The sequence below is a fragment of the Procambarus clarkii genome, chromosome 52, assembly GCF_040958095.1.
Source record: "Procambarus clarkii isolate CNS0578487 chromosome 52, FALCON_Pclarkii_2.0, whole genome shotgun sequence".
In the NCBI taxonomy this organism is placed as follows: domain Eukaryota; kingdom Metazoa; phylum Arthropoda; class Malacostraca; order Decapoda; family Cambaridae; genus Procambarus; species Procambarus clarkii.
The window spans coordinates 26,424,158-26,546,053 of NC_091201.1; the positions used below are offsets into that span (position 1 = coordinate 26,424,158).

Sequence of the window (121,896 nt, forward strand, 5' to 3'; positions counted from 1 at the left end):
TAAGATTCACTACTTGGAACAAAAAGTTCTAAGTAGCACGGGCTATGGTGAGCCCGTAGTGGACTTACCTGGCACAGGAGCGGGGCTGTAACTGAACTCTTAGGTGTCCAACACGTGCTAACGAGCATCAAAACCAACAGATAGAGCCAAAAGCTATAAATGAGTCCCCTGAACGTTATGATTCGACATGCAAAACACATTCAAAATTCAAATTTAAAACTCAAATTTTGATTAAGATAAAAGTACACACATCATACATCAAAGCATTACTCGCAGAACTAAAACAATTCCCCCTATTTATCAATGGCTAGTTTTCATAACTGACTTGTGGCTAACTCCCAAACAATCATCCCCATTTACAAAGCCAATTTCATATATAATTAACCAGGAACTCTCCGAAGAACAGCAAGAATCTGCAGACACCGTCAACACAACACCCCGCCTTGGCCGCCTTGGCCGCCATGTCTGACTCAAATTCATTTGATTTATCACAGGTGCCACTAACCCTACAGTGGCCTCCACGAGGACAGGAAGCCGGCGGCTTGTCGAAGGTACCCAATCATTTGCCTTGATGAATGTCTATTGTCGCCGCCATCCTTGCGTTAACTGGTAAACAACGGCTTCCAAGCCTGGCGAAATTACAACCCGTACTCGACTCAGGTCCATTACATCCAAAAGTCGACCCCACAAGCGAATTTATAAATTTTAACATGATGTTCATTCAAAACGGGAATTTTCTCAAATATAAATTAACTTTATAATATATTAGCATATTATGTACATATAGGCATAGGTTAGGCTAGGTGTTTAGGTTCTGTTGGCGATTATTTGTATTTGTAGTACGTGGGTGAAGCATTTACAGCGTTGTGGTTCGAACAAAAGTCGTCAGTGAAGCACTTGTTCCGGAAGTGTTCGAACGTCATCAGTTGTGAATCGTGTGTAAACCGTTTTTCATTCATAAACAGCGGGATGGGGGGGGGGTTGGCGGGTGCATGGAATCACTTTTGGATCTTTGTTTGGAGAACGGGTTGACCCGCCAAACCCCCTGTTTATGAATGAAAAACGGTTTACACACAACTCACAACTGATGACGTTCGAATGCTTCTGGAACAAGTGCTTCACTGACGACTTTTGTTCGAACCACAACCATTGCTAAGCTAACTTAGATTACAACAACTGATTACAACGATTACAACCATTGTTAGCTAACTTTACCATTGTAATCTTAGATATCATCTGATATCATGGTTGTTGCATTAAGTGCATTTTCTACTGCATTATTCCTTGAAACTTTTCCTTGAAATGATCCTCACATTGTGCTTCAGTGAACCAATGTATAACCCTGAAATGCTATCCTCATGTACCTAGCAATCCTTGTTTCTTTATTGTGTATGGTTAGTATTGTGTATTTATTATGTATTGTTAGTATTGTGTATTATTCTGATCAGCTTTTGTGTCAAAATTTCTTCAAATTACCTATAAACATTTTTTGTTGATTTTACTGTAATTATTCTTCTTAAAATTATCTGTACCTGTAAAGAAAAGCTGTAAAATACCTGCTAACATTTGTTATCAATTTTACTGTTAATTTATCAAAAAAATTATGTTAGTTTAAGGACTTGCCCGAAACGTTATGCGTGCTAGTGGCTTTACAAGAATGTTAATTTTACTTATTTGCTATATTCTCTGTTAACCCCCAATGTAACTTCTTGTATATAAATAAATAAATAAATAAATAAATAAATAAATAAATAAATAAATAAATAAATAAATAAATAAATAAATAAATAAATAAATAAATAAATAAATAAATAAATAAATAAATAAATAAATAAATAAATAAATAAATAAATAAATAACTACTGTAGTTCCCCCAGAACCTCCAACCAACCCAAACCTAATACAGAAAACGGAACCGCTGACCAAACTGATGACCCTGGACTCTCCCAAACCAGCCTGCCTAAGTCCCGTCCCGTCTGCCTAAGTCCCGTCCCGTCCCGTCTGCCTAAGTCCCATTGACTTTCTCTTACAAACTCTCAGACGTCCTCGCAACACACACGATCTCTTCTCCACTCTCCATGATCCTGTAACGTACGATTATGTTACGTTGTTGGGTTGATTAGATGCACAGTGTTTAGTGAGTTTCATATTTATTTAGTAGTCCTGGATACAGCAGTGTCGTAGACGTTGAGACGAAGCCTGGAGCAGAGCAGAGAGCTGAGTGTGGCCGGAGTCGCGGAGCTCTATGTGGGAGAGCGGTGTAGCTGGATGAGGTCGTAGTCTGCTGCCTGCTCTGTGTGGAAGCTGTAGCGTCTTGGGTCGATTAGAACTGCCTACACCGAGTACTTCATTCTTGACTGGAGATTGTATTGGTTTGCTATTCGATTGATTGATGAAGATTAAGCCACCCAAAATGTGGCACGGACATGAATAGCCCGTAAGTGGTGGCCCTTTTCAGCCATTACTAGTATCAAGAGCTGATACTGGAGATCTGTGGAGGTGCAACTGCACCCTGCGTGACGGGAGATGTCTCCCGTCGTTTGCTATTCTCAAATCGCTGGCTTATATACGGTTACTACACCTCACAGTAAGATAGGAGGGTGGAAAAACCGTTTCCTGTAAATAGGGATAGGATTATAGCTTGTGTAATTAGTTATGCCATTAAGATGATGAGATAATGGAGCGAGTATAGGTTTACTCGCTACAATCCTCCTCCTAACTCTGTATTTCGTTGATTTCTAGCTCACAGCACCAAGCACCTACCATCCGTAAATTTCAGCCCTGGCGCTTCCGAGCCAATCATTGCCATGATGATGATGTGTGAGTTTGGTGATGTCCTCTCTTGATGTCACTTGAGCCTCGAGTGCCACAAGCACACGACACGCAGCTGGGGTCAAGGCTTCGTGGCACTCTCTCTCCTCTTAGTACATTTCCTCTCCCACCGCCTCCCTTCCCCCACTTCCTCTTCTTCTATCCCCCACTTCCCGCTCGCCCAATGGGCACCTTTTCCTGTATCAAGTCTTAGTCTTAGGCGATATACTTTTGATCATTGAAATACAGATTGATTTTGGAGGGAAGGTTATCTTAAGATGATTTCGGGGCTTAGCGTCCCCCGCGGCCGGGTCCTCGACCAGGCCTCCTTTTTGTTACACCCCCCCCCCCCCCCCAAGGATTTGATCAACCAGTTGATCGACAGTTGAAAGGCGGGAATAAAGAGCAAAACCTTAAACCCCCACAAACACAACTAGGTGAGTACACTAGAATAAGCAGTTCTTACTCTTTTTATGATTAGACAATGACTACAAAAGATGTCAATAGCTTAGCTTTACTTTACATATGAATAGCTAGGAACAGAACAGGTGAAAAAAAAATCGAGATTTTATTATTTTTATTTATATAAAAACAGCAAATCACAACTACTGTACACAAGTTAGCTACAACTAACAACTTTTTTGGCTGTTGTTTTTATACAATCAAAATATGGAATCAAGGTACAGTCATTGACAGTGATAATGTATTTTAATCTTAACAACTTTTTGTTTGTTTAGAGATCCAGTCCCAAGTAAGAGCCCCTGCACTAAAGCAACCTTAGAACACACAAACAAACCAGAGAGAGCACCAGGAAAACATGTACCCTTGCTCTAAACAAGGGTACATGTTTCCTTTGCACATATACTAATTTACGCATATTCATTATTTGAATTAGTAGTCCCCAAAACAGAAATCTAATAAAACACAATTTAATTGCATTATACCTAACCTTCTCATGAATACATACACACATCCGACTTTTGAGCACACTTGTTAAAAGTACCAAAGCAAATAGTGGATGACATCTCAGGGCAAAATACAGGACTTCACAAAAATAAGTTGGTCTCAAGGAAAGCAAGGGACTTCACCCTTTGTACTACAGTATCACAAACAGCCTCTGTGTAGGGTATTGGAAGGACATGACACCTTCAAGTGACTTGAATGGCTCAGAAATTTATAACGAGACCTGCATATAGTATTTTGTAATTGTTAAGCATTACAATAATGGTGGATTCTATATATATATATATATACTGTATATATATATATATATATATATATATATATATATATATATATATATATATATATATATATATATATATATATATATATACCATCCACTGGACCCATAACCATGATAACTTGGCCAATGCAAAAACACCGAACAATTCTAACTGAAGAAAGCAAACTACTTTACATCCAACCAAATCAAATATACGGTACCAAGGCAATTTGTTTTGTTACTCCCCCCCCCCCCCCCCCCCCCCAGTCCCTCATGACAATGAGGGACTAGGTATTTTAATCATATGGTGCATTATATAGTACAACTTTCTTCACCAGTAAAGACAATCTTGCATCCTCTGACATATGGCAGTCTAAAGGTACACAGCCATAGGTGATCAGGTAAAAAAAAAATCACAAACTGATTAGTGACTCTTAATCGAGTGAATCTTACTTAAAAATAAGATTAAGCAAATATTGAGTCTTCTGTATACTAATACATTTTATGTATGATGAGTTCTTGTAGGATATTTAACACAAACACTTAGTACAGTCTTCACGACAGCTGTTAATCTATCTACATAACGTCAAAGTACAGTTGATAATCAATTTTTCTATCCCAGCAAATAGAAGGTACATTCTATTTGTACATAATAATACATAATGCATTCATATATAAAAGTAATAAACTGAAATTTATTGACAAAGGCAAGGAAATGCTGTATTCTACATGAAAGATTTCTTGTCAATATTTTTTGTTACTGCTTAATTTTGTTAATAAGACATTTACAGTACAGTATATGTATTCACATCTTACAGCTTTCCATAAAAAAATACTAGAGCATGTGAAAAAAATATGAATGGCAGAGACCAACTCCAGCTATAACGTAACGTATACTTAGAAAAGCTTTTTTGTACAAATTACAGCTTAGCTAGTGTAAAGTTTAATATATATATATATATATATATATATATATATATATATATATATATATATATATATATATATATATATATATATATATATATATATATATATATATATACTGTATTTTATTTATTTATTTGGAGGAATAGGGAGGGAGGGAGAGAATTATCAAGGGAAAGTGCCAAGTCAAAGTCATTACGACTATACACTGTATAGCACTTGGAAAGGGTCAGGATAAGGATTTTGGATGGGACAGGGGAAAGGAATGGTGCCCAACCACTTGAACAGTCAGGGGAACAGAAAAATGGAACTATGCATATGATGAATGGCTTGACTTAAGGCAGTGAATACCTGAACACTGAATGAAACCTAGACTAGGAATTAAAGCTATTAAAATATATTAGGAAATACATATGGTAATATTTTAGTAAATACAGATGAACAAGCAGTACAAAATGCATAGATGTATAATGATGGAGAAGGGCCATTATGTGTATGATAGTAGAGCTGGAAGGAGAAACACTCTCAAAAGTGTACTCACCTATCACCTATTTGTGCCTGCAGGATCGAGCTCTTCCTCTTGGACCCCACACTTTCAAAAGTGTGTTCATGTGGAGAGGTTAAAAGATGACAAGATTGCAAGAACCACTTGAGTGAATGTTTCTTGTACTCCACTTGCATTACAATGCACTCACTGACACTGGTGGGTGCAGAGTGACAGACAAGTAATTACAGTGATGGGAAGACAAAACAAATTGTAATGGGGGAGAGTTTTGAGAAAATATGCTTTGGAAAGCTCTCACGAGGATATAATGGGGATATACTGGGAATATAATGGGAATACGAGATGCATGTTTCGAGCTACCATAAGGCTTTGTCGTCGTAACCACCTCATAAGGAGACATTTACTGTCAAGGACAACATCTCCTAGATATAGATAGAATTGTTAATTAGTAGTTAGGATATAAATAATTAAGGCATTTTAGAAAATTCATTAAAAGTTTTAAAAAATGGGAAATATTACACTTAAACTAAAGAAAATATTTATCAGACTAATGATACGAGACTTCTATTGATATGTGACCACATGAACAATTAAATAAAGAATTGAGACTATAAAATACATATTCTTTAATAATACTCATTCATAGCCATAGCATTTAAATGGTAATAATACAAATCATTACTACCAATACTGTACTATACTATATATATAAATTAAAATATAAAAAGAGCTTGACATAAGCTTGAAATATAATCATCAATACTTCTGCTTTTGTTACACGGTATTCTAATGGTCACTTCTAATGGCAGTAGTAAGTAATATTTCAAAAAAACTTTGTGTTAAGTCTAAATAAAACTTTATGGTTCCTACTTAACATTAAATTATTAATTTAAAAGTATTTCATCAGCACTAAATGCCAGCATCAATCAGCTCTGATTGTCAGGTAATGAACAACAAATTCATGTTCAGTATACAATCTTTGGTTAGATATAAAACCATTTCTTAACTACAATATGATCTGTGTAATGTTTAAACACATTTCGATAATACAAGAAAGACAAAACAATAAGCTAGCAAGCTTAGAACAACAAAGATCAAAGAAACCAAAAAAACATCAAAGGTTGTTTCAACGTAAAAAAAAAACTGGCTCCTAAACGGCCACTAGCAACAAGTCTGTATTTTCTGTATGTATTTTCTGTATGTACAACAAGTCTACATACAGAAAAGCATAGTGAAGATAATCCTGTAGTGTGACATGCATTTAAACTCTCAGTGGGTTCATGTATATCAAATGGCAATATGCTCACTTACCATCTTGCAAAATGATCACTACTAGACATGTAGAACTGACAGAAAAAAAATGTTGTGGTACATATATATGAAGAATAATAATGTATTAACATTTTAGTATTGGCAAAAAAACTAATGTTACAACTCAATAAGAAAACTGATAAGACAACAACCATCATCTAAGTATTTTCCTGTTAAAACACAATCTGTATCATCTGAAATATTTCTTAATCTGAAGTTTTTTGTAACATGACATACCCTAACCTGTTTGAATTCAAAACAATTAACTGTCTACCCATAATTCCTGATTCTCTCAAGATCACTGATGTCACAGAAAAAAACACAAAATATTTACATACATTTCTGCCACTGACCATATAAGCATCTAAAAGTGCAAAAGACTATAGACTTTTACATTGAGACTGTAAGAGTCTCAATGACTGTCTCCTATATACAGTAATGATGAAATTAACTGCACCGGCAAATTCATCCCAATCCTTGTGAAGATTTGTCTGCAGTGTAATTCAGTAGCTTCTTGCTTCAAATATTATTATTGGAGAGGTTATGTGGATGGGTTGTTTATATGGGTGAACTGTGTGGGGGTGAACTGTGTGAGTAGGTTGTTTGGTGGTGAGGAACTGAGCAAGTTGATTTCATCGTGCATGCACACTCGCGCTCACACACACAAACACTCACATAGTAATTATACTTTGGTAATTACAAACACACACACACACACACACACACTAATTTTGGATAGTACAGTTTTGTTCTATCATTAGCATTTGTATTAGCACACACATTTTGGATAGCTGTCACCAGAGGAACACACAAAGAACATTGTGAGAGGAGCATATGCATTGCATTCCAACTTTAGAATTGCTTTTAATTACATGGATGGTGAAATACTAAAGAAACTGTTCATGACTTTTGTCAGACCAAAATTGCCAAAGTTGGAATATACAGCAGTTGTCGTTAAATATGCCAAAACTAGAAGATAGAAGAAAAGGGATACTATGACCACCACTTACAAAATAACAGGAATCGACCAAATTTACAAAGAGGAATTCCTGAAACCAGCAACTTCAAGAACAAGAGGACAGATTCAAGCTAAGGAAACAAAGGTGCCCAAAAAATATTAGAAAGTTTTGTTTTGTAAACAGGGTGGTAGACGGTTGGAACAAGCTAAGTGAGAAGGTGGTGGAGGCCAAAACTGTCAGTAGTTTCAAAGTGTTATACGACAAAGAGTACTGGGAAGACAGGAAACCACGAGCGTAGCTCTCATCCTGTAACTACACTTAGGTAATTACACACAATGTGAAAGATTAAAACATGACAAGACTGAAAAGGAAATTTGTGGAACACTAAACAATGTGTTCCAAAGTGTGTTCATGTGTAATGAGAGTCTCAGAGAACCAGACACTAAGGACTTTTGAACACAAAGTACAGTACTTGAAAGTACCTAGAGACGAGGTAGAAAAATTACTTAAAGAACTAGACATAAACAAAGCAGTTGGGTCAGAAGTACTCTCACTATGGGTTCTAAGGGAAGCACATCCAAGATTACCACCACACTACAAATTATTTTCCAAACATCCTTACAAACAGCGAACTTTTCAGACATATGGAAAAAGGCAAACATATTTCTAATATATAAAAATGGGAATAATGATGACCCTCTTAATTATAGACCTTTGTCCAAATCTTTGACATGCATAGTAGTAAAATCACAAGAAAAATAATTAAAATCAAATGCTTAGTAGACCTAGAAAAATTTATGTAATTGCAGATAGACAGTATAGTTTTGAATGGGAAGGTCCTTTAACAATAGAATCAGAGATCTTGCAAGGAAAAGAAACTTGGGCTGACTGCATCAGCATGAGAGCAGTGATCAGTTAATGTATCAGATTAGAGAAATGCCACTAATCGAGTACCTCAAAGTTCAGATCTATCGTCAGTAATATTCAGTGTCTATATAAACAATGTACCAGAGGAGATTAAGATTTACATGAATATATTTGCAGATGATGTTAAGTTTCCACAGAGAGTGAGAGAGTTAGACTACCACCATATCCTCCAAAATGACCTTTACAAAATACGTGAATCAAGCAACATATGGCAGATAGAATTCAATGTGGACAAATGTTATGTAATGAAATGTGGAAAAACAGGCCACAAACAACCTAAAAGTTACATGAAAAGATATTAAAGAACTCTACTAAAGATAGAGATCTAGGGGTGGTTCTGGATAGTAAAAAATCACCAGAGGACATCAAAGGCAATAAGAGAGGTGCCAATAATTTTTGCAATCTTCAAAACAGCTTTTAAATATATGGATGAGAAAATGATAAAGAAATTATTCACAATATTCACGAGATCAAAATTGGATTTTTCGGGCACATTACATTTGCCCTTTGTGTAACAGTGGCTGCATTAGTACGTGTAACTCCTGTTCCTACAATTGTACATTACTCTTTATGTTCTTTGTACACACATTCTTTTGAATAAACATTGACTGTTGACCAGACCACACACTAGAATGTGAAGGGACGACGACGTTTCGGTCCGTCCTGGACCATTCTCAAGTCGATTGTGGACCATTCTTACAATCGACTTGAGAATGGTCCAGGACGGACCGAAACGCCGTCGTCCCTTCACATTCTAGTGTGTGGTCTGGTCAACATACTTTAGCCATGTTATTGTGACTCATCGCCTGCAAACATTGATCTTGAGTTATTTGTTTAAATCCAAGAAAACTCCCATTGAACCACCTGCACCTATACAATCTAAATGCTTCCTTTGCAAGCAGATCAGAAATTCTCTTATTGGCAAGTACTGTATAAAAAAATCTTAAGATTTTCAATAGCATAAAACGTTTCAGATACAAGTTTTCTCGTCCAGTTTTGATATAGAAGCATCCAGTAATCGGGTGGTCATCTGTGATAATAACTGACTGGGAGGGCAGGATATTAGTAACTGGGTAAACAAAATAACATTTACCATTATATTTTAGATGCTAGTGAACAGTGTGTTGTAATGGTTGCATGAGCAACCCCTCCTCAAGACAAAAAGGCCCAATTGAATTCTATGTACTGTCGTTTCCAGGTCATGAATGAAACGTACTTTACTAACAACTTATGACATTCAAGTTTCTAAAAAATAGCTTGCTTCCCTTCTTTGACTTTAAATAACTATGTAAATAATGAATTGTTTCAAATCAATACAATGGGGCATTCTCTATATTATACACTATTCTGAAATTCTTAGAAACCTCTTTTGCTTTCTATACCCATATTAACTAACCAATTATTTTTTCACTAGAGCACCCAAGGCAACAAAATACCTTTAGGTATATTGCCAAAGACACAAAATCGCAGTCCCAAACCAAATATTCTACATCAGTGATTCTGAAAGTGAACGACAATGCTCCACAGAGGTGCTCGGAGCACTGTGGGGGGGGTACCAAGAGCTGGTTTCCAGACGTGCAGAATAATCACGCTACCTTCAGCTCTAATTAAAAACACATCATAATAATGCCAATTGAAGGTACAAAATGGAATAGGGGTTTATATAACCAAGAAGGGTTTGGGGGGGTGTTATAAGTACAACACAAAGTTTAGGGGAATTGTTGGTCTATTTAGCCAAATGCAGAATATCTCTTGCAACTGATATTATTCTTGTCTACTCTGTTTATTATGCACACAATATATAACCCCCCCCCCACATCGTGCCAAATCAATTCCCACCAATAACGTGTAACTTTGTCACAAGTTGTCTTTTGGCCTCTAGCTTCACCACACCATCGTCATGCCTAATCTTAATTATATTTTACTTTAATTTTATGGCAAATAAATAATAATAGTGAAAATATAATTTAATTGTAATGCTTAGGCAATAAAAATGAGCACAATTATACTAATTATCTTTAGTGCATAATTATAATTGTAAGCAAGCCATATATAAAAACAAATAAGCAAGCCATATATTAATATATATATATATATATATATATATATATATATATATATATATATATATATATATATATATATATATATATATATATATATATATATATATATATATATATATATATATTATATATATATATATATTTTTATTTATTTTACACACACATACATACAACTTGTAACAACCAATTATGCCTTGGTACTTGAGAAGCACAGTACAGTGATGTGTGCTGAAGGCAGTAAATGTACAAATGGTTTTTTTACAACAATATTAAAATTCATGAAATTTTATAATTTGACGTGTGAACTGCATTTAGATACTCTACGCTGTTTCGTGACTAATAGGACATAATCTTGCAACTCAAATTGTTCCTATAAATCTTCAAACACAATTAAATTGAACTAACCCTTAGGCATTACCAGCCATAATTATGCAATGTACAGATAGTTAAAATATAGAATATTTACATAAGTCAATTTAGAAGACATGTTAGTACACTAAATGCTCTAAGCAGTTCTTCTATTCCACACCACGATGCATTCAACAGTGCTTATTTATTTCGTCTATGTAAATACCTCAAACCAGCAATAAAATTTTACAATACATATGATGATGATATTATAAACTTTAAACTGTAAAAGTTAAAGTGTGGCATTAAACTTGGTTACTACAAACCATTCTACTTTATCAGGAATGCATCATTTGATTAATCAATTTTTTTTTCCAGTTACGTGTAAAATAGGCTCCAGAAGAAAACCCATTTAAATACACACCTTTGTAGACTGATTAAGGGGGCCCCGAGTCAATTGTTCTTTACTCTAGAAAAAAAAATTCTGATTTACATTTATCTAATTTATCTTTACAACATAAGGCATGGTTATAAAAAACCAGGTGTTAACAAAATTCAAATAACATATTAAATATTTATTATATATTTTTTAATTTTGTTTTAGATTTACAAATATTACTGAAGGGTCATTCTGGTGTTGTCATTAAATTGACAAATTATTGTTGTTAAGTTTGGGGAAATTTATATTATATGGTTCCTAATAATAAATAGAAATCAAGATGTTTTGGATTTTTACTCCAAAAATTTTTCACAAGTATAAAAGGCCTAAATGCAAATATAAATCTCACCAAGTTGTGTATTGTGTGAACATTTTCTCAAAAATCAGATGAAACAAAGTGAAAATGCCTAAAATTTATTATTTTGAAATTTTAATTTTTAAACACTAAAAAATGGATCGACAAATCCTCGTCAATATCCATTTCATTTGTATAACTAACTTTGTAAATACTTTATAATATTTGTATTTAATAAACCTGATTATGTTTAGTTTTCATAGCGATAAAAACATACTAGTTGGCAACTTACCATTATTGCAAGATTTTCTTGTATCTAAAAGGTCAAAGTAAAATAGTTAACTAATTTCTTTCAAATAATGCTCACAATAGAGCTAAAAATCTAGGCTTTAAAATGGCAATAAAAAACATTGATGAACTAGAGAATATATAATTATTCAAAATTGACTCAGGGGGGCCGCTTTAATGTATCTTAAAAGATCAAATAACTTGGATACTTAAGACATGCTTATTCCCGTTGTAAATTTTCATTCTTCAGTTCAGGATCAACCAATCATTAGTGAAAAATAGTTTAACAGGAAAAACAGAATTACATTATATATTATATATGTATGTGCCATATCTAGTATAAGTGGAAGATAAAAATTACTTTTGAAATTCTATGGAAACAATTTTAATTAATGAAATAAGAGAAATTTTGTGTCATTAATAATACAATAATAATTAAAATTTAAATTCAAGTATATTAACAATACTTCTGTCAGTATGAAATTATGATTTTAAACACTTTGTCCCACGAATGATGAAGTATGGCCTCAAAAATTTAGTAGACTAATGTCCACCAACGACGCAGTTTGGCGTCAAAAATTAAAAAAAATTTACCTGCTTTCGGCTTGGCTGCTGGAGGGGCGCGCTGCTGTTTTGGACATTATATGCATATACTCCTGTACGGAATTCTATTGCGAACACAATGATACCAAAATGAAGGACCTAGGACAAGAATTGAGGTGACCAAAGTGAAGAGTGTGTACACATTTTATTGCTCTTGCGTGCTCCCGGATAACATGCTCTCACTTTCTCTGTTTGTGGCGGCTTTATATGCAATTAGTCCTGTAGAGAATTCTATTGCGAACACTTTGATACCAAATTGAAAAACCTAGGACGAAAATTAAAATGACAAAGTTGAAAAGAGTATACAGTACACTTTTCAGTATTACCGTGCTCTGTAATGTAATGCCGGGCACGCCTTGTGGCGGCGCAATGCTCTCTTGTGGACATACACAGCTTCGCTCCTGTGCCAGTTAAGTTCACTACGGGCTCACCATAGCCCGTGCTACTTGGAACCTTTGTTCTGAGTAGCTGAATCTAAAACAACAACTCTTGCGGATAACCTTGGCTCACTTTCATCTTGTCAGCAGGTGGAGCATGCTGCGGTTTTTGACATTAAATGCATATACTCCTGTTGGGAATTCTATTGCGAACACATTGATACCAAAATGAAAGACCTAGGATGAGAACTGAGGTGACCAAAGTGAAAAGAATGTACACATTTTATTGCTCTTATGCACTCCCGGGTAACTCACTTTCACTTTCTCTGTATGCTGCGGGTGGTAAGCCAGGCTTTTGGAGTTTATATGCTTTTAATCCTGTAGAGCATTCTATTGCTAACACAATGATACAAAATTGAAAAACCTAGGATGAGAATTGAGGTGACAAAGTTGAAAAGAGTACACACTTTTCAGTATTATGGCACGCTCCCGTGAAAGGTCCAAAACCAGCAGGGATAGTGGGGGTGCTCGCTCGCCCAGAGCCCGAAATTGTTAAAATGCACACTATATATATATACAGTATATATATATATTAACAAAGACAAATGATTAAAACCAGACTATAATCTCTGGTAAAAAAAAAATAATATTCCCACCAAAGATCTAAAATATCATATATTCCCTAGTCATCTCTTCATATATATATATATATAAATGCAGTCAATTATTGCAAACTCTTCAAGTCCACCACCCAGCACATCACGCAGCGCAACTACTTCATTTAGAAAAAAATGTGCATGTACTCCATTCTCTTTGCGACAGATTTAGCCAGCTGAAAAATTTTGCATGATAGTCTACTTATTGCAAAAGTATGGCAATTTCCTTCAGCTTTCATTCATACAGTACTTCCAACATTCTCCATGTATAAGTTTGTTTTTTCCCACAAAAAAAGTTGCATTCTCAAGCTTTAGCAACATACTGCTTTTCTGAATAACCTCACGACATCTACCGACCACAACAGGGTCCCATTGGTGTATATAGAAAATTAAGCCTTCTGGTCCAGCAGCAATTAGCATGGTTCCTTTAACTGCCAGATTAGCAGTTAGTTCATAAAATATTTTCCTTATTACAATGATGTAGGGACAACCTGATGTCCATTAGCATCTTGGGCGTCTGATCCGAATAAAGTGCATAATCCAATGTCGGCATCAGTATCATCAACACGAGGTTGCTTTGGACGAGGGATTTTGAACATTGGAGGAAGATTGTTCATATGGACTTCCTTCTTGAAAGCCTGTCCCACATTACGGCCAACAATCTGAAAAAAAATCAGCTGAAGGATAAAGGAATCCAAGTACAGTACTTTTACTTTTTAATGCTAAGCATCAATAAAACAAAATAAAAAAAAAATATAAAAATTTTACCATCAGAAATTTCATTTATCAGAAATTTTACCATCATCCCAAACATTTTTCATACCCGAGCTGCAAAACTATATTTTTCAAGAGTAAGGATATAACCTAGCTGTGTAAATGAACCAGGACCGTGCACTTTCCCATGCTAAAAACTTTCTTTTGCTCAAGATTTTCAAGGAAATATGGAGTGAGCCAGATTCAATTAATGTTTACATTTAAATCTGTTTTTAGAATAACATTTCCTTCTACCAAGCCAAACTCTATATTCCACCGGGTGAAACTCACTGCTTCCGAAATTAAACTAGCCCTATGATTTTCTTCCCAAAATGTGCCAACTTAATTTCAAGGGCGCAAACAGTTTCTTATGGTTGACATTTTCTATGATATACTGTAATTCTGATTGAGTAAGACCATCAAAATTAAAAACTAGCCATATTTTCTTTTTTAAACCAGGCCCATTGACTTTTCCACAGCTAAACCTTTCTTTTCCTTCAGATTTTCTATAAAATACTGAGGGACTCGGATCCAATTAACAAATCAGACTGGTCAACCAAGACAGCTTCCAATGCAAGAGCAAAATCCCAATGAATATAGAGAATAATTTAACATATATGGCCTCCTATTGTTCATTACAGTCAACTTTGTGGTTCCTGATGTACCCCACTTACTGTTTGTACTAAACAGTAGATGACCATTATTGGACTTAACTCTCAAAATTACTTAAAATATTACCAACAATTTATGACTAACAGTAAGTAATAGCACACTATTGAAAAACCGGAGCAGATGATAGCCACGTATCACTTGTTAATCACTTGTTAAATCAAGAGGAATATTTTAATGATATTAAAATATAATATAATATTTTTTTAATATTTACTTACTTTACTTTAATATTTACTTAATTGTAAATTTTTCTCCATAACAAATACAGTACAACAAAATAGTAAGTGTATACCTACCAGATATACCTACTGTAATAAACTATAAAAAGAAAAAATACAATTTTTACCTCAATAACCAGCTTCTTAAACAAATCTTTCTTAATTTTCTCCACCTTGGTGTTCTTTGTATTAGGATTCTGCGTGGGATTCAGAAGCTTCTCTTCAAAACGTTGGACATCATCAGCGCACACACCGGGAAGTTCAACAAGGACCTGTTACAGACCGAATATGATTACCCAAGAAAACACGATTTGCAATAAAACTTTCTTTGCATAAACATTTAGAAGAGCAGTGCAAAACAGCTACAAGTTATGGGGCCACAGCACCTCGGATTCATTTCCGATGGTTCAGATATAATAAGAGAAAGAGGTGACGCTGAGTAAAATAAGACTCGCATCCATAAAAAGACTACACGTTATGGCAACTACGTTTATCTATTTAAGTTTCAGTAGTTAAAACTATTTGCATCAACAGTAGCCAAATTTGGTGAGTGTTGGAATGGCTGTTTAGTTATGGTCGATGTTCAGTTTGTTTAGTTTGGGTGCCTGACAGCTGGGTGGACAGCGCTTCAGAGTCGTAGTCCTGAGGTTCCGGGTTCGATTCCTGCTGGAGGCGGAGACAAATGGGCAAAATGTTTCATTCACCCTGATGCCCCTGTTACCTCGCGCACGCGCTCGCTCTCTCTCTCTCTCTCGCGCGCTCGCTATCTAACCTAACCTATCTTTATAGGTTAGGTTCGGTTAGGTAGCCGAAAAAGTTAGGTTAGGTAGGTTAGGTTGTCGAAAAACAATTCAGGAAAACTTGGCTTATTAGGCAAATCGGGCCTTGCATAGTAGGCTGAGAAGTGCGTTCTGGCTACTAGGTACGACATATATATATATATATATATATATATAAAAAAAAAAAAAAAAACACACACAGTATAAACTATTTAGACATATGACTGAATAGCATTATTTACATATTTGCAGATGACAAATTAAGAACGGAAATAAATTTAGAAAACTAAAAGCTGCTAAAAACAATTTAGACAGGATTTTAAAATGGACAAAAGATTGTGAGATACAGTTTAATGCTTGCATATGTATGGTTCTAAGCCTAAATAATGAAAACAAAGATAAAAGATATTAGCTAGACAAAATGTTTGAGATATCATTTAAGCTCAAACTTCCTCAACAATAAGATCAAATTGCATTCAATTTTCCACAATGGTGGCTAATTAACCTAACAGCAATAAGGACTTTCTTGCACCACCGTACAAATATACAAAAGGTTCAAGTCAATACATAAAGTTATTTTAATACGGCACGGACACCACCTGAAAAAAGTAAGAACAAATAAAATAACCCTGTGAAAACCGAAAGGTATTCCCACACGGAATACCGCACTTAATCAACAGTAAACTTACCTCTCTGATGTTTGGAAAGTGAGGCCTAAACATCTCATAAGTGGCCAGCCCAAGAGAAAGTAAGGCACTCTGGTTTGCATCGTGCTGACCGTGGGTGTGTAGCCCTTGTAGAATCGCCAGCATCACCTGCCGCACTGCTTCTGGACTCAAGTGTTGTCCTTCCCCCACTAGCCAACGTAACGCATGGACCACCACACCTACTGCTTTCAAACAAGCTCCACTGTCTTGCCACCACAACACTCTGAAAACAATAATTACTGTACCAGTAAACAAAAAGCAAACAGGACAGATAACTGCATGCAGACTTCTGGCTAAACCTGTTCCTGTCTTGTTTTTCCTAGCTAAATCTTTAATGGTACCAGCCATTTTTGTTCTCATATGATGCCAGCCATTTCCTTTCTCTCTTATTATTATTATAATAATAATAATAATAATAATAATAATAATAATAATAATAATTCAGGTAAAAGTACATACATACAAAAATGAGTTACAAACAATGTTGGATTACTAGATAAAGCTAGTATATACTATGCCTAAAACCACTAATAGGCACAGCATTTTTCTCTCTCTTATGATGCCAGCATTTTCTTTCTTATTATGCCAGCCATTTTCTTTTATTGTACCAGTCATCGTCTCTCATATTATGCCAGCCATTTTCTTTCTCTTATTATGTCAGCCATATTCTCTCTTTTATTATGGTAGCTACTTTCTTTCTCCTTCTTCCAGGAATTTAACCTGACTGACCACTTCCACCACATTACAATTCATATTTATTTCACATACACAGAATTTCCATCTCTTCACTACCATAATTATACTTGTACTGTATCTTAGGCCACTTTTAAACAGATTTCACCCCCACACACACACACACCAAATTTTCAACTTGTCTACATTACGCAAATAATCGCCATTCTTATTTTCACCAATATTTTCAAATACAAAATTATGTACACAGAGTTACCACGAAATGGAATGTACAGCATTTTAGTCACAAAATTAAACGAATCTGCCCTACTTTTGTTTAACATTGATTTGTATTGTCTTCTCATTTTTGGTTTTTACATTTACAATAACAAAAACAATGCTTTTTCATATTTATAATTAATCATTATAACAGTATAATAACAAATGGATTATAACTTTTTCCCCTTTTCTGTAATTTTCTCCTCAATTTGCTCAAGAACAGTAATATAGAACATGTTGCACACAACAGTAAAATGTTCTAATTGTATATTCATGATTGTCCCAGCCTAATATGAATTCCACAAAATAGTGAAAATATTTACCTGGTAGAAAGCATTTGGTACACAAAAATATGCCTTCAAGTGTAGCTTACCCAAGGAAAGATCGAGACTTACTTGAGAAGTGTCGTCACTATGGCTTGGCAGATGATGTCACAACCCAAAACAAGCTTCCCCAATTCAGAGAGAGACTCATTAACCGAAGGGACCGCAGGTGTAGGAACCTCCATTTCTGCTTCCATGCCATCTGGAGAGTCCTGCCATCCTCCACGGGGACCTCCGATTAACACTATCTTTAACAACTGCAAGAGCATGTTAACATTTGTAATTACTGTACATGATTATATTTTCTTAAAATATTACCATTCTTTCTGGGTGAGCCTCGGAGGCTCCATGAAACCTTAAGAAAGGCGACAGGGCTTACCTCAGAGATGGATTTCTTCACAGTAATTCAAGAAAATGAAAGTCTATAGATCAACTAATTTGTTAATTAATTCCATAGGCAATTTGCTATTCAAACTTCAAAAAGCAATGAAGGAACAAATAAATTAGTTTGTCTTTCAAAATGCAAAGAACAATGAAGATATAAATAAATCTTAATAGGGACTTACATCAACAAACTCTCTGGTCAACATACGTATGAGGAGGTCTTCTAGCATTTCCTGAGTGTCTGTGTTTTCCTCCTCATAGGAACCACTCTCTATTAGACTTGTTAGATGACCCCATCGAGTACTTAACCTTTCCAACACTGTGGAGAAAATGTATTGTTACGGCAATAATTTAAATACAGAACTACAACAAGGTAGAAAGATGGATGTGGCCTGCTCTTATGAGGTTGATTTGAGGAAGGTATCCACCAGTCTTCTATGGCTTGGTAAGATTTTCCATCATAACGAGTACACAGTATTCAAAAAGTTGCCTTCCGAGCAGGCCCTTGTTACTCTTTAAAGCTAGAAGATCTTGCTGATCTCATGGATAGAACCCTTTTAGTAAAGGCAAGCCAACATTCTGTATTTGAGCAGCAGGTAACTATTCAAACATCTCTTATGGGTCACACTAGCATTAGGGAGATACTGGAGATTTTTTAATCTAGCTAAAAAATTACCTTTAAAAAGATTTATTTATATAAAGTCAAACACCGTTTAACCAGCTACTGGACATCCACTCGGGCAGAAATCCAGTTGCATGAAGAGAGGGTGTCAAGGGAGGTCTATAACCTACACTGCTCAACACACAGCTTCTCAAGTTTTTAATAGATTCTTGTATTAATAAACATTTTATTTCTCTAATCTTCACATTATTTAGGATGGAATAGCGTAGAAACATTTATTTGGCCCAGAGTAATTGTAAATATTAAGTGACTCGGGCAATAACCAACACTCCCTCTCTTGTTTATGATACAAATTTGCGACTTTATTCATTGCATTGCTAACTACTGTATTTATATACTAAAGTTTGTGCTGTATATTAGGTTATGAGTTGAATATGTGTAAAGAATGAAGAGGAGAGATGGCAGTTTCCTGATAGCAAGCTTATCAGCACCTGGATTGTACCTGGACAGTGGTTACCACCTTCCTCCTCAAAACATGCAGATAATTAGGTATACACTACTTTTACTCAAGTCATTTATTGGTTCATTCAGAAATAAGATATTATATGTCTACCCTCATTTACATTACTTGTCACACATTTGCCTTGATCCTTTGGTATCTTGAGGTTATCTTGAGGTTATCTTGAGATGATTTCGGGGCTTTAGTGTCCCCGCGGCCCGGTCCTCGACCAGGCCTCCACCCCCAGGAAGCAGCCTGTGACAGCTGACTAACACCCAGGTACCTATTTTACTGCTAGGTAACAGGGGCATAGGGTGAAAGAAACTCTGCCCATTGTTTCTCGCCGGCGCCCGGGATCGAACCCGGGACCACAGGATCACAAGTCCAGCGTGCTGTTCGCTCGGCCGACCGGCTCCCTATGTTACGTCGTTATGTCGTTATGTGTTATGTTATGTTGACCGGTATGTTACAAAATATTTCTCAGAGGGTGTTTGAGTATGTAACTTTTTTTTTTTTTTTAGGATTTAAGGACAGTTGACCTCAGTGGTTGGTTGCTATCCGATCCTCATTTGCTCCCCACCTTGTGGCAATGAGATTATGGGCCCTTATGCCCAGTAAGCAAAGTCTCTCTCAGGCCTGGCATGAGCTAATATGACCAGTAATGGCCAGTGCTTGAGCTGAGGAGTGTCCTGAAAAGGCTTGCTTAACAATTCATTACAATATTGATATTGAAATTTTTGACTAAAAAGCAGCAAACAAGCCAGCCTTGAAATGTTTTTAAATTTTTTACATTTGAATAGATCTTTATTGCCATGGGGCCTGAACGAATTAGCAGATGGGCAATGTCTTGGTGAACCAAAATATGGTGTCTGCTCTATTTAAGTGACTTGGTAGATGGTCGAACTTGGTGACTGTCATACTTGCCTGGCTAAAGACCCACATTTCATATTTTTCCTCAAAGTTTGTATTATTCTTCTGCCATTAGTACTATATACTAATATACAATGCATATAATTACTCCAATATTAAATCAAAATTTAGCACTAAGAGTTCAAATGACCAACAATAACAAACTATCTCTAAAAGTGCAATTAAGACAAACCTACTCACTGTATGGACACAGATGTTTCAAGATGGGCAGCAACACCGTTTGGTAGCACTGAGGGGGGCAGCACTGGATAAATGGCTTGAGGAAGGTGCGGATGATTGGGCGGAGACGGTAGTCAGGGATGAGATGCAGGTTTGCTAGAGACGAATGTATCAGGTACTCAGCGAGGTGTGTGTGTTGGTAAAACTGCAACCCCAATGACATTCCAGCATTGCCCAGGATGTGGTAACAATTATCATGCATCATGGACAGGAAATACTGCATTCGCTCAAGAGGCTGTTGAACCTTGAATGACGATAACAAAACATATTAGACCAAAGTACATTATTCCTTAAGGAAGGATCCTGCAAATATAAAATGTGAATATAAATATTGAAGTTCTATGCTGCAGGTGAATTACATAATAGTATAATAATGCAATTGTGTGTTCATTTACTAACTTGTTAAGCAAATGTACAATGACAGTGTAGTACAGAACACTTGAGTAAAGTTGAGAAGAGGAAGACTTAAGAATATGAGTGGGCATGATGGGTGTGCGTAATGAAACAACACGTACGTAAACTATACGCAAGGAGAATCTATACACAGGACTAAATGGAAGCAGGTTAGAAGGGAATGAATGAGTTGACACTGCCAATTTACAATGAGTACTATACACCTAGCCTTTACAATGGGTGTGTGGATAGCGAGCTGTGACTATTTTACTAACAGCGGTACCAGTTTACTATGATGCTACTGAATGTGGAAGGAAATTAAAAAATCCATCATTTAATGTTATTTGGGGGAAAGGGGGAACCCTCAGTTGCCCTATGATCTTGGGGTTATCTTGAGATGATTTCGGGACTTAGTGTCCCCACGGCCCGGTCCTCGACTAGGCCTCCTTTTTGTTACATACCCTCAGGAAACAGCTCGCAGCAGCTGTCTAACTCCCAGGTACCTATTTACTGCTAAGTGAACAGGCATATTAGGATGAAAGAAGCTCTCCCCATTTGTTTCCACCTCCACCAGGGATCAAACCTCGAACCTCAGGACTACGAATCCAGAGCTCTGTCCACTCAGCTGTCAGGCCCCCTGACAGCTGCCACAACCTAGAAACATTCAAGAATTTGGAAACACATTAAACCTCCAGTACACTACGAGTGACTAGAGGGGAACCAGTACCAGAATTTGACCCCCTTCAATGTACCTTAGGGAACCCCGGAAAATTAGAGATCATCAAACAACCAAGCAAAAAAAATCACAAGAAAGTGATTTGTTAATGTGGCAAAACCACCACTTAGTAACATTTCTGCACACCAGATGGCAGCCCAATTTCGAGCTACAGCCAGCCACGCAGCTCATTTACAAGACACACCAAGAGAAATATTCTGGTAAATTCCATGAGGAAGGTCGGAATATGGCAAGGATGGGAAGCCTCAGAGATATCTCTAATGGCCATTGGTCCTCTCAGTCAATACCAGGAAAGAACTCTGAAACCATGCTAAAGCAGACTGCAAAGTTTAGACATATAAAACAACTACATATCATATGCAGGCGATGAGTCACAATAACGTGGCTGAAGTATGTTGACCAGACCACACACTAGAAATTGAAGGGACGACGACGTTTCGGTCCGTCCTGGACCATTCTCAAGTCGATTGTGAGAATGGTCCAGGACGGACCGAAACGTCGTCGTCCCTTCAATTTCTAGTGTGTGGTCTGGTCAACAACTAGATATCATGCCATGAAGTGACCACTAAAGCATGGAACCCCCTGTGCAGTGACACGGCCTTAGGAATAACCACTCATCTCGAGAACAATCAGTTAACCTTAACCGATCCCTGCAAAGAACCAAGCAGAAACATAATTGTTGCCACCTTCCCCTGACTCGGCAGTCTTAATTGGTGCAACTTAATGGTTGCCTGTTCTGAACTTTCAGAAAGATTCCTGACTATCTTAAAGATAGAGTGATCATTTGGAGGGGGTGTCAAGTGGTGTGAAATGTTCTTTTGTCTCACAGTGGGCAGTTTTATTCTCACTGGTGGAATGAGATATGCTCTCAATTGTGCTCCTTGCCACTGAACTATGAGACAAAATAAACTTGTAAGATTATTTATTTTGAGAGAGTTCAAAGTCACCTGGGACCTGGTCTCAAAGGAAATGCTATAGTTCAAGAGAGCTACTGGCCTTTCTCAGAAATACTGTTCTAGTGTATTAGGAACTGGTTAAAAATAAGTAATGTTATATGAGAATCAATTAAAAATTAAAAATAAAAGTAGATCAATAATTTGTTGAGAGAAGGTTGAATAGTAATAAAACTTACAAAAATACTACACTGCATAGTTACCTTGGGAGAGTCAATACAGGGATCAGCAACATTTGAAGTGGCAAGCCCCAAAATATTGTTTTTCTCAGCATCCGGCAGGTTGTGGGCTTTGGCATACCCTGGTGAAACACATGCCAGTGCTTCTGGATGCCAAAGACTATTGAAGAGCCGCAGCAGGCAAAACAGTTGATGGAAGAGGGGCATTACATGCGGTGTGGCAGGATTACGGCACATTAGTGCTCCATTTTCTGAACGTTCAAGGACAAATCCCCCACGTTCTGCTTTATCAGGGTCTAAAGGAAACTCAGACCGTTTTATCACAGCTAATGTTAAATTAACACAGTATATGATTTGAGCTCTGTTCTGTCCGTTAACATCATTCTCACTGGGCTCTACTGGAGCCTTATCTAAACCCACAAATGACATGAAATCTAATGGAGAGCTAAATGGCTGTTTCATACCAATCCAAATAACAGACACAGGACTCAAAACTTTACAAAGAAAAGAGCTCTGCTTATCAAAGTCATAAAAATTATTATTAATTATCATAAGCGCTTCTTGTAAAGTCACCTTTTCCATCTGTGACAGCTCTTGTTTATTATGGCTCAAACTATCAACAACACCATTAATAAAATCAAACGCTTCAAGGAGAATATCAGGATATCCACGAGCAATTTTAACCATCAAAGAGCAACCATGTCTTCTAACATTTTTCACTGCTCTACTTCGTGAATCCTTTGTTTGTCCAGGTAGGGAGAAGGTTAAGGCTGAGAAGATCTTATTTAGAACATCAGAGAGCACACTGGGTACCAGTCTTATGAAGACAAACAAGCCCGAAATGCATGAAAGCAAAGTTGACAGTATAAGAGGATCAGTTGTCTCGTAGGATAAACAGAGACGCAACAGCTGCAGACCACTCTCGGCATTGGGCATGCATCCTTCACTCTTCATTACACGGCTCATCACGCTCTCCACAACCTGGTGGAAATAATTTTGTTATGGAACACAACCAACAGTACAGTACAGTATTTGAAATCAAACAACATTACTACTGTTACAGCTATTTACAGGTACTGTAATACTAGTATAAAGAGCCCTTACCAATTACAATGTGAACAACATGAACAATGTTGAGTAATATTTAAGGCATTCACTTCATAAAATATAAGAGGGAAAACTCAGGCTTTAAGTTGCGGTGAAACCTCACTTTTGTAAATCTCTAGTTCCAATGCACACTTTTCAGTCAGAATTTACTGAAGTTTCACCTTAGGGCTTGGTTTCCATTCTCTGCAACGCTTCTATGACTGCTCTTTCTGCAATTCTTACCACCTGGCCTTTCATGGTCACTTGTTATGTAGTCTATTGTAGATTATTGAACACAAGCCATATGGCTGACCCCTACCACTATTGGTGGTGGTGCACTGCCTTACCTGGTGGAGGTTCCTACTTCCCAAGCCCGGACTGGGGCCAGGCACAATTTGTGATAACTTGGTCCAACAGGCTTTTGCAAAGAACAGCCCCTAAGTCCACATATCCACTAAAACCTGGTTGATCTAGTACTTCTTGCAGGAACAATCAAACTACTCTTTGAAGAAATCCACCTTTGTTCCAGCATTATTTCTAATGCTTGCTAAGAGAGTACTGAACAGCCATTGACCTCTGATGTTCATATAGTGCTTCTGATGGTGCCTATGGCATCTTTGCTCCTCCCTGGTTCTATTCTGCTTTTCCTTCTGTATCTTTTGCTCCAGTATGTTGTTATTCTACTGTGCAAATTTGAGACCAGGCCTTCTAGTATCTACCATGTACTGTGTATATTATTTGATACCTCTGATTTCAGAAACCTCTTCTGCTCTGAAAGGGAAAGTGAGGACCAAACAGTACTCAAGTTACTCAACTTAACTCAAGTAGTCTCAATACAGTAGTATTTAAGTACTACACTAGTACTTAAGTACAGTAGTACTTAACCCAAACAGTACTCAAGTAGTACTCAACCTAACCTGAACTTAGGTTCAGGTTCATGTCTTCTGCTCCCCTCCCAGTACAGTCCACTAGTTGTTTTCTTCTCTGTGGTTAGATTGCTCAGGGAAACACAGAGGGAAGCCCTTCCACAAAACCAGTGTTTAATGTAATGAAACACCCATCCTTTCTCCTGTTTAGATAGTATTTAAAGTAAGGATGAGGACCATCGTACACATATTGACGTAAAAGGCAATTAGAAAGTAGAAATCGGTACTATTGAATTTGCACAAACTGGAAACGTTTTAGTATTGTCACAAATAAAACTTAACCTAACCTTCCTAGGCCTAATACATGCTATTTGAGTGTACACAGTACACATATGTGCTACACTAGACCAAGTAATATTTAACTTTGGTTTTAGCTTTATTTTTGCAAGCTCTTATAAAGTGAATAGTACCAAATTCTACTATTTCATTGTCCATTACGTCTATGTATGTACGATAGTCCACATAGTTATAAAAAGTAGTATCTAAACAGGGAGATGGGTTCATATATAGTAGTTCAAATAAGGAGTTGCAAATGTCCATTCAGTCACTTGTTTTAGTGGGCTACTTTTCTGACACATTTTTTCACTTCGGCAATATGATTAATCTTGCACCCCCCCCCCCTTTCATGATTCATTGGAGCCTGGTGTGGTGCCTGGGTTTGGAGGGCTCAAAGTGGGTAGCTCAGGGAAGATACAGAGTGGACCCACCAGAAGAAAGTAGGAGAGTGAAAATGTAGCTAAGGCTGAACTGTAAAAGATCACTATTGTCTTATGTGACTGGCATCATCCCCATTTTCACAAGATGTTTTTTTTTAAATTTACATACTGTACTGTAGTTTAATATCAAAACCTATCTCATTTGTAAATTCAGATCAAATTTACCTGAGATAAGGCCTCCCATTCCAGGTATGATGGCGAGAAGAGATTACAAAGCTGCTTCTCTGAAACGTTCCCTGTGTTCACAGCTCTTTGAACATGCCCAGTGAGCCACTCCTCTACAAATGCATACATGGTCTCCGGTGCTAATAGTGAAGCCATCTTAATTGTCTCCAGGGTCTCTGAACGAACCTGGGGAAAAAAATGTGAACAAAACCTTTACTGAACAAAGCATTTTGTAAAATGTGATGAGTAATTATCAAAAGAAGACGCCAAGCCAGGAAGACTACGTAGCATGCAAAGTATGACGAATATGTCTGACATAAGAAAGGCAATTCAGTATAATTGATAGTATAGTATATTAACTGAAATGTTAATTACAAGTAATTACAAATGTTTAATAAATGTTAATTAACCTTTAAAGTGCAGTTATCGTTATTCGTTAATTCCAGGGCAAATGCGATAAAAAATTGGGAAAAATCCCAATTTTCAGTTATCGCAATGTTTTTATACAAATGATATTATGGTTATAATACATCTATATGGATGAAATAAAGTCAACATAAATCATACAAATATTATATTATCCCTTTTGAGATTTTCAAATTTTCCTTAATTTTTGTATACAAATATATTGTTTTATAAGAAATTATTAGTAGTACTTTTTATTTGAGAGCCACAGGCAGAGTGGCACCTTCAATGCTAACTGAACGTTATAGGGTTAAGCATCCCTTCAGCAACACTGGGACCAATGAGCCAGAGCTCAACCCCCGCAAGCACAACTAGGTGAGTACAACAACTGCAACGGAGCCATCTTTTATGCTTCTCAACCTCATCTCCATGTTGACTATCCTCTTGGGAACATCACATTGACAATACCAAAGTTACATTACAACTCACTAACCTTATAGAAGAAATATGAGTACTCCTCGTCACTATCAAAATCAAGGCGTGAATACTGACAGCTCTCAGAATCATTCTTGGAAGGGTAGCCATGTTTCATTACCTGCAAATATAATGGAGGAAACAAGACATTTCTCAGCTGGAACTGATCAATTTTGGTAGTCATGTCCCCCAAGTTGTGCATTTTTCATAATCAAACATGTCCGCTGAGAGGAGGAGGAAGAGAGAGGAATAGTACCTAGGTGCATGACAGGTTATGTGGGTGAGTGGGTCACTTGGGTGGGTGGGTAAGTGGGTCACTTGGGCGAGTGAGTGGGTCATTTGGGTGGGCGAGTAGGTCACTTGGGTGGGCGAGTAGGTCACTTGGGTGGGTGAGTGGGTCACTTGGGTGGGTGGTTATTACAAAAACTTAATTTACATTCTGTAGAAAGACAAAAAGGTAAGAGAACATGACTGAAGTATACAAATAGATGAAATGTGCATCTCTTCCTGAATACTTTCTCCAGTGACTTAGAAGGAAGGAAGGAATGCCTATAACAATGCATTTATTGCCTTCAAGCTCAAATACATCAACTAAATAAAGTGGTTAGCTACAAGTTCTCAACATTTTTGAAGAACTACAGCAGTTGTTCCGAACTGGTGGGTCATGAAATGTTTTCTGGAGTCATGGAACCTTAATTCTGAGTACAGTATGGTACTTGTATATCTGAATCATCAAAAATTTGGAAGTCAGGCGAATATCCTGATTAGGCAATTTTTTCAATTATGAAAGTAAGGGGGGGTTGCAGGTCTTTTGATTATTAGAAAATAGGCCATTCGAGTCCATCGAGAACCACTGGTCTAAAGTAATCTGTATTACACGTTGCATACAAAATATATGAAATCTTAACTGATAATACATATTTGAAAACTATAATTCCAATCAAGGCGAGAATGGAAGAAAAGACTCCTAAAGCTTATGAGACTGAATTGATAGAGCAGGGCTATCCTTTTCCCCATGCCTATAATAAACATTTTACAGACCCTAAACAAAACTATTCACATGACCAAGAACATTTTACATACCTTACGGGATACAATTGTTATCCAAGAAGGCAAGATAGCTTGCAGCGTTTTACTTTGTGGAATATATTCGTGACGAAAGAGGTGCCCCCAAAGGCCATTGGTGAAGTTGTAGATGTGGAGACTTGGATGACGGGTAAAGGCTAGCATAGCGTCCAGGTAGACGCGAAAGTTTGGAGGCTCCCCCACACCGGCCTCTTTTCCCCACAGTGTGCACAGTTGTGAGCCAAGAGCAGTCAGTACCTACAATCAATTACTAATTAAAGCATTTCAATAGAAATGCAAATGTAAGACAAATCTATAATGCAACTCAATATGCACAACATAAATTTAGGTAGAATAATTGTCAAATTAAAATGTTTCAGTAGATAACTTAAATTGTAAAGGTTTGCGGGCGAGCAACAGGTACACGGATGTTACAGACCAGGCAACATCTTTGCCTGTGCAAACACAGCCCACGACAACTTGAGATTTATATTAGAGCATAACAGTTCAACAATAAATTTCCTAGATACAACAGTGTTCATTGATCACACGAGTAGGCGCCTCCAAACGAAGGTGTACTACAAACCCACAAATCTCCATACCTATTAGAAGTTTGATTCAAACCACCCAGCAGCTCTGAAGACTTCACTGCCATACTCCCTAGGCCTCCGCATAAAGCGAATAAACAGCATGGATGAAACATTGCAGCCCCAGCTACAGGATCTCTGGGAGGTGTTCAGGGATAGGGGTTATCCAGACAAGATACTACGCACAGCCCAGACTAAGCTAACAACACGAGCACGAGCTCAACTCCTCGGACCTCCTACTCCAAAATAAGACGATAAGAGATGGATCCTCCCGATTTTGTTTTTTCCAGGCTTAGCAACACATCTGAAGCAGAAAATGAATCGAGTATGGTCCTGGATGAAGGAGACATACGAGGAACATCCCTCCTGGATAAACTTCCCTAGACATTCTTCTATGATCACATGGAAGAGAAATAGATCTCTCAAGGACCACCTGGTCCGAGCAGATCTAAGACAGGAGACTCAGACTGCATAGTCAAGGAGCTAGTCAAGGAGCACAGTCAGCAGAACTAGCCATCCCACCCTAACCTACCAGTGGAACAAGTTTTTGGTTCCCCCATAGGTTTTTCCTACAGGGCTTGAGGAGTGGTTAGAAGGGCCTCCACATGCCAAAGACAGACCAAAACAACTCCAACATGCCTATGAAAGTTTGGAACAAAATAGACCATTCAGTATAATGTAATGCCCTTTTCTGCAGGCCCCCTCAGTGGCTCCCCAGAATTTGTGCTCTAGTACTTCAGGGCAATACCCTTTGACCAGACGTCTTTGACCTTCTCATGGCCTACTGCAAGCAGGGTCCAGCATCCTGCCTGTTCACTGAGACAGGAGAACAGCAGCTGTCAGAAGACTACTACATAATAATTTACACTTGGAAAATATTAGAGGAACTAGTTACAAATCTGCACATGGAAATATCTCCTCATGAGACCAGGAGGCATGGAAGGAAGTGCAAAATAACCCAGATGAAAAGCAGAGGTGCAATAAATATGCTGAGAGAGAAGTCTATCAACATCAAGGGCTCAAGATCTTTCAATATTCTTCCTCTACACATAAGGGACATAACTAACTGACCTCTCACAGTGTTCAAGAGAGATCTCACTTGGATCTTACCTGAAGGGATTTTTTGAAGTTCTTGGTCCAACAGACTGATGCTTGAAGTAGCCTGCAAACCCACATAGCCACTACAATCTTACTGATCCATCATTTCTTGTAGGACAATATCTAATTTTTTCTTGAAAAAGTCCACTTTTGTTCTAGCAATACTTCTTATACTTGCTGGGAGGATACTGAACAGTCTTGGACCTCTGATGCTCATACAGCATTCTCTGATAGTGCTAATGGCACCTCTATTCTTCTCTGGCTTTATTTTGCATTTCCTGTCATATCTTTTGCACCAGTATGTTGCTATTTTACTGTGCAAATTTTGGACCTGGTTTTCCAGTATTTTCCATGTACAGTATATATTATTTACCTTAATTTACCTGAATTTACCCGAGAGCCATTAATATTAGTGGCCTCGGCAAGGACAGGAAGCCGGAGGCTTGTCAATGGTCCCCATCTGCCCTGATCTTTTCCAGCGGTATTTTAAAACCCAGCAGAGTTTTGGCATTTATGGCTTCGACTATGTGATAACTCTCATCTCCTTTGCAGAGAGTATATTTTGCGAGCTTTGAGACAGTCCCAATAATTTATCTGCTTTACCGTGTCAATGTGTGCAGTACATGTGTCTCTGTATTCCCTCTAGTTCAGCAATTTCTCCTGCTCTGAAGCAGCAGCAGCAGTCAAAAGGTGATTTTTGTCTCTTCCCACTAACAGAGATGAAAAGGTTTGCCCTTCCCATTTCCTCTGATTTATTTATAGGAAGAATTTTAAGCTAAATTTTAAGCTCACTATTTTTTTTCCTAAATTTGTGATACGTAATTATTCAATTCAAAACACTATAGTAATATTTACAATACCTTACTCCAGTTAAGGAGAACTCTTTGCATTGCTCTATTCTGGAAAGAAAAAACTGAAACAAGGACAATGTTTCTTTGACAATGGCAAGGACTTTTGGCTAGGGAGGCCTCAACAAGTTTCCTTAGTCTCTTTCCATCTCTAACAGGAAATACCCATACCTACCCATTTATTTTTGTGATGTGGCTTTTCCAGATTGTCTATTGAAGTCTTTAGAACAGTATACACACAACACATTCTTTCCTCTAAGTACAATACTTTCACAAGAAGCTGACTAACTCCTGGGTACCAATTTACTACTAGGAGAACAGAGACATTAGACGATAGGAGACATGCCTAACCATTTCTGTCCCCACTCGGGATTCGAACCCGGTATTCTAATCGAGAGTCGAGAATGAACACTACTGTATGCAGGCGATGAGTCACAATAACGTGGCTAAAGTATGTTGACCAGACCACACACTAGAAGGTGAAGGGACGACGACGTTTCGGTCCGTCCTGGACCATTCTCAAGTCGAATCGACTTGAGAATGGTCCAGGACGGACCGAAACGTCGTCGTCCCTTCACCCTCTAGTGTGTGGTCTGGTCAACACTACTGTACTACCGGAAACCTCGAGTAAACTGTCTCTTACCTGTGTAAGTGTTTTGAGGAATCGGTAGTTGTGCTCGCTAAGTTCGCCCAGAACTGCTTGGTCAGCTGCATTAAACACTGCTGACATGGGAGCCTCTCCAAATAACAGTAGCAATGGACGCCGATCATCAGGTTTGCCCTTGCGGTTCACAATCTGTGCAAATGGATATCCATTACTGAAACCAAAAAGAAATGAGCTTTATAAATTAAATTTAACCTATATTTCACTTGCAACTCAACTTACCATCAACACAAAACCTCACACATTATAAACAGGGGAAAGAGATGACATCTTAGTCCATGCTAGATTATTATATAATGGAATGAGAGTTTTAGCCAGGAGGGGGTGAGGAGCTGGAAGGGAATGTGAGAAAGGAATAAGAGAAAGCAGTGAGGTATAGAGAATAAGAGTTAGGAAAAAACAGCTAATCAGGGAAAGTGGAGAGAGAGCATGGAGACAAGAAAGAGATGCAGAAATTAAAAGAAGAAATGATAAAGATGAAAATGAGAGAAAATGAGCGAGTGGAAAGAGAAAAAAACACTTTTTTTTAAAGAAGATGAGAATAAGTAAACCACATACAGTACATTCTGAGGATTAGTGCATTTGACAATGTACAGAGAGGGGTAAGCACCAGCAGAAACAAGCAGGGATACGATACATGCCATTTAGAAGTCGCTTCTGACAAAACGAATACATTTATAATTGGAGGAGTTTTGCAGCAAGATTTTATTAGTAATGTATTGTGCATTCCAGAGCAAGTCAGGAGATATGATTGTCAATTCTTCTGGCTGCATAGTGTGAACCACTATAAATTATATTTAAAATCCCACTCCAGCTCAAATTAATGTATCTAAACTATTCTATCCTAAATAATGTGAAAGATGGGAAGGGAACGGACATATCAGGCAAAAGCACTAGACCATTATGACTATGTAGCTCTTAGCAGGGATCAGGATAAGGATTTGGGATAGGAAGGAGGGAAGAAATGGTGCCCAATCAATTGGACGGTTGGGGATTGAACGCCAACCTGCACGAAGCGAGACTGTCGCTCTACCGTCCAGCCCAAGTGGATGGTGAAAGATGGGAGAAAATGAATGTTTATTAACATGAGAAACGACAAAAAAATTGGTAGAGTTGTATTTTATCAGTGTAGATGAAAGGTGGGATGCCTGAAACTTTCACACTGCTAACTTTACCTGCAACCTGTTCTCAGAGCATATCCATTACATTGAGACACCATCCGCCCTCTCAAACCACCTGAATAGTTATCTAGATATTTGTGATGGTCTGAAAGTAATTTACACTTCCAATGATGTCTATTTGTAAACTGACAAGGGAACCTTTATCCTAAATAGAGGATATTCTCAAGTTATAAATTTATTGTATTATAAATCCTTGGTTTAACATATAAAAAGCCAATGCTGAACAAATTTTCTGTGAAACAGAAGAATTTGGTTTTCTGTAAGCAAAATTCTAGGGTACACTGAATTAGTTTTCTAATTCTATATTTTACATTTCAGACAATAAGAGTATTAAGTTGACCAAACCACACACTAGAAAGTGAAGGGACAACGACATTTCAGTCCATCCTGGATCATTCTCAAGTCGATTGGGAATGGTCCAGGATGGACCAAAACGTCGTCGTCCCTTCACTTTCTAGTGTGGTTTGCTCAACATATTTCAACCACGTTATTGTGACTCCTCGTCTGCGATAAGAGTATTAACATACCAAACATAATGAAATCTAGCCTTACCAAACCTAAAAGTAAACTTAACTTAACCTAACCATGGATAGAGAGTAGATAATAGCACTAATTATGTAGTAATTTTGAATCCATTACCTCCAAGGAATCTCCTCCCAGAGATTCAGCCTCTCCTCATTCTCTGCACATAATTAACCCACCCACCCTACTGTATTTTACCATAAAAATAGTAATACAAATAATACTGCCAATTTGCACCATTAAACAATTAAAAAGAGTTGGGTTGTAGTTTTCACCAAAACTTTGCAGAACTCGTTTGACAGGATTTCGCATATGAAGACATAGTCTAGTATTCATTAGTGTAGATAAGATTCACTTTGTACTAGCATGTGCTGCTTTGTTATCTAACTTCTGTGTGAAACGTTAGTCTTTCAAAATTGATCGGTGAACTGAACACAATTAGCAATAAGGACAATAATGTGTTTTAAAATATTTGGTCCTTAATTATACCTAGTGGGTTCTAAGAGTTCTTCTGCTTCCCAAGCCTAGCTTGAGGACAGGCTTGACTTGCGAGACCTTTGTCCAACAGACATGCTTGGAGCAGCCTGGAGGCTCACTACAACCTCGGTCTGGCAGTTCTTGTAGGACACTCTCTACATTTTTTCAAGTCCGCTTTTGTTCCAGGAATATTTCTCATCCTTCCTGGGAGGATACTGAACAGCTGTGGATCTCTGATGTTAATACAGTTCTCAGATTGAGTCTATGCGTGAGAATTGTGACAATAACTGTGCCTATGATGGGGCGTCTGACAGCTGGGTGGACAGCGCTTTAGATTCGTAGTCCTGAGGTTCCGGGTTCAATCCCCGGTGGAAGCAGAGACAAAATGGGCAAAATGTTTCTTTCACCCTAATGTTCCTATTCACCTAGCAGTAAATAGGTACCTGGGAGCTGGACAGCTGCTACAGGCTGCTTCCTGGGGGGGTTTGTAACAAAAAGGAGGATGCGGGGATGCTAAGCCCCCAAAATCATCTCAAGATAACCTCATGATTGTGGTTCTACTCTTTACTAGCTCTATTCTGCATTTCCAACATATCATTTGCTCCAGTATATTGATATTTTATTGTGCAAATTTGGGACTTGGCTCTACAGTATTTTCCATTTACAGGGTATGTATACTGTATATATATTATGTGATACCTCTCGTCTCCTTTCTAGAGAGTACCTTATGAGAGTTTTGAGACGGTCCAAATGATTGAGATGCTTTATCATGTGTGCGCTCTCTGTATTCCCTCTACAGTATTTCAGCCCTCTCTCCTGCTCTGAAGCAGCATCAGTCAAAAGATGCTTTTTGTCTCTCCCCATTAATAAAGAGAAAAAGGTTTTTCATCTTTCCCCATTTCCTCTGATTTATTTACTGGCAGAATTTTCAGCTATTATAACTCATGATTTTCTTCAAAATTTGTGATGCATAATGATCAAACTCAAAACACTATAGTAATATTTATAATACCTTACTCCAGTTAAGAGAACCATACCTGCAAAAGGCATTCTGCAGCTTCCATCTTGAGAGTATCCTGGCCCAGTAGAAAACACAAAGATTGTAAGAGTTTCCCATCCTCTGAGAATATGTACTGCACAGACACCCACTCCACGTAAACTGTCAGTGTCATCAGTACCACCTGCAACACAAAAATAATCAATGCAACACAAAAATCACAAATAAATGAATCAAAAGATAGTAGGAGGCTGAAAATATAGCATCAAATTTCCTAAGAAAAACATAATTAAAGGGGAAACCAAAACCTGAAGACACCTTACTTAAGATATAGCGTAGGGTATCTATCAACTCTTGCTTGTTTTCTCCCTTGTTCCAATTTCTTGTCACCTGGCTTAGTGCTTTCTCCTCATAATAACTTTATCTCCCTTTCTTGATCCATTAAACTAACATGCGCACATTTTCCCCACTGTCAAATCCTGTCCAGTGATCATATAACATTTTCTTTTTGCACTGCTCTATTCCTCCATCAAGCACCTCAATATTTTATATATAGTGAGCCTATCCTCTATGGTTCTTCTCTCCCCTAATGTTCTTAGATTGAGATCCTTTAACCTATTTTGTGTTCATGACATCATTATTTTGATCACTGACTAATGCAAATCTCTGGATGGTTTCAATCATCTTTCTTGCACTTCACAAGATACGAACCCATAACAGTGCTGCATATTCAAACAAAAAATCTGATTTAGACTGACTGGCCTGATACATGTGAGAAGAATGGAAGGAGACAAGGACCTGGAACAAAAAATTGGCAACACACACCAAATTCCCCAGTTTATACTAGAGCACCAAGACTGAAGGACATCCAACAATTAATGAGCAGCCGTCATCATTAAATTAATGAGAGGTCATCATCAGGACTACCAAAAGCCCCAACCCTTATTAACAGCCGTGAACAAAACAACAAAGAGAACTGTCAAAGTAGCAATCATCCAAACATCCCAAGATAGGTACAACCAGCTGGTTAGCTAGACCAAACTCTCACCCAGAGGACTTGGAAAAGGCAGACCTTGTAACACGGGACATGAAAAACAGGGCGACAATCAGAATCTTAGACCCCATCAATGCACAAAAATGCACACCATGTGCACAGGACAGAGCACATAATGGATCAAAGACGATAATCAAAGAACATCCAAAACATCCAGAGAAAAAGACAAGAAAACATACCTAACCCCCTAAACAGCAGTGAGAGACAATGTGAAAGTACTGTACAGCAACCAGAAAATCCAGAAATCAGGACAGAAAAAGAGAACACTAACGGCAACTGACACAAAGGACAGACTGACGCGAAGAACAGATTGAAGTTTACCTCACCAATCACCTCGCAGTGCTGTTGTACAGCAAGATGTCAACATGGCACCAAGAACCCTGTCACCCATCTCTAACAAGAAATAGGACATAAGGCAAAGAAACCTCTATGCAGTGAGTCTTCACTCTACAGAACCACGTTCTAATGGATGATAGAAATTCCTATCATCGTTCTAATTGAACGTTCTAATTCATGGATGATCCAAATAAATAGCATTTAGTACCAATTGTGCAGTGGGCCATAAAAATATTCCATTAAATAAAGAGTGTTCATCCAAATCATGGCCCTGGCATCTTGATTTGGACAACGCCAGGCTGTGGTTTCGATTAGGTGGATGCTGTGCTAGCAGCATTTACTTAAAGTGTAAACTATTGTACATTGCCTAAGAATTTATAAACAAATAACTATGATATATTATTTTACAAATTATATCATTAAATACTAATATTTAAAAAAATATACACAAAACAGCCACAAGGGATTATTATTACAGCATGTTTTATTAACTTTCGTCCTTAGCCAAGAGAACTTAAGTGCAAGTCCATATATTAACAAAATATGTTAACACTTATTCAGCATTTTGTACTAAAGAATTGTCTACTGTATGCAGTATATAAATAATGTACATAAATAACATACTTTACCTGCATCACTCGACAGTGCTGATATGCAGCTTGAGAATCTTGCTGGTTCATTTTTGTTTTATATTGCTTATAATTCTCCTCCAACAGGGAGAGGAAAAATCCAAACATGCTCTCCATATTAGCCGTCATCGCCTGATAGAGGTCACGCCGCCGCTGGTTGGATTCTAAATTCTGTTGAGACAAAATATTTCATTGAGAACTTTCTTACTATAAACTTAAAACACACTCCTACAGTACTAAAAAGGGGGGTATGAAAAGTTAAGTAAAGATGGGTTTATTGCAAATTTGTAGTAACAAATCCTACACAGCCTATTACACCTCTTTGCAAAGTTTTAATATACATATTTCCAAGGTGACCATGTGGTGGTGACTTTTAACCATGTTGTGGTGTAGTTGTCCAAAGCATTTACTTGGGAGTACCCAGAGTAAAGATTCATTTTTTATATTTTATTTATTTATATATACAGAGTTGTTACATTCTTGTACCATCACTAGCACACTTAGCATTTCAGGCAAATCCTTAACTCTAATATTACCCAGAATACAACCTGCCAAGTCGTTTAACAACCAGGTACCCATTTTACTGTTGGGTAAACATAGACTACAGTTAAGGATTGGCACCCAGTAAATCTTCCCTGACCAGGATACGAACCCAGGCCAAAGCGCTAGCGAAACGCCAGGCAAGTGTCTTGCTACTACGCCATGGGAACTGCTAAATCCTCCTCACAGCTCCAACCGATTTTCTCATCAATAATAATGGTGAGTTGCTGGAAATATCGAGTCATTTTTGGCCACCGAAAGTATGTTTTTCCTAATGCAAATGATAAAACTTACATATTTAAACAAGTACTTTATTGTGCAATAAAACACAATGAAGCTAATCAAAATATATAGCTCAAAAACTTCTGTATGTACTGTACATTAAAAAACTACAGTATGCTGAATGTAATGAAACTCCTCCTTCTGGTAGGTCCTTGGAGTCCCCCTCTTGCTAGCAATCCGATTCACACCAGGACTTTGCGAGTCACTGTAAGCCTATGGAGGATCAGAAGCCAAAACGTGGTCCTCTTTATAGAGGCACACGGAGCTGAGGATACAAGATCTCTCAGTCCAAGATTTAGCCATCAAAAAGACAAAGCAAGACAAAACAGATAACAGTAAGGTTATGTGAATCAAAACTGTGAATTAAAATGTCAAAACAACAGGAGTATCTTGTTTATTTAAGTAAAAAGTGAGTAATGTGTATTAGAAACAAAAATTAATACAAATTTAAGGCATACAACCCAAAAAACAAAGCCATCGAAATTAATTCCATCACCTGCAACGTAGCCACATCTTCAGCAATTCGCAGAAAAACATACAGCACCAACTCTGTCTGCGTAGGACCACGACTGGAAAGTGAATGAAGCTCTTCAAGTAGGCCTGGCCACTGCTGTGGCCATTCCCGCTTCATCATCTCTACAACAAGACGCGACACCTGAAACATGCCAATGTCATGATTTACAATATAAGCGTAGCAATATTAATATGGTATGTCAGTTTTTATTACCTAATTTATTTTACTAATAATTAATTTACTTTCTTCTAAAAAAATCTGACTATTAATCAATATGAAAGCTCATTCCTGAGTAGAGAATTCAGTTACTGAATTTCCAAAAGGTATGAATCCATTGCATCAAAATAGGTACAGTTGCAGCGTACACAAGATGATTTGTCAGAGCTCACTTTCTGTTTAAAATTGTACATATTGTTAGGCAAGGCTGTATTAATTTAGATTAGGCAATATTAGAGTCAGTTTGGCAAGATTTGTATGGTTTTCATCGAGTCAGATGAGTTAGGCAAGGTTAGGCAAGTTTTAAAATCAACTGGTGAATCATCTTGTATACAAAGTGACTTGCATCCTACCAAAATGCAGGAGTCATGAACAGTCATGTAGGATAATATTCAGGCCCCAGCATCGCAAGAAGTAACCAGAGAAATGCTAATTCCGGCTCAAAAGGCCCATCAGAGGTACACACACGAAGACCTAAAAGGTTCAACTGAATCCTCATTTGGAATCCCAAATGTGTGCCAAACAAGATTTTAAAACAACACATCACCTTCTGGGACAAGCCAACTACCTACTGACACTCAACAAACTAGCTTTTGTTGCATTTCTTCCTGACAAATACAAAATCAGCTCCCAGTTGCTTGAATAAATCTATAGTATAGCCTAAATTATGATTGTTAAAATTTATATATATATGGTACAGTAGCCTATTTAAAAAAAAAAATTATTTTTCATTTTTTCAAAACATCTGTGTATTAATAAATCCACCTAGATGGGAATAAAATTAATGATTAAAAAATATGACAATACAAATTGAAAAATAATTAACATACCCAATCATGTGAGTCTCTTTACCATTAACCCTTTAGCATCCACAGATAAAGGTCTAAGTATTCTAAGCATGCATGGTATATTTTGATTACACACAGCATATCAATTGTACAACACTGCCCCTTCCTTTTGTCTACATTCACTTTGTCAGTGTGACTGTTTTTGTTTGTTTGCAAACTATCTCCGATTTATGAATCTGTCTAGTGTTGTTTGCCTTCATTTTCTGTGCTCATTGTGTTGTTTCCGTGAATTACAAAGGGATAAATAAAAACGACATCTTGGCAAACCTTGTCCTTAACATATAGTTGCTCAGAAAGTAGATCAAGTGTCCCTTCTGCCACCAACTGCATTGTATTTTCCTGAAAGAAATAAGAAAATACATAAGTACAAACATATGTATAAGCTTCTGTATAGTTCTGTACACATATACTAGTACTGTTCAGTATAATGATATACAGTACAGTATTTACTTTCGTTCACCTGGAACTCGAGTTATAGGCGGGAAGCATAAAGTCAATATATTTATTTGGATCAAGAGTAAATACACCATATGGGTCAATACACGAGGCACAAGGTGACAACCAACCATGCCTACAAAACTCTTATTTTTCAGAAAATACTTCAGAAAACATAGAATCACTTTCTGGAAAGCTGCGAAAGGCAAATTCCAGCTCTGACCTGAATGGAGAAAAAAATCATGACCCAACCATTTAAAAATTTTCTTTCAAGCATTGGCTTGTTTTGTTTTATCTAATTTTCTGGTATAATCTCCGCAGTTTTGGGTCAATCTCCGATCCCTATAATACTCTCAAATGTTTGAAAAAACCAATCTCTGGTCCTGACTTCTGACGACTCAGCATGGGTTTCAAAGGCCTGGCATGATTGTAAGGCTTAGCTGTATCAGAGCTTAACCCCTGCACTGCACACCTGTTTTTGGAAAACACTTTATAGTGCAATTGTTAATGACATTTTTTTTGTTTTTATAAATGTTCTGGTAGAGTTAATCTCAAAATGTTTCCAAACTCTACCATTTTCATCTCAAATCACAGTGATGAAAACATTAAAAAACATTAAAATACAGTATAGTCTAATTAAAAAAAAAAAATGCACAACTCTCAAGAGCGCCCGAGTGGTTAAGCACCGAGAAGCTACTCTTTCCAGGAAAAGAGCAAAATCATATCTGAAAATACAAATAAACACTGAGCAAAAATAAACTACTGGTAATCAGACCATCATGCACAAGAATTTTAACTAACCTTGATATAGACTTTTTGTTGGACGGATAAATCATTCCATTTATATTTTATTACATGTTCTAACAGCTGGAGTCCCAAATGGCGAACAAATGGCTCTTTGTCCCGGTGAGCCAGGTGGAACCCACAGCCCACTGCTAATTCACTCTCCTCCTTTATCTGCAAGGAAAACAAAAATTATTCACATTTAAGTATCCCTTAGTACTGTAGTGTTGTTTGTTGGAATAATAATCTTTTGCAAATAGGGTGACCGAGTGTATCAATGCACAAAATTAAAATAATTTTTCTCACAAATTCAAATTCAAATATAAGTAATGGTTCTGAAAATGGTCACCATGGAGTTTCTCAAAAATCTCCCTAGAAGACTTCTTTTTATTATTAAATTGTACTACAGTATAGTGCTTTATGTTTCAATACAATGAGGAAAGACACTCATGTTATCCTTGGACCCAAACACAAAAAACACAAAATCTGCTCTGAAAATAGCCACCAGTGATACATTGTCCAATTACATTATAAAACACATGTTATGTACATTTATGAGCATTCCAAGTATATACAGTATACTGTAATTATAAACATATGCAGAGAATAGGCCACAATGTGGCTGAAAACAAACAATGCAGCCAACACATGTGAAATGAAATGGAAGTGATGGTGTATTAATCCATCCTGAAAGTGGGATAAATTTTGACTTGATTTCGTTCAGGATGGACTGAAACGTCGCCATTTTTATTTAGTTTCACGTGCAAATTGGGTTATATATAAATACATAAGTAAGTTTCAGGCCAATATAATGTTAGTCTCCTGTTCAATTAATACTAATTTTTAAGTGTTTTTGTTAATATATTTGATAGATACTGACCATAAGTCAAATACTTATACTGTTGTACCCTATATAAATATAAAAAGTTTATTTAGCCAAACCTTAAAACCTGCCACTAGTGATATACAAGGCTCAAGATTTAAAAAGCGCACATGCAGTATTATTACTCTGGCCTGTGAACGTATACCCACGACAACTACCAAGACGAGACTCGCATTCCCCCAAACAAAAAAATAATTGAATTACCTTCTCTAAAAGATTATAAGATGCAAGCCTGACTGTATGTGGAACTGCCGGATCAAGCGTGGTTTTCACCGCCTGGGTGAGCTGACCTGCCGCCTCCAGCACCTGTGCGGAAACCTCCATCCTGCCTCACTGCCTCTAGATAACTCTCCTCTCCCCATACAACCTAAGGGGAAAAAAAAGGGAAGGAAACAATTCAGATGAGTGGATGATAACCGATGCATAACTTGCAAAATTCCGAAGATTTTTCAGATAACGTTTAAATGTTTTTTTAGCTTGACTAAAGAATGGACTAAAACCATGGATATCTAATTTAAAATATATGAGTACAGTATGTATAATTCAGTCCCATTAAACTTTTTTGACAAAAAATAGGAAGCTATCTATAGAAGAATCATGATTTTACACAGAAATATACTCCTGGACAGCAGAGAATAGACTCATATAGAGCTAGGAAATATTGCAGTTCAATTTCACAGGAGCGATTAAGTCCACCAGAAGTCTCGCTAACTTTATGGATTATCCGGAGACCAGCAACTTTACCCGATGGCCAGACATCTGCAACTCTCACGTCTGGTAGCTCGTTTCTCAGGAACCGCGGCACTTTAAGATCCGAGAGTAGGTAGCATGGGGGTGTCGCCATGCAAGCGAACATTTTCTAATTACGAGTAAATTAGTGATACTGAACTGTATTCCAATTTAGTGGCTGTATTCAGGTACTTGGGTATAGTTGCTGTCATTTCTAACTTTCTATAGTGGTTGTGTCAGTAGTTAGGGGTTGTTTGTCATGGTTGTTTCTGTGGTTGTGGGATTTGAGTTGTAAGGCTAGAAAAAGGGGTTGTGATGGTTGAGTAATGGTTGTGGTGGAGGGTTGTAGTTTAGAGTGTGATGATTCTGGTTGTAGTTTGTAGTGATGGTTGTTGCTGGTTTTGATGTAGTTGTGCTTTTCGAGTAAGTAATGTTTGTAGTAGTGGTAGTAACTATGATGGCCGTAGCTATAGTGATGGTTAAGTGTTGTGGTAATGGTCCTTATAGTGTGGCCGAAACCCACCACAGGTAAACCAATATAATAAAAACTAACCAGTAACTGAATGCTCACTAATCAAAAGCTTCAAGACTATTATTGAACGTATCTTTGTAAATCCACTCACCCCCAACCACGCCACCAGAGATAACAGACAGATGCGCACTAAGTTAATCAACACGTATCACCGCCATAGAACCACACAATGCAAGGCACGGCTGAATAAAAAATAAAACATGGTGTAACATCAAGACTAGACATATACAGGTTGATCTTGGGGGACGCGGTGGCTGGGTTGTAGGGGGAGGGGGGGGTGGGAGACGATCGTCGCTGTCATTTTTAGGTGTCGTAGAGTCTTCGGCGGTCCTTCTTAAACTGTTATTTGGCTAAGAATGGGGAGTTAAACTAGTCTTCTTCTTATTTAATAAAAATGTATGGAATACTTTTTAAAGGTTTAAGGAGAGGAGATATACTTTATGATTTAATTTTAATTCTTTAGCTTGTAAGATTATATTCAGCTGGATCAAGTAGCGCAGTTTCATTATTTAGGATTAATATTATTTCATCCAACTTATTTGTATTACTTTCATAAAGTATATGAGACAGATTCATGAAAAATATATGTATATACATACTTTATAAGGTTCATGTTCATCTAAATAACACATGTTCACTGTTATTTTCATACTTATCGTACATGAACAAATTGCTAACTGCTTACACTTCAAAACAAAACAATCCAATGGGCGGAATTTTCAAACCATGAAATGTTTAAGAAAATATTTTGTAAAGGATTTTAAGTAAATAATATGTAATCATTTGGAATATAGTAATATACCAGTATTGTTTATTTTAATAATCGATATAGTAGTGAGACGTATGAATTGATTAAGTGACTTCAGACCAAATGGTATGAGGTATTTGAGCTCTGTAATTACTTCATATACCCTCAGGAATATTGAAAGATATTATTGTGCTGATATTAGCCTCCACCAGATTTTTGCTAGTGGAGGCTAATAGCCTCCTTACCTAATAGCTAATAGGCTAATAGCTAATAGCCTGGAGGCTAATAGCCTCCTTGTAAGAGGCCTTACATTTCATGTTCTCTCTTTTATTTTTAGTCAGAATTGATTCGTTTTTGTATTGAGGCTGGTATTTTCTCTCCCTGATTCTAAGTAGGACTATAACCATCCTGTGAGATGGGAATATTAGATGAACTTATAGCTAGTTTTTTATCTACACTGTGTAATCTTTCATATAGAATAGGATAGCAGCACATTACTGTATATACCTAAGGTTGTTAATAAAATAAATAAATTGATTGTTGTCATAATAATAATCATAATATGTATATATATATATATATATATATATATATATATATATATATATATATATATTTTAACATGTGCAAACAAATTAAGAAGTAAAGTTTACAATATACATGTTACTAAAGTGATACTTAAAGCTAAAGACAGTAGAGTACTTTATTTCAGAATTTATAGCTTTACTGGTAAAGTTATGAATTATTAATGGGGTAAAAGTAATATGTAGTTAAAATGGTGCCAGGTTGGACATCCAGCAAGACAGATGGAAAGGGATGGTAAAATTTTAGTTTAATTCACTTTATATGTACCCCCCCATACCCTTCCCCCATACCCTTCTCCCATACCTTTCCCCCATACCCTTCCCCCATACCCTTCCCCCATACTATTCCCCCATACTATTCCCCCATACCCTTCCCCATACCCTTCCCCATACCCTTCCCCCATACCCTTCCCCCATACCCTTCCCTCATACCTATTTCCCCCATACCCTTCCCCCATACCCTTCCCCCATACTATTCCCCCATACTATTCCCCCATACCCTTCCCCCATACCCTCCCCCATACCCTTCCCCCATACTCTTCCCCCATACCCTTCCCGCATACCCTTCCCCCATACCTTTCCCCCATACCCTTCCCCCATACCCTTCCCCCATACCATTCCCCCATACTATTCCCCCATACCCTTCCCCCATACCCTCCCCCATACCCTTCCCCTATACCCTTCCCCCATACCCTTCCCCCATACCCTTCCCCCATACTATTCCCCCATACCCTTCCCCCATACCCTTCCCCCATACCCTTCCCCCATACCCTTCCCCCATACCCTTCCCCCATACCCTTCCCCCATACCCTTCCCCCATACTATTCCCCTATACCCTTCCCCCATACCCTCCCCCATACCCTTCCCCCATACTATTCCCCCATACCCTTCCCCCATACCCTTCCCCCATACCCTTCCCCAATACCCTTCCCCCATACCCTTCCCCCATACCCTTCCCCTATACCCTCCCCCATACCCTTCCCCCATACCCTTCCCCCATACCCTTCCCCCATACTCTTCCCCCATACCTTTCCCCCATACCCTTCCCCCATACCCTTCCCCCATACTATTCCCCCATACCCTTCCCCCATACCCTTCCCCATACCCTCCCTGTCAATTATTCCTATATTCCTATTTGCAATCATCAAATAATTTTAAATTGCAATTATTTCTTATTTTTAATGTATATTATCTTAATACGTGTCCAAAACACGGCGAATAATCAACGTTTTGATAAAATAATATTTTAGATATAAGCAAACGCAAATTTATATATACATATATAAATATACGTGTACTTATAAATACTTCAAACTATTAATGTATCTAATTTCCTTTCTGTATATTTGAGAGGACCCTGTGGGACCCAACAGTCGACCATCTCACAGATGCCTCGTCGAAGTTTATTTTTTATTAAGAAACAAATACCTTTTTGATATTCCAAGAGTACGACTTAATCAAATTAGAAATGCTCTACAAATCAAGGGACCAGAATGTGGAATGACCTTTCCAATCAATGTATAAAAATTCATGTTCATGTTCTACTATGAATTCATGTTCATGTTCTATTTAGTTTATACCTAAGAAGCTTAGGTATAAACAGCAATGTGCTGCTACCCTGTTCTACATGAAAGATTACAGAGTGGAGATAAAAAACTAGCTATAAGTTGATCTAATATTCATATCTCACAGGATGGTTACATGGAATCATGGGAGAAAATATCAGCCTCAATACAAAAATAAATCAACTCTTTGATTTGTTTCGATTCTTTGATTCGAAATCAAATCAACTCGATTCTTGATTAAGAATCAGGAGAGAACATGAAATGTAAAGCTGATCTATTAGCCTCCATTAACAAAATTTGTGTACAGCATAAGAATATCTTCCAATATTCCTAAGTGTATGAAGTAATTACAGAACTCAAAGTCCCTCATACCATTTGGTCTGAAGTCACTTTATAACAGGGCAATCACAGGTATAGTACTCACCTAGTTGTACTCACCTAGTTGTGTCTGCAGGATCGAGCATTGACTCTTGGATCCCGCCTTTCGAGCATCGGTTGTTTACAGCAATGACTCCTGTCCCATTTCCCTATCATACCTGGTTTTAAAATTATGAATAGTATTTGCTTCCACAAATAGTGTTGGTGTTGGAGGCTATGTTCTAGCGTCGTCGAAAGTTTACAGCAGCCGTCAACCATCTCACAACACAGTCTCATCGAAGCTTAGAACAGTCTCGTCGAAGCTTAGAACAGTCTCGTCGAAGCTTAGAACAGTCTTCGACGAAACCTATTTTACCCAGGTACCTATTTTACTGCTAGGTAACAGGGGCATAAGGTGAAAGGAACTCTGCCCATTGTTTCTCGCTGGCGCCTAGGATCGAATCCAGGACCACAGGATCACAAGTCGAAGTTTAACAACCATCGCACAGAACACTCTCGTCAAAGCCTCCAGCATCACCTTCCAGGTATACATCATCACTTTAAAGTTTATATCACCCTATAGGCCATTATAATCCTACTAAAGGCTTATATCACCACCCCTGTATGTCAGTATCATCACACTAGCCCATATTAAGACCACGTAGGCCTATTTCATCACCCTGTAGGGAAGTATCATCAACCAGTAGGCTTATAAAATTACTATTTAGTTCCGTATCATCATCCTGTAAGCCTATACTATCCCCTGTATGTCTATATCACCCCTTTGTAGGCCTATATAAAGAAATTGTTATAGTTCCCCGTAAGAGTTGGTTAGGATACTGTAGTGCCAGCCGGCCCGTTTTCTGTAGTTGCCACTCCATAAAAAATGTAGCTGTTTTGTCTAGCCAAAAACGTTCGGCCATAAGTGAGGAATAGAGAGGATGAGGTTGTGAGGGAGAGGTGGGAATATGAGGGAGGGAGAGGTGGGAATATGAGGGAGGGAGAGGTGGGAGTGTGAGGGAGGGAGAAGTAGGAGTATGAGAGAGAGAGAGGTGGGAGTGTGAGGGAGGGGGCAGGACAGTGATTTGGTGACTACTCTAAGGCCTCTCACCCCGCCTCCTGTGGTTATTGACCTTCCTCACTAACATTAACCTCTCATGTTCGCCTCATCTCCCTCATCTTTGTAGGTCAAGCTTCGACGCCAGCTTAATAATAATAATAATAATATAGTTAGGTCTACATTTGGGTACACGTTTCTTTGTTGTTGTTAATACACAGTTTATTTTAATTTTACTATTTGTAGTCGAAATGCATCGGTTAATAAACCTGCGAGTTTAGATAATATTTCCATCTCTAACTTATATATGACAAAGCTAGAACTGTGTACGTATTCATGTGATGAATCCTTATATTCATCAACAAATATAGAAGTTGTATTTGAGTATTTTTTTATGAAGTAATAATGTATCTACATAATTCGGGAGGAAATTTGTAGCATTATTCGCTATGGATTTTTCTCGGTATTGTATTTTCTGTATGTATTGTATGTGTGGAAAGTGTGAGTGTGGATGTGCGTGTTGGAGGCCCGGCGGTGTTGACCTCTGACACACTCACTACACCATATTCGCTAAATTCTTAGCATTCCTTTAACTACTCCACAAACTCAGCTGCATTAAAATGACATTTGACGTGCTGTTCAACTACTACACAAAGTCTCGTTAATATTTGTGTTTACTCTAACTACCTAAACAACTCAGGAGCAATAAACGCGAAATTATCCCCCGGTGAATTTGCCTGCTCCTCCCTATAGCTTTCAATATGGCGTCGTTTGTAAACTGTTGACACAATATCGATGTGAGACGAGAGGCATTTCCCACTAATACCAAATGAGGCATTGCGTTTCGTCGCAGTAGGGACGATTGACAGGTCAGTGGTACCTAGGTTCACCCGTCCTTTGCGCTATAAGCCTTGCCACTGTCGGAAATCCTCCGCGCTGGAGAAATGTATACAAGTGACTGTGATCTTTCAGAACAAGAAGAAAATAACAGTGTTACGAGGAGTCATATTCGCGGGTGATATAAACGCAGCCGTTCGTACGAGTTACGACGCCGGTTCTGGATTACTATTTGTCGGCGTTGAAGTCTCCAGCCTGGCAGCGAGTAGGGGAGAGGGGAGAGTTGGGGGGGGAGTGAGTGCTGTGGTGGCGGGTGATTCGTGTGAAGCAGGTCATTAGTGTACTACAGCTCACAGTACTGGTGTGTGGCTCTCCTGCCTCTCACACAGTACTGGTGTGTGGGTCTCCTGCCTCTCGCACAGTACTGGTGTGTGGGTCTCCTGCCTATCGCACAGTACTGGTGTGTGGCTCTCCTGCCTCTCACACAGTACTGGTGTGTGGCTCTCCTGCCTCTCACACAGTACTGGTGTGTGGCTCTCCTGCCTCTGCCACAGTACTGGTGTGTGGCTCCTGCCTCTCACACAGTACTGGTGTGTGGCTCTCCTGCCTCTCACACAGTACTGGTGTGTGGCTCTCCTGCCTCTCACACAGTACTGGTGTGACGCTCCTGCCTCTCACACAGTACTGGTGTGTGGCTCTCCTGCCTCTCACACAGTACTGGTGTGTGGCTCTCCTGCCTCTCGCACAGTACTGGTGTGTGGGTCTCCTGCCTCTCGCACAGTACTGGTGTGTGGGTCTCCTGCCTCTCGCACAGTACTGGTGTGTGGCTCTCCTGCCTCTCACACAGTACTGGTGTGTGGCTCTCCTGCCTCTCACACAGTACTGGTGTGTGGCTCTCCTGCCTCTGCCACAGTACTGGTGTGTGGCTCCTGCCTCTCACACAGTACTGGTGTGTGGCTCTCCTGCCTCTCACACAGTACTGGTGTGTGGCTCTCCTGCCTCTCACACAGTACTGGTGTGACGCTCCTGCCTCTCACACAGTACTGGTGTGTGGCTCTCCTGCCTCTCACACAGTACTGGTGTGACGCTCCTGCCTCTCACACAGTACTGGTGTGTGGCTCTCCTGCCTCTCACACAGTACTGGTGTGTGGCTCTCCTGCCTCTCACACAGTACTGGTGTGTGGCTCTCCTGCCTCTCACACAGTACTGGTGTGACGCTCCTGCCTCTCACACAGTACTGGTGTGTGGCTCTCCTGCCTCTCACACAGTACTGGTGTGTGGCTCTCCTGCCTCTCTCACAGTACTGGTGTGACGCTCCTGCCTCTCACACAGTACTGGTGTGTGGCTCTCCTGCCTCTGCCACAGTACTGATGTGTGGCTCTCCTGCCTCTCTCACAGTACTGGTGTGGTGGTATAGCACTTCGTTGCTCAAGCCTGGAAGGGTTCTGAATGAGGCTCATGTGAGACATCTATGTGTTGAGAATCAGTGATATATTTATAGAAAATTTGAGTAAAAAATATTGAGAGCACTATAGGTAACTTATAGTGTGCGACTATAGCTGCTCTACGGCGAGTTGTGCGGAAATATTAACAGGAAATTTTGTTCCTAAAGTGAAATCAATGTAATTCTTAATGTTACTTTTTAAGATTCGGTAAATGACATTGCAGCTGGATGATATGGTCTGAGCTTCAGGTATGTTTTGATTTTTTTGCATGTATATATGACATATATATATATAATATATAATATATATATATAATATTTTATCTCCGGGCTGGTACAAATGCTACTTTACAGTTAATATTATTTGTCATGTGTAAAAATTAAAATGCAAAAAGACTAAATAAAAAACATGAATTTAACTATTAAGATAAAATGTATTTTTTATTTTTATTTTTTGTAATGTATTTTCCATTTTAATTTTTACGTATGATTGTATTTTAATAAAATAATATTACGAAGTAACATTTGGTCCGCCTTATATACTATTAACATGTTAGAGAGAGCCTTACTAAATGTGCTGGAAGGTAATGTGTGATGATAGAAATCCTTGGAGCCGACTGTTGCATTTGACACTAATATGGTCACTGAACTGTGTGACGCTAAGTTCCATTGTTGACGCGTCTCTAACCTAACCAAGTTAACCTAGCCTAGCCAAACTCTTAGAGAAGTTGGGGCGACTTGTCGCGGCGGGCTGGGGCGACTTGTCCTGGTGGGCATCCCCATTACCCAGAATCAACCTTAATTATCTTAAACCTTTTCCAAGGTCTGTCTCTACCGAGATGTACCCATGCCACATGTGCTAATGAGGGCGAGAAAATGATACAAAAGACATAAAAGTACATAAAAATGAACTACTGTCAGTAATAGTAATAAACAAAAATATTTTTACCTGTTAATTGCCATCATCAGTAGAACTCTTAATTATAATTAGACAAAACCCCAGCATATTAAATATTATATAAAAACACGAACTGTGTGTGTGTACACACTCGCCAGACGTACATGCACGCGTTCGTGTGGGTCAGGGAATGCGGCAAGAAATCCGACTTAAGAAATCTGTGTTTCCGGCGCAATATTATGCAGGGGGAGTTGTGTAAAATCCTGGTTTGTGCCTCGGAGAGGCTACGGGATCCAGTAAGTTCAGTAGAACTTCGGTTTCAACTCTTTTTTTTTTTTTTTTTTTTTTTTTTTTACCCTGTCGTAGCTCAGTCGATTAAGGCAGTGTCTGGGATGCTCCCGGACGCAGGTTCGAATCCTCGTCACGACCCTTGTGGATTTGTTCACAGGTAATCCATTTTTGTAATGGTCAAGGACCCCTATTGTGGGACATTCCAGTAACCTACATTATACACCACTATGTTAATGAGGCGCACCACATTGTGTGTTAATTAATACTAATAACTAGTTTCATGGGGAGGGGACAGGCGGCTTGTGTATGTATATAGGTGTGGCAGATATCCGGGTCTTCGACGCAGGGTGCAGTCGCACCTCCACAGATCTCCAGTATCAGCTCTTGATACTGGTAATGGCTCAAAAGGGCCGCCACTTACGGGCTATTCATGCCCGTGCCACCTTTTGGGGGGCTTAATCTCCATCAATCTCCATCAATCCGGGTCTTCCCTCCATGGTTGTACAGCTCTACAACAGTTGAGACTTGACTCCCGGATACTGGTTCACTGCTAATCACAACCCCTCATGCTCAGCTTGCTGCTAAATTAAGCACCGTAGAACACATTCACAATATACAAGCTGAAAAACAACATAGCACAGACCATATACACTGACGGATCACTCAATACAGCTACAGGGAGGGCAGGGAAGTGCTGTTATTGCTCATCAGCCCGATGGCAGCACAATTCAAAGGAATATGCGAGTCATGGTTATACTCCCATGGTGGATGGTGGGATCATGGTTATACTCCCATGGTGGGGCCATGGTTATACTCCCATGGTGGGGCCATGGTTATACTCCCATGGTGGGGCCATGGTTATACTCCCAAGGTGGATGGTGGTTGAATAATTATAATATGGGAGGATATTAATAAGGTGTTAAACATATTAACACAAAATAGAACACGAAGCAATGGATATGAGTTGGGTAAATTTAGATTTAGGGAAAAAAAGCCTGGGTAGTTAATTTGTGGAGTATATTGCCGGGTAACACGTGGGGGGGGGGTCACTTGATTGTTTCCAGCGTAGGATAGACACATGAATGTTGTTTGGGTGGATACAAATGGGAGCTGCCACGTATAGGTCAATAAGCCTTCTGTCGTTTTCTTACGTTCTTATCTACCTACCGTCTTTACCCTCTCGTTACACTACTGTTCAACCTAATTATTCTGTTTCATTGATATCGAGTATCTTAGATGCCTGGATCATATCCCCTTTGTTTCTTTTTGCAGTCTTGGTGCCTGAAGGCTACCCTGGTGTTAGCTTAGTATATCCTGCTGATGGTGTCTCGGGAGGTTACCTTGAGGTTACCTTGAGGTGCGTCCGGGGCTTAGCGTCCCCGCGGCCCGGTCGTCGACCGAGTGTTTCAGTGTTGTGACTTTTACCTTTTTCTCGCAATAATTTTCTTCCTCTTGTTACATATTCTTCTTCCTCCTCCTCCCCCATCCTTATCCTATAACCTTGCACGTATCTGGATTGGAATTCAATAGCCATTTATCCAACAATGACTGTAGCTTATCCAAGAGTGTGTGTGTTTGTGTGTGTGTGTGTAGCTACCTAAGTGTAGTTACAGGATGAGAGCCACGCTCGTGGTGTCCCGTCTTCCCAGTACTCTTTGTCGTATAACGCTTTGAAACTACTGACGGTGTTGGCCTTCGCCACCTTCTCACTTAGCTTGTTCCAACCTTCTATAACATGGTTCGCAAAAGAGAACTAATGTTTTTTTCAGCTTTTTTTTCCGAAGCTCGGAAAATCGGCGTTCAATTCTCGACCGTCCAAGTGGTTGGACACCATTCCTTTCCCCAGTCCCATCCCAGATCCTTATCCTGACCCCTTCCAAGTGCTATATAGCCATAATGGCTTGGCGCTTTCCCTTGATAATTCCTTCCTTCCTTTTTTTTTCCTTATCTTGAATCTATGGCCCCTCGTGTGTGTGTGTGTGTGTGTGTGTGTGTGTGTGTGTGTGTGTGTGTGTACACATGTTTACGTGTGAGGGCGTGCATGCGTGGGCGCTCTCTTGCACATAGTTATACAAATCATTGTAATGCTGGACAACCCCCTTGGTTTATATTCTTATAACCCTGCGGTCTTAAGCCATCCACTACCAAATGAGTTGCTATCAACAGTCGGTTATGGCTCACTGGCTGTTCCTAATTTATATTAACGACCTGTCGGAAGGGAGAAGTTGGTAGCACTGTAATGGTTCTGTGTGGGGGGGTGGGGGGGGAGGGACTCGCAGACTGCTGAAGGGAGCAGACAGGTGTCACGTCTCAACCCACTGCAGACACCGCGTCACAGTAACGGGGCTGACAATTAGACAGCCAACCCAGACGTGTGAAAATATTGGCAGTGACGGGACGATGTTTCGGTCCGTCTCGGACCTTTATTATCCGACTTGTGAAGGATCCAAGACGGACAGAAACGTCGCAAATTCCGTCAGTAGCTGAACTAATATTTTGTTATTTGCTTATTTCTTTAGCTTAAGCGTCTAAATCCACTCCCTTCCCCCCTCCACACATTGCATCAACCCCCCCCCCCACACACACACACTTGAGGAAAATTGAGCATTTAAATTAAACAAAAAATTTCTCCAAAACAGTAAGGTAAGGGTCCTCTGGTAGGTTAGGAGGGCAGGAAGTTCTCCTATGGTTTCAAAACGTCATGAAAACCGTTAATGGAATGTTTCCTCTCCTAACCTAACCGAGTAAGCCGGAGGGCTAAAACAGTCCTCCGGCTTGCAACCCGTTCTCGCAAATTCGTAAAGTCAATATTGACTTATTAACTACGTGCATAGGTGATATACTTAACATAATAGATACCCTTAAAAAGATTCATAGAAAACACCGACCTTACCTAACCTTGTTAGTATCTTAAGATAAGCATCTTATTGCTTCGTAATTACAATTATTACTTAACCTATACCTATTATAGGTTAGGTAATAACTGTAATTACGAAACAATAAGATGCTTATCTTAAGATACTAATAAGGTTAGGTAAGGTCGGTGTTTTCTATGAATCTTTTTAAGGGTATCTATTATGTTAAGTATGTCACCTATGCACATATTTAATAAGTCAATATTGACTTATTCAATTTGCGAGAACGGCTTGTCCTAAACGAAATGGGACAGTACGTCACTTTCGCGAGCAGATTTCATTTCAAATGACGTCCATTTTGGGCCATAGCGCGCATACGAGCGAAAAGCAAAGCTATTTTAAGAGGATAGGTTGCGCGAAGCGCCGGACAAGTACTTTACCACTGCGCCACGGGGATTGCTATAATGACAGCAATATAATGGCAGATATGTAGTTTACTGAGTGTCGGTGGAAATGTCCTCAGTTCATGATGAGATCATGAGCTGAGGACTAATGGTTTCCCCATTCAAGTACGTTTATTGAGACAATAAAATACATCTCAAAGGGATAGAGTAGCTTAGGCTATTTCTACCCCTTCCCCCCCCCTCCCCCTTGGTTTCCCAATGTCAGTGTCAAGAAGCCGATTAGGCTTATCGAGGTCATAAGACGGGAGACATCTCCCGTCACGCAGGGTGCAGTCGCACCTCCACAGATCTCCAGTATCAGCTATTGATACTGGTAATGGCTCAAAAGGGCCACCACTTACGGGCTATTCATGCCCGTGCCACCTTTTGGGTGGCTTAATCTTCATCAATCAATCAATCGAGGTCATAAACCAAGACCAGGATTCAACACACACACATTTCAGCGTCTACATACGAACCTGTACATCTTTTCATAATCTTTGGAGGCTTTGTTTACATATATTAAACAGCTTATGAGCTCCGAAGCCCTAGGAGGCTGTTTATAACAATAACAACATTTGATTGGGAAGTTTCGATGTTTGTAAACTATTTAATATGTAAACAAAGCCGATTGAGAAAAGCTGTACAGGTTCGTAATTAGATGCGCAAATGTTGTTGAATCTTGGCCCAGGTAGCAAGGAAGCTACTTTTGTGTATGGAGAACCCTGCTAGCGAGTTGAGCCAAGAGCCTATGGCTCCGTGTAGGTGTTGAGATGTGGCACTGACCTCCACCGGTAACCCTCACCCACCAGAAACAATGGAGCAGGAGGAGGATGAGATAGAATGGTAGAACCACTAGAGGGAGGAAGATGCGTAGGAATAAGTGAGTAGGAGCCTAACGTCCAATTGAAAACAATTGGTTCTTGTCTACCTCCTCTAAACTCTGGTTTATTCTCACGCACACAACACATCACACTGTGCTTCTGCTCTCTCTCTCTCTCTCTCTCTCACACACAGCCTTCCGCCATCCACTCACCCACCCTCCACCAAACTCATAATAATAATTCCTTTTGTCAAGGTCAGGAAGCCTACTGTAGGCTTGTATTGAAGCCCCACCCATGGTTGACCTACACCGACCTTCCCTACAACAGTGGTCTAACTCCTGAGCACCTATTTACTGCTAGGTGAACAGAGGCATTAGATGAAAGGAAACGTGGCCAACTATGATTGATTGTTGCCGCCGGAGGCGGCTAGTTTATTGCGCACCCCCCATAATCATCCTGTGAACGGTAGCGCAAAAAGGATTACAGAGGGCACAAAAGGTCTTCATCAGACCTCACCGGAGATTATTACATTAGTAAATTCATCTATCCTTCACACCTTATAATTACAGTATCAGCTAGTTACAGAGCCATTTCTAACCCGGTATTCCCGATTATGAGTCGGAAACGAAGCCAACTATACTACGAGACCCACCATCGACTCCCCCCTCCATTATGCAACATCTTTTTTCTCCGGTTTTGCAAAGGTTTTTAAAGACTTCGTGGCCGTTCACGTATGATGGAAGCGGTCTTGGAGCGCGGCCAATTATCCCGCGGGAGGCGCTGGCGTAATCCCCAGCGGCCGAGTGGTCTTGTCTTGTCAGCGGTCTTGTGTATGTGTGGTCATTGACAGCTTGTGTGACAAGGACAGTTGCGGCCAGTCGTGCCCCGGTGTACCTTGGGTGCTGCTGTGGCTGACGCTGAAGCAGTAAGCGTCACAAGACTTAGCACGTAATACGAAGTTGGTCATACAACGCGGGCAGTGGAGCACGTCTCGTCCCACATGTTCAGTCTTCCAGTGTGTGGTTAATGGACATGAAAGCTGTTAACCACATGTTTAGAAAGTTTCCATTGAGAGGACCGGAGGAAGATATAGGGGGAGACAATACAAAGGGTGTGTTGTTATACGAGAGAGAGACAGAGAGCGAGAGAGAGAGAGAGCGAGCGCCAGAGAACAAGAGGGAGATACAGAGAAAAAGAGAAGAAGAGAGAGAGGGCAAGAGAGAGAGAGAGCCCCAGAGAGCAAGAGGGGGAGAGAGAAAGAGCCCCAGAGAGCAAGAGGGGGAGAGAGAAAGAGCCCCAGAGAGCAAGAGGGGGAGAGAGAAAGAGCCCCAGAGAGCAAGAGGGGGAGAGAGAAAGAGCCCCAGAGAGCAAGAGGGGGAGAGAGAAAGAGCCCCAGAAAGCAAGAGGGGGAGAGAGAAAGAGCCCCAGAGAGCAAGAGGGTGAGAGAGAAAGAGCCCCAGAGAGCAAGAGGGTGAGAGAGAAAGAGCCCCAGAGAGCAAGAGGGGGAGAGAGAGAAAGAGCCCCAGAGAGCAAGAGGGGGAGAGAGAAAGAGCCCCAGAGAGCAAGAGGGGGAGAGAGAAAGAGCCCCAGAGAGCAAGAGGGGGAGAGAGAAAGAGCCCCAGAGAGCAAGAGGGGGAGAGAGAAAGAACCCCAGAAAGCAAGAGGGGGAGAGCGAGAGCAAAAGAGCGAAAGCAAGAGAGAGCGAGAGCAAAAGAGAGGGAAAGAGAGTGAGAGCAAAAGAGAGTGAGAGCAAAAGAGAGAGCGCAAGAGCGAGAGATGGTAGGGTGAATAATCTCATATGATGACAGCCAGACACGTTGTTTCGTCTCCTATGCGAGATAAATATCAATTACTTAGAGGTTGAGATGTGGGTCTCGTCCTCACACCACACTCACACCTTGACAGCACTCTGGAGAGTGCGAAAGACTTGGTGTAAATCTTTCCATCAATTTCACAAATACTTGTGGGTTTTTAATCCTATGTGATTATGTCTGTGAGAAGACATTACTAATATTAATCATCGTTAATTCTGGTCCTGAATGGCCATTAATTTCTTGGTTAATTATACTCAAAATCAATTCATTTTTTCCCCTTACCCTCCTTCCCCTACACGTCTCTCTCTCTCTCTCTCTCTCTCTCTCTCTCTCTCTCTCTCTCTCTCTCTCTCTCTCTCTCTCTCTCTCTCTCTCTCTCTCTCTCTCTCTCTCTCTAATTTTGTGACGGTATTAGTGAACGGAAATACTTCGTGGTACGTCTTCAGAGTTTTAAGCGTGAGACGAATCGGTTATTTACTTCGTAAACATGCAGACAATACCTGTGTGTGTGTGTACTCGCCTAGTTGTGCTTGCGGGGGTTGAGTTTTGGCTCTTTGATCCCGCCTCTCAACCGTCAATCAACTGGTGTACAGGTTCCTGAGCCTATTGGGCTCTTATCATATCTACGTTTGAAACTGTGTATGGAGTCAGTCTCCACCACATCACTGCCTAATGCATTCCATTTGTCAACCATACTTAAGTGTGGGTTTTTAATCCTATGTTATTATGTCTGTGAGAAGACATCGCCATTACTCATATTAATCATCATTAATTCGTGTGTGTGTGTGTGTAAATAAAGCTTAATAAATCATCACATACAGAGACTGTTCAAATGAACACCAAATGGAGAACATACCGTATCCTCAGACCTATGATGCATCATAATAGTCCTCGCTGAAATAACTTCAGTCGACCCTCATACGAGGAGCACTTGCTGGCAACACTGCAACACAGACGTGACACAGCTGATCCCATCAAACATTAAAATGCACAACAAGTTTAAGGAAATTAATCCAGACCAACTCTTCAAAGGTCACGCATAACACAAAGGGGCAAGAGTTTCAAGCTCAACAAGCCACAGTGTAGGAGAGAAAACGTGTGTTTTCACCCACAGAGTTATAAACCCGTGGAACTGCCTACCCGCCGAAGTCGTAAATGCCAAGACATTACTGCAGTTCAGGAGGGAAATAGGTCGTTGATACCTGCTTGATACCTGCTTGATGGGGTTCTGGGAGTTCTACTCTCCAAGCCCGGCCCGAGGCCAAGCTTGACTTGTGAGAGTTTGGTCCACTAGGCTGTTGCTTGGGTTGCATCCTATTGCTACTACAACCATGCATCAACTCCACCATGGTCATTCACATCTTCCTACATGCAGTGTTGAGGCCATTGGCGATGTGACAATGGACGTCAAATTCACTCGTATGTTTCCTGTGGCTAGTTCCATAGCGCCGTTATCATATACCTTAAAAAAACAAAAACAGGTGAAGGACGCTTGTCTTCTCGGTTAATAATTCAGAGTTCCCCAATCCGTTGCTGGACACATAGGCTGGTAATCTACCATGAAACGCGCTCATAAAGCCCTAAGAATCTTCTCGCTTCTCACTAGATCGCCATCATTGACAAATTTCTGAAATATAATTATTGTTAACGAGAGAGCGTCCAGCCTCTGCCAGCATCCTGAGATTGTCCCTGCTCTCAAACTAGTAATTCGGACCTTCGTTCAAGCTCTGCAGAGGAAACACCAGAGTTGAGCTCCAGATATTACAGTGATGATGCTCTCTCTTGATAACATCAGTTAACAGAGCGCAAGACGACAAACCAATCAGACGCGAGAAGGGCTCTTCATGACGTCACAAGATTAGAGGTTAGTGGACACCACTGACCTCCTGATTAAACTTAGCAAAACGAACGAGGAGTGGGGCCCAGTCCCGGTAGAGGCGACATTATTCTCCCTAGACATAGTGTCCCTCTACCCTAGCATACCTCAGAGGGAAGCAGCAACTCTAGTAGAAGAATACTTTGACAGAAATGCCCACAGGATCAGTAGAGACCTGAGGGACGCAGGAATATATAGGCCGCCGTCGAAAAACCTCCTGACCGAGGCGATTCTGCATGTCATGAGGGATACTATCCTAACATTTAAAGGCACAACCTATAGGCAGGTCAAAGGAACGGCAATAGGAGCATCAAGCAGTGTGGCCATCGCTGAAATATTTGTCCATGAGGTCTTTGAATCACAGAGACGAAACCTACAGGTCGGACCTAGAATATATTTCAGGTACATAGATGACATTTTCGGCATCATGTTGGGGCCAGGCAGAAACCTAGACGCCTTCTATACATGGGCGAACACTGTCCACCCCAACCTGCAGTTTACGATAGAGCGGAATACCAGGGAACTAAATTTCCTAGACACAACGATCTACGTAAACCCGGAAACACGCAGACTGGAGACTAAAGCTTACTACTAGCCGTCAAACCTCCACACATACCTGCAGTATGACTCAAGCCACCCGAAGCCACTAAAAAACTCACTCCCGTACTCCCTAGGCCTGAGACTGAAAAGAATAAATAGCAACCCTGGGTCCCTACATGAACAACTAGAAGATCTATGGGAATTTTTCAGAGACAGGGACTACCCAGAGGAAGTACTAAAGGCAGCCGAAAGGAAACTGGGGCAAAAAACGAGGGAACAACTCCTAACTCAAAAAATGGAGAAAAACCAGGATAGGGATATCCTGGTAACAACCTTCTTCGAAGGGTTTGAAAAACCTCTAAAAAACACAGAGCCAATTGTGGACCTGGCTAGAAGAGAGGTTCGGAGACCACCCATCATGGGGACGTTTCCCAAAAGACCCACCTATGCTAGCCTGGAAGAGGAACAAATCCCTTAAAGATAAGTTAGTCTCGGCAGCATTGAAAGACACAAAAATCAACAAGGGAACAGAGTAGGAGAGGCAATTGAAAAACTAGTCCTGGCACAACTAGAAAGCCATCCCAACTACGAGGAAACTAACCACACACCAGAGAACCCAGTAGCGAAGGTAATTAAAAACACATTACCCTCGCACTCCTGGGAATAGGAAGGTAACGGCAGCACACAATGGATTAAGAAAAGGTAGACAAGGGGGAACAAAGTGGTAACATGACACGAGGTTGGGTAGAGACTCATCAATGGAAAACACAAATTTATTTGTTCAAGCTAGGGACAGCAGAACGAGTCTGCACTCGTGGGAACTAAACACGAATGAGTCAGATGTCAAGAACAACTTTGTCAAGAGTAGTGGGATGAGCTAGGCGAAGAAGTATTAGAATCTGAATCATTATACAAGTTTAAAGGTAAAGAAAACGGGAACCGAGTGATTGCACGGAACTTAAACTCTCCGGAAGGCGGGATTAGGAGCTAATGCTCGACCCAGTAAGTACAAGAAGGTGAGTACAGACACGAGCCCCTTGGTGCCTGGGCCAGGGGGGGTAATGACAGCCTAGCTTGTCTTAACAAAGGCCCATAACCCTTCAGGCAAGGTAAAATTACCCCCCTTAGAAATTCTTCACCGTTCGCCTCAATAAGATGACTACGCGGAAAGCCAGTTCTGAAACCACAGAATGCAGAGAAATCGCTATGCAAACAAATAATAATAATAAAGAACTTTCTGGTTTAAATAAAGGCATTCATTTTCATACACATATTTTGTGTAATTACATATATTTTGATCTGGTTGATGTGTGACCTGCTCACGCATCAGGAAACTTATCAATGAAACGGGGAGGTAGTAGCCTTGTGCAGGTGTGGAGTGAAGGGTAGTAGCCTAGTACAGGTGTGGAGTGAAGGGTACTATCCTAGTACAGGTGTGGGGTGAGGAGTAGTGGTACAGGTGTCTCACGAGAATGTTCTAAAAGTGCAGTAAGCACCTGTAATATCATGCTGTAATATTATGCTTCACCACTGCATGCTGTAACTAACAAAGCGTTCCCGTTGGCAGGAGCGGCGGTGGACCAGCGGTGGCAGGATGTGAACGGTGCCCAGCGCAGTACCATGGCCCAGGAGTTCCTCCCGCTCTGCGATGTGCTCTTCAACATCATCTCGCTGGCGTCCTACTTCTGTGATGTGGTGTTTGACGTGGTCACCATCTACACCCTGTACGACCAGCAGGAGGTGGTGTGGTTCGCGCTGGCGCTCTCCTGTGTGCTGCTCTCCCTCGTGGTGTGCCAGATGTGTTCGCTCAAGTGGTATCTCTCCAGTCTCCGGAAGGACCTGGCCAAGAAGGACTGCGATCTGGGCATTATGCTCTTGCTCCATTTCGTCCAGGGAGGCGTCCTTTGGCGCTACTTTAAACTCTTCATCCCCGTGGATCTTCGCTACGTCAAGCATGAGGTTCGCGACTTGTGTATGCTGCGACTGATCCATGCCTTCTGTGAGGCAGCCCCCATGTTGCTCATTCAGCTGTATCTGATATGGCGAAAACCCGCGCTATCTGATCTAACAGACCTGAATATTGTGTCGACAGCATTGTCGCTCTTCAGCGTGTGCTGGGCCTTGGCCTCCTTCAACAAGAACGTGCGGCGGCATAACGTTCATCGCCTGATACTGACGTGGTTAGGAGTTATATTTCAGTTCATCTGGCGGCTTGGGACCATAACCTCCCGCTCGCTGGCACTCACCGTGTATGCAACGCTCTACGGGTACTGGGTTTTCCTCGTCATTGCCCTCCATTGGGTCTCCATGTTCCTCTGGCTCATCTCTCCCAAGAATGTCTTTCACGGTGAAAAGATGCCCTTGTTTAAGAAAGTGATATTCTCCATGTTAATCGCCTTCTGTTACATATTCTGCTACATCAACTTGCAAGAAATCAACGCCCGGCAGAAGATGGTGGCCTTCTACATCACCATGCTGCTAGAGAACGCCCTCCTGGTGGCGGTGTGGCTGGGGGGCCTGAGGTCCACGCCCTGGTACCAGTACCCTGTCACGGCCCTCGTCTTCATCGCCTTCGGGTTCGGAGTGGTGTTCATGATCTTCTACTACCAGCACTTTCATGTCAAGAGGCTCAAGCACAACTACACCATGTCCTCCTCCATCAACACCTACTCTTCGTGTACAGGTACTGGCCATGTTCTCTAACTTTGTGTACAGGTACTAGTAGGTCCTGGGCAAGCTTTCTAGGGTCACGTCCTGGTAGGTCATGTTCTCTAGGTTCACATTTAAGCAGATCTTAGTCGTATTCTCTAGATTATTTCTATAACGTATCTTGGAATTTTCTTGATTGTTTAGCCTGGAGCTTTCTTTTTTAATTTGTTTGGTGCTTAAAATGTAAATAAATTACTAATAAAAGTAATTTATCCTACACAATCAAACCATTATTAATAATAATAATAATAATAATAATAATAATAGCAAAATTAGGACATGAAGGTGGATTATGTTCTGTAAAGGATGGTAAATACCAAAGATTTCAGCACGTAAGAAAATAATGCTTTTTTTTCAAGTTATACCATGAGGTCATTACCACTGCCCAGACAGTGTGTGGCACCGTGTAGCAGCCCACCATGTGGGGGAGTGATGACCACCATATATTATTGTATTCCATGGGTGTTTGGTACAACATTTGGATATAAGACGCATCGTACACATAACTTTACCCCCAACTAACCTAACCTAACCTAACCCAATCGAGCCTGACCTAAGCTAATACATCTGAACCTCCCGATATTTACTACTGTGTTTAGGTAGCAATTATAGTTTGTGTATAATTTGACCTTGTCTCCAACATACAGGTCTCACTTAGTGTATATATAGGGATGTAATCATTTATTTAAGGCTGCTGTTCTTATTCTTAAACAGTGGCTACATTGTCTCCATGTTTTAATAGTACTTTTGATCATCTCGCAGAATCTTGTGCTCTTAGAAAGATGTTAAGACGTGTACACTAGTGCATACATGTAATGCTTTATTATTGAATTTGTATTTTCATGACGGAAAGTCAAATAATTTGTTATATCTATGTTTGGAAATTCAGATAGCGACTTTAACCTAGTTGTGAAACATTACAGGATGTCAGCTGGGTCAGTGTACAGACAAGTCACACCGCATGCCTTTCCCATACTACCTGAACGAGCTGTCGGCGAGCGACAACAGCACCATCGCCTCCAACCCTCAGCAGAATGGTAACGCCAAGCCCAATAACCTGGAGACCAGCGAGGCGCGGAATCAGCAGCAGCAGCCCTGCCACTACCCGCCGGACGCCCTCCACGTCCCCGGCGTCTTCACTTGCCGCTTCAACCCGGGCATTAAGAGGAAGAAAAAAAAGCCGACGAGCTTCGTGCCACCTCCAGTTCCCGTTCTCCCTTCTATAGGCGTGCCAAATAATAATGGTCGTATGGTGCCGTTCTGGAAGCGGCCTTTACCACAGTCGTTGTCAAGTGATCACGAAGGGAGTGTGGGCTCCAGAGTCAACATACAACAGAAGCTGCAGGAGAAGAAGCAACAACAGATTGCTGAATTAAGACAAATCGAAGAAGAGATAAAAGCTGGCAAGTTAAAGCGGCCGCATCCCAGCGATATCTCCGAATCTGGAACGCTTCGTCAACCCATCCCTCGGGCGAAGAAGCAACCGTGGTTGAAGCCTGAACCGCTGGACTTCACATACCTTGTGGTAGAGCCCTCAGCGGCGCCCGTGCCGGCCCCAGCCCACAGAAAACATCGTTCTCAAACGCCAGAGATTCTGCTGGCGCCACATTACCTGGACAACACCAGGATCTACTACGACTACCAGGACCCTCGGTGGAAATACGGAAACAACTACCACCTTCCCTCTGATGACATGAGCGGCTCCAGTCACTCCAAACACTCGATAAAAAGACGCAATAGAAAGGGAGATAAAAACACGGACAATAGAGACAAAGTTATTTATAAGTCTTACAGAATACCATCTGATCTCGATAGTCAAATATCGCTACCGAGGTCTTATACTCTTCCCAGAGAATTCAAATATTACAGAAGACCCAAGTCGAGAAAAGCTGTGAGAACTGACCACTTCATGGCGTCGACAAACTCCAGCGATGGTACGTTTTATTTTGATCGTTGTAATGCAAATGCTAAACATCTAGTGAACAAATCCGCAAGGGCCATGACGAGGATTCGAACCTGCGTCCGGGAGCATCCCAGACACTGCCTTAATCGACTGAATCTAAACATCTAGATTAATCTAATGCTAGTATGTTGTTGTAAGAATGTAACAAGCTGTATTAATTAATTGCATTAAAATAAAGGTTGATGTACCATGAGGTATTGTGCGACGCACGAAATCTGTCATCGTCTTGCTCAAGAACGTGTTCACAGCTCAGGTGAACAAGTTCACACACTATTGATCCCGTCAGTGCGAGATGGTCACTAATGTTGCTAAAATGTTGTGCAGATATGATAATTAATAATTCATTGTGTCGTGGGACAGGCAACCAGTTTACACATACAGTATATATGTTAGGCTTATATTGAGGTCTTTCTCCCCCCCCTCATTGAGAACGAACTAGTTTGTACCGCCGGAAGCCTGTAACCTTAATAACCTGTTGACCAGACCACACACTAGGTGAAGGGACGACGACGACGTTTCGATCCGTCCTGGACCATTCTCAAGTCGATTGAGAAAGGTCCAGGACGGACCGAAACGTCGTCGTCCCTTCACCTTCTAGTGTGTGGTCTGGTCAATATACTTCAGTCACGTTATTGCGACTCATCGTCTGCACCTTAATAACCTAATCAGAGTGTATACAAGGTTTCAATATGTTTATTACTCTTTGTTTTGCGTTTAATTATAATTACCACATACTGTAATTATATTTCCGGTGGTTTTGTAGCAAATACAGTGAACAAAATTTCATGAAAAATTAAAGTTTTGAAGTAAACAAAGGTGCTACAATTTATTTCGTACGTTCACACTACTCAACCTCTCTCGCTCCCACAGGTGATGTCGATTCCTGCGACGAAGGAGACTTGGAGAAATCTCTGAGTCGACTCAACAACGCCGTCCACTTCCACCTCAACCACAGCCACCACCACCACTACCACCACCACAGCTTCCTCCACAATCACCACACCAACCACGTAGCCGAGTCTCCACCTCATCCGCAACACCCACTTCGGGCGCGCATTCACGCGGCGTTCCACCGCAACATGGCCAACACTCACGAGACAAAGTTGTGAGGCGCGGTGAACTCCCCCCGGACAAAAGACAGTCACAGTGGCGGCATCTCGCGGCCCAGGAAGCTCAGTGTAAATCACGACCCGTGTGAGTACCACTCGAAGGAGCTCAACTTGAAGAGAAGGTACTCACAAGGTGTAAACAATGGTCTCATTCACTCAGGCTGACCACCTCAAATTGGACGTGTTTATGGAAAAAAACAATCGCAAGCCTGTTTTCAAATGAAGGAAAGATCTTTTCAGTGTGTGTGTGTGTGTGTGTGTGTGTGTGTGTGTGTGTGTGTGTGTGTGTGTGTTTAATTGTGTGAATACAATTACTATCATTTATCACACAACAAATATTACAGAAGCTGTCTTAATTTTATATGGTGTGCAAATTTCAGATTGAAAATTCAAAGGATGCAGTTACAGGTGTTAATAGGGATTTCGATTTATTTTCCACAGAAATGTGCAATAGTGTTTGTGTACTCCAAGCTTCGACAAATGAAGTGATTGTTTAATGTGCCCAAAATTGTTCTTTGCCAAATCCAATAATATGCGCGTTATATATTGGGTTATACTTGTGTCTTCTTCTGTCTGTTGTAGTATATCGTCAGTATTATACTACACTATACTAAAGAACACTATACTATACTATAGAACAACACATGTCATGATAACAAGACCAGGATGTGTGCCGTGGTGTTCAGTCCTTTAGTTTAGTGTTTTGGGACATTAAAGTGTTCCTGAGCACTAAAGTGTGCTCAGGAAGCCTCAATGCTCAGAGTATTTTTAATTCAGAAACTTGCTTTTTTTTTGTTTACCTTAGGCCCAAAGCCTATAATACAGATGGGGTCTTTTCTGTGACTTATTTTTTTTTTGGAGGTTTAAAGAAATTACAATGATTCAGGTTGCATCTTAGTGGTCTTCGTGGTCTTTTCGAATTACTAAAGACCTTTGAAACGGTTCTAGATCGTCTTTTCAATATCTTTGATACATTCAAATATGTTTACCTCTCACGTATTTTCATATTGTGTAAGGTCTTTTTAAAAGTTCATTAGTCTTTCCAAAAGTCTTTGTGCCATTATAGTTCAATCTGGCCCCTTTTTCATGTTTATTCCATTTTTCTAGCTACGTTTGAGTCAGTTTTAAGATTGTTCTTCGTTTCCAAATGTTCTCAGCATATTCAATGAGTTCTAAACCCGTCTGATTAAACCGATTCTTCTACAGGGCGTCGAGTATTGAAGTTCTGCAAGTCCTCCTTCTAAAAGTTTCAAAGACATTCTTGAACTCCTAAGTGTCAGTAGAGATTATAAGTTCGTGTAAGGCATCCCTAAACCCATCCAGAATTTACATGCCCTACAAATAATTGGTTCTCGATTAGATATTCCCCCGCGTGTGTTATATTCTCTAGAACTTCAGTTGTATTTAGCGATCCGAAAACCTTTGCAAAGATCCACAAACTTGTCTAAAAATCGTGACACATTTTAATGACCCCAACACATCTTAGATAACCCAAATCCTTACTGAGATTTCTATATTTGATTAAAGATCGTGGCACTTTGAGATTTTAGCCTATTCTAAATTTTCCGAGGGGGATTTGTAGATATTTATAGATCCTTATCGTGATTCTCAGAGCCTCTTAGAAATCCCCAGATCCAGATGGTGTTTTAGTAATCCCAAAATCCCATAGATCCCCAAATTACTTCAATTTTTTTCTGCCTGCTACATGAGGCCACCATCTTCTGTGACCCAGACGGAGATAGGAATCTAGCGGGTTGTCTTAGCTACCCCGTTGTTCCAGAGGATCTCTTTCCAAATGAAGTTTGAACTGTCTCGGCATTCTTGGTTTCGTCGAGGTGATTCCCAGGGCTTAGTAACCCATGGGTGAAAAAGCATCTCCAGTTTTCTGTCCTACAGTGTGGCTTGTTGAGCTTGAAATTGTTTTCCTTATGTGTGAGTTACTTTGTACCTTTCAAAGATGTGGCTTGGATCAATATCTTCTGAGATGAACCCTGTCGTGATTGGTTTGAGGTGTTGTAAGTCATGGGGTCCTTAACCATTCCTGTTATTAGAGTTAAATTGAGTTTTAAGATGAATTTTGTCACTCTATATCTTTTTAAATAACCCCAGATCCTTGTAGAGCTTTCTTTGTCTTCCTGATGGTCCGCAGTTTCTTCCAGAAATCTCCTAGATCATTCTCAGATTCTACAGATTGTTTTAGAGTTTCCAAGTTCTGTAAATTGCTAGAATCTCTAAATATTCCTTGAAGCTTTTGGCCAGCCATGGGGTGTTGTAGCCCTTCGTCTCCTCCATGACCACTGTCATCATGGCTACTCATCACTTGACCCCAAAGTTGTCCTTGATCGCAAACGATGATTCACAATACCGTGACCGAAGAGACGATGAGCGGACCGAAACGTCGTCGTCGTCGGCTCATCTTCCGGTGTGTGGGTTAATCATCATGTCCTTGATTGCTTTCTCACGGTTCAAGATTGCAACTCCTGGTCGGCCGAGCGGACAGCACGCTGGACTTGTGATCCTGTGGTCCTGGGTTCGATCCCAGGCGCCGGCGAGAAACGATGGGCAGAGTTTCTTTCACCCTATGCCCTTGTTACCTAGCAGTAAAATAGGTACCTGGGTGTTAATCAGCCGTCACGGGCTACTTCCTGGGGGTGGAGGCCTGGTCGAGGACCGGGCCGCGGGGACACTAAGAAGCCCCGAAATCATCTCAAGATAACCTCAAGATAACCTCCTTATTGTAGGGGTATTTGGGCTGTGCTCACCTTGTAAGACAATATGCCATATCTATCTATGGGTTAATGTTCACTTTAGAAGTAAGTTGCAGGAAGTAATTACTTGCATAGTAGTAGGCATCCGCCCGTCTCAGGAGACTATGGACTTCAATAAAGACGTTGGTAATATACGTAGCGTATTTAGTACTCGCTCAGGCCATTAAATATATGAAATAATATCTGTTTACATGACATTTCATTCAAGATACTGATTCATTTAATGCATAGAACGTATAGTTTTTTGTTGAGAGTTGACACTTGTTAATTGTTCATTAATTGCTTACGCTTCCCCCGTCCTGGCAATAACTATTGTTAGTCTGGAACACTGACTCAAGGCTAAACATGGGCATGAGATTATAACCTGAGAACAGTTTGTAATAAGAATGGGATTAATGTCTTGAAATCCTGTATGAAAATAATCGCTCTGAATTTATGAATAAATATGGAATATCTCCGTATATTCAAGACGTTATTTAATGAAACGCTTTTACACTTCAGTTAGCTTGAATTATTGACAAAGTTGTGAAAGTTTTTCCCTTTATGATGCACAAGAAATACTTTCTACTTTCAAGTAAGCATTAAGTAGGCGTTGTCACACGTTGTAGAAGTAGATCCTATGGCAACATTTTGTACTCATCTTGCACTGGGGTCCTCGAACCAGACTCACCAGTCACTAGATCTTATTTAATATCTCGCAAAAAATGCGATGTATCTACGAGAAAATATTGGAAGCTGTACAATGGGCTCGAACCTGCGTCCCTGGACGCCTCAAGCACACGTGCTGTACCGACTAGACCATGATGGGCTAGAGTACTGAAATATGTGTTGGCCATCATGGTCCAGTCGGTTAAATAGAGTTCATACAGCTTCAATATTTTCACTAGAACTTGCACTGAATAAGGGTCTGCGCTTGGAGAATCTTGCAAAGGAATCTTGCGGCTGTGTGCTGGGGGAATTAATGAATGTGATAAGACACGCATCTGTAAACACTCCAATCACTAGGGATTGGAGTGATTCTCCAATCCCTAGGGAGTGGATTAAGGCTGACAACATCGCTCCCCCATTACCCCACCCCTGTCAGCCATTCCCGCCAGCCCGGTAATGGCCGTGCTGTCCTGTGCCATATATTACTGACACTTTTTGGGAGCAGATGACCAGTATATTTCCTATTATATTCACTCAGGTATCCATCATTCACATGCAGGCATTTCAGACCTTACTATAGGCGGCATTCCTTGTTCTAGCGGGCCCGGCGTGGCGCCAGCCCGCCTTAGAGGTCTCTTGCGACGCCGCGCCTCGCTGCCGTCGTAGGGGCTTACCTTATGGGGTGACCTCACGGGGTTACCTCAAGGGTTTACCTCACGGGGTTACCTCAAGGGTTTACCTCAAGGGGTTACCTCACGGGGTTACCTCACGGGGTTACCTCACGGGGTGACCTCAAGGGGTGACCTCAAGGGGTGACCTCACGGGATTACCTCGTGGGGTTACCTTACGGGATTGTCAAGTTTTCACTCAAATACTTTCAGTCGAGAAATGTGCAAATACAGTATTTTATAGTAGGTAATAGAAGTTAATATATTTATTGATTAGATGTAGGGTAGTTTGTGAAATAATAAATATGTTATTGGTTATTAAATGCCGTGAAAGATAAGCTGACAAATATATAATTGTGTGTATAATTCATTAAAGATTATTGTTTGTGTGGTGGGAGCTGGCACAGTGTCCCTGGTGTGTGTATGTGTCGTGTATCCTGTGTGTCCGGTGGGTCGTGTAGCCTGTGTGTCGCACGTTAAGACGTTGCTGTAAGGTAAACGGCCTTAAGACGTTTGCCTTAAAGCCTATTTGTCCGACGTAACACGTCGTGACAGATCTACACTTAAGACGTGTATAGGTCGTGTCCGTGTTCGGATGTTGTGATCTGTGGTCCAGTACGTGTGTGTAATTATTGTTACAGATTATTTATTTTGGTATTTTTGTAATGTGGGAAGCCCAGACCAGAGTTTCTCTCTCTCATCCTGTCCCATGTTGACACCTGTCCGTGTTGCTGTGGCCCCCCTGTGCTCACACGCATCTTGTCCGTCTTCTGTTATGTATAAACTGCAATGCACATTTTTGTATCTCTGGGTGCTGTGAGGGGGGAAATTTATGTTTATTTCTTGTGAGGCGTCAAAGTCATTTCTCTTTGCACATGTTTTGTAGGGAATATTTATTTACCGCTTTGTGTGTGTGTGTGTGTGGCATAGGAAGATTTGTGTGTGTTTTTTGTGTGATGTGTGGAGAAAGTCAACGCCATGCCTGTCTTGTGTACTGTAGAGAACTTGTGTGTGCTGCTAGGGATCCTTGTAGAGTTCCTGTCAACTCTGTGCGATTTTTATGTAGGTAATTTGCATGTAACGTCCGTGCATTGTCTGGACTTTGAGTGTGATACATGTAAGTGTTCTAGGGAAGTATTTATGTATTGCTTGGTTGTTGAGTAGAGAATATGTGTATTCTGCCTTGTGGTCTTGTGGCAGGGACTTTGTGCTCGCCTCGGGCCGAGGTAGCCGCCCTTGTGCTCGCCTCGGGCCGAGGTAGCCGCCCTTGTGCTCGCCTCGGGCCGAGGTAGCCGCCCTTGTGCTCGCCTCGGGCCGAGGTAGCCGCCCTTGTGCTCGCCTCGGGCCGAGGTAGCCGCCCTTGTGCTCGCCTCGGGCCGAGGTAGCCGCCCTTGTGCTCGCCTCGGGCCGAGGTAGTCGCCCTTGTGATACAGTCACTGGCCAGGAGATTGTGCTGCCTACTGTGTATAGTGAAGGGAGTTTCTTCATTACTTTCTGCTCAATTAACGGCTACCGTTATACACCATCTTCTTCACTGACATTCATCATGCTCTCGACCATCATACACCGCGGGCCCTTTACCTCCATACACCACGCTTTTCACTGCTGTTCATGCCTCACAACCATTCATCACCAGAGCCACATAGCTGCCTCCTTCACAGGTGTCTACACAACTGCCTTGTTCACAGGTGTCCACACAGCTGCCCCCCTTACAGGACAGGTGTCCACAGCTGCCCTTACAGGTGTCCAGGACGTCTGGGTTATACTGAGACAACACTGATACCAGTAGACATTCTGGTACCTTCCCCAGACTTAACAACAAATAATATAACCCTAATATATTATTTACATAATTGTTTACAATATTAATGGGGACTGTGCATGATTAGATTTTTGTAAATGTTTTCAATGTAAATTTTTTATGTACATAGAATTATTTTGATACATATTTCGAATTTCACTACGTGAAAATGTGCAGAGTTTTTTTTATTGTATAAGTATAATATATATAAATCTTCAAAGATCATCCTGATTATTTTTCTAGCGATTACCTTCCATATATCAGTAAGGGCACCATGCAAGAATGGCGTTTGTTCGACGGTGAATCGACGCTCAAGACGTTTATATGGTTAATGCGTTTATTACACTAGTATTATATAACAGACTAGCGTAATAAACGGATTTATACACAGAGCCCCTTTGCTCACTTTTCCGACTGGCGAACACCCACAAGGAACTGGGCAGAAGCCTTCAAGTATTAGCAAACAACGGGTACACGAACTGAGAAGTCAATACCCATATCAGAAGATATTTTAACAAAAATGTGGTATAACAGAGAAGAATAACAGCAACAGCAAACAACTCCTCCCATAAAACTCGATTACAAGTCCACTATGAGCTCACAATACCAACTTGAAAGAATAATTAAAAATATAATTTCAGATTTCAGGTAGTACGACTTAGGTCACTTGTGGGTAAATAAAACTCTCATGAAGTCCCTCAAGATATACTTGTAATCTGTAATCTTTGTTTTCCTCATCAAAGCACTAAATACAATTTAACGGGGCTGGGGAAAGAAGAAAATATTATTTTGCATTCAAGCAACAGCTTTTTATTTTCGTCTCTAAGGCTATTAACCAGATATATATATATAGGTGGATTGTGTATAGCATCGGTGTACACAAAGACAAATTTGGTATTAAGTGGAACGTCGTAGTGTCGCAGTAAGTGGAACTGCAAACTATTTTGTCGTAAATGGAGTTCCGCACTAGCAAGTGTTGCCTGCCTCCTCCTGCAACAGAGAAGGAATCATGCACAGCTTCTTTGCCACCAATGACACGCACGCAGCGTGACATCGTCCCTAGGAGGAGCGTCGTACGCAGCGAATTAAGCCTTTAGTAGGGAACGAGGCGTTGCATCTTACATAGCGTAGCAGATAAGGTCGCGTCGATCATAGCCGGTGACAACATAGCCAGAGCCCAGGTGGTCCGTGAACGCTCCGCCGCACAATGCCGTGTTCTCCTCGCTCTGGGTGTACTTGTGCTCCACCTGCCAGGGGGATAAAGGAGAGTGTGTCAGTGGCAGACCTACATGGCGCCATTCGCGTGGCACTGGGCCATGGCTCTCTGGACATTTGCGTGTCCATATACTAGGTCTGTGCCTCTTTACCATGGCGGCTTAGTTAGTAGTTACTATAGGCTACGAGCGCTATGAGATCGTTCTTTATTACTTGTAAACTTGGGTCGAGGACGAATAGTGTTTAAGACTTGAGCAAATTTTCACCAACTGACGTCATTCTACTCTTTTTAAGTAAACCTAGCCTAACCCAACCTAATCTAGCCTAGCATAACCTAACTTAACCTAACAAAAATAAGAAAAATTTGGTTGTATTTTATGAACAGTGTGAGACGTCACTATATTGTCATAACTTTATCACAGCTGAGAATTAAAATTCAGATTCTTCTGACTGCCTCCATGATGGAGAAAAGAGGCACAAATCACATAAGTGGACACTTAAGTGCTCTGTGAAGCTTGGCTAGTCGGTGCTCCTCCGTTACAATGTTATTCCAAGATGTTTGCTTTATATTTTCGTATTAGAAAAATTTAGATTAAAAAAAAAAGAGGAGAAAATTTATAAATATATATATGAAGTACGTCAAAGTTGAAGATGAGCTGTGAGAAGCTAACTTCCCACAGCTCACGGGGGAAGTTAGGGAAGGGGTGGGAGGGACATCAAACTTCATGGGGCAAGTTTGAAATGGGGAAAGTTCTTCATGTGTGGAAGAACTTTCCCCCATGAAGTTCTTTCCCACTTCATGGGAGGAAGAAGTAACTCTGACTTCTGGGAATACGTTAACAGAAGTCAGAAGTCGTCTATTCGCGTACCTACCAGCTTAAAATACTAAACAAAATAGCTGAGGGGTAATACTGACTGGTAGGCTGGTGTCGGGGTTCAGTTGCCACACTCTGACGAAGGTGTCCTCGCTAGTCGTCAGTACCAAACCTGTCTCCTGCGCCACATCCATACCCGTGATGCTCCTGACGTGGCCACACACCTGCAGGGTAATACCTGACTCAGTTGTTTCCATTAACATGGCTACAGTCACATTTATATGGTAACTGTGAACTATATGAAGGGTTACGTAGGTTATGTCAAGACCTTCCTCAACCCATTGTATCTTCCTGTATATAAATAAATAAACCAGTAGTTTGATGCTATGCGTATTAGTGGCTGCCAGAAATGTATCATTTAATCAGGAAAATCTGTACTGACGCAAACCCCATCTCGCACGATTATCTGTGGCATTGAGGCACGCAATCAGGAAGCCATCGCTAGCATCATTTTAAATTATGAGGATATCTTAGAAAACACAATGATGAATAGAGTCATTTGCAGAGCTCTTAGTTGCCTCATACTGGGTGGGCTATTGACTAGACGGAGCCCCATATCCTGTTCAGCACCATAGAGTCCCCGTTTACGTATAAGAGCCCTTTGCTCTTTTTTTAAGTATTAAATTAGATCCTCGTTTTCTCTTTAGTATATTAGCTCCCGTTACTTGTATCCTAGCACGTCGTTACTTGTGATTCCAGAACGTTGTCAACATCACAAGCAACTCCAGCAAGGTAGCCAGCAACTCTGATGTGGTTGGCTAGTCAACTGACGACACTGACCTCGGCGACAATCTGGCCGTTGTGGAGGTTGAAGATCCTGAGGTGGCCGGACAGGTAACCGGCCAGCACCAGTCCGCCCCACGCTGCCAGACACGTTACTTCAGCCCTGTGTGCAGACCAGTCACAATAACGTGGCTGAAATATGTTGACCAAACCACACACTAGAAAGTGAAGGGACGACGACGTTTCGGTCCGTAAAAAAAATCGACTTGAGAATGGTCCAGGATGGACCGAAACGTCGTTGTGCACGATTAAGGCTGAACAAAGATTCATTTGCCAATTTAGATTCATTTGCCACAGTAGGATGTGATGAGGCTGAATTATAATAGGCTATGCCGAGGCTAATTTATAGAAGGCAATGACAAGTCTGATCTATTGTAGGCAATTTTGAAGCTTAACAAACTGTGCTATGATAAAGTAGAGCTACAAATACACTGGGCAAGACAGTACTCGACCTGGGGACATGAAAGTACTCGACCTAGAGGCATAATCACATCGCCAGTGCTCCTGAAGGTGGTCTGAAGAAGCTGGCGTCTGCACTCACCCGTAGGAATCAATCGAGCACATCTTAGTGAGGCCGTTGTTGTCTTGGGCGATGACAATGTCACCAGCGTCGTCTCCGCTGGCCAGCACCTGCCCGTGGGAGGCCAGGGCGGTGACGGGGCGGGCGTGCCACCTCAACCTCTCCTGGGCGGCCATCTCCCCGTCCTCATTAACGCTGATTACCAAGATCTCTCCAGTGTGGACTCCTGGGTAACCACAAGGTGTAACATTACATGTACTGTTTATAAATATTGATCAAAAGTACACACACACACATATACCCTCGTGCACAACAACACAAGTACATATATAAGCTCGCACGCAACACATGCACACATATACTCTTATATACATGTTGTTGTTATAGATTCAGCTACTCGGAATAAGTTTCAAGTCGCACGAGCTATGGTGAGCCCGTACCTTATCTGTCAAAGGAACGGGGCAAGTAGCACGGGTTATGGTGAGCCCGTAGTGGACTTGCCTGGCACAGGAGTGGTGCTCTTGTATACAACAACGCAGGCACATATATACGCTCTCAAGCAACACATGCATACATATACACTTCCTCACAGCAAATCCATTAACATGAGAAATCACACCCCCCTTTCAAACCACCTGGAGCTAGATATTTATGATCATCTGAAAGGATATTACGGTTCCGATAATAGTCTATGTGTAAACTGGCAAATAAATCTTTGTCATAAACAGAGATTATCCTCAAGTTATAATGTTATTGTATTATAAATTGTTGTTTTAAAATATAAAAAGTATATGCTGAAAACGTTTTCTTTGAAGAATTTAATTTTCTGTACACAAAATTCTCGGGCACACTGAAATAGTTTTCGAATTCCACATTTCACATTATGTCAATAATACACAGTATTAACGTCACCGAACGTAATGAAACCTAACCTAACCAAACCTGAATCTAATGTAACCTTAACCTAACCAAACCATGGATAGAAAGTAGATAATAGCACTAATTATGTGGGTGTTCCAATACATTATTCCCTTCAACGGATCTCCTCCCTAAGGACAGGTTAAGTACACAACACATATATACGCTCGTACACAGCAGACATATATTCTAGACATGCCTAAAGGATTTGTTATATTTTGATGTTTATTCTGTTTACAAAAGTTATGGTAATGGAAACAACTAATATGCTCCGATCCCTCGATCGTCGTCGGACCGCAATCAACAACAAAAAATTTACTTTAAAGAATTTAATCAAATATACAGGTCTATAGATCTATACCATTTGACAAATTCACTCATTTATTGAGATTCTGTCACCGATAATATCTATTGTTGTTGTGAGTTTAGGGGTAATTTCATTAAATTAGGAAAGTAAACATAACAACGCGCTTACCAACACATATGTATCCGGTGTAAAGAGCCGCAATGCCCTTGGTGAAGGCGAAGGGCGCGTCCGGGGGCGTGGGCGGCAGGAGGTGGGCGTGCAGGAGCACAGAGCCGTCCCAGTCATAGATGAGAACACCCTTGGTGGTGGCCAGCACCAGCAGCAGCTGCCCCCGTACTCTCACCCACGACGCCTACAGCACACAATACTTGTACATAGTGCAGGGTGCAGCTGTCTTACGCCCAGGGGCCAGATTCACGAAGCAGTTACTTATGAACCTGAGCATCTTTTCTCAATCTTTGGCGGCTTTGTTTACAATTATTAAACAGTTAATGAGCTCCGAAGCACCAGGAGGCTGTTTATAACAATAACAACAGTTGATTGGTAAGTTTTCATATGTTTGTAAACTGTTTATTAAATGTAACCAAAGCCGTCAAAGATTGAGGAAAGATGTACACGTTTGTAAGTGCTTGCGTAACTGCTTCGTGAATCTGGCCCCAGGAGTCTGCATACTGATATGGGAATAGAGGCATCAAGTGAAAGAAATTATGTTTGTTTCTGCCCCCGGGAGGGAATCACATCCGGGCCTGTTAGACTACGACTCCCGAGCGCTGTCCACTTGACCGCCAGGATCAGTGAGTGTCTGTGTGTGGGGGTGGGTGGAGAAGGAAGTCTATAAAACACACGTACATTGCAATATATATCAGTTACAGCCCCGCTCCTGTGCCAGGTAAGTCCACTACGGGCTCACCATAGCCCGTGCTACTTTGGAACTTTTGTTCTAAGTAGCTGACTCTAAAATAACAACAACAGCAATATATATGATACATATATCCTGCATATATACAGGTCTGCATATGCAGGCGATGAGTCACAATAACGTGGCTAAAGTAAGTTGACAATCGACTTGAGAATGGTCCAGGACGGACCGAAACGTCGTCGTCCCTTCACCTTCTAGTGTGTGGTCTGGTCAAGATCTGCATATATATACATACACCCTCATGGTGTTCCTGCCTAGAGGAACACCATATGTTCGTCTCTACCTATGAGAGAAAAGTGCGAGGCTTTTAAAGTTCAGAACCCGGTATATATTTTATTTTACTCTCACTGTCAACTTTATTTTCCCTCTTTCCTCTTCCACACAGCCAGAAATGATGTCTTCTGTAATACTTTACGGGCCAGTTTTTGCCAAGGAAAACATCGATAACAAAATTATCTAAAGCTTTTGTCTTTATCTTTATCGCGCCCGTGATTTACACGCATTAGTACCGTCAGTCTAAATCAGTGAAGTCAGTGTTGATCATAGATAGCAACATGTGGAATTAGTGCACCGTAAGTCCATTGCTACAGCTAGAACACAAACTATCATAACAGGTCGAGTATTTTTGGACAGGTAGGTTACTGGCCTACAGGTCTGCAGGACAGGTAGGCTACTGGCCTACAGGTCTGCAGGACAGGTAGGCTACTGGCCTACAGGTCTGCAGGACAGGTGGACTACTGACCTACAGGTCTGCAGGACAGGTAGGCTACTGGCCTACAGGTCTGCAGGACAGGTAGACTACTGGCCTACAGGTCTGCAGGACAGGTAGGCTACTGGCCTACAGGTCTGCAGGACAGGTAGGCTACTGGCCTACAGGTCTGCAGGACAGGTGGACTACTGGCCTACAGGTCTGCAGGACAGGTAGGCTACTGGCCTACAGGTCTGCAGGACAGGTGGACTACTGGCCTACAGGTCTGCAGGAAAGGTAGACTACTGGCCTACAGGTCTGCAGGACAGGTAGACTACTGGCCTACAGGTCTGCAGGACAGGTAGACTACTGGCCTACAGGTCTGCAGGACAGATAGACTACTGGCCTACAGGTCTGCAGGACAGATAGACTACTGGCCTACAGGTCTGCAGGACAGGTAGGCTACTGGCCTACAGGTCTGCAGGACAGGTAGGCTACTGGCCTACAGGTCTGCAGGACAGGTAAACAACTGAGTCACGTGTCAGCTGGCAATAGAGCTGATTAACACAGGTGTTGATCACCCAACCTGTTCTATACGGACCACACTGTGTATACATTCACCTAGAATAGATAATATACACACTGTGAGATGTGCTCCGCTTCTCAGTTGAATATACACTGAGAGTTCACACTCTACAACTATGTTCAGGACTACAGTGTTCTTGCTGGTTGTTCAGACCGATATTGTGGCGGCCTTAATAACATTCCAGAGGAAGACAAGACTTTAACGCTAAACTAAACAAAACACCATTCCTGTTTTGTTTTGTTTTGAGACGGGGGAATGGGAGAGCTCTCAATAAGTGCAGTCTCTGTGGTGCACTCGTGTTTTCATAATGATAGTTTGTAACTCATCTTCAATGTATATACCTTTACCTGAATAAAAAATCTAAATCTAAATCTAAATCACAACATGCACCGAGACTTTCTGCTTCACAGATATGAGAGTTATTTTGTTCCTTTCAGAATAACGGTATACATACATATCATTTTTCCGAAAGTTAATGTATGTATAACTGATAAGATAGTGTGATTGCGTCTGTTGACAGCTTTCCTTATCATGATGAATATTACCTTGTCATGACCAGGTGGTATACTACTCAAGCCTCTTTATTTTCTAATGACGCACACGTTTCTATGTTACAAACAAGCTGGTGTACCCTGTGGTGCCCAGCTTACATAGACAATAACTTAGCATTAAAAGCCTAACGAATGTCTATATTTGTTTACGCCAGAACGATGAACCTTACGGACAATATTTAGGGGTTACTAATATCGAGATGCTGGTCAGTAATTAACGAATCACGTCGTCTTAAGGGGCCTGTAACGACAACCCAACGGTCAAATGCCTGTACCCAAACCTCCCAACCCATTTGGTAATCAGCGCGGAGGAGAAATTAGGCTGTGATCCCACTTTCCCAAAATGTCTTCCCACTTCTTGCAAGAATAGCATCTTTTACCTTGTTAAAAACTAAATCTATATAACCTTTTTCCCCCTATCATTTACTTTTATCTTATTTGGACTGATAGTTTCCAACCCTACTGCAGTGGAAATGATATAATATGGAGGAATTATTTTGTGTGAGTATAATCTGACCTGCATAATAGTGGCGCCGGTGGGGGAGGGGTTCCGCGCCATCACCAGGCGAGGCTCCGACTCTGGGCTCCCTGGACACACGATGTTCAGTTGGTCCTTGTGTACCACTCCTGTGTAGAGCTGCGGCGGGGGGAGGGGGGCTAAGATCACTCTATGGTCGTGCTCTGTTGTCTCACTCTATGGTCGTGCTCTGTTGTCTCATTCTATGGTCGTGCTCTGTTGTCTCATTCTATGGTCGTGCTCTGTTGTCTCACTCTATGGTAACTCTGTTGTCTCACTCTATGGTAACTCTGTTGTCTCACTCTATGGTAACTCTGTTGTCTCACTCTATGGTCGTGCTCTGTTGTTTCACTCTATGGTAACTCTGTTGTCTCACTCTGTGGTCGTGTTCTGTTGTTTCACTTTAGTCATATGCTGTTTTCCTAACGTTAAAGACTTTTTAACATTTATGAAAATATGGAAATAAGATCAGAATAATTTCTTGCAAACTCAAATGCAGCAAAGTATTATTATTATACATGAAGTTTATTTTAAACATTATATTTGAACAGTCTCAATACATTTCATGACCGCAATATGTTAGTGAGAGAGAGAGAGAGAAGAGAGAGAGAGAGAGAGAGAGAGAGAGAGAGAGAGAGAGAGAGAGAGAGAGAGAGAGAGAGAGAGAGAGAGAGAGAGAGAGAGAGAGAGAGAAAGAAAGAGAGAGAGAGAGAGAGAGAGAGAGAGAGAGAGAGAGAGAGAGAGAGAGAGAGAGAGAGAGAGAGAGAGAGAGAGAGAGAGAGAGAGAGAGAGAGAGAGAGAGAGAGAGAGAGAGAGAAAGAGAGAGAGAGAGAGAGAGAGAGAGAGAGAGAGAGAGAGAGAGAGAGAGAGAGAGAGAGAGAGAGAGAGAGAGAGAGAGAGAGAGAGAGAGAGAGAGAGAGAGAGAGAGAGACACTAACCTTGCCTTCGACTTTGGTGGTGAAGACATTGTTAGGTATGAGTGAGGCGGATGCCTTAAGCACTACTGTCTTCTCCCGTTCATACATCACCTCCCATAAACCTGTCCAGCAGAGAGAGAGACAGAGAGTGTCCAGCAGAGAGAGATCGTTGTGTCATTATGACAGGAAGTATGGGGCATGCATCACATTCCCAACATGTTCCAAGACACACAATAACATCTTTCTGCACCGTGGGGAGATAACCCCTCTCTAAATTTTATTTCATTCTTTCTCACTCTAAAAGATAATTAAAGATGACTTAAAATCATTTAAATCTTCGTCTTGAGGTCAAGTACACCTCAAAAGTCAGACTGGTGTTCAACTCAGAGCCCTCTTTCTCCCAGACCAAACTCAGTTACCGCATACCGAAACGCTTTGCGTAATAGTGGCTTTAGGCATTGTATGTACTAGCTCTATCTATAAATTCATCAATATTTGTATCACACCCTGTATGTATGTATTTTAACCAGTATAAAAATTTGAATTTGAATTTGAATTTGAATTTGAATTATCGTTGCTGAAGTGCAGTTGTGGCAATGAACGATAGACTGCGACAATTGTTGAGCTTGAGTTCGTATTTACAACTGGGCGTCGATCTACAAACCAACCTATTTGTCATACCCCTTGCAATCAATTAAGACACTCAACATATGCTTGTATTTGAAGCTAGGCACAGATGCAAGAAAATTGTTAATAATGAAAGCAGTCTAGTTCACGTGGATTCCATCTCATACCGGCCTCCAACTGTTTGACAGAATTAGTTACCCCTCAAAAAATATATGCCTTCAAGGAAGTTGTTGACTAAAATCTTGCACTGCCTATAAGCAGCCTGAGCACATTAACACATAAAGAACTCAAACAAAACATTTTAGATCTGAGACAGAGTGAAATCTACTCTAGTTGTTCCATCTATCGTAACACTACCACGCAAGAAGAACCACATATATATCCATCGACCATCCAATAAATTAGGGTGTAGTATATTTTGTTTCTCTCTCGGCTCACAGTAGATAATTCCGGGTTCGATTTCCGGGCGGGACAAAAGTGATTGGGCACGTTTCCTTTCATCTAATGCCTTTGTTCACCTAGCAGTAAATAGGTAGGTAAGTGTGTGTACTATAGGCTGGAGCCTACCGTGGCGATCACTGGACTCGGCACAAAGTTGTGTGTCACTGGTTCGACTCCTCGCGTTCCCCCTAGGAATGCTCCCGGTTGCCTAGCAACAGCTTTAGCCTCGCTCCCAAACATACACCAGCATATACATGTAAACATATAAAACACTCAAACGAACACACACACACACACACACAAGCATTCGGGCATAAATATACACGAGGACACATGTGAATATACATAAAAATTCACAAAACATACACGAGCACTTACACAAGCATACATACACGAGAACTCATACAGGAACACTCACACACATACACTTACAAGAGCACTCACGCATACATGAGCATTAAAATAACACACACGAACCCTCAAACATACACGAGCACTCACACAAACATAAAGGAATGCTCACATACAAACATACACAATGAATAACATGTATTCACGCACAAATATACACGAGAATTCACACAAACATATACAAGAAGTCACACACAGACATATATAAGCACTCACTCGCAAATATATGCACTGTGAGTACTCAGTCACAGATATACTCACAAGTAATCACTCACAGATATACTCACAAGTAATCACTCACAGATATACTCACAAGTAATCACTCACAGATATATGCACAAGTACTCACACAAACATGCACGAATACTTTAATTATTGTTTACCCTTATATAAATGTGGTATTATTTTACTCTCATTTATGTCCTCTTTACTTTCAGTTGATATATTTTATATTTTAATTAAATAGTTTTACTTTAAATTCCCAGTGTATTTATTTTCAAATGCAATATAAATACAATATTTTGTTTCATTCCCAAAGGCTTTCAACGACCCACGAATGCCTACTAGCTTGTGGAAAGTGAAGACAAGGGAAGAATTGGTTTGCCGTTATTTGGTATGAGGAAAGCTGTCTTAATTGTTTCTTTAAAATGCCTTTAAACAGGAGAGGGAAGATGGCCACAGGCGAGAGAGCTGGTGTTATAAAGTCAGCAAGGAACCCATGGAAACGCCTACCCGCCGAAAGCATAAATGCCAAAACTCTGTTAACTTTTAAAGTACAACTTGAAAAGATCATCAAGGCAAATGGTGTAGGGGGGAGACCTTCAACAAGCCGCCGGCTTCCTGTCCTCGCCGAGACTACTAGTGTTAGTGGCTCTCAGGTAAAAAAAAAAAATCATAGGATTGTGTATTGTGATAGGAACCTGATAAGAGCTTCACAAGGTGCTGCATTAATTGTCTGTGTATCCATAGGGGCTGCGGACGTCAGGTACGATATAATATATTAAGCATAATATTTAACATCGTAATATAAGTGTTTATTTTAATGTTTGTATTGACCTCACGGACTCTACAATGATTGTGTATGGGAATGGATCCTGTAGCACAGTAGTCTACGTCTAATATATATTTGCCATTTCATGCAACACGTAAGCTGAAATCTCTCTGATGCAGATTAAATTTTTACACAGTCTAGCTAAGATTAAATAACAATAATAACAAATATAATAATGATATTTAATTCATATGGAATTTATATATTAGTATTAAAGTATTGCATAAACGAATTATAAAACATATAATTACCCTGGTTGTGGGAAACCCCTTACAACATCCAATGCCTATATAGAACAACTTTGCATGATGGCACGACTAGAAGCTTTTTAGATGAAAATTATATGAATCAAAAAACTTAAAAGGTCAAAAGATACAGAATATAACCTTACCAAGACACGACCCCCTAACTGTTTACGCTTCCACAATATCACCTGTTTCTTTGTTGACAAGACAGAGGAGGAGGAGGCAGAGTAGAGGTGGCTCTACTGGGACAACACCACGAGAGCCCTGGCTCTTTGAGTGCTGGCAGAGGAGGGCCCGCCACCCTTCCCTACGTCACTGGTAACATGGTGCTACCACTCTCGCTAAACACGCATATATTGGCCCTATAGCACCTTCAGGAGGCGTGATGTGTGGCGGGTGGTGTGGGTTGTGGGTGGTGTGGGCTGTGTTGCTGCTGCCCACAGTGGCCGGCCTGCCCCACCCCCCACAGTCCTCGCCCACACACCCCCACCACAACCTGGAGAATGAAGGTAGGTTAACAAAAAATATTATAATGAACGTGATTTCTTTAAAGATTAAGAGATGAGTAGATAAACCAGAAAGGGTTTCTTTCCAGTGTGAATTATCTTTGTATAAAACATGCCAATTAGAAGACAAAGAACCATTTGATGCCCGGTGAACTAAAGAACTGCATGTTCATTGCTAAAGCAAATCTAAATTTGTTTAATTATGTTAAGGTTTGTTCAGCAGAGCTATGATAGTACAGTATACTATACAGTATTAAGTTTGTGTGAACTACGGACATATTTAGGGTCACAAAATGAGTCATTCCACTCTTACTCATACCTCTTATCAGAAAACAGGCAAATGCTCTTCAGTTTTGAAAATGCACCACCCTACATGTAGAGGCATAACATTATTACACAGTTGGGTAACAGCCGAAAGGTCCTGGCTTTAATTCCTGCTTCAGATTAGAAGCACATGGGGAAGATTTCCCTTCACTCTTTTTTTTAATAAACCTCATTTTCAGCATTATTCAATAAAAGTCGTCAACAAATCGCCTGAGCATCTGCATTTACGTATTGTGTATTTTTTATTTATATATACAAGAGTTCATACAGTCTTGTAAACCCACTAACACAGCATTTTGGGCAGGTCCTTAATCCTAATTTTCCCTTGAATGCGACCCACCAAATCGTTTTAACAACCAGGTACCCATTCACTGCTGGGCGAACAGAGGCTTACATTTAAGAATTATAAGGCTATAATACAAGTTCAAGTACATACGTAATATAGTAGATATCTGCAAATGAACATTTAGTGAAAAGATCTGTGACAAGTATTTTTGATATCCTGATTTATGTATCTTGTGAGATTCATAAGGGGAAAATAATATTTTGATAGTTCAAACAAAGGTGTTTAAAATGAAAAAGTTGGTTTTAGTCCATTCATGCATATGTAGAATCCCCCAAGGTTAGGGAGACCAACTGGTAGACATCTATGAAGGTTAAGACTATGTTTAATATGACATGTTGGGATAACAGCATTAAAAATGTCAAGTGTTGGTCTCTGGATGTGAAACTTAACTCAAAAAATCACCTGGGATACATGCCAAAAGAAAACAAATACTGTACTGAACCATGCTGCAATTCATTTAAAAATTAGTTCTTAATGTTCACTGGTTCCCATGATACAGTACAGTATGGTATTGAACATGTGTCAGAGCCTGTGAACCTCTTGAGCCACAGCTGCTAAGCACCCAAAACCAGTGGAGGAGATGGCAAGGTCAGGCAAGCACAAGCTGAATGGACCGGCACCAACAGGGTAGGAAGCGAACTCGTTACAAGTATACAAACACAACTGCTTAACTTCCCCAGGTTCCCCCTATTCTCATTGTGAACCAGATTCTGGTCCTGGTTCCTGATAGGCAGGGTGGGTCTCTGATACTTCATGCAATTTTTTCAAGCTTGGCCATACCACTGCTTAAGCTTGGTGAGCTACTGAGAAGCCCACCAGATAAGGACATATAGTTGCATTCAGTACTTCATTTATACAGTACATATAAATACAGTATGCAACTATATCTTTTTTGTTTTCTTGATAATGCAGGAGGGATGGTGCTACGCGAGGTGCTGGCTGGGAGACAGGTATATGTTTACCGCTCATATAAGGATGTTCAGATCTTCCACTTCTCAGTTCCTGCACATGTGTCTATGGCACTGTATAATTTCACTGCCAATGACACCTTGGCATGTGATCCTCGCAACATTACTGTGTAAGTTTAGTTTTTCAGAGCATAGCCCACTCTGTTGCACCACTAGGTAATTTCCCACTTCTCTCATGATATTGAAAAGCCCTTTGTGGGCCAGTGTGACTTTCTATTTCCTGACTTAATGGGAATCTTTATGAGGCTAAGTGCTTCTGCCATGTCGTAAGAAGAGGATGGGAAGACAATGGAGAATTCTCAATTCAGCACAGGATGACCATCAAAATGTACATTTTTCAATACTCAGAAACCTCATCCAAGCAATGCTTGACTTCCAATGGACTGCTCTGCTGGAACTAACAACCTATAAACTATTTGTTTGCTTGGCTTCCAGGAGGGTAGGAGAGAGGAGAGAGATTGATGTAGAGATGGTGAGTAAAAAGAGAGAGGAGTATTGGAGTAAGAAGAGTAGAGGAGAGGGTGTGATTAATTCATCAAGTAAGCACCCGAGTTCAAAGAGGAGTGATCCTATGTAGCCCAATTTTGAGTTAAAATATATTAGGGAGCATAACCAAGCAAATATTGCATCAGTCAAAAAAGTATAGGGCGAATTATGAGAACCTTCAAATCCAGGGATCCCATCACAATGGTTGCATTATTCAAATCACTTCAAGTCAGTTGGGCTCTTCTCAGCTGTAGAACTTACCCTGTTCCAGGATGGTCCAGCAATTGTAGTGTGGTGTGGCTATGCAGGGTGCACCTACCAACAGCTTTGCGAATCATTGTTAACTTGTTAAATCTAAAACAGTTACATCATTCTTTGAGGTGAAGCTCCCATTTATGTCTGTCTAAATTCAGTGTCAAGTGATGCTTAATTGAATTTTCATCCTTGGTGAATTTGAGTCTTCCGCCAAAATTAATGACAAACGTGTATTTATGTCTATGGTAGAACTGTGGAGAAGGGTAGAGTTTTGATGTGTTGGACTTGTTAAAAACGTGTAGAAGTGAAATGTTTTTATAGCTGGTCAAAACTATGATGTGTGATTAGGTTTTTCACCAGCTATACATCTATATTTGTGGTAATTAAATGATAGCCATTGGAAGCTAATTATGTGGGATCTGAATTGTTTGATGTTAATAAATGAAAAGGAAAGATAAGTGGGAGGCTAGTTGTTTCCTTTTGTTCCCTTTGAGTCTTATTGATTGGTAAAAGTATAGTATGTAATTGTATTAATATTAATAACCCAATTTTTTAAATATTAGCATCTTTGGTTCTTATTCTGATATTTGTATGAATTGTGGTAGTACCCAGAATTAGTGAAGTCAGGATTTAATCAGTTCCTAATGATTCATCATAAGAATAATTGAGGTTTGTAAAGTGACTGAGTATAAACAAATCCACAAGGGCCGTGATGAGGGTTCGAACCTAAGTCCGAGAGGATCCCAGACGCGTCTTATTTGACTGTGCCATGACACAGTCGATTGTCATGGCACAGTAGATTGAAGTGCGTCTGGGAGCCTCTCGGACATAGGTTCGAACCCTCATCACAGCCCTTGTGGACTTGGTCATTTGATGCATCATGCTATTGGGATTCCTGTGTGTGACTGAGTATGTTGGATCATGTAACTTATTTGTCATATCAATTGTTAAGTGAAAATGTTGAAATTGCAAAGTGTGACTGAAGTTAGGTGTCATTTCAGTACACATCATTCCATATGTTTCATGTTATCCTCTTGTTTGTTTTATTCAGCTGTTCAGCAAATTTAGTGATTGCATGTGCTTGTAATTATTATAATACAGTACTGAATATAGCAGCATTTTTCAACCTGTATATCCTTTAAATAATTCTAAGTCATATTTTAGATGAACACACAGATTTTGTTGCTAACTGAGAGAAGATGATTTCTGTGTTTGCTCTTGAGTCTGGTTAAGTGAGAAATTAAACACCAAAATGACACAGAAATGCATTTGCGTATGGTTAGAATTACCCTATTTATCACTATCTCTTGTGGAACCTCTAGTTACCCTGGGGTTCCATGGAACCCTGGTTGAGAAATGCTGGTATAAAGTATCAAATAATTTCCCCCTCTACCCCTCTTCCTCCTTCCCTCTCCTGTTTCATAGTACAGTAATAAATTAAAAACAATACAGTAGCAAAAATTGTTCATGAGTCTTGGTTAATGCCATTACGGGAACATCCGTAGTTTATTATTACATATTTACATCAATTGTATTAAAACCAGGTGGTGATAATTAAACTCTAAAAATCAGGATGACTGCATTGACTCGAGGATCAACATGGGCAATAATTTACTTTTAAGGGTTAAGTGTAGAGGAATGTACTATTTGATGGTCATTCAAGATTGGATTGAGAATTCTTGCACTGACCTAGGCTAAAAATTAAAGAGCATCTGTGGAAATCTGGATATTGCCTAAAAGAGTAACCAAGTGCTCAGCTCGGATAGGAATGTTTCATTTACTGTACATACAATGCTTTTTATATATATATATGCCTGCCATTTTGTTATAAAAATTTTAAAGTTAAATGCTTTAGGGAGTAAGGATAGTACAGTATTTTTTATGTTATGTTCGGTGATTGATTTATCATCCTTCAATAGAACTTTAGAAGTTAGGATTTTGCATGCAATTTGAGCCTTAATATTATATTATTATTATTTTATTAACACTTTCGCTCACCCCGCGCGCCACCCCTCGACAGGGCGATATGGGCCCCAGCGTGTCACGGAAGCGCGCGTTAATTCCGAAAAGTGTATACTCTCTTCAACTTTGTCACCTCAATTCTCCTTCTACGAGAATAAATTTGGTATCATTGTGTTCGCAATAAAATTCTCTACAGCACTAAATGCATATAAACTCCAAAAGCCCGGCTAATTACCCGCAGCAAACAGAGAAAGTGCGAACGAGTTACCCGGGAGCGCGCAAACGGGATAAAATGTTTTCACTATTTTCACTCTGGTCACCTCAATTTTTGTCCTAGGTCTTTCATTTTGGCCTCAATGGGTTCGTAATAAAATTCTCTAGAGGAACATTAGCATATAAAAAAAAACACCTGGTCACGCTCCAACCGCCGACGAGTTGAAGACGGGCCACGCGTTAGCCGTGAGTGAGCGCTCAGAGGCCTTCCTACTACACTCCCAATTCCCACCCTTTTCAAGCCTTTCTTTCGCAATTTTCTTCCTGGAAGGGCCTTGTTCATGATTACTATCCATCGTGGAGTAAGCGTAGATAGTTTCTAAAGCCGCAGTAAGAAATATAGCCACGGAAAATAGCCGAAATGTTCACACGTTTGAGATGCGAGGGGAGACGACATTGGTCACAACAGTGGAGCAAAGACAATGGGCCCACGGCGTGTGCCAAGCCGCCTGAGGGCCACGAGGCTCAACAAAGGAAATGGGAAGACATCGGCGCACATTTTAAAACCAGTCCCCAAAAAATCGGATACAAACCTGATTTTTGGCGAATTTTTAAAGTGGATGACGCAATGCTGCGTCATCCCCGGCATTACCGCCAGTAAACGGATGACGCAATGCTGCGTCATCCCCGAGCGAAAGTGTTAATAGTAAATAATTGGTTCAAATAAAATAAAGTATTATAAGTTTATTATGAATATTTTCTACCAACATGCTACATTACTGAACATCTTAACTGCAAATAGTTTTAATTCTTATGACCTGCAAGATATTATTTCATTATTCATAATATAAGCTATTTCCTATTTTCAGTTTCCTGCAAGCAGAGAGTTATCCTGTAGTGAATCCTGATGGTGCAGAGTATCCACCTGGACTCTGGGTGAATCGTTCCCAGGTGTACGAGGTGTCTCTACGTTCAGATTTGAAACCCTCATATTTATCCGTCCAAAATCCTGTGGCTGGTGATTGGTTTATGGTTGCGTTTATCAATGAGACTTCCAACCGAATCACACAGGCAGTATGTATGAATTGCTGTTATGTTCTTCAAAAGTGTATATATAAGTGTATATATGCAAATGGAATGAGCTTAATAAGATTGAAGAGTACTGTATAATATAATATATATATATATAAATAAATAAAAACATACACACACAAGCACATCAACAAACTGGAAAAGGTGCAAAGACATGCTACTAAGTGGCTCCCAGAACTGAAGGGCAAGAGCTATGAGAAGAGGTTAGAGGCATCAAATATGCCAAAACTAGAAAGCAAGAAGAAAAAGAGGTGATATGATCACTACATACAAAATAGTAACATGAATTGATAAAATCGATAGGGAAGATTTCCTGAGAGCTGGAACCTCAAGAACAAGAGGTCATAGCTTTAAACTAGCTAAACACAGATGCCGAAGAAATATAAGAAAATTTACTTTCGCAAAAAGAGTGGTAGACGGTTGGAACAAATTAGGTGAGAAGGTTGTGGAGGCCAGGACCGTCAGTAATTTCAAAGCGTTATATGACAAAGAGTGCTGAGTAGACGGGACACCACGAGCGTAGCTCTCATCCTGTAACTACACTTAGGTAATTACACACACACACACACCTGGTGCATGTGGGCTCGTGAGTCTGGTGTGGTATCTAAAATTTGTAAAGTTCCAGAAGTGTAAGCCAGAATTAAGCCAAGAGGGCCCTCTCAGAAAAATTGCTAAAAATATGCTAAATAATATGGAACACACACATACGACTGTACAGTATATCTGCGAATATCCCAGTGACCAATTGAACTGTAGGACATGCTAAGTCATTTAAGTGAAGTTGGTTTTTACATTTATATACATACATTATATAAAGTACTGTACATACATGGTTTGTAATTATTTTGTATGGTTGGTTACACAGGAGAATAATGGATTAACAGGTGTTTTCTTGTCTAGGGTCTTTTTCCATCCTGTCACTCCTGGCTGCAGGCAGAGGTGACATACCAGCAAGAAAACAACATTGTAACTGTTGTGCCTGAAATACATTCCCACCAAGAGATACAGCTCTACCATAACATTGAAAATACTCAGTATTACAGGTTAGTGTTTAACATACTGTATCCTTTAGGAAGTAAAATACAAGACCAAACCCCATCTCTCTTTCAGCTATACTGTATATATTTTTTAATTCAAAATGATGTTGATAAATATTGTATACTATTTTAAAGCAGCAAATAAATTGTTTAATTTTAAATGAATTTTGTCACTCAAAATTTGCACCTCAAAACTATCAAGGTGCCATTTTGGATGGCACCTCAGTAGCTACTCTTAGCTTCATCCAGTGGTAAGTCCCCCTGGACTCATCTGTCCCCCTGGCAGACACAACAGGCTCCTGTGACCATCTTGAACCACTCGGAGCAAGCACATTTTCGCACCAACTTGCTTCCTTCATTGACTGGTGAGCAAGTTCAGATAATAAATCAGCACACTACAGAGGAACTGCCCTGAAAATGAATGTTGGGAAATATTAAAAACTTCCTCTGAGAATGTTTGGTTATTAGCAAACCACCAAACAAAATGTATAGCGGCCTCTCCTGTTTAACTGCAGGAGGGGGGGCTGAGCTCTTCAAGGCTCTGGCAAGCCTGTCTCCTCACCAAAAGTTGAGAAGCCCAAAAGACTATTTAATAAATTAGATGGAAGAATGGGGTAGGAATGGGAGCTACTGAGGTATCATCCAGAATGGGGCATTTCATTACACTCAACACTTTTATTTCTGGGGAGCTTCCTCATTAGTTATTCAAGTGTTTTCATTTCCATCCACATCTTCAAGGAAAATATAAACAAAAACTTAAGCCTTACAGAATGGCTGTTATCAAAGTTGCTAGCTTGCTGTTGTGCAAAAAAAAAAATGGCTTGTATAATAGAACATTTGCAAGCAAAAAGTAAGGAAGGGAAAAAAAATATCCAAGATTTACTGGTTTTGTGCACATTTGGAATGGGTGAGATGCATTGGATCTATTGATGAGATACACAGTTGGCTGACTCTTCATGTAGGGATGAAGAGTCTCATGATCATGTTGAATGGTTTTAATATTTGTGGCTTCACTTATTGGTTTACATAATGTATTTTTTTTTATTAACTCAGTTCATGTACACATACATTTACGGGAGTCATGTACACTCCCGTAAATATTGGCTTACAATACACATTCATATTTTTTTTAATATTCTGACAAAACATGAAACAAATTGCACTGAATTGACTCAGGGTCCCTTAAATTTCATGTTGTTCCTTAATGACTTACTGTTACTGCTCTCTTCCCAATAGATTCTATGTACCATCATCTACATGGTTGGTTGTTGTGAATATCAGCAACTGTGTGGTTCTTCATGATGGGGATACTCCTTCGTGTCCTGTAACTGTTGGCTTTAGAACGCGAGCACTGCCAAACCCAAATTCCACCGATACAGCGTAAGGTTTTTATACTTTGTTGAATAGAGCACCAAGGGCTGACAATGATGTAAAGTAGCAACAAGTTAAGAGAGTAGGTGAATTACATTTTGTCTACAAGGGCAAGGCATCGGTCTCTAAAGTGTACTGTACTCTTAACTTGGTGTTTCTGTACATTCTTTTTGTTTTACTCAATAAGCTAGACTTTTAAATTTGAGATACATAATGTCAAATGAATGTTCTATCATCTTACAGAGCACATGTAATAAAGTCCAGTACAGTATTTGAAATGCAAGTCAACTACAGCTGTTTTTACACAACAAATAACTAGCATAAATTCAAGGTTTATCCAAGGAACTTTCAACTTTTATGAACAATCCCTCAGTAGGTTCTCAATGCATTTGCTCTAGTACCACAGACGGCTACAAAACTACCAGAATTCTGGACTTACACAAGCCCACTGTGAACACCAGTACCAGAATTTGGCGTGCTCGTAGAGGTGAGAGGAACATGAAGAAGAAAGATCAACCTCATAACCAAGAAAAACTACCCAGAAAGGAGGGTTGCAAACTATGTCTTAATGAAAGGAAGAAATTATAAAAATAGGGAGTACGATAGGTTGCCTATTGTAAAAAATAAATGAAACAAGCATTAGTATCCTAACCATGCCACCAGGTGCATATCAGGTCATTCAAAGGTTTTACCTGCCCAGTGCCCACCTGCTTAGATATCGTCTCTTAGTTGCTTCTTGTCATCATGGCTCTCTCGCTTACCTATGACTTGGTTTATGCTGCTTACAACTTTTAGAGATGCAAGTCAGTGATTTTGGAAACTGATGAACATTACTGTTACATCTGTTATTAAGCATGTTAGATTCAAGGGTTGTTTCATCCAAAGGTGTGCGACATTTGTTGTTGCTGGTGGCCTATCAGGGTCATTTGGGGCAGCACTTGAGCATGTTGGGTGAGCCACTGGATTCCGTGGGTGACCTGAGGTGTGATCTGGTGGCACTGGGATACTTGCACTCGATTTGTAGACATCGAACTAATTACCGCTTCTTTTATTTCCGTATTTTCTTTCTTTCGTCAAGCGACATAGTTTGTTTAGCTTCGCCTGTAGTTTGTGGGGAGTTTTAGTTAGTTTTGAGCTTGATCTTGGGTCCCCCATACTCCTCTTGCCTCAGTGAGCACACTAGATTCTGGTCCTGGTGTTCAGTAGCCAGGCCTCAATGTGGTCCTGGTCCTCAATTCTGGTCCTGGTGTTCAATGTGCCAGGCCTCTGAACACGTTCAGAGGCCTGGCACATTTTTGATGGTCTCTGTGGTACCACCTCCAGTGCACAGTGGGGGGGGGGGCTACTGAGGGTGTCTTGGAAAGGGCATTTCATTAATATTATATTTGATGCTTGATTTTTCATTTTTTATTTTTTATTGCCAGTACTCACAGGTGTGATGAAGTTGAGGGCAACACGTGTACCATGGAAGTAGTGCCTGAGGAGGAAGCATGGCATTATTTGATGCTTATAACACCAGTTGGCACTTCGGTCCAACTCAGTTTAGCTGTTAAACTCTATTGTGAGTTATTACATTTTTTTTTTTAATATCTATATAGGGATATTGAATACTCTCACTACTCATGTTAATAGTGCACAATAGTGTGGAGGCTTGATTTTATGAATTTTGATTTAACAACCCAGGAGTTGGTTGCAGAAATTTGCTACAAAATGAACTTGTTTTCACGAAATAGGTTGTTTTGGAAAGAAAAGAAAAGCCTTAATTTATGTGCGTAACTTTACACTGGCATAAATAATCACATTTATTAAAATATATTCTATTTTGATATCTTTAGTAGAAAATCTTAATAAAAAAGATAGGTTTTTTTATGAATGTTTAACTGTATTGTCTATGGTGGATAATCCCAATTATATATGGCCCATTCCCATTTGACTTGGCCAAGTTTCTTACCAGGAATGTCTATAAGTTAACAAATTTCCAATTTTTCTTACCACAACCCCTGTTACTCCCACTGTTTACCTGCTAATTCCCACCATTTACCTGCTTGCTTACACCATTTATACCCTTAGTTTACTCTTACTCCCACCGTTTACCCTCACTCCCGTAAATGACGGGAGTGAGGGGTAAAAATGCCTTGAGAATGATGAATAGGAATTCACTCGGGTTATCCAAAGATTTGGAAAACTGAAATTTGGATTACAGAGCTCTTGCAGATCTTGCACTTTTGATTGTAGACAAGGGGCCAGATTCACGAAAACACGCAAGCACTAACGAACCTGTACATCTTTTCTCAATTTTTGGCGGCTTTGTTTCCAATTATTAAACAGTTAAAGAGCTCCGAAGCACCAGGGGGCTGTTTATAACAATAACAACAGTTGAATGGGAAGTTTTCATACTTGTAAACTGTTTAATAAATGTCACCAAAGCTGTCAAAGATTGAGGAAAGATGTACACATTCATAAGTGCTTGTGTAAGTGCTTTCGGGAATCTGGCCCAAGATCTATAACCTTTAGATAACCTCATCATGGGTGGAGTAAAAGAACAAATTATGTAGTAATTGTGGCAATGTATATGTTGGAGAAACATTCGGAAGTTTACTTGTAAGGATATACTGTAACAACATAATTAGGCTTTTTTTTTTTTTTTTTTTTTGCCAAATCTGTTAGGGGGTTACCTTGAGGTTACCTTGAGGTGCTTCCGGGGCTTAGCGTCCCCGCGGCCCGGTCGTCGACCAGGCCTCCTGGTTGCCGGACTGATCAACCAGACTGTTGGACGCGGCTGCTCGCAGCCTGACGTACGAGTCACAGCCTGGTTGATCAGGTATCCTTTGGAGGTGCTTATCCAGTTCTCTCTTGAACACTGTGAGGGGTCGGCCAGTTATGCCCCTTATGTGTAGTGGAAGCGTGTTGAACAGTCTCGGACCTCTGATGTTGATAGAGTTCTCTCTCAGAGTACCAGTTGCTCAGTTGTACCAGGGGTAGCAATGCATGTGTTGCAGAGACCAGAAGCATTTCCTCATAAAATTCATGGATGCTCAACTCATCATTAAATAAGAACACAACTGTAGAAGAAAGTGTATGGAATCTTCAGCCATCAAACATTAAAATACCATAAAAAAAAAAATAAAGGAATATCAGTTTTGCAACAAATCTTTTTGATAAATTTCTGAAAGAAATATGCAAATTGTGGTAATTCCTCACCTTTCTGACCTGACTTTCACCTATTCCACCTTGCCTTCCTTTAAATAAAATACATGCAGACAAAATAATATTGTTACTAATAGTCTGCTCTCAAAATTGCTGTTTCTCTCAACAGTTGTTGACATTTGTCTGCTCCACAGTTATTGAGGAGCTCTATCTTTAAATAATCCATTTTTTTTTTGTTGGATCAGTGTGTGATGCAGTTGGAGGCAGTAGTTACCATCTCATAAGTAAGATGAACCTGAACCAGTTGTGTCCAGAAGAGAGTATAGGAGCATTGAACCCTTCATTTCTCAACTACTCGACCAGTGACACAGATGATTCTGTCAATGCGTCATCTGTTATCAAGGAACAGGTACAGCCTCGTCGCATTCTCTTCATGCCCGCTCTCAACACCAAGCAAGACATTGAGGATAGCTGCTGGCCAAGGTAATGCTTACCATGCACAATTTTACTGTGACAGATAATGGGGATAATATGCATGAGGCCTTGGCTGTAGTGACATGATACATTGTTTCTTAACATAATTTGTTAACTAATTTTTATAATTTAATTTGGCTTTTCTGGGAGGGGCTCCCCTAAGTAATTCCCCAGTGCTTCGGGGGTTAAGGCTTTCTTTTTGTTGGTCCTTGCTGCTGGTTGTCGGGTTGGAGAGCGTTATTGTGTTCTTTGGTGATGAAGTTTTTGTTGTGTTTGTCAAGGGAGCCATGATGACCAAACCACACACCAGAAGATGAAGAGACAACGACATTTCGGTCCGTCCTGGACCATTATCAAGTAGATTGTGATATCGAACTCAATTGACTTGATGATGGTCCAGGACGAACCGAAGTGTCGTCATCTCTTCATCTTATGATGTGTAATTTGGCAGTAATGACATTTCTGGGGTACTCTCGCTCTCTTACATTTTGCAGGCATACCAATAGGACCTGGTTGTGGTTCACTGCTTGCTTGTCTTACAAAGAATCTGTCTATAGGCACTTGTTTTTTTCCTACGTTTTAACACTTGTCTGTAGTGAGACATCACAATGTCTCACTATGAATGATCTCTTGTCTTTCCTCTATTGTCATCCTCACAATTATTTTCTTAGGTTGAACTTTACCACTGACTTTCTTGGAACCCATGCTGTGATATATAATGAGAACTTTTATGTTCAGAAACCAAAAAAGCACAAAAACATTCTTCACAAAGAATTCAAGCACGGTCGTCTCTAGGCGGGAGACACTGGTAAACTAAAGTGCGCCATGTGCTCAGTTGGCCCATACGTGTATCAACAAACTCGGGCACCGAGGCAAACTTCGAGTACCGAGTCAAATTTTTTGAAGAAATTGAGCTCGAGAACCAAAAAATTTGAAAACAGGGACATTCGAAAACCGAGGTTCCACTGTATTTAAGGACACAATATGAATTATCGCCTAGGCAAATTGTTAATGGTGCTGCTGTCTATGCCATATGCAAAATGCATAAAACAGTCTTGATTTTAAGTGGACTTGGTATTATCCTGTTGATATAGTTCTTATGATTTTATTTAATTTAATTTTAATTTTGTCTGCAGCCCTTGTGGTGTAGTGGTTATAATTTAGAATGTAGTGGTTTATTTAGAATTATAAATCTAAAGGATATTTTATTTTGTTTTTCATATTACTGCATTTATAGTGGTCCTTGTTATGCTATACTCTACAGAATTGGCCCCGAGGGACAGCACTTTTACATTTTCGAATTTGTTTATATTTTTGAAGTCACGTAGCACAACGCATTTCTTTTTTGGGTATACAGTACCACTAGTTGAAGCCTTTGCTGACACATTCCCAGTGCTTTTATAAATCATAGTCAACAGATTTTAATGAAATTGTGTGATAAATCTATGGTGTGACTGTGAGCAGTTAAAAAGCAAATAAAAAATTCAAGGTTGTCTTTCTAGAGAGATTGCCACCCCAATCATACATGCTTCTAGTCGGCCTATCTGGGAACTATGGGGGTACGTCCTCTCTCTCTTGGATCAAACCTCATGAATGTAGTGGTACTGTATGGATGAGGATCACACCTCATGACATGACCTGAGCATTGGTACATTTATAAACTATGTGTGAATTGGGTAATACTGTACTCGATAAACATGTCAACAATTTACAAATAAGGTACTTTTCACTATGTTATGGAGAAGATGAGTCTGTGGATAACGTACCTGCAAATTGTACACACATTTATTCATATGCAATTTATATAAATTATTATATAAATTGTGTATGAATAAATGTGTGTATACTCTACAGTTTACACTTGATAACATGTTTGTTGCATTTTAGAAATCTCTACCTATGGTACATTTTTAAGCAATATGTTATGAGTTTTAGTGTCGAGAGAGATTTTGACGACAACCTTTAAATTTAGTATAGTGCTGTGTTTGGATTCACGTGAAGCTTCTGGAAGATAGGCCCCATGATTGTTGTTCTTTCATTTCAGGTATAATTTGGTCAAAAAGACGTTTGGAGGGAACTTTGTTTTTGAATATGACTTGCCACCTGATGAAAATGGGTCTGTGCCACTTCTCTTAAATATCACCAATGCTTCACCGACACTACTTGCTTTTCGTCTTGAGCCAATTATAGATATTGGAGGAACACTTTCTGTTGAACTGGCCATCTCTCCATTTATGGTAAGTGATGAGTATAATTTAATGTTTGTACATTTGTGTAGTTGTATGTTTGAGTATGTTTCGAGGCAGTGGGGGAGGTGGATGGGTGCTGTATGTGAAGTATAGGGTAGGTCCTTGTGTATGATTGAAAATTTTATGCTTAAACTATATCGGTCAGTTTTGCATTTACATGTTGTCCTAGAATATCTTAAATTTGTCTGAGATGCACATTAAAATCACAAAGCCAAGCTAACAGGTACAGGGTACATATAATAATTATTCATTGCAGAACATAAGTACACACAATTTTAGTGTAGCTGGATGTGTGGCTCTTGGAGTACGTGAGGCACCAGATGCAAGCGGTCAGTGTACTCGTGGCCACAGTCTACTAGTCAACACTTCTAGTCTGAATGATGCAGCTACAATGGTCCTAATACCTTTCCCAGAACCTGGGCCGTGGTACCTGACGCTTATCCCAGCATGTTATCTTACTAATACCAGGTTTGTTTTTACATTACACCTGTACATTTCTTCTGCATGAAGTGCAAAAACTATATACAGTACAGTAATAATAATGACATTCATCATAGTTGCTTATTTTTATTCTCTTTTTGGAGCCTCAAGGGTAACATTTATTCAGACTAATATGTACTTGAGTATGTCCTCATCTAAAAATTCTGGCTAACGTTTACATGAGGTGACTAAATTTATCGCGACTATTTACTTTTTTGCACATAATTAACAAAATAATACAACAGCAGCTTCAAAATATGTATCATATTGCTCTGGACTCAATCCAGATTCACAAAGAATCTGGATTTCTAAATAATTGCCCCCTCTTTTTGGATAGGCTCTCTTGGTAGCTCTCTTTACTCATGGTATTGGGACTGTAGGAAAATAAATGTTGGACATCTCAGACTTCTGTGAAAATTGCGACCTACAGACTGCTCCTGCCTTCTAGATCAAGTCTTCACACAAGCAACTCTCAGAACTCACTCTAAGTATACTCCAGGTATACCTTTTCACACTGTATTGCACCTTCCATGAGGTGGGAAATGGGTGAGGATCAGAGATCAACCCCACTACAGAAGTGAACTTGCCATGAAGATTATGAAAGGCATCCCAAAGGCTGTTGGCAATTTTTGTACTTCGTTTTCATATGAACCATGGAATTTTATGTATTGTCTTGCCTACTTTTCTATTTGCTTTCCCAGTGAGGGTGATCATAACAATCCCTTGCTCTCTGTGCATCTGTGTTAGGAAGTAATTTCTGGGACTAGGCCCCTGGTAGGCCTAAGACTGATGTGACTGGAAAGTTATCTCAACGAGTTAGCTTCACAGTCACCTGGGATCACCAAGAAAAGGGCGTTTCATTACATTCAACGCTGTTTATTTTTTCACATGAAAAATTGTATATTCAAATGTAAGGTATCTGTATGTAAATGCAAAAAATAAAACTACAATATATATATTTATTTTCCAGTCTCCTATGACTGCTGTTTTGGAATTTTTGTTTATACTCATAGGGAATAGATACATATTGTTGTTTTGCAATTAGAATTATGCATAGGCAAGCCTCTTAGGCACTGGTATGAAAAAAATCATTTGATTTCACTCTGTTCTTTTATTTTTATTTTACAGTGAAATGGTGGAGTGTAGTGTGAATGACACGACTGTGGTGTTCAGCGTAACTTCAGCTTCATGTCTTCAAGGAAAGTGTGGCAGATATGGTTCTTGCTTCCAGTATATATCTGGGGGATTCATTTTCTCCACATGTGTTTGTGATGCAGGTTAGTTTCTTTTAAAAGCATGCCTTATACCCTGTATTACAAACATTACACTTTGAAATCGTGATGCATTTTACTTACAAATTCATACCATATTACCAGCCTGCCAGCCTTTGGCACCTCACGAGGCTCTTAAAAACATGAACATCTACCAGAGGCCAGTACCAGAAGTTGACACCCTCAACAGAGGCAAAGGGAGTCTAGGGATATGTAGATCAGCCCAGGCTGAAAGAACAACCCTACATAAATATTGTGCACCAAAACAAGCAACTGTATGGAAATCATCAGTAACCCTGATGCAAACTATATCTGGTCTCTTCCAGAACCAACCACTAGTTAGCAATGCTGCTCACCACGAGATGGCAGTCCCACTAGTACCCTACTGCTATTGAGGCTTTACAACCCAGCTAAGCATTGGCTTTCCATTTTGGACTGTTCTGTGCAAGGACTTGTGCTGCTGCTTGTTCATTTCAGCTTCATATCCCTATTTGTTCGGCTACACTGTTTTGTAACTTTTGAGTCTTTGTTTGCCTCAACTGCGTGTGGCTACATGTATCTTCTACAGGCGTTACTGGAGTTGCCCCTGTCTTTGGTAAAGGTTATCTTCCTTGAGAGGGGTTAGGAGTTTGCCCTTTGTGTTTTCTCCTCTTGAAGTACCTCGACAGAGCCTCTTTGTTGTTGTGGGCTATAGTACCAATACTCTAATGAGGGTGCTGTGGTTTTTTTCAGCTCTTAGCTCCTGTAGAGGCTTATACGTACCATCCTTTACTGTGTGTTCTCAGGTCGGGGATTGTCTTGAGTTTATAGTCTGTTTCGTAGCATCCGATCTCCCAGCTGGTTTTCACCATATATTGTTTCCGGTGCTTCCCTGCAAGTTGCATTTCTGAAGGTATTATGAAGTGTTTTTCTCAGCCTGCTCAGCCTAAAATTTGTGCCATTGTAGTGGACCATGCTTGGTGAGTCATCTTAATCACCAACCTATGCTGCCTGTCATTTCAGCAAATTCATTAATGCCAGAGAGAAATTGGCTGCCCACCAGAGAGATGTCGGCTACCCACTACAGTATTTTTAAAGTTCCCTGCTTTAGCCAACTATGTGGAAACCATTAGATACCTATTCCAATTCAAGGTGTTGAGACAGCAGACATGTCACAATAAGTGTACCATTCTAAAGAACACTACTTCTTCAGTGATCATATGTTCCTCTGCTGACTTGCATTTGAAACATGTTCTCACAGCAAGTAGATATATTAATCATCAAAACAATAGAACATATGGAATCTCTTATCCACAGGTAACTTTAGCTTCAGCCTGTTCCTGCTAAAAATGTAGCTTCTAAATAGGCTTCTGTGGTATAAAAGCACTTAACTTGCAAAATGAATATTGGACTGTTAAGGATAATCCTATTGAACTCTTAGTTTTAATTTAAAAAAATTAACTCTTGAATATAATTTGATTGTGATAATATTTTAATCTTTTATGCCAGGTTACCGTGGATGGGGATGTACGGACAGTTCTCAGGCTACACCGAATTGGGAGCTCCTTCTTGCGACATTGTTACTCACATTGTCTAATCTCTTCTTCCTGCCAGCCATAGTCCTTGCTGTAAAGCGAAGATATTTTGCCGAAGCCATTGTTTATGCGTTCACCATGGTCTTCTCTACGGTAATGTAGTACTGTACTGTTCAGTATAACTTAACTAGTCTTTTTTCTATTTTTACTTCCAACATTACTCATTTAGGTTTAAATATTAAAGAGGAATAATATAATGTATATTACCCTATGAGTCTGTTATTACAGTATGTTTACACTATACTAATTACATTATTTGATGTTAAAGTGCACCACTTGTATGTGAATCAGAAAACAGTAATTGATAACTTTGGAAATGTGTTATGTTTCTATAAAAATTGGAATCCACACCAAATTTCCTTTTCATTAGTTTTAATTTTAAAATTATTATATGTTGTGTTACAATAGTACTATATTAACAAATTGAACTCACTAGCATGGGACTAAGGGGGAATCATTTTATATATGACATTGTTAGTGAATCCATCTTCGATAAATCTACATGCAAGCAAGTTTCGAATTTCCCACTATTTCACCCATTCTGGAGTCTAGTCCTCAGTCCAGAGGGCCTGTTCTTTTTGGGAAGTTGATATTCTATATCCCCTTTTAAGTTAAAGGTTTTAAGTTGAGGTTAAAATTGCATGTTCAGATGTGCCTTTACTTCAAAGACTTTGCAGTCAAATTTGGCCTTATCCTAACCTTGTTTGGGTATGCTGCTGCATTCTTTCTAAATTGCAGATAACGCTTTGTTGTCTATTAGGAAGTAGACTTCCTCTTGTCACACTCTGGTACTGGACGTGACTGTCTTTAGTGTCTTCCTTTTTGGGCCCCTCCTTTGCTTTCTTCAGTATATCTTTGTTAGCTACTGCCCTGTACCCTGATTTTGTCAGTGCTGTGCTGATTCTGTGACCAGTCTGTGAATAATGCCAGGAGCCCAGTTGGAGATCTTGGATCTGTTTGTTTTTCTCTTTGAGCTTTTAAGAAGTTGAATTCTACTGCATTCACTGGATTCATCCCTCGAGTTGTTCACAAGCGCATAGCGTCTCGGTTAAAGCTTTGTCTCAAGCTGCCACAACAAGGTTTGTGATTGCTGGTGTTGCAGCAGGCTTTTTTACAGTAAAAGAATTAGAGATGGTTTGGATTGGATTGGATTCATGTCCCTTTATTCTGGTGTTCAGCACTGTCTTCATTAGAATATTGCCTCAGTGTGGTTCAATTTGCCTACAGAGGGCGCTCCAATCAGTCTCTTCCTCTGTAAGTATTATGTTCTCTTCTTCTTCCATCCTCATGCAGTATTAGGCTGCCCTGTTTTATGGCCTGCTTCAAGCAGATGTTCTGATTGGTCATAAAGCTCAGCCAGCCCATTTCTCTCATACCCATGATGTTTGGAGATAAGCAGTGCTGGCAGCTCCAATGAGTCTGTTGTCTGTTGATATTCAGCCTACCCTGTCTGCTAGGATACTAGGTTTCTGGTGCACCAATAGGGAAGGTGGAAATAGTGTAGTGCACTATCTCCCTTTTCTTGCCTGACCTTGGCTTCAGTCATTTAATTAGTACCGTAAGTGTCTGCTGCTTCTCTACCAGGTGATGAGTCCCTGTCTCCAATGAATCCCACCCTCCTTTACTATTATTCCTATTTATGTTTTCAGATTTTTTGTTTGGTTTCAGATCTCCTCATTTGAGGTGCTGTGGGAAGAAAGTGCTACAAAGCTACTGAGGGGAAACCCAAACATAAAGCATTGAGTGTAATGCAATTGCCTTTACTAGGTTTGGGCAGATTAGCTTGCTGTTCCACTCTGTCTCTACCTGCTTCCTTGTAGCTGTTCATTACGATAGGCTGGCAGTGGCCCCTCTGCCACTTGGGGATGGATGAAGAGGGGGGGGGGGGAGTTGCTGGGGTCGCTTATTGAATAATTTAAATTTGTTGGTAGTTCGATTGTTTTTTTTTTCCACCCCCCGGGAACATTTATAGGAGGGAGTGTTGGTGTCTTGTGGACACCTTTCATTGCATTTTTGGGTGGATTACCTCAGTTTTGGGTTGATCTCTGATCATTATTTACTCCACACCTCAGAGAAGGCAAAAGGAAGAGGTAGGCAATAAGTTTTCACTGGTACCTAGCACTAACTAATCTGAACGTTTAGAGAGTAATTTCAGGGAAGCTATTGAGGCCGGGCCCAGAAAGTCGTGTTTCATTACACTTTGTGCTCTATATTTTTTTTTTTTTTTTGTATATGTAAATTGACTTTTCTAATAAATTTCTCAGATTGTGCAACATATGCTCATAAAGTTGTATTCTTCTTACAGTTCTACCATGCCTGTGACCAGGAGGCATACAACTTTTGTCTCATGCGCCTCAGTGTCATGCAATTCTGTGATTTCTACTCGGCCATATTTTCATTCTGGGTAACTCTCATCGCGATGGCAGATCTCCCACACTCTCTGTACTCATTCCTGCATGTTGCTGGTGCTCTGGTAAGTGAAAATAGTATGGTTAGAGCATAGTACTTATACAGTATGTATCATTAGTTTTAACCCTGGAAACACAAACTGTAACTGTCTATTTTCTGCTTGTTACAGCTTGTAATAAAGTTGTTACATCTTGGCTTAACGTGTTTATGACGTATTAGAACGTTGTTACAACTTGCTATATTGGTTGTTATAACTGGTTAGGTGTTAAAACTTGTTCGAACGTTGTAGCAACATCGTAGTTTCAGTGTGTGGCGGGAAGTGCCATGCATATGCCTAGATGGGGACTGGATTTTATTTGCAGTAAGTTTCCAGATGTTCTTTATCATGGCATATTCTTGTTAATTTCATTGTCAACCTGGAGATTCAAATTGGCTTGGTTGGTCCAACACACTTTTCTTTACAAATTTTCCAAAGCTCCGTTGATGCTCCCTGAGCTAGTGTCCTTATGGTGCCCTGGGACTCTTATATCTGCACTAGGCTCTCTTGATCTTGTCGTCATGTCTGGTTAATATCTTTGCAAATGACCTCGTTTGTAAAAAAAAATGGTAAAGAAGACAGTGGCAAGTCTAATTCAAGTCTCTACTGAGGAATCTGCTCCCTATAGCATAATAACAGGGTTTAATATAATGTAAGGCCTCTTTATACTGGAATCCTTGGGAGCTCCTTGAGATACCCACTAGTACAGCTGTCAAACCTATGGTAACACACTAGGCTTTAAAGAGTCACAAGAATCTTTCAGAGACCAGTACCAGAATCTACTCCACTCAGTAAAGGGAAAGAGGAGTTTGGGGCTTACGGATTACCGTAGTAATACCAGAAAGTTACTGTGCCCCGAAACAAGCAACTGCATGGATCACATTTGCAATGCTGAACCTATGTAAATAATCACTACCAGGCAGAATTACTGGCTGGTACCACATACTTGTCACCAGATGGGGCATCTGACATGCCAATCCTGTCATTCACACAGCATTTCAACACTCAACCACAAACTTACAGGAAGTAGGACAGGATAGGAATGGGCAGCACTGGGTCAAATGACCCACTGCCATGCAAGCACAGTGCTGCTTAGGCATACTGATCAAGTACAAAACCATGAACACCCTATTAGAGTGCCAAAACCCATGAGCCTGAATGTTAGCCAGTGACATACTGAAACTAGCGAAGTGGCTATATAATAACCAGAGACTGGTTAAACAATGGAACCTTGCAATGAGATAAGGTCTCAAAAAATAGATTGATTTAGTTGGATTTTGATCTTTGCTAAGCCTAGATGAGATTTGAGTAAGTTTCAGGGGGGATAACCTATCTACACTGTCTCCCTGCTCCCCAATTGAGGTAGTGAGAATTCAAAATGATACCTATGTTGATGGGGCATAAATAAATATATCCTGATGTGATTATTAGTGAATTTAGTGGGCACAACTACATAGTTTGGGAAGAAACTGAGGCAACCTTTCAAACACAAATGCCAAAACTACATTGAAATCATTATATGTAGCCTTCAGCTTCTAGTTTCAGACAGCTTCTAGTGTGTGTTGAGATAGATAGAAAAAAGTTACATTGTACAGTATTGTTTGTTCTTGTGCTGATTTTAGAATAGAATGTAATGCTGTGCTTAATTTTTCCATTACAGTATACAAATTTTTTTGTGGAACATAGTCACCTTAAATCATACCTTTTGATAATTTACATTTTGACGATTCCGAGGATCAACGTCCCAGTGACCCGGTCTCTGACCAGGCATCATTGCTAACACATTTGATTTGATTGTTTCATGGTTTCAAAAAAGTTTTCCAGTTATTTATCAGAAAAGAAGGATTGACTCGTGTTAATAAGACAGTGCTATTTAAATTTTACTTATTCGCATACAAATTGAATGTAATGTTTGCTGTGGTTACAGATTGTTGCCCTCGGAGTAGAGTATGACCGGACAGGGTTGTGGGTGTTTGTTGTCCCTTCAGCCTCGGCATTCTTTATCATGGCATCGTCTTGGGTGAGTGTTGTTTTTATTTCCAGGATTATTTTCTGAGCTAAAGCCCCCCCTTAAATCTCTCTTGAGATAGAGCTGTATGATAAACCCAGTGATCTCTTTTCTGAAGTTTTCATGTTTCTCTCTGTGGGAGATTTGCCCTGTGCTGGGTAGTGCTTTGGTACTTTACTGTTCATGCTTTGCTGATTTTTCATTAAATGTTTATTTTTATTTGTCTTCATATAGTTGTAATATGAATGTATTATAAGTAAATTGTCTTACCATATGATAATTTACTTTTGCACCTATACAAATTATTATATATGTTTGAACTTTGATATTTGATGTTTTCAGTCAAGATATTGTAATATCCTTCAGTGTTGTTTGTTTCTCACAGGTTTGGCATTGCAAACTTCAACACGGATGCTACCCGGCAAAGCAGTACTGGTTGACGTGTCTCCTCCCTGGAGTCCTGTTGGCTGTTACAGGGCTCATATGTTACGCCTTCTTGGAGACCCACGACAACTACTACTATGTTCACTCTGCGTGGCACGCAACTATGGCCCTTGCTATTCTCTGTCTCCTTCCTCCTCGCAGAGACAAAGATGGTATGAACTTGTCTTATCAGACAAATTGTAATTTCTGCAGCTACACAAGAGAGTGACTTTTTATCACAGGATCAAAATACTGGCCAATGCTTCTAAGAGAGATTTTTGTCAGTAGATGACAAGATGTCAGCTTAGAATTTTTAAAGTAGAAAAATTTGATACCAAAGCCATGTCCATTTACAATAATGTATTACAAAAGTCTAGTCAGTTTATAGTCTGTAATAAGTCTTTACACAGAGTGAACTTCAGCAAAGTTGATGTGTTTGTTTTATGTACATTCTTTTGTTGATAGTTTTATTAATTTGTGTTATCCCATCTATAACTTTTTGCTAGATATACAGTAGCAGTGTGGCTGATGCAGAATCTCCTTTCACTATATTATATAAAACATTAGTTTCATGCATTTAGAAATGCCTTATGGAAACATTTCCTTACTTAGCCTTTTCAAGCATTTCTGTCCGTATTTATTTACTTATATTTTTTTTTAATTTATAATGACATTCTTATGAACTCCTGTGTTCTCGGTTCTTACTTCCTCTCTCCATATGTTACTACTTGAGCATGGTATTTTTGCTCAAGTCTACACTATTCATGAAGAGACTTAGTGGTTTACCATCTGCAAGTTACCTTCTAAATTCCATGTGAAAAGTGCCAACAAATTTCTTAAGTGTCAGCCCCTTCTAACACAGGTACAACAAGCATAAACCAAAAATATTGGGCTTAGACGGCCACGTTTTGTCAATATTTGACAAAATATTTGTATTTCTGAATCTTGAAGCCTGTTGGCATGTTCTAGAGGTAAGCTTGTAATCCTGGACCAAGATCTCCTCTGTCCCCTGAGTTACTTCACTATAATTCCCAGGAACTTGGCAACTCTGCTTGGACACAACTTTACTAAAACACCCAAAAATAATCAAATTGTAAATGTGTTTGTATTCTGTTAGTTCTGTGTTTGTATTCTAAGTTAATTCTAATATTTTGGTATTACATTTTCATTAATTTATTGACGCTACAGCATTTGGCTGTTTAAGTAACGTTAATATTTATAAATGCGCCATCAGTCATAGTATGGGAATCTATAAGTAAATATGTAACTGTTTATTCCTATCTGCAAGTATATTATGCACAGTATTACATTTGCAGCAATTTTTTTTTTTTTTTTTTTCACTTAATTGATATCTGAAGTATCGCTCGGCATTCTTTAGACAAATTAGTTTTCACTTCGAGTAAAGTTTCATGTTTTTCAATGTAGTTTAACCCTCGGAGTGCACAAATCTCTCGACTCTGGGACACCTTCATGCATTTTTTATGTAAAAAAATCATTCAAATGAGTTGAAAGTATTAAAATTAAAAAACAATAATAATATTCAGAGGATTTACAGGATTTTAAATTACTTAAATTCTGATACTGATATCAGTTTCTGAAATTTTATACAGTTGCACCTGAATATTCTGTTTTATTTTCTTGTAGGATTTAGAGAAAACATTCAATAAATGTAGGTTAATAAAATCATATCCCAAAAATGGTCTGCTTAATATTTTTTTAATAAATATTTTTTGGTATGATGGTGTCACATTCACTAAAATTCTTCTAGTTAAGTTTTTTTTTGGTGTATCATAAGATTTATAATTTTATTTGGAATTAATAGGCAGAGATATTTATATCTCCCAATTAAATCTTGGTGATTATAGGGATTTGTAAGCATATAATTTCCTTAAATTTCTGTAACAAAAATGTCTTATGACATTAGGTATATTCATCCTGTGTGAAGGAAAATTCATTGTATGATGCAAACCATCGTCTATGGATTAAAATCTCCCAAAGTTCCTAACCTCTCCAACTCCATACTAACAAACCCTTGCCTGGGACCATCTTTCTACCTTGTCATTTCCTGTCTCATGCTAGTTATACAGTTAATTTACAATGTTCCTTTGTTCAAAAATTAATGTCATGCGAATAAATACCTTTCATCTTATATTTTGAAGGCGTATATTTAAAGAAATGCTCTAGTAGTACCAATATCAATAGTGAAACAGTTCAGAGATTGGAAAAAATGGACTTCTTTGCACCTTATTCCATAATTATGTGTGGTTTGCATTACAAAGGAAGGTTATAACTGTATGATGACCAAACCCCACACTAGAAGATGAAGAGACGACGACGACGACGTTACGGTCTGTCCTGGGCCATTATCAAGTTGATTGTGATCACATCACAATGGACTTGATAAAGGTCCAGGACTGACTGAAACCTCATCGTTTCTTCATCTTCTAGTTTGTGGTTTGGTCATCATATCTTCAGCCATGTTATTGTGACTCGGTGTCTGTTATAACTGTATTCTCACTGACTTGATTTATATTAGTCTGGTTCACTGATGTCCTGGGCCAGGACTCGTCAAACATTTACATACAGCATATATCTGTGCATCTTTCTTCCATCATAGCAGCTTAGCTTACATTTATTGGACAGTTTATGAGTTCCAAAGTGCTATGAGGTTGTCTAACAATAATAACTTTGGGTTGGGAAATTTCAGAGAACTTAAAACTGCTTAATAAGTACAGACTAAGCCACCATGATTGACAAAAGATGTACAGGTTTCATAATGGGACATGTAAATGCTTGATGCATCCTGGCTCTGACAAATGGGAAGAGATACTTTCCTGTCTTCAAAGCTTGTTTAGATGTAGTTACTATTCATAATACATCATAACCCCAGTACGGTTTCCCATTTACACAAAATCAGTGTGTACATTCATGTCATAGTAATGCTACACGTTTATTAGTGAGAAAATCTAAATTTTTTCCTTGTGTCGTTCTATTAGGCAATGCCAGCATTTCCAGGGCACAAGAATTGTGTTCATCAGTTGTAAATGACCTTTCTCAGATATCAGACTCGGTACCTTCCCAAAGCAAGACCCTGTTCCCTGTTCTTAGTTTTGGATAGTACCTTATGCAGTCGGGAGATGTAGATACTGTATTCTGCTCAGCGGTTCCCATCCCATACTGGTGCTGGGGAGACACTTTAGAATACTCCATTCAGCCCAAAATGTAGACAATGTGTTTTCAATACATCCAAAAGTTTATTTTTTGTGCAACCTAGCACACACTTTGCCAAGTTGCTCTCTTGGTAACTACAAAAGTGCTACATGTATAGAGAGGAAGTGTGAGAAGAAGAAGTCAGTAAGAGGTTTCACAAGGTCTTAAAACTGAAATCAGGTGCTCAAGGAGAGGTGATAAGTCAAAAGCAGCACTAGATCAAGGTTACTGATCAGGTAAAAGCACCAAGCGATTACTACTACATAGCACTTGGATGGGCTCAGGATAAGGATTTGGGATGGGACAGGGGGAGGGGGGGGGGAAGGAATGGTGCCCAGCCACTTGTACGGTCGGGGATTGAACGCTGACCTGCATGAAGCGAGACCATCGCTCTACCGTTCCACCTAGATGTAGCAAAAGCAGGAGGATTGAATTAAGGTATCATCATGGTTACTGAAGGAAACTGCCATTATTCTGTTATCCCTGTAACTAGACTTTTCAGAATAACAATGGAGCTAGGAAGGCTCTAAGAAATCTGGAAAGAAGCCAATATAGAGTACGTATTACCAATATTCAAGAAAAAGAACAGACTTGAAGCACTAAACTATTGACCAGTGTTATTAATTTGCATCCCATACAGTATACTAGGAAATTAATAGTGGAATACTTACCTGGAGCATACCTGGAGAGGGTTCCGAGAGGTGTTCTCCCGAGCCCAGCCTGAGGCCAGGTGGAGAGAGCATATTTGATAACAGAGGGACAACACTGATTTAGAGAGGGAAAACCATGCTTAACAAACTTCATTAAATAATATGACAAGGTCCACAAAATAAGGTATGAGAATGAAGGATGGGTTGACTACATCATCTTAGGGTGCCAGAAAGCTTGTAAATGCAGTTTTTCACACAAGGCTGATTCACAAGATAGACAATTATGAATAACAAGAAAGATACTGAACTGGGTAAAGTAGTGCTTGACTGAAAGGAAATAGAATCATTAGCCAGAGGGGAGTATAGAGTGGGGTTTTCCCATGACTCTCCTTGAACCATTTCTCTCTAATTTATGTAAATGACATACCAAAAGAATTGAGTTCGTACGTGTCAGTGTTTGCAGGTGATGCAAAGTTATTGAGATTAAGAACTGAGGAGAACTAGTGTGTTCCAGGAAGTTCTTGACAAACATCAGGATTGGGCAGATAAACGGCTGCTAGAATCCAATCCAAATAAGCATAAGGTAATAAAGACTGCTAAGAGAGAGAGAAGACTTGTAGGAAACTTCACTGCAAGGGTAAAGCATTTGTAAGAAACAATAAAGAGAAAAAAAAAAACACCTGGGATAACCCCCAACACTTGCACCAAAAGCTAATTGAAACAGGGTAATGTAAACGGTATGTAAGAAGATGATGTACATAAAACAGCATTTAAAAATCTAAAGAAGAAAGCTTTAAGTCCATATACACTAGCAATGTGACACCATTATTAAAGTATGCAGCATTGAGGAGAGAAGACACAAGGAATATGATCATGATGTACAAGATAATGAGACGAACAGACAACATGAACAAGGTCAGCCTATTTAAATTGAAAGGATATAGGTCAAGGGCGACATTGATAAAAACTAGATATAGATTTGAATTGTAGACATTAAGGGAAATTATTGTACCTTTTATGGGTTGTTGGCAAGTGTAATGCATTGAAGAGGTAATTATTGGTACCATCCACAACTTTCAGAATAAATGTTGAGAGATGTAATTAGTACACCAGATATGAAAGACAGGGCATAAAGAGCTGTAGTTACTGATAAGGAAGTATTGACTGCCCAGAAACCTTAGGAAACCACCTAAGGTTCCCAACATCAAGAAACTGTTCTGTTTAAAGTGTCCTCTCTTAACTTACCAGAGGACCCAAAATGGAGAACGGAACAGTACATCACTTTTGCGAGCAGCTTCCATTTTCTAGTACAACAATTTTTGACCTTATGTAATGCTTATGAGCGAAAAGCGACGTTCTTTATAGGAGGACAGGTTGAATTGCCACCACAATGACAGTTCTGACTACACAGTAATAACCTTCAGCCCATCTCTCTCATATTTTATCATTACTCTCAGTTAAATGGTTTGTATTAACCTTAGACATTTTTTTCCTTGTGCAATGGGTTTATGCTTCATTCATTAATTTTTTTGTGTGTGTATTGCAAGGCAGTTGAGTAAGTCTGCATTTTCACTAACCAGTAACCAAACTTTTCTTCTGTGCATGATCAGTCCATTCATTTACTTCTATGTTTGTGAATAACAGGAGCTTTGTGCCAGGAATTAAATATTTGTTCTGTGCACAGCTCGTGTCCCATCCAGTTCATGTAGATTAAAAAAGTGTTAATTAAGGAATCACCTGAGTTAGTGAAGCTAGCTCAAGAAATAGCTATTAAAGGTTATTGTATTATTATTATTTACAATAAAATAATATTACGCTCTTTACCAGAGGCTTGGTTTTGTTCTTTTTGGACATGGTAATTTTCTCAACTGTCAATGTTTTCTGCTGTTTTTGGCTATGAAGGAAATCTCTTCTTTCCTGAAGGAGCCCATTAATTTCTGACACCTAGTTTTTCTGGCTGGGAGTGCACCACACTATTTGTTCTGTGGCTGCTATGGGGCATTATTTGCACGCTACTCTTGTTTGCGTTGAAACCGTGTCTATTCAGTGTCTCATGTTTCAAAGGTGGTCTAGTCCAGCCACCTAGCTGTCTATTCTCTCTCTCTCTCCTGATGTGCCTAAGTTTGCTGCTTTGATTTTTTTTAAATGTTAATGGCTAATAATAACGGCTTTTTAGATAAAACAAGATGTTGGCATCTCACTTCTTATTAGATGTTGTGTTTCCTTGCCTTGTTTATGTGGAACTTTGGTATTTGACATGCATCTGGTGCTCCTCTATCCCAGATTCTGCTCTCTTGCATGTTCCCATCTTCCCAAGGTTCAGGGTTTGACTTAGGTACCACTTTTGGGCCCTTTACATCTTTTGTATTGAATGTAAACCTTGAGAAGCTACTGAGGGTGCCTCCCAGAAATTAAGTGTTGAATTTAATGAAATGCCTTTTTCTGGGGGTCCCTCGGTAGGTTTACATTTCTGCCTGATCCCTTCTTTCCTGTGGGGCACTTGGGAATCAGTTCTGGTGTCTCATGAGTGAGATTGTTGGTTGGGCAGGATTCCGAGTGGCCTGGGCTGCCACTGGGTGGCAGTCGGGTACATTAAGATTAAGGTTATTCACCTATGAAAACAAATATTTGGCTTGTTTGCAGCAGGTTTTATTTCTTTGTTCAAGTAGGAGTTTATTTTGTGTTACTTAATCTGTCTAGTGGGTTGTTCTTTATTTTGAGTAGAACTCTTAATTGCCCAAGCTTCCCTCACCTTGTAGAGAGCAAGCCAGATTCTGGGCCTGGCCCTTGATAGACTCGAGATTACATAGACATGGAGTTATTCATAATAACTGGAGTTGGAGACCTGGAGTTGTTATAATACTGGGGCTTGGCAGCCCCAGTATTATAGCCAGCTATGGGATGCTCCTGAGTGGCCCCACCAGAAAAAGGGGCATTTCTCTACATTCAGTGCCCGATTTTACCTTTGAGGGAGTTGGCCACGTCTAATGTCAATTATTTTGTGTGTGTGTTTCTGAAGGCTAGTTTCTCAGTGATGGCTTAAGTTAAAGATTAGTGATTCTCTCTAATTTCCTCAGTTGCAAGACCAGACTATTTGAAAGGGTTGTATTCTTGGTGGGTAAACTAGTCGTTAAAATCTGGCAGGCGGAATGTCTGTGAACTCATTTAGGTCACTGGTGCAAGGGAGCTACCAAGGTATTGCTAAATGGAGGGTTTGATTTATCTTAATATCTTGTATATTATCTACCCTTCTGTATTCATTATAATTCATGTGTTCATTGCACCCCATGGACTCATTACATCCTACATACTCATCACATCCAATGTTTTCATTCCACTTGTTCTCATTATAGGGAGGGGAGAGAGGGTGGATTAAAGATTTAAAAAAAGATACTGTACCATACAATACAGTATTTCAAAAATTTTAAATACTGTACTGTATGACTTAGAAATACAGTATTTTGTATTGTAAGAGACTACTGGCATAAGAGACTGGAGATACCTTCATTAATCTTTGATTTTACTATTTTGTTCTTCCATTTCCTCATTTCCTGTACATTTCTTCTGCCACTGCTTTTCCTCCAATTCTGTCCACTATTACATTACAAACATGAAAATACAGTACCATAATTTTCAAGTCTGTTGGTAGCTTCTTTGCAAATTTGTAAGAGGTACTCCATCATATCTTTCTGTTACATTAAGTATGCCAGCCAGTTCAGTCATGAATTTTATGTTTGGGTGTCGGGTCGGACAGTTATGATTCTTTTCCGGCTTCCTGTTGTCTTTGAATGGGGGTTTGGTCATTGTTTTATGGCTGGCTCTTCTGTGATCAGCTGCAGAGGTAATTGAGCTGATGATTCCCTCTGAGGTTCTGCTGCTCTGTTTCACTTTGAGGCATGGTTTTCCTCCCCTCAAGGGAGATGCTTTTCTGTTGCTAGTGTTTGGCATGGATCATGGGGCTCTGCCTGGGAAGTAATCCATTTTGGGAACATTCGAGGCTTGGTGGGGGTGGTGAGTTCTTCCCATTACAGTCTCCATAGCCTTGTGGTCTGATTTTTGTTTTTTGGATTGAATCCCGTTTAGTTTTTCTCCACCTGCTCTCCTGACTCAAAGTTTTCTCAGGGACTTGTGGACAGCTGCAGATTGGTGGTTTAGTACTCCATCCATCTTTTTCTTTCTTCATTGCTTGTCATTAGTTTGTGCCTGTCATCTTGTCATTTTTGTCTTGATTTCTGTAGTTTAACCTCTCAATCACCTCATGTTGTTTGGGCTTGGCGGAGCCATGGTTGTATGCAACAGCATTTGGTGTCAACAGTCCATTCAATCTGCTTTGATCATTGTATTGGGCATTTTTCACCACCTGCTTGTTCACGGTCCTGTGCTCTCCTGGTCTTTGGACATGGTTTTTGGTCTTCTCTCCTCTAAAAGTTTTCAGTTACCCCTTCAGTCCAGGTTTGCTACTTTTATAATCGTTATTCTTTTTTGTCCTGGATTAGATGTCTTCATTTTTAGTCTTCTGCCTTTCTGGCAAGGAATAAGATTTCCTTTCTGGCAAGGAATAAGATTTCCTTTCTGGCAAGGATTAATGGTTTCTGCAGGGGTTCTTTGGTGGTTGTTTATTGGTTGGTTCAACAGGGGGGGCATCATTTTTGTGTCCAGTTCTGGCCATTACCTCTTTTACCTCCTTATTACTAATGATGTGCTGTCTGTGGAACTGGTATCCTTGGTCCTTTGTTCCAGGGGGCCCATTCTTTTTTGGGCTTCTATAGTGGCATCAAGTTTAGTCACTTGCTGTCTACCCTCAGGGCCCATGATGTCCATAAGTTTACGGCTCTGTCCGGGTTGTTTTCGGATATTGCGTTAGTTTTTTGTTTAGGTGCTTTGGTGGTCTAATGGATTGCTAGTGGCTCATTAATAAGTGAATCTGCTTGATCTGCACTGGGCTTGTGTGGTATTGGGGTGGGTAACTTGTTGCTGATTCTTCCTACTTGGGGGGTTCCTGTCTGCAATTCTCAGCTCCAGACGAGTTCCCAGCTCCAGGCAAGTTCCCATTGTTTATCATTCTCCGTGGTGACAGCACCAGGGAATTTTTAGAGGAGCTCTCCTAGAAAACCTGCATTGAATATAATGAAAAGCCTCTTTCTCGTGGGTCCTTGGTGGCTCCCTAGACCCACCCTCCCTCCCTCCCTCCTTTTCATGGGCTTCAGTTTTCCTTATTCTTGGCTAAATGACTGACAGGTCAAGGCTGGGAACTGAGTACTGTAGTTAGGTGTGGTTAATTAGTGAGTGAATTGCTTCACTTGGTTGTGTGAGTGTGTCATTTTCCATGTTTTGTTTACCTTGCTGATTGTATTATTTTGCTCACCCTTCTGGTGACCTTTTTCTTTATTCAAGTGATCTAGAATCCTCAAGTTCCCTACACCTCTTCAGAGTGTGGGCCAGGATTTGGCCTCTGGTGCCTGGTAGGATTGTAAGGACTCATAAGGGACTGCCATGAATTGAATTTTGTGGAGGTCTCCAGGTAGTTTGCACCAGGGAGCCTCCAAGGACCTACCAGAAGGAGGCATTTCATTACATTCAATGCTTATTTGTGTGTGTGTGTGTTGGGCTGTATAGAATCACATGAATAACTTCAACCCTTCAGTTACCTTTCTGTAATATAGTTAATCCATTGAAGTGTAGTACTTCCAACCCATTCAACTTTTGTTGTTCCCCAATGAATAATTGATTAGTAGTTTTCAGTTGAATGTGAAGAGTGCTCGGTTGGATCCTTCGTTTAATAATTAATTTTATCATTCGATTCAGCAGTCTCATATGGCAATACTATAAATATATTCATATAGACACTTAACATACAAAAAATGCACATTGGTACAATTTTTGCAGAGAGAAATGGTGGCGATGAGGAAGTGGAGCCATTGTCGGCCTGTCACGCCCAACTTCACATTATTGAGACGCAGGCCTACTCTTCTGTTCATTAGCTCGAATTGTAAATGATTGCAAAAGAACCTCCAGTCTCTTTCCCAGTAATTTAACTTCATTTTTAGATAAATAAGAGAGAAAATAATTTTGTATTATAAGTTTTAATGGTAGAGTATGTATACAGTATACAGTATAGTATTTATAGTGCATATGTTTACAGGTATACAGTATTGTACTGTATATGTGTGTGTGTGGTATTATCTATATGTAGTTACCAGAAGAGAGCTGTGCTGATGGTTTCCCATGTTTTCTGCTCTTTACCTGGGGCATACCTGGAGAGGGTTCTGAGAGTTCTTCTACTCACCGAGCCTGGCATAAAATATATGTCTATATTTTATCATAAATACACAAGTGAAAATTGCTAGTGAATTTTGCATACACTACCCTATCCTGAAACTTATTCCATTTATCTGCAGTTCTGTTTATAAAAAGAATTTGTTGTTTTTGCATGCCTCTGAGAGATGACTGCCTTATTTATCTCCTCGAGCTACCCACCTGAACACCTCCAATCCTGAGCACTGTACCTCAACAGGCTCTTACCAAATCACAAGCACCTATCGGGTCACAAGACTACTACATACCAAAATCTGCCCCCCCCCCCTCAGTAGAGGCAGGTGACTCTAGGCCTATTAGACCACAACAGTAGCAATTGCAAAAAACAAAAACCAGAATGGTAGAGCACACCAAAACGAGCACCTGTTTAGATAGCAGTTGCATTCTGGATTAAAACTATGGTCTATACACACCCATTGTCTGGGTCCAATTTCTTAGCTCCACACCCTCCCCACTGGATGGCAGCCCTGGCAACCTAGGGGTCCAAGGCTGCCATGCACATGAATATCAGCACCTGCTTTTTTGTATAAAAATTCAAACAACTATAAACCACATATTTTAATAAAGGGGAACGATAGAAGAACATAATTGCACTGATCCACATTGGGCTTGGATACCCATGTGCATGGAAAACAGGCTTAAAGGTTCCAGAATAAGAGAGGAAAGGTCAGTATTCTCGAAAAAAGCTCAGCTGTCTCTGGATGCTGCCTTTCCTGGCTGTCTGCAGCACTGTCTAGCTTAGTATTTTGTGGTACTCTTTCTATTTGGCTGTCTCGGGCACTGTCTTTTACCCCAGTGTTGCTGTCTTTGATCTGATTGGGGGGGGGGGGGGGGGTTATCACCAACCACTGTAGGGGCCACTGTGGCTTATTCTTTTTTCACAATCTCCACAATTTCTCTAAACAATCTGTTGTGGCCATCTTGGTTTCCTTTCGTTTTTGGTTTTCAGTGGCCTCATATTGAGAGACTTGTGACAGAGCATCTTGGCACTGCTGAGGGTACCCTCCCAAAAATTCGCCATTTATATGTAATGAAGTGCCGCTTTCTGATGAGTCTTCAGCGACTCCTCGTTACCCACCCTTTTCCTGTCCCTTCCTGAGGAGTTTTATTTTGTTTTGTTTTTGGCTGCCCATAACTGTGCTGGCTGACTGCCTGGACCCCCAGGTTGCTGGGGTGGCTGCCTGGACCCCCAGGTTGCTGGGGTGGCTGCCTGGACCCCCAGGTTGCTGGGGTGGCTGCCTGGACCCCCAGGTTGCTGGGGTGGCTGCCTGGACCCCCAGGTTGCTGGGGTGGCTGCCTGGACCCCCAGGTTGCTGGGGTGGCTGCCTGGACCCCCAGGTTGCTGGGGTGGCTGCCTGGACCCCCAGGTTGCTGGGGTGGCTGCCTGGAACCCCAGGTTGCTGGGGTGGCTGCCTGGACCCCCAGGTTGCTGGGGTGGCTGCCTGGAACCCAAGGTTGCTGGGGTGGCTGCCTGGAATCCAAGGTTGCTGGGGTGGCTGCCTGGAACCCCAGGTTGCTGGGGTGGCTGCCTGGAACCCCAGGTTGCTGGGGTGGCTGCCTGGAACCCAAGGTTGCTGGGGTGGCTGTCTGGGGGAAGTGAGTATAATAGCAATGATTCAGCCATGTTAACAAAGTGTGTACATTGTTAGAACCAAGGTTACAATTGCTTGTTTTGTAGCACTGAATCTTTCTGGTGGGTTTTTGTCCTGTCAGATAGGGGTGATTTCTGATTCTCTGCTCCTTGTAGCCTCCTTGTTGGGAGGAGGGGCAGACTAGGGTCCTAGTCTGTGGTAGGTGTATGTGACTCACGAGAGCCTGCTGTGACTACCAAAGCTTGGCTGGTACCAGGCTCTAGCATTGGGGAGCTACTTAGGGCCTACCAAAAAAAAAGTGTTTCATTACATTCGTCGCTAGATTTTAATACAACTAGGTACCTGCTGACATGTATTTTCAGAAGTTTTTTCTGTTTATTTTAGCATTTATACAATGCTAACCAGCATATATACATTTTCTTCTGTCTTCCATGGACAAGGGTGTTTTAAATTATAATTCGAGTCCATAGTGGTGAATTTAAACTATATTAATTGTTTTTAAAATTGCATAATTTTGAACAAATTGAGACTAAAGTTTTATCTAATTTAAATTGCATGCAACATTTCTGAAAACTAATTCCGCCCTAGGTATAACTAATGGGTAATGCATCATTAAAAAAAAAAATCCCAGTTTAAAGTGCTTGCTTACTGTAAAGGTTCATTATTTTCAGATATAAGCTGCATATCATAAGCCTATGGGGTGCTCTGTCATACACACAATCATTGTGCAGTATTGTTTTGCTTCTTTTGTTAGGTCTTAATCACTATCTCATTTGCTTTACAAAAAACATATACTCACAATTTTGAACCCAATGTAATTATCTTCATTATGTCTCCCACCCAGATCATCGTATAAAGTTGTCACTTCCTGTTAAGCTTATATTACTGCCTAGCTGATATCTGAATCAAAGTATTTGTTGTATTTTTAACTCTATGACCAACGTGCATATTTGTTAGCATTAACGAGCATGAAAGTATATCTTCTCTCTCGGTTCAAAAATTTGGCTTCCAACTAATTTTTACATTAACCTTTCCACCCAAAATAGTAAGCCTTCACTATAGTGGCTTTGGTTACTGTGTATTATACTTCCTTACCTGACCAATTTTCTCAAAAATTACAGGATTCTTCTCAGAGACCCATCCATCTTCCCAGCCTGACCTGGTGGCCTTCAGGTCATCTCCTGAGCATGTTCCTCTTCCTAATCTTCAGATGTACTCCTCACCCTGATTGACAGACATCACTACTTTCCTTCATCCGCACTAACAGCTTGCTCCCCCCCCCCATTATTTTGACAATAATTCAGACCTTTAGCCACCTGATTAACCACTGATATTTAAAGCATTCTAGTACCCAAAAAATTGTCATAACATTTCTCCTGATCCTAACCTAGCCAAACTAATCCTAGAACTAACCACAAGCTGTACTCTTAAACCTTAAAGACTCCAAATTATACTTATATGGCATAATTCCCTCCAACATGCATATAATGATCCCCGTCACCCCTTCTCTAAGGTGGGCTTGTTTATTGTTGATCTAGTGCACTAAATCAGGATTATATTTTCAATGCAAGGCTGACTTTGCATTGTTGGATTTTACTTTGTGTTCTTGTGTCACTTATAAATTATGATCACAAATTCTTAGCAGTCAAAGTGAATAATTTTGTCAACAGTGTAGTTAAACATCAGTATTTCTTGGGTATTTTAAAGATATTAAAAGAAAATGGTTTTCACTTAATTTAAGAAAAAACAATACAGTAGTTCTCATTACATACTTAGTAATATTATCGGAGAGACCAGAGCTTGTATTATATAATGTTAATACTGTACAGTAATATAGATTACATTCGTATTTTTTGACAGCTGGAAAGAACAGGTGTTTTCCCCTGTTAGATTTACGTAATAGAAAATTCTAAATTAATTTGTTTTGGCTGCAAAATATGATATTGCAGCAAAATGGGTTAATGCCAACTGTGTAGGTTGCAGACATGGATCACCATATTCTTGCCTTCCTGATCTCTGATGCATTTTTATAACAAAATTCAAGTAAGAATCAGAGGAGAGAGAGAGCTGATAGTGGGATGTGTGATGTGATCATCTGCTTTTAGCCACAAAGAATGTCATAATAAATTCACCAGAACTCAGGGAACCATTACAACATTAAAATTTGTGGTTCAAATTTGTTTGTATCTAAGTAAGTCTGAAACAGTATTAGCCTGATGCTTGAATGAATACAGTACTGTATCGATACATTTGCTGGATATATGCACTATTTTGAAAAGGCTAAAGACCCAACCAGATAATTAAATCACACATTTTCATTGTCCATATTTGGCCTTAAAGGTTTTCAATGAACATTCCATCCACATTCATGCACAACTCCTCTAGTCATTTAGCTAACAGTATAATAGATTTTCATAAAAGACCTGTTTAACTATGTCTTTAAGCAATATTATTTATATACATATTTATATATCTATAGATATCTATATATATAAGCCTATACTTGCATAAACCACAAGTGAAGATTAATAAACTTTGGACAATACCCACCAGTGGGACTCGAACCCAGAAAGCACAACTACCTTCCAGTAGCTGGCATAACTAGTATGCTTTAACCCACTACACCATCAGACCTTAAGGTCTGATGGTGTAGTGGGTTAAAGCATACTAGTTATGCCAGCTACTGGAAGGTAGTTGTGCTTTCTGGGTTCGAGTCCCACTGGTGGGTGTTGTCCAAAGATTATTAATCTAATATATATATATATATATATATATATATATATATATATATATATATATATATATACTGTATATATATATATATATATATATATATATATATATATATATATATAATAATAATATGTTGTACCTAGTAGCCAGAACGTCGTACTCGGCCTACTATGCAAGGCCCGATTTGCCTAATAAGCCAAGTTTTCCTGAATTTATATATTTTTCTCATTTTTATCTTATGAAATGATAAATCTGTCCATTTCATTATGTATAAGTTAATTTGTTTAAATTTGAGTTAAAACTAATGTAAATATATGACCGAACCTAACCAACCTTATCTTGAGTTTATCTTGAGATGATTTCGGGGCTTTTTAGTGTCCCCGCGGCCCGGTCCTCGACCAGGCCTCCACCCCCAGGAAGCAGCCTGTGACAGCCGACTAACACCCAGGTACCTATTTTACTGCTAGGTAACAGGAGCATAGGATGAAAGAAACTCTGCCCAGTGTTTCTCTCCGGCGCCTGGGATCGAACCCAGGACCACAGGATCACAAGTCCAGCATGCTGTCCTCTCGGCCGAACCTAACCTATCTAAACCTAACCTAAACTAACACAACTAATTCAATAATTTATGTTCTTAATATAATATAATAATAATAATTCAAATAAACTAATTGGAAATAATTTATTGAAAATAAAGAAAATCACTCGGCTTATTAGGCAAATCGGGCCTTGCATAGTAGGCCAAGAAGTGTGTTCTGGCTACTAGGTACGACATACATACATACATATATATATATATATATATATATATATATATATATATATATATATATATATATATATATATATATATATATATATATAATAAAAATTTTGGGGACTTTTGTGTGTTAATTTAACTGCCTGTTAAGTGTCCACAGACAGTTAATATGTGGATAAAGTATGACAATTAATCACATTAATCAAACTGCTCTATTTGATAAGTTTTATTCTGGTGATTTACATAAACATACATATAGTACATATAGAGATTGTATTGAAGATTGTTATCCATCCTTGTGAAGACTGACACAAGAAAACAGTCTACATAAGTGTTTTGTCACATACTGTAATTCACAGTGAAAAATGAGGGGGCCTTTGACAAGCCGCCAGCTTCCTGACCCCATTGAGGCCACTGGATAGGTAGTGGCTGTCAGGTAAATTCAGGTAAATATTTTAGTGTATATGCACAAAATACACAAGTGCACTCACGCAAAATTAACACACACACACACACATACACACACACACACACACACACACACACACACACACACACACACACACACACACACACACACACACACACGAGCTACGAGGAGAGGTTAGAAGCATTAAACATGCCAAAACTAGAAGACAGAAGAAAAAGAGGTGATATGATCACTACGTACAAAATAGTAACAGGAAATGATAAAATTGACAGGGAAGATTTCTTGAGACCTGGAACGTTAAGAACAAGAGGTCATAGATATAAACTAGCTAAACACAGATGCCGAAGAAATATAAGAAAATTCACTTTTGCAAACAGAGTGGTAGACGGTTGGAACAAGTTAGGGGAGAAGGTGGTGGAGGCCAAGACCGTCAGTAGTTTCAAAGCGTTATATGACAAAGAGTGCTGGGAAGACGGGACACCACGAGCGTAGCTCTCATCCTGTAACTACACTTAGGTAATTACACTTAGGTAATTACACACACACACACACACGCACACACACACAGGATTATCCCACCATTTTCTAGGTTGTAGTGTAGGATAGAGGCATGCAAGTGGTGTCCCAGATACTATAAATATACTGAGATCAGTAAGAGTAGGAAGACTTCCGACATGGATGAAAACTTTTCTGACGGACAGGGAAACTGTGGGCAGTAGTCAGAGGCACTGTATCAGACTGAAGAAATGCTAAGAGTGGAGTCCCACAGGCTTCACTTCTAACTCCAGTAATATTCATTTTCTATGTAACTGATCTACCAGAGGGAATACAGAATTATATGAACATGTTTGCAGATGATGATAAGCTATATAGGGAAGATAAGAGACTTAGACAATTGGAATGCTCTTCAAGATGACATGCATAAAATACAGTAAATGTATAGAGGCTTGGCAGATGGAATTCAATGTGAATAAATTCCACATTATGGAATGTGGAATAGGAGAAAATAGATCACTCACAACCTACAAATTATGTGAAAAGGCTTTGAAGATCTTATAGAGAACTAGGAGTGGTTCTGGATAGTAAACTATTACACAAGGACCACATGAAGGACATTGTGTAAGAAGTCTATGTTGCACTTTCCAACTTGAGAATCTCGTTTTAAGTACATTGCTGTTGAAATACCAGAGAAACTAAATGATTTATGACACCAAAATTGGAATGTGCAGCAGTTATATGGTGCCCATATCTCAAGAAGCACAGCAACAAACCTGAAAACGTGCAAAGGCATACTGCTAAATGGCTTACATAACTGAAAAATAAGAGCTACGAGGAGGAGGCTAGAAGTGTAAAATATGCCAAGGCTAGAAGATAAAAGAAAGAGGAGATATGATCACGACATACAAAATAGTAACAAGAATCAACAAAAGTGACAGAGGAATTCTTGAAAATTACAAACTCAAGAACAAGAGGTCATAATTTCAAACAGGATGCAGAGATGCCCGAAAAAATATTAGAAACTTTGTTTTGCAAATAGACTGGTAGATGGTTGGAGCAAGTTAAGTAAGGAGGCGGTGGACACCGAAACCATCAGTAGTTTCAAAGCATTACATGGCAAAGATTACTGAGAGGATGGAACACTACGAGCATAGCTCTCGTCCTGTAACTAAGGTAATTACACATGCACACAGGATAGGCATACATGTACAATCATCCTTCTACCACTAAAGGGATACTGAAATATTAGTGTTCTGCCTTCAGAAAAGCTTTTACAGGAAGTAATACACAGCATGTATAGTTAGAGGTTAAATTAATACACAAAACAAGGGTTACATAAGGTATATGCAAGCATCGGGTACTTGCCAAGTAATCCACAATTCTCTCAGATCATCATACTGATATTAACACAATTGCAACCAGGCATGGTTGCTGTAGGGTTGCAGAAGTCATTTTTGTTTACATTTTTGTTTTGCTATGTGCAATAGTTTGCATATCTCATGATATAGCAATTTATTTTGTTTATATTCAGTAGGTGGTGGTGTTGAAACTACCTCTTTGTAATTGCTCTGTAAGATGCTTACCGAGGGTGCTTTAGTATATCTCTTGTAGCTTATGCAATAAAGTGCACAGTCTGCACTACTTCACTTGTATTCACAT

General features: G+C 39.9%; 4 protein-coding genes across 9 annotated transcripts; 2 read left to right on the forward strand and 2 right to left on the reverse strand.

Moving 5' to 3' along the window:
- Positions 1–13,437: 13,437 nt before the first annotated feature.
- Positions 13,438–42,310, reverse strand: Ranbp21 (exportin-5-like protein Ranbp21). 2 transcript variants are annotated; one of them, XM_045750865.2, is made up of 18 exons: positions 42,139–42,310; positions 40,991–41,153; positions 39,922–40,077; positions 38,953–39,024; positions 37,604–37,762; positions 36,286–36,456; positions 34,307–34,450; positions 31,069–31,221; positions 27,911–28,150; positions 26,847–26,948; positions 25,949–26,134; positions 23,080–24,036; positions 20,756–21,038; positions 18,707–18,843; positions 18,213–18,397; positions 16,849–17,089; positions 15,509–15,652; positions 13,438–14,399 (listed from the first exon to the last, which is right to left on the reverse strand). In XM_045750865.2, the coding sequence occupies exons 2-18, from the start codon at positions 41,108–41,110 to the stop codon at positions 14,208–14,210; spliced, it is 3,642 nt and encodes a 1,213-aa protein (XP_045606821.1). In that variant the 5' UTR covers positions 41,111–41,153; positions 42,139–42,310; the 3' UTR covers positions 13,438–14,207. The 2 variants fall into 2 exon arrangements, with proteins under 2 accessions (XP_045606821.1, XP_045606825.1); XM_045750869.2 differs by lacking the exons at positions 37,604–37,762; positions 38,953–39,024; positions 39,922–40,077; positions 40,991–41,153; positions 42,139–42,310 and having other exon boundaries at positions 31,069–31,243; positions 36,286–36,425.
- A 4,609-nt stretch (positions 42,311–46,919) lies between these two features.
- LOC123763624 (uncharacterized) lies at positions 46,920–70,071 on the forward strand. 2 transcript variants are annotated; one of them, XM_045750863.2, is made up of 4 exons: positions 46,920–47,227; positions 59,748–60,863; positions 61,813–62,823; positions 63,723–70,071. In XM_045750863.2, the coding sequence occupies exons 2-4, from the start codon at positions 59,801–59,803 to the stop codon at positions 63,959–63,961; spliced, it is 2,313 nt and encodes a 770-aa protein (XP_045606819.2). In that variant the 5' UTR covers positions 46,920–47,227; positions 59,748–59,800; the 3' UTR covers positions 63,962–70,071. The 2 variants fall into 2 exon arrangements, with proteins under 2 accessions (XP_045606819.2, XP_045606820.2); XM_045750864.2 differs by lacking the exon at positions 46,920–47,227 and adding an exon at positions 48,377–48,888.
- A 466-nt stretch (positions 70,072–70,537) lies between these two features.
- Positions 70,538–81,740, reverse strand: LOC123763623 (WD repeat-containing protein 54). 3 transcript variants are annotated; one of them, XM_045750860.2, is made up of 8 exons: positions 81,606–81,740; positions 78,664–78,764; positions 77,726–77,845; positions 74,633–74,816; positions 73,261–73,465; positions 72,717–72,822; positions 71,978–72,100; positions 70,538–71,093 (listed from the first exon to the last, which is right to left on the reverse strand). In XM_045750860.2, exons 2-8 carry the CDS (start codon positions 78,748–78,750, stop codon positions 70,965–70,967), a joined length of 954 nt encoding a protein of 317 aa, XP_045606816.1. In that variant the 5' UTR covers positions 78,751–78,764; positions 81,606–81,740; the 3' UTR covers positions 70,538–70,964. The 3 variants fall into 3 exon arrangements, with proteins under 3 accessions (XP_045606816.1, XP_045606817.1, XP_045606818.1); XM_045750861.2 differs by having other exon boundaries at positions 81,564–81,698; XM_045750862.2 differs by lacking the exon at positions 81,606–81,740 and adding an exon at positions 79,837–79,898.
- LOC123763622 (post-GPI attachment to proteins factor 6) lies at positions 81,078–117,224 on the forward strand. 2 transcript variants are annotated; one of them, XM_045750859.2, is made up of 17 exons: positions 81,078–81,106; positions 81,625–81,926; positions 83,506–83,671; positions 87,347–87,551; positions 88,470–88,612; positions 89,843–89,986; positions 91,402–91,538; positions 93,370–93,607; positions 95,643–95,835; positions 96,104–96,315; positions 97,456–97,604; positions 99,087–99,265; positions 101,478–101,645; positions 103,546–103,638; positions 104,012–104,222; positions 113,796–113,898; positions 116,938–117,224. In XM_045750859.2, exons 2-16 carry the CDS (start codon positions 81,803–81,805, stop codon positions 113,888–113,890), a joined length of 2,457 nt encoding a protein of 818 aa, XP_045606815.2. In that variant the 5' UTR covers positions 81,078–81,106; positions 81,625–81,802; the 3' UTR covers positions 113,891–113,898; positions 116,938–117,224. The 2 variants fall into 2 exon arrangements, with proteins under 2 accessions (XP_045606815.2, XP_045606812.2); XM_045750856.2 differs by lacking the exon at positions 113,796–113,898.
- The last annotated feature ends 4,672 nt before the right edge of the window (positions 117,225–121,896 follow it).

What these genes read in the sequence shown, in the direction of transcription:
- Ranbp21 (XM_045750865.2), bottom strand. Translation starts at nt 41,110, where the DNA reads ATGGAGGTTTCCGCACAGGTGCTGGAGGCGGCAGGTCAGCTCACCCAG. An exon ending in CTTATAATCTTTTAGAGAAG is followed by an intron (nt 40,078 to 40,990) that starts GTAATTCAATTA and finishes TTTTCCTTGCAG; the next exon opens with ATAAAGGAGGAGAGTGAATT. An exon ending in ACTCATATTTCTTCTATAAG is followed by an intron (nt 26,135 to 26,846) that starts GTTAGTGAGTTG and finishes TTTTTTCCCCAG; the next exon opens with GTTCGTTCAGAGACCCTGGA.
- LOC123763624 (XM_045750863.2), top strand. Translation starts at nt 59,801, where the DNA reads ATGGCCCAGGAGTTCCTCCCGCTCTGCGATGTGCTCTTCAACATCATC. An exon ending in CACCTACTCTTCGTGTACAG is followed by an intron (nt 60,864 to 61,812) that starts GTACTGGCCATG and finishes GAAACATTACAG; the next exon opens with GATGTCAGCTGGGTCAGTGT. An exon ending in GTCGACAAACTCCAGCGATG is followed by an intron (nt 62,824 to 63,722) that starts GTACGTTTTATT and finishes TCGCTCCCACAG; the next exon opens with GTGATGTCGATTCCTGCGAC.
- LOC123763623 (XM_045750860.2), bottom strand. Translation starts at nt 78,750, where the DNA reads ATGTATGAACGGGAGAAGACAGTAGTGCTTAAGGCATCCGCCTCACTC. An exon ending in CCACCAAAGTCGAAGGCAAG is followed by an intron (nt 77,846 to 78,663) that starts GTTAGTGTCTCT and finishes CCCCCGCCGCAG; the next exon opens with CTCTACACAGGAGTGGTACA. An exon ending in CACCGGATACATATGTGTTG is followed by an intron (nt 73,466 to 74,632) that starts GTAAGCGCGTTG and finishes GTGGTTACCCAG; the next exon opens with GAGTCCACACTGGAGAGATC.
- LOC123763622 (XM_045750856.2), top strand. Translation starts at nt 81,803, where the DNA reads ATGTGTGGCGGGTGGTGTGGGTTGTGGGTGGTGTGGGCTGTGTTGCTG. An exon ending in CCAACCGAATCACACAGGCA is followed by an intron (nt 87,552 to 88,469) that starts GTATGTATGAAT and finishes TTTCTTGTCTAG; the next exon opens with GGTCTTTTTCCATCCTGTCA. An exon ending in GAAAATACTCAGTATTACAG is followed by an intron (nt 88,613 to 89,842) that starts GTTAGTGTTTAA and finishes TCTTCCCAATAG; the next exon opens with ATTCTATGTACCATCATCTA.